This window comes from Pristiophorus japonicus, chromosome 4 (genome assembly GCF_044704955.1).
Source record: "Pristiophorus japonicus isolate sPriJap1 chromosome 4, sPriJap1.hap1, whole genome shotgun sequence".
Lineage (NCBI taxonomy): Eukaryota > Metazoa > Chordata > Chondrichthyes > Pristiophoridae > Pristiophorus > Pristiophorus japonicus.
The window spans coordinates 93,697,385-93,841,563 of NC_091980.1; the positions used below are offsets into that span (position 1 = coordinate 93,697,385).

At 44.8% G+C, this 144,179-nt stretch overlaps 1 protein-coding gene across 4 annotated transcripts; it reads left to right on the forward strand.

Moving 5' to 3' along the window:
- The first annotated feature begins 434 nt into the window (after nt 1–434).
- On the forward strand, nt 435–115,376 carry sh3tc2 (SH3 domain and tetratricopeptide repeats 2). 4 transcript variants are annotated; one of them, XM_070878429.1, is made up of 19 exons: nt 435–791; nt 940–1,009; nt 30,452–30,562; nt 32,495–32,593; nt 35,369–35,496; nt 39,421–39,526; nt 42,294–42,437; nt 63,382–63,574; nt 64,246–64,322; nt 65,995–66,190; nt 68,284–68,417; nt 71,525–71,566; nt 72,085–73,752; nt 85,010–85,190; nt 85,520–85,670; nt 86,322–86,444; nt 106,788–106,938; nt 108,406–108,602; nt 113,484–115,376. In XM_070878429.1, the coding sequence occupies exons 2-19, from the start codon at nt 976–978 to the stop codon at nt 113,685–113,687; spliced, it is 3,939 nt and encodes a 1,312-aa protein (XP_070734530.1). In that variant the 5' UTR covers nt 435–791; nt 940–975; the 3' UTR covers nt 113,688–115,376. The 4 variants fall into 4 exon arrangements, with proteins under 4 accessions (XP_070734530.1, XP_070734533.1, XP_070734534.1 ...); XM_070878431.1 differs by lacking the exons at nt 435–791; nt 940–1,009 and adding an exon at nt 19,794–19,946; XM_070878432.1 differs by lacking the exons at nt 30,452–30,562; nt 32,495–32,593.
- The last annotated feature ends 28,803 nt before the right edge of the window (nt 115,377–144,179 follow it).

Sequence of the window (144,179 nt, forward strand, 5' to 3'; positions counted from 1 at the left end):
GCAGGGAACTTGTGTCTGAGGCTCCCTAAGTTGGAGGTGGGGCCAGTTTTATGGACGTGTACTTCATTTACGCCCTAAATTCTGCAATCTTTAAGATCGCTTTAATTGATTTATGCTCTGGTTTCGCGTGTCACTGGGTGCAAATACGGAGGAAATTCATGGCCCAGGAAATAGTTCCAAAAAAATTATTTCCGGGATGTTTCTTTTCACAAGCTATGGTGCTTGCAGAGTTTGTTACCGCGCATACAATTGCTATCCATTTATTAATGCTGCAAAGACAAATATATGAACAGTACTTCGTGCTGTCACAAAGGACCCGGCCAGATAACGATAACGGAGGTGTTTTTATTTTTATTTTTGGTTCGGAATGTAAATGAGGGGGAGGGTCAAGTTGATTCATGTCATTTTTTTTAAATTATGAAAACTCATAAAAATCGTAGGTGCTTATCCGTGCATTTGTCTTCCGGGTTGTGCGAGGGCTGAAGCATTTCACATCGCCGCCCTGTCCAATCCGTAAACCTGAGTGTTGTGGGCAAAGAAGGTTCAGTGAAAGCTCTGCGGTCCATTCTACCTGAAAGCCCAAGACTGCAGAGCTAATAAACGGGAAGTTTGCTCCGATCACTGAAAGGGACAGTTACGCATTTACCTGTCACCTGGGACGACTCCAGCTTTGAGCAATGCTCAGAGACGATCTTCGCCTTTGACTTTACCTTGCTGCGATTTAAATCGGTCGATCTGACGCATCGTTCTCGGGTTGTCTGCAGAAAGATCAGCGAGAGGCTGAAGCGCCCGTGAGTAGATTGTTCAGCACCCCCACGTATGACTTTCAGTGCTAGGCTCGCAATGTACCATTGTTCCAACCTATTGACATTTTTTGACAATTAACCACATTCACAAACTGCTGCAGTATAAACCTATCAATTGTAAATCTTTTAACAGACGTTCTCTCTGGACCGGCTGGAAGCACCACTGAAGATGAGACAGCACGTGAAGATCAAGCCTCCAACAGGTCAGTCTCGATTTAATTAGAATTTTTATTTGGGGAAAAAAAACTACAAGTTCAAGTGTGGGTGGTTTGACTGGACATTTTTATCTGTTAATTTATCCTTCGAATTTCCCTCTCCCTCTGGAAGGGCTCCTGGATGTTGCCGGACATCCTTCCATACCTGGCCATTTCTCGTGTGTGCTCAGACAGTGGTTAGGCGTAAACTATTCATCAAGGGAAATATAATCGCTCAGCCTGTTCCTGCCCGCACCCAGCTCCACACAGGGTGTCGAAAGAGCAATCAGGAAGGTGGCTATTTCCAGTGCACTCCCATTATTAGCAAGGTGATGAAATGGAAAAAAATAAAAGTAGGCTTTGTTTTTACTTTGGACTAAATAGTTGATATCTCATCACATCTGTTGAGATAATTGCATTGCAACTTTGCAAGACTATGGGGAGAGAGCTGGGGACTGGGACTAATTGAATATGTCTTTCAATGAGCCGGCACAGGCACAATGGGCTGAATGGCCTCTTTCTGTGCTGGAAGATGCTATGAGATTCTAACTGATAAGTGAAAAGCTGGGAAGTATCTGTGCTGTATTTAAGTGTCAACTTGGCTCAGTGATAGCATGCTTGCCTCTGAGTCAGAAGGTTTTCAGTTCAAGCCCCACTCCAGAACTTGAGCAAATTATCTAGGCTGACACATCAATTTATTACTGAGGGAAATTGATGAAACATTAAACCAAGGCCCAGTCTGTTGGTTTAGATATGTGTAGAAGATCCCATAGCACTAATTGAAGAAGAGATAGGAAGTTCTCCCACTGTCTTGGTTAACCTTACCCACCACTACTAAAAACAGGTTAACTGGTCATTGACCTCATTGCTGTTTGTGACCTCTTGGTGTGCACACATTTGCTGCTGTATTTGCCTACATGATGACAGTGACTACACATCAAAAACAGTAATTAATTGACTGTAAAAGTGCTTTGGGACATCCTGAGGATGTGAAAGTATTTTATGAATGCAAGTTCTTCTTTCTAGAACAATACATACTCAAAACTGATGTTATACGTACCTTCTGATGCAAATCTCATCTCCTTTGGAATAGGATGTGCCTATTTGTACTGCCAAAATGGCTGCCATGCTTCACCCTTTATCTATAATTGCTCCCCTTGGAGGATAAGCTGCACCCTAAACTTTCACTGGAATGTGTAACTGGAACCACCTATCCCAAAGTCTCACTAACTTTGCAAATTGTAACTCGATCCACTTTGATTTTCTGAAGAGACAGAGGACAGAGCTCCCCAGAAGAAAGCAAGGGCTAGCCAAACTGCCTAACCCCAGTCCAAGTACATCCCTCCCCCAGACTAAGTACCTTACCCCAATCCAAGTGCATGCCTCCCTCAGCCGAAGTGCCTTACCCCAGCGCAAGTGCATCCTTTCCCCTCCCCCCTCCCCCACCCCACCATAGATGGGGCAGGCATTGTGTACAGATTGTTAACAGGTTTATTGGTTATGAAGTGAATAGTGACAGTTTTGTGACTTCTGTATGTCATCCACTCCAACGATGTCCCTTTTAGGGGGTTGTAAGAACGTGATCCAGCTTCCCTGAGTTCCCTCTCTCCCCTCTGATCCCAAACCCCCCCCCCCCACCACCTGTGTCTCTCCCCCACCCCCACGCCTGTCTGTAAAAAAAAGTGCAGTGCAAATAGTTGCATCGTTTGGAATACTTGCTCAGTGAGACTGCAGTGGAGCCAGCTTTTGCTCCGCATTCTTCTTCTTTTGACTCACACCATACATCACACATACAAACAGTGGATGCACGAAATGCAGTATTTGTCTGGGTGTTTTGGTCAAAATACTCTCGAGGGGTATAGTGAATGTTGTGAGTTAATTTCTTTTGTAGCAAACAACACATTTTTTCATGTAATCAGGTGTGCTGCATACCTTTGTTTTTGGAATGTTGAGGGAAGGCTGACTTACTAACCTTTGACAGAGATGTATTCTGTGCTGTGGGGGATAAGGTGATGATATCTTTGTAGCAAAAAGGTTCAGTTGAATCTCAGTTCTATGGATAGCTTGAGACTAGAAAGGTATTTGAAACCCTGAAATGCCTGTAATGTTGAAATATTAAAATATAACTGTTGGTACTTGCAAGAAAGAGGTGCTGCTTTATTTTCTGATGCACTAGCGCCCCAGTTCTCTAAGTACGGATCTGAAAATATTTGCACAGTTTTTTCCCCCACATGTTTGTTATGGTTTTGGGCGATTTAGAGAAAAATTTCAAATCAAATCTGAACCAACCAGATGAAGACTTATATTTTACACCAATTAAGTTAATTCTTGCAATTTAAGTGAACTTGGTGTTCAGGTTCAATTCAGATTGTGGCTCCTAAGTATTGGCATGTTTTTGCTATTCATGTTAAATGCTATACTTTACTTCCCAATAATATTTAAACTTTTTAACATGGAGGTTTAATTCCAGTATAACTAGGGCTAAAGATTGGAAATTTAGTCAAGGTGAGTAAAAGGACAGATTTCACTTAATTGAAATGTCCTTGACGAAAAATTACATTGTCCCTGCTGTCACAAAATAGAGTCATGGCATTTTTCAATTCATGTGACTTAAAACCGTGTTGATTTTGGAGAATTGCCTTCATGTTAAACCATTTGGAGCAACCAAATTACAGAACGTCAAAGAACAAACTGCAATGTTTCTTTCCATTCTACATTGCACCAATATAGAGTTATTAGTCTGAGCAGATGATGTTGAATACCTAAATGCACCTCTGCATAATATGAGGTACATTAGTTGTCAGCAGGAATGATTGGATAGAGCACAGGGTGGATTCCTCCTTTTTCATTTTGCTGAGCCAAAAACCATTTCCAATCCCAAATCATCTTTCCCTGACATGACACATTCATAAAATAAAAGCCCAATACATTTCTGAGTAAAAGGTAGCACAAAAGGACCCGTCAGGTACAGACGAAACATACCTTAAAATGGAAATGTTCTGCCCTTTTTCCACTCTCTCTTCGAGTAGACTAGAAACAGAACACATCCACATTGCTGTGCATGGAATTTCTACTTGACCTTTTTATCCTGAGCACCATTTTGCCATGCGTGATGGCGGATGGAATGGATGAAAATAGCAACTTGGGCACAAATATCATTTTACTCTTGTGCCAGCTGCAAATGCTATTTGCCAGTATACAAGCAGCATTTATGTCCAAAGGTAGAAGGGAAACTTTCAACTACATTGAATAAACATAGGAACACAGGGTTCTTATGGGTAATCCAATGATTCAGTGCCAATATCCATTCAGAAGAATTTAAAGAAAAATAAACTAGAATTAGCTCATGGTTTTATTTGATTATAGGTTATATTTCTGGAAAAATGCAAAACCTCAAGGATGAAGTTGTAAAAACAGCATATTCATTGCAGTAAGGTAGAAGTGAAGTGGTTTCTGCAGACTTGCTGGTGGTGTTTCATCAGTGAAATATTTTGTGCATCTCGTCGACAAAGAAGCTGTTCCTGAATATGCCCTTGAAGGAAATATTCCAAAGTGTGGAGTTTTTGACCAAGAATAAGAAACCTGAGTTTGTGTAGAAAATATTCCAGTTTCTTCACTGGTTTCTGTTTGCACACCCTCTTAATAAGGAATTTAGAAGGCGGGACACAAGCTTAATTTCTTCTTAGCTACTATCAGCACAGCTCTGTGGTTGGGTGGTTAGTAATACTATTGCAGTGTAGCAAGATCCATCTGTTTATCTCTTTCCTCTCCTGGGTTAAAGGATATGGAGCCTGGCTGAAGAAACTCCTCCAACTTGAACCCATGACTTTCTTACTGGGAAGCAAACACTTACATATTTTGAATTACAAAACTGCTACTGGGGGCAATTTTTTTTAAAATTGTATATAACTGTCTGCCTCTGAAACAGTCAAAAAAATGAAAGAGTGAATCTGATCTTCCAAGCAACTTGCCTGTATGCCTTGCAAACAAAAACATCCCTTTTGGTATTTCTAATCAGTCATATCGCCTTACAGGAATAAATTCTATGGCTCATTGATTAATGCAATGGCTTCTGATTCAAGTTGAATGAAAAGAACAATTTAGACTTAAAGACCGAAGAAGAAAGAAAACGTTTGGACATGCTGTACTGAATGATAGGCAAATGAATGACAAATGAATATGAGAAAGGAAGACTTATAGAATAACGCAGCAGATTAAATGATAAAAACATTGGAAAATAAGACATAAAAAAAAGCTGCTTAACCATCTTTTAAATATATCAAGAATCCAGTTGCCTGCTCCTGGCCTAAAGACAACATTTTAAAATTCTTCAAGTTTCACTGAGTGAACAAATGATTTGTAAGTCAAATCCTGGCAATCGCTTATATTAAAACAGTCACAGTGTTAAGGGAGTAAACTGCTTCAATATCTGTATGCTTTGTACTGTTAATGACTAATTATAAATACTAGGACAACCATCTCGTGGGCTCAAAACTGCTTGTATTGCAAATAAAAACCAGTGCAATTCAGATGTTGTGGAATCAGCTAAAGAGGAAAAGAGAACAAAAGGCCACAACAATAGCTTGGAACTGCTTCCAGAAACTGCAAGATACACAGATCCGCTCAGTGACGGAGTGCTGAACAGTAACATACAAGCAAATAGCACTAAAGCAGAGCAGGAGAGTGAGTGTGAAGCCGGCATAACCAAACTTAGGGGGAATGAGGAAAGAAGCGCAAGCACAGCCACTGCCGTAGCTACAGGTAATGTGACCAAGCTTAACTTTGTGAAATCCTTGAAAATAACAGGGGGAAAAAGTAATGTTATCTTGAAAGAAAAGGCACTGATCAGGAAATAGTAACATTCCTTTTTATTCTCTGAATTAATTTCCATTGTTGAGTCAGATGATACTACCAGTGTGATGAGATGCATTGATTTTAGTAAGTATGTATTGCATTTAATATGTGATTCTCATAAACAAGTGTACATATTAGGTGTAGAGAGTTGAGCACTAAACATAATCCAAATGCAGATGTATTTACACAATGTTACATAATGATTGTTGATAGGCATACAGATGAGACCCAAATCAATCAATCATTTGTTTTTATGTTTATAGTTAATAAAATAGGAGTATTTTGTGTTGTTAAATGATAGCAATATGTTTCTAATATTTTTCATTGGCGAAGTGCAGTAGTTTATAAATACCTTACACTCAGATTTTATTTTGAAAAGAAAAGACCTTTCATTTTTGATTATATTCCTGGGTACAAAAATTTAACTTTAGAAATAAGCTTCTGAATCAAACAAAGTTGATCATTTGTTTGAATGTCATTTACTAAAAATAACCGGAGTATCCTAAATTTCAGAAATTAGCTATGTCTATAAGTAGTTCTCACAGTGTGGATAAATTCAGTGATCCTCTGCTTCTAGCAGGGAGCCTCGCTCAGAGAGTGCAGGTCAGAGAATCGGTGCTGAAGATGTGACTAATCTTGGCAGAGTTAACCTTTCAGCATAATAGGCAGTTTCACCATGTCATTGCACTAAATATACAATTAGTGACAGGATATTCTCCAATGCTCAATTGTTTTCAGTATCCATTTTCAATTTCACCACCAAATGATGTAAATTCTCAATTAGAGATAAGCAAGGACACATGTATTTTTATGTTTGCTTTTGTTGACTTCGATAGTTGTGTTGAGAACTAATCTCACTGATTAGAAGACAGGAAGTAACACACCCTATGGTTAGTTATTGATAAGTGAAAGCTGAAAAAAACTGCTTAATTGAAAGCTATCTATTCCTATTGCATCTGTGTTAACCTTTTGCCCGCTTCAAATGGCTCTTATTGTTAAATGTTTCTAAACCATCAAATCAAGGCTGGTGCATGTAACACCATAATAGGAAAGGTTGCCAGCCCTCCCAGATTGTCTAGGAGTCCCTTGGAATTGAGAATTGATCTCCTGGGCAGTGCTGTGAGAATCTGGGAGAAAAACATTCACGTTCGCCTGGAGACAGCTGCTGCTGTATCTGGAACGGTGCACTTTGTCCTTTACCGGCCAGCTCCTTCCTAACTCAGTGCAGTTGCATCAGCAAAACAGCCTGAAGTGCGCCTGGATGATCTGTTTACACAGTAGAGTGGTTTCAGTGGCGCAGGGCATTGCGGGTATCTGGTGCCATCATTGTGGCCTCGCTGGTTTTGGTTTTAGAAAGTGCTTCAATGACAGGAGGGAGTTTAAATGTGGGAAGAAACACGTTCATAATTTCTTTCTGATTTAAAACTAAAGAGTGACCTTATCTCAAACACTCTCCTTGCTCAACAAAATAAATTCCAAATAACCCAAAGGACGCACATTACTCTCGTCACCTACACTGCTGAAGCTGCCTCAACCATCCTGCATACCGCCCTCCCTCCCCCCAGAACTCATCATCTCTCTTCATACCAAACAATTCTTTTCCTTTCAACAATTTTGGATTCTATCAACACCCACACCACAACAAAAAGGTCTTTATCCCACCTCTGCACTCCCATTCTCCATTACATCCTTTCCTGTCTTCCGATTGCATCAATGCTATTACGGTCATGTAGTACCAGGTGTATATCAGCATTTGCAGGAAGTCCCTGGGAATATGTCTATGTTTTCAGGGGATTCCAGGGAGTGTGTTAGTGTTCAAATGGGAGAAAGAATTGCTCTGATTGCAATGTTTGGCAATATAAATGCATTTGGAAACAATGGGGCCAAAAGTACCCTGTTTAGTGCCTCCCGTTAGTGCCTCTATGGGGGGGTGGCGGGGGGTGGTGGGGGTGCTATCAGCTCCCGCGAAATTGCGTGGGAGTTAGCAGAGGTGCTGTCACAGTAGTGCCACGCCCTGCCGGTAGTGCCCCAGGCAGCCACGCAGCCAGCGATGACGTCAACGCCATGCATGTTGTCTCCTTAGCACTGCGCGCTGACCCTTTTCAGCCCCCCGGCAGAAATTGGCCAGCACCATGTGAGGCTACCGTGAGCGGTGTCAACGCCAGCCCCGTGGGTTCTGAACCGGGCCGACATCCGCTCATGGGGTGGATGTTAAAGGGTTGGTCGGCAGTGCCGCATGCCACCATTATTTTCCCCAGCCAACTCACTGGTTGGTCCCTTCTTTGTTTCTTTAGTGTGGTCCGGGCCGCCATCGTGCAACCTGCCACTCCGTTTGGGTGCCGGGTTGCGGCCTTGGAACCATGCTGCCCTGGTGGCCCAGTGGAGGCTATCAGAAGCCCAACAGAGTGCGCAGTGGCCCTTCCCTTTAACCGAAGGGGAGAGGTATTGAAACGCCTTCTAGTGCTGACCAATGTGCCTGAGTAGTGCCCCAGAGCCTGCCCGAACAGGACATTGTGCTCTACTTCCTGTGAGGGGCAGTAACAGCAATTTCGCAGCCAGGATGGGACTCCCGCGCCGGGCACACCTCAAATCAGGGCGCTGTGGAATTTTATCCCCAATGTTTACAATTTTACTGCACACAATGACCAGAGGAATTCCATCCCAACTGCTCTCACACATGTTTTAGTGGCTGTTTGCAGAGCAATATTGATATGGACCTGGAAACAGTTCAGTAACAAAACAAAAGCATCTGTAAACAAACATAAAAATGTAAGAATAAGGGCTCGTCATATAATGAATCAATAAATGGTTTGTACTACAGATAAGCACCAAATCAATATCCCAGTCATTTCTCTGGCTTTTGATCCAGACACAAAGATAGGTGAAATTGTAAGCAGTGCAGATTGTAGCATAAAATTACAAAGAGATATTAATAGATTAATTGAATGGGCAAAACCACGGCAAATGAATTTCAGTGTCGGCAAGTGTGAGATCATCCACTTTGGTCCTAAAAGCATAGATTAGAATACGTTCTAAATGGTGAAAAGATAGAAACAGTGATGGTCCAAAGAGTCTTAGGGGTCCTTGTACATAGATCATTATAATGTCATGGACAGGTACAGAAAATAGTCATAAAGGCTAATAAAATACTGTCCTTTATATTTAGAGGACTAGAATACATGGGGGTAGAAACTATTTTACAGCTATACAAAGCCCTGGTTAGACCACACCTGGAATACTGTGAGCAGTTCTGGGCACCACACCTGAGGAAGGATATATTAGCCTTGGAGGGAGTGTAGCATAGATCGACCAGAATGATACCTGGACTCCAAGGGTTAAATTATAAAGAGAGATTACACAAACTAGGGTTGTATTCCGTGGCATTTAAGGGGTGATTTCATCAAAGTTTTCCAGATATTACGGGGAACTGATGAGGTAGATCAAGAGAAACTATTTCCACTAGTTGGGGAGTTAAAACATGGGGACATAGCCTAAAAAGTAGAGCCAGGTCTTTTAGGAGTGGTTAGGAACACACCTACATGCAAAGGGTGGTAGAAGTTTGCAACTCTCTTCCGTAAACAGTTGATGCCAGGTCAGTTGTTAATTTTAAATCTGAGAGCGATAGATTTTTGTTAACCAAAGTTATTAAGGGATATGGGGCAAAGGCAGATATACGGAGTTAAGTCACAGATTAGCCATGATCTCACTGAATGGTAGAACAGGCTCAAGGGGTTAAATAGCCTATTCCTGTTCCTATGTCCCCCTATGGGCTAGACTTTCCATTATTTTTGCATCGATAACGCCCACTTAACGTCCATTTTAACGCTGAGATGAGGTATAACACCCAGATATTGCCCATTTAGCAACAAAATGGAAACTAGTGCCCATTTATCACTCATCGGCCAGCGTTACTTTCGGCATGTACTTAACGCCGAGAATTAATAATACCGCCAGCGCACTTCTTTTTGCCGTAACGATCAGAATGGGTGAGCGTTACTTTCGGCACCTCGCCCACATATCAGCGAAAGTATTGCTCGCCGAAAAACGGCTGAGAAAAGGTTGCTCTCACTTGAACTAAACCCAGCAGTCTGGGCGCCATTTTGTAAATAGGAGGTTGGTTCATATAAAAGGCTGCTTCAACTTCTGGGGAATTTTGATGCACTGTGGAGTTCTTTTAAGGTGATTTGAACATCTGAACAAACATCATACTGTGGATGATTTGACTTTATTTTAGGTGTCTTAGTAGGTGTCATGTATGTATGCTTGGGTTTACTAGCCACCAGGTGGCGCCACTGTCGGAGGTCATTGGGCTGTGCGTACGTGTGTGCGGCCCAGGTATAAAAGGCCAGCCATCTTGTAATGTGATCATTTTGGGCCCTAATAAAGTAGAGCCAGGTTTGTACCTGTTTGGAGTTTGCAGTATTCAGGCTTTTGAATTATTGTATACACAATAGTAGATAAATTTATTGTTTGTGAACAATAGGTATAATACTGATTGTTATTGTAATGGGCCCTGTCATTTCTCAGCCTGTCTTGATGACTACGCACATGCTGCAGACTAGAGATGGCAGAAGGTATATTCAAGAGCATTATGTGCCCAATCAAAGAGGTGGCAGACTGCTGACAAACTTACACCCCACACACTTACAGGGAGAAGTGGTCTTACCTGAACTTGTCCGATAACACATGCCTTAGGAGACTGCGCTTCTGGAAAGAGGTCATCAATGAGATATGCCAGCTCATTAGGCGAGATCTGCAGCCTGCCGGCACCAGCAGGACCGCACCGTCTGTCGAGGTCAAGGTCACTGTGGCACTTGCCTTCTACACATCGGGTTCCTTTCAGGTCTCAGCTGGCGGCATTTGCCACACATTGCTGCATTTGACAGGTGACTGAAGCCCTTTACATATGCAAGATGGACTTTATCAGCTTCCCAATAACCAAGGAGGCACAGACTGAGAGGGCTCTAAGATTCTCCAGAATTGCCAACTTCCCCAAGGTGCAGGGAGCAATAGACTGTATGCACATCGCCATGTGAGTACCTTTTCAGGATGCAGAGGTTTTTCGGAACCGAAAGGGATTTCACTCCCTGAATGTCCAACTCATTGTCGATCACAAGCAAATTATAATGGCAGTAAATGCAAATTTCTGGGCAGCATCCATGATGCTCACATCCTGCGTGAGAGCGCTGTATCTGACATGTTTACCAGTTAGACACAAGGTCAATGCTTGAGGCTTGGTGACAAAGGATATGGCCTCGCCCACCTGGCTGATGACCGCTCTGCACAACACCCAGACAGAAGCCGAGAAGCGATACAATGAGAGCTACAAAGCCACACATAATATCGTCGAGAATACCATTGGAGTGCTTAAGCAGTGCTTTAGATGCCTGGACCACACAGGAGGCAAGTTACAATATTACCCTGAGCAGTTAGCTCAATTCGTGGTGGTGTGCTGCATGCTGCACAACTTGGCTATCAGGAGGGGACAAGAATTGCCAGAAGGGACTGCCGTTCCACCTCAGGAGAGGGAGGAAGAGGAGGACGAGGAGGTGGACGCTGACCTCGGGGCAGACAATCAGGCTGACGATGAAACCATGCCCCCCCCCCCCCCCCCCGTAGACTGCAGGAAAGGCCCCGTGGTGGCTACATAGCTGCAAGACTCTTACATCAGCAGTTCAAAAATGAGCGCTTTGCTTAAAATAATGTATTTACAAAGCTGCAAGACTGCTGTGTCTGCAGCTCATAAATGAAAGGTTCATTACCTTGGTGACAGTTAAAGTTTAAGTTGATTCATGTTAAGGAATCACCAGTGTGTAACGATGCAGCTATCTGAGACAATGTACAAAATAGAAAGCATTTAATGAGAACATTTGTATAAAATCATAATTATAACTGTAAAAAACACCCCACCCCACCCCCATCCCACCCCACAACAAATTTATAACATTTATATAATTAATTCAATTTTTAACATTTTCAACAAAACTTCATAAACATAGAACACAAATGCAAAAAAACAAGGTACCCCCTCCCTCCTTCCCCCAAACCTCCCAACAAAACAGCAACAACAACAAAAATACTGTGACCAATACAACTCCTGCGGCCATACACCTCACTTTTTTTTCGCCCCCGCCCTGTTTCTCCTCCCCATCTCTACCCCTTCCCCTCCCAACTCCAAGCCACCTTGCTGAAATGCTCCTCAGGCGCTGCTTCATTGGGGAGGATGACGGCAGAACCGCTGGTTGGCCGGATACTGGAGAGGACGGTCCCGAGAAGGGAATGTCCTCTGAGCCAAAAGTCAAGACCTTCCTCCTGGCTCGCATGTGTCGTTGGCAATGGGGGTGCAGCACCTTGGTGTGTAGTGCCGCAGTCCGGGAACACTGGTAGTCCTCTGTCACCTGTGTTCCCAGCTATCACCTCCAGGGTCTCCTCCATCCGCGGCATGTACTCGGTCATGGTGGCGGACCTGCTGGCCAGCTGTTGGGATATGCCGCCCCTTGTCTGGAGGATCTGCTGACCTATGTCAACACTCCTCCTGGACAAGTATACCCTGTCCCCACTCAGATCTGCCGCTCGTGGAGCAGTCCTGCTGCATCGAACCGACCTCTGCGGGGTCCGCGCCCATCATGGAGACATTTGGGGTGCCCTGCGGCAAGGTGCTTGGGCCCGCTACCTCCACGGTGGAGCAGGGAAAGGCCACAGGAGCACTAGATGTCATCGGGGTTGGATAGGTGATGGAGCTTGTCAATGCAGGCTCCTCAAAGTCGGCACTCTCATCAGTGGAGAAGGCATCCTACAGCTCCACGGGCAAGATTCGGGGCCCCTCAGCACCATATTGACGATCCCCTGGTGAGGCCGGTGCCGGATCCGCAGCTTCTTGGCTCGGTGGTGTTGCATGGGCCCGTGCTGCTGGCTGAGCCACCAAACATAAATGAGATTATTAGAGGAGAAGGGGGTGCTCGGGTCACAAGGTGATTCAAACGCTACACACAGCATGTGCACGACAAAAGCATCACAGACATCACACTTCACGACCATGACCAAATTCTGCATTACAATGATTTTCATGAGGCCATCATTATTTAGATAACACTTTTATCAATCATTTATCATATATTATTGTTCGGATATGAGTGGGTGTGGCATCTATTGACTTTACATCACGCAATGGTGTATACTTTACTCACATGGCATCACATCAGGTTCTGCTGCTGTATGCGTGGCCGACCGGGGGTGGCTCCCCACTAGTGCCAGCACCCGCTCCTCGATGTCTGTCAGCTCGCTGATGATACTCGTGCACCACTGCTCGGCCCTATTCTTCGAAAGCTTCTTTGTAAAAGTTAACACCAGCACGACATGGCATGAGATTATTGCGTGATATCATTACTAGGTATTGTCACGGAGACTGATGCAACACATAACCGACAGAGGTAATCATGATTATTATGATAATTATCATTATTTACCTAAAGACGTACACTGCAAACGCAACCTTTGAGTAAAACATTCCTGGTATAAATGCAAGCCATCACATCTGATTTTAATCATTCATTACAATTCAAATTATATAAATATATAAGTAAATGTAAATAAATGTAATACTTACTCTGGCGGATCCAGCAAGGTCGTTCCAGCGCTTGCAGCACTGGTTGCCCTCATGCACCTCGTTCGTCGCCGACGAGACCACCTTGGCTCTGTTGGCCCAAATCTTCTGGCAAACCTTTGGGATGGGCTTCCCACACGCAGCCCAGGTCATTTGACCCCAGCGTGACTCCACCTCCTGCAGGAGGGAGGCATTTGCCTTGTCGGAGAATTTCCAAGCTCGTTTTCATCCTCCCACTTCTAGTTCCCCTCCCACCTCACTGCTCTTGCCAGTGTCCTCACCCTCCACATCTTCACATCATGCTATGTAGCCTCTTCCATGCCTTCCATTTTAATTATGTTTTTTCCCCCAAAATCTCCGTGCAAACAAAGTTATTTGTGCTCTCAATTCTTTTTACTGCTGCTAAATCTCTTTCCTACCTCCCACAACAGCCAAACAACCACATAACACACCCATTTTCAGTTCCTCTCTGCTCCCTCTCTCTCTCTCCTCTTCTGCGCAAGTATTGATGACCCCTGACCTCTTGAACCGTGGGAAGTGACTGTTGCCATGGCATTGCTATGGATGCCGACATTTTATGGCAGAAGGACAAAATATTTACCGCCAACACCCATTTCACATTGCTCGCTGTAACGCCCATTTTATAAAGCGAAAAGTTGGGGTTTTGAAAATAGACGATAATCCGACGATCCCATTATAACTGCCAACGCTGGAAATAACGCCCATTTTTGGGCGATCTGCACAATAATGGAAAGTCTAGCCCTATGTCCCTCCGTAAATGAAAAGAAATATGTTCCACCTAATATTTTATAAAGGTAGTGGGACATTTGCAAATACCTCTTTATAGAATGATACAATCTCTTTATTTATTGCTTTGCCAGCAACCACCCCCCTTTGTAAGAAGGGTTGATTAAAGCAATAAATTACTGGCACTTTGCTCACCAAAAAATGATCGTTCACTGGAGGTGTGCCAGTTTCTGCCCCCTCCTCACCTTCCTGTTGCCAACTCATGCCCAATCCAGAGTGCTGGCTTATGTTGGAAGCGTAACGGTATAGGCCTATATAATTTGACTGCTCTTCTCCCTCTACGAGTGCAGTGCACCTCTGGTACACTGAGCCTGCCTAGTGTCTGGTAGTCGAGCTGAAGGGAAAATTGGCTCTTGTCGATTATCTACATGTTTCACGTTTCCTGTTCCAATGTCCATTACCCAACCAAATAGTGCATTTATCCATTTTCAAATCCATTTGCCATTCAGTTGGCTATCCACTTAATTGATCCAGATCACTTTGAATGTCATTAGCCTTCTCAATACTGATCTCTACATCAGGTAGACTAGTATCATTAGTAAATATTTTATATGACTAAAAGTAGCCTGCTCCATGTAGCTGAAATAGTTCATAAAGTGCAGAACTGAACACCAATAATCACCGCCTCCCAGACAAAAACATTCCATTATTGTCAATTTATGCTTTCTGTTGCTAAATTGACCTTCTATCCAGATAGCTAATTTGCTATTCATTCCGTGAGCTTTATTCATCATTAAAAACCTGTTATACCGAACTTGTTGAATCTCTTCTGGCAGCCCTCAACTCCCAACTTAGTTTCCTCTTCAAAGAATTTTGCTGACTTGCATGGACTCTGTGAAGGAGACTGAGATTTAAACAATGAAAATTGACATGCATATCAAAAAATCACAGGAAGTGCCTGTAATTTTCTGATATGCACTGAGCGTCTTTGGAAAATTTAGATCTTAATGTCAATTATGGGAATTTTGAGCCATGGATTCATGCTCACTAGGAATTGGGTTGAGAATGTCTAAAGTCTTTTAGTTAGGACTATAGTAGCCATGAGAGAGATTTAAAGTAAACATTTTGGTTTTTAATCTTGTGAAATTGTGGAACCCCAGCCCAAAATTTTCTGTTCATTAAAGCAAATGGATGTAAAATCACCAGTGTGTAATTTCATAAGGTGCACTGAGGGCAGGAATATAGGAATGGAATTTTTACCCCTTTATTTTTATCATTTTAGCTGGAAATTAAGCCAAAATCCCAGAGTTGAAAATGGAAGTCTTGTACCTGCTTTTCCATTCCACAAATGTTCAATTAAAAAATAAATCTGGGTAGTTTTAGTGATACCAATAAAAATTGGTCATACCCATCAATGTTCTTGGCTGTCTGATTGATGGGGGAGGAGGTAGTTGTTCCTGTAAAACCAGCCGATACATTTTTTTTACTTGAACATTCTTGGAAGCAGCAAAGGCCAAAAATTGCTGTGATATGCGTTTCTTCCAGTCTTGCCACATAGATAGGTGTGCAGTCTCTCAAAACGCAAACACTTGGACACATTCACCGGATTCTACGGTATTCTCCTGTAAACTTAGCTAATAGGGGGAAGATGCAAAGAAGGAGAATCAGGACTTTTTTTTACTCCTTTTTTTTAACCTCATTCTCCCCAATCTATGTGTCGCAGATGCATCTGTCCATGGCAGTATTGGTAGGAGTGAGCACTGCACAGTCATTGTGGAGACGAAGCCCCGTCTTCACACTGCAGACACTGTCCATTATGTTGTGTGGCACCACCATTGTGCTAAATGGGATAGATTCAGAATAGATCTAGCAGGTCAAAGCTGGGCATCTATGAGGAACTGTCTTCATCATCATAGGCGGTCCCTCGAAACGAGGATGACTTGCTTCCACACCAAAAAAGAATGAGTTCACAGGTGTTTCAATGAAGGACCCGAACTACATCCTCAAGGGTGAAAGTGCCTGTGCGTGGATTTTTTTAACGTGTGGTGGCCGTTGCACACCAGCCACTACATGGGTTTGACAGAGCTAGGTCTTGGCCCAGTTGCAAGGATTACCCAAGGCAACTGGAGACCAGCTCTGCTGCACCGACCTAGTGCGCACACATATCGCAGTGTGGGCTTGCCTGTGCCTATGAGGAACTGTGGGGCATCAGCAGCAGCAGAATTGTATTCCAGCACAATCTGTAACCTCATCCCTCACTCTGCCATTATCATCAAGCCAGGGGATCAACCCTGGTTCAATGAGGAGTGTAGAGGAGCCTACCAGGAACAGCACCAGACATACCTAAGAATGAATTGCGAACTTGGGGAAGCTGAAACACAGGACTACTTACATGCTAAACAGCGGAGACAGCATGCTATTGACAGAGCTAAGCGATCCAACAACCAACAGATCAGATCAAAGCTCTGCAGTCCTGCCCCACCCAGCCGTGAATGGTGGTGGACCATTAAACAACTAACAGGAGGAGGAGACTCCATGAACAGCCCCATCCTTAATGATGGCAGGGCCCAGCACGCAAGTGCAAAAGAAATGGCTGAAATGTTTGCAACCATCTTCAGCCAAAAGTGCCGAGTGGATGATACATCTTAGCCTTCTCCTGAGAACCTCACCATCACAGAAGCCAGTCTTCTGCCAACTCAATTCACTCCGGGTTACGTCAAGAAATAGATGAGTGTACTGGATATAGGAAAGGCTATGGGCCTCAGCAACATTCCGGCTGTCGTGCTGAAGACTTGTGCTCCAGAACTAGCTGTGCCTCTAGCCAAGCTGTTCTAGTACAGTTACAACACTGGCATCTACCCGACAATGTGGAAAACTGCCCAGGTATGTCCTGTCCACAAAAAGCAGGACAAATCCAATCTAGCCAATTGATGCCCCATCAGTCTACTCTCAATCATTAGCAAAGTGATGGAAGATGTTGTCGACAGTGCTATCAAGCGGCGCTTACTCACCAATAACCTGCTCACTGATGCTCAGTTTGGGTTCCACCAGGACCACTCGGCTCCAGACCCCATTACAGCCTTGGTCCAAACATGGACAAAAGAGCTGAATCCAGAGCTGAGGTGAAAGTGACTGCCCCTGACATCAACGCATCATTTGACCAAGTGGGTCATCAAGGACCCCTAGTAAAACTGAAGTCAATTGGAATCGGGGCGGGGGGGGGGGGATCTCTCCGCTGGTTGGATTTATATCTGCCACAAAGAAAGATAGTTGTGGTTGTTAGACACCAATCTACTCAGCCCCAGGACATCACTGCAGGAGTTCCTCAGGGCAGTATCCCAGGCCCAACCATCTTCAGCTGCTTCATCAATGACTTTCCCTCCATCATGAGGTCAGAAGTGGCGACATTCATCTGGAATATTGCACATCTACAATTTTAATCGCTCTACCATTGACGGCCGTGCTATCAGCTGCCTCGGCCATAAGCTCTGGAATTCCCTCCCTAAACCTCTCTGCCTCTCTACCTTTCTTTCCTTCTTTAAACTCCTTAAAACCTACCTCTTTGACCAAGCCTTTGGTCATCTGCCCAAATATCTACTTATGTGGCTTGGTGTCAAATTTTGTTTGATGACTTTCCTGTGTAGCCACTGTATAAATACAAGCTGTTCTTGGATGTGAAGCGCTTTGGGATACCCTGAGGCCGTGAAAGGCACTATATAAATGCTAGTCTTTTTATGGTGTGTATAGGAGGCAAGTAGATTTGTGAAAGTTTGGAGCAAAATGTCAAACGTCACTGTCAATTAAGTAATTAAAATACAGCAATTATTCTGCATGACTGATCTAAGTTTGTTGGTGTAAAGTGCAGCTAGCAAGATCTGAACTATACTGCAGGTTATGACTCACATTCTGCACATCAGGAGAGAGCTCCTGTTTACGCACATGCATAGAGCTCCACTTCCACAGCAGCTATTTTTTTTAAGTTAGAGAAGTGGGCAGTTGTGTTTGAAATAAAGAGAGCTGAGATCATAGGCTAGCATTAGTTTGACTAGCAGCAGAGAGAAAGGGTGAAAATGGGCATTCCCATTAAAACTGCTTAGATTGGAGGCTGAAGAAGCAGCAGTGTAAGATCTAGAACAACAAGACAGTTGCCAGCTTGATGAGGAAAAATATGCAACAGAGCAATAGTGCAAGCTTATGATGGAGGAGAAGGAGAAGCAGTGACAGCATGAACACTCATTGGGTCCAAATTTCCCCATGAGTTGCCCGTTTTTTTGGGTGTAACTTGATTTTTCTGGTGTATCTTTTTAGTTGCAAATATGGCCATTTTAATTTGCATCAGTGGAAGTGAGTTCGTTAGATTTTTTGTTAGGTCAGTTTTTTTCAAAAGGGGGTGTTCTCAGCCACTTACACCATTTATGCCAATTTGGCCAGAAAAAAGCTGTACTAAACTAACTTAGGGCAGCGTTTGTGTCCACTTTTGTCTGCACAGAAAGACCTTACTTACAGTTAAGGAATCGGCGCAAGTAACTACATTTAAAGCACCACCAAGCACCAAACAAAGCACAAAAAGTAATAAGTAATTTATTAACAAATAAAATATAAGGAACCCTGTCCCTAAAGCACCAAAGTAATGATCAATCAATAAATAACAAATAAAAAAATAGAAGGAACCCTGTACCTAAAGCACCAAAATCAATCAGTAAATAACAAATAAAAAATAGAAGTCCTACCCTTAGGGAATCCAGTGGGCCACTGATGAAGGAGCCCATTCGGCTAGGGCTAGGAGGGGGGAAGAGAGGAGGCGGGGAGGGAGAGAGGAGAGGGAGGAAAGAGAGGAGAGGTGGGAGAGACGAGAGGAGGGGGGTTGAGAGCGGGGGGGGGGGGGTTGAGAGCGGGGGGGGGGGGAAGAGAGGAGAGGAGGTGGGGAGAGGAGGGGGGGGGAGAGAGGAGAGGGGAGGAGTGGGTAGAGGAGAGGAGAGGAGAGAGGGAGGGGGAGAGGAGAGAGGGAGGGGGAGAGGAGAGAGGGAGGGGGAGAGGAGGGGGGTGGAGAGAGGAGAGGGGAGGAGAGGGGGGAGGGAGAGGATGGGGAGGGGGCGGAGAGAGGAGGGGGGGAGGTGGAAGTACCCTCTTGCGACACACGTCTGGACTGATGTCTGGCATGGCATCAAACACCCGCATGAATCCCCTGTCATCTGGGCGAGAGTTACAAACCCAGACCCCCAGAAACTCTTCAGGAGTTTTACAATCAGGTCAGAGGCATCGCCACTGGTGGATTCAAGAACCATCACCTCGGGCCCCTCCCAGGCCAAAGTTCCATCTTGAATTTCTTAATGTGTTTCTAATCTGTAAATCCCCTAATCCAAGGCTGAAAAGAATCAAATCATCTTTTGACATGAAGGGAAGAAACAATCAGGTGACACAGCCTGCAGAGCACACTCTGGCCGCCGATGAGGGAGCCCATTTGACCAGGGCTAGGGACAGCGTGCTTCGGCCCCACCCACACAGCCTGCAGACTCCAGCGCGCATGTGCAGAGGTCTCAGCACTACCTGGCTCCGCCCCCAATCCATTGGGCCGCGCCACAACGGAGGAGAGGTTGTGGAGCGGCCAGAATACGGAGGTCTTTTTTCGGCGCGCTTGGAGGCAAACAAAAGCGGCGCAGCTGGAGTGAGAGTGCCAGAAAAACACGTTAGGGAAATTTGGGCCCTATGACTGGACAATTTGCAGTAAATAGGCGTGTGAAGGTACAAGCAATCAAGCCCATGATCTGGAACAGGATAGACTCTGTCAATCTAATCTCATTCCAGAAGTTAATGATGGGGATGACACAGATATTTTTTTAACGAGCATTTGAATTGTTAGCGAGACAGGAGCTGTGAAACATGGGCTGAGTCGCAGGGATACTTACTTGTGCCATTACTCAATCTTGCATTTAGATTTTAATTCTGTATGGAAGATAATGTGTGAAAGTGCAGTCATTAACTGTTGTAACCTCATGTCTGAAACTTACAGGCATATGTTTAGGTCATTGCATAACATGTCTCACTGTTCAAAGAATTGGCTCTGGAGATGTGTGACGCATGGAAGCTATGGTTGGGGAACGAGAAGAAATAAATATATTTATGAGAAGAGACCAACTTCCTGAAGATTTACGAATATAGATACTGGATAACCAATAAAAATACTCTGAATGAATTGACTGAACAACTTGTGATCAGCGATGGACAGACAGATGCCCCATGCTGACAATGTGGTCTGCCGCTGATTGCACCAACTGCTCAGGCTGTACACTGTGTGCATGTGTGCAGCCGAGCACGTCACAGAACTGCCAGGTTATTACATGCAAACAGGTGGGGCACAAAGCAACTCAACTCATTGTTATAAGGGTCAGGGTGGTGATGTCGGGAGGTGGGGGTGGTGGCAGGGAGGTGAGGAAGTATAGTTCAGGTTTAATGAGTCATTTTGTCTAGGCTAGGATCACTCAGGAATGTTTGACATCATAATGGTTCCATATTACATTTCGTCTGTGATGAGGTATACATATGTGCCTTGCGTGTATTGACTGCGCTATGAAGGGACGCAGAGGGCATATGATCAGTACTCTCAAAGGAAGCGGAGTAAATTTTATGTGGAGTATGACTGCTTTGGCTAGCTTGCTGACAAACAAGTGGGGGCAACCAATGGCAAAACCTGTGTCCTTGTTCAGCTATCATTGCTGGACTGAGTTGAAAGGATAGACCGCTTTGCCCAAAACACAAACCCAGGCAATAATCGTTAAATCAGGTAGCAAAGTGCACAAGAACAGGGAGAAAACAAGGGACATTCGATATAGGAGTAGCACATCTTTCAGGCAGAATTCTACAGTTTTAATGATACAAAGTTGTAGTTTAGTTTAGATAATTAAATCCACATTGAAAATCACATCAGTTCTCTCTCTCTCTTACATTGCAGTAGTAGGTATAGCTGTGTTCCAAGCTTAAATACATTACAAAAGGTGATTAGAGATTATTCTTAATCTGTTTGTCAATTACAAGAATTGAAAGGCAGTGAGCACAGTGGTGCTAAAAGGTGAAAGGATAACATGTGCAGACTTTCACTTTAACCTTTGAATAAGCAGGCAATGCAAAAAATATCGAAAGCAAAATCATTAATGATAAACTGATTATGTAAGCAATTCATTTACAATAGCAATTTCTTAACACTTTCACAATGAGAAGTCATAAAGACTTTTGAATATATTCACAGCCATTTAATTGGCCATTTTGGTTGGGAATTATTTAATGATTTCCAGGGTTGCCAGTCAGTAGGTAATTATTTCACCTAATCTTTTTCTCTATTTAATGTATTGGGTCTGATTCACTGGTATTACCTGCGGCACTACATAACTTACATTGTGAGTTTATCCCTACATGTTGCTGCAACTTCTTTAACCTACTCAGGAATCTTCTTTTTCAAGAAACAAGTTATACAAACACTTTTTTTTTCTGCTTTGGAAGAAGGTAATCTGGAAATATCTTAATAATTGAAAAGTTCTCTGAATAATTCCCAACTAAATCATGTGTTTTTAGCTGGTGCCGGAAGTGTATTGCTGTGGAATCTCTTCTGTTTTATCTTCCTTCCCGTTACACGTACTACTGAAAGTGGTACAGTGACATTCTTCAGAACAAGACAGCTTCGGCTTTGCGTGTTTAAATATTGCAAATACAAAAATATAAAACATTATCAACAACAAGCCATCATTTAAAAACACTCTGTTCTTTCTGTCTATCCTCTTGATTTAATAGAAAGCTGGATATGTCACATAGAAATTTCAATTAAAGTATATTTAAGTTAATTAAAAGATTTGGCAACCATGTCTGCCCTTGATAAGATCAATGCACTTGCTGTGTAGCTGTAATCCCCAATGTTGTGCAATAAGCTGGTGTTTGTGTAGTTTCCACTAGTTACAAGTTGACTTCAGCACTGCAATGCTCAAAAAAAAGTCGGTAAATTAACAGTGCCTTGAAAACCTCCTTGTAAAATAAGGGAGTGGCATTTATGTTAGGTTTTGATAAACCTGTGATATGTAGAGCAATGCCCAATTGTCTATAGTATCTGAGTTCAGAAGAGTAAAGAATGGGAGTGAAATGAAAACATCTTACACTGATTTAATGTAGAGATATCACTCCAATGAATTGAGGTAATCAGGAGACTCCTTTCCTTAAGTGTAAGCAATGTTAAGGTAAGTATCTCAGCAAGAGCAAATGTAACTATAGACATTAGAAGTAAATCTGTGTAGATCAGTAGAAAATAATTAGTTACCACTAAGAAGCCATGCTGGGTCTAGCTTGGCTTGTGTTTCTGATTAGTAGACAGACATTTTTGTTGTTCAAGATATTTGAACCTTGACCATTTGAATTTTGTTTTGACAATTTTAACCTTGGCTCAACAATACTCATGGTTTGGACCTTGTTTGGAGTTACATAAGTTGGGGTCAGCTCCCAGTGAACTGACCTCAAAATTCCACTGTGGCCTGGTCTGTCCATGAATAAATGTTTGGCAATTTTATTTTGGTTGGAGAGGGAGAAGAACCCAGTATCATTTTCATCATGACGGCATTGCACACTAATAATGCAGGTACCATGATATATTCCTACACAGTTTAAATCATGCTGTGCATTAGAAAATAAATAAAAAAAGGTTTTTGAAACCATTTTTTTAAACTGATTTTTTTGAATACATGTTCTTTGGCTGTGGGAAAAGCTGTATTGCTATCCCATTCCCAGTTTCCCTGAGAATGTGGTAGTGGACTTTCTCCTTGAATTGTTGTCTTCCTCATGGTGATGGTGCTCCGACAATGCTGTTGGGTAGAAAATTCCACGATAGTAACCCAGAAATGACAAAGGTATGGAGATATATTACTAAGCCAGGATGCTCTGTGACCTGGAGGGGAACTTGCAGGCTTTTGAATACCAGAGAAAGATTGCTGGACTTTGTTTAAGATAGTCATTATGTGGCACAAGTGTTACCTACTACTTGTCAGCTCAAGCCTAGATGTTGTGCAAGTCTTGCAAGAGGCTGGCATGAGTTGCTTCAACATCACAGGAGCAATGAATGGAACTGCATCTTGTTGAATCTTCAATGTGCAGACTTCACTCCTGAACTGAGAATCGGTTAGCAGATTATTGAGGAGTAAGTGTCACTTGATAATCCTACATGTTGTACCTCTCCAGTCCGGGACTCTCTGATCTGGCACTACCTGTGGTTTGGCACCAGTCATGTGCCTAGATTATGAGTGGCATTGTCGGCAGAGGGGGGTGCAGCGGGATGGCGGCGGGTTCGGGGAAGTCTGGGTCCGGGGGGGTCCAGGTCCGGGTCCGAGGGCGGATCCAGATCTGGAACGGGGGCAGGTCCGGATGTGGGTCCGGGGGCGGGTCTGGGACCGGGGGCGGAGCGGGTCCGGGGGTAGGTCCGGGGCTGGGTCTGGATCTGGGCCGTGTCTGGGGGCAGGTCCGAGTCCGGGGGCGGGTCCGGGTGCGGGGGTGGGTCTGGATCCGGGGCGGGTCTGGGGGCAGGTCTGGGTCCGGAGGCAGGGTGGGTCCAGGGGTGGGTCCGAGGGCGGGTCTGGTGGTGGGTCTGGGTCTGGGGGTAGGTCCTGGGGGGGGGGTCTGGATCCGGGGCGGGTCTGGGACCAGGTGCGGGTCTGGGTCTGGGGGAGGGTCTGGGTCCGGAGGTGGGGCGGGTCGGGTCCAGGGGTAGGTCCGAGGGCGGGTCCGGGGGTGGGTCTGGGGGTAGGTCTGGGGGCGTGTCCAGGGGTGGGTCTGGATCCGGGGCGGTCCGGTGGCGGGTCTGGGTCCAGGGGCGGGTCCGGGGATAGGTCTGGGTCCGGAGACGGGGTGGGTCCGGGTCCGGGTCCGTGGGTGGATCTGGATCTGGGGCGGTTCAGGGGGCGGGTCTGGGTCTGGCAGCGGGTCCGGGGGCGGGTCTGGGTCTGGGGGCGGGTCCAGCGGTGGGCCTGGGTCCGGGGGCGGGTCTGGGTCCGGGGGCAGGCCTGGGTCCAGGGGCGGGTAAAGCAGCGGGCCTGGGTCCGGGGGCGGGTCCTGCGGCGGGCCTGGGTTCAGGGGCGGGTCCTGCGGCGGGCCTGGGTCCAGGGGCGGGTCCGGGTCCGGCAGCGGGGGCGGGTCCGGGTCTGGGTCTGAGCGGGTCCAGGGGGATCTGGGTCCGGTGCGGGCCTGGGTCCCGGGGGGCATCTGGGTCCGGGGGAGAGGAGGGGGGGGGCGTCTGGGTCCGGGGGGGGTGTCTGGTTCCGGGGGAGGGGAGGGGGATGTGGCGGGTCCGGGGCGGGTCGGTCCGGGGTGGGTCCAGGCGGGTCTGGGTCTGGGAGGGGGGTGGGGGGTCTGCGGCAGGTCTGAGCGGGTTTGTGTTTGGGCGAGTCCGGGGTGGGGGGGGGAAGCGGTGGGTCTGGGTCCTGTGCGGGTCTGGTTCCGGGGCGGCTGTGGTGGGGAGACACAACCTTAAAATAAAGGACAACAAACCAGCACGGGGAGAGAGAGCGAGGCCCAAGTTTCGCAGGTGGAGTGTGGCAGAGGTGTTCAGGAACCCGGGCGCTGTCGTCAGCTACCGGTAAGCCTAGGCTAGGCATGACCTCCTATGGTTCGGCAAATGCTCTGTTCCGGCACCGGTCAGGTCCCAAGTGTGCCGGTCTGGAGAAATACATCATCATCATCATAGGCAGTCCCTTGAAATCGAGGAAGACTTGCTTCCACTCTAAAAGTGAGTTCTCAGGAGACTGTACAGTCCAATAGATGAATTACAGTCTCTGTCACAAGTGGGACAGACAGTCGTTGAAGGAAACGGTGGGTGGAGAATTTGGTTTGCCGTACGCTCCTTTGGCATGTTTTCTGCATGCTCTCAGCCACAAGACTCGAGGTGCTTAGCGCCCTCCCGGATGCTCTTCCCCTACTTAGTGCAGTCTTTGGTCAAGGATTCCCAGGTGTCGGCGGGGATATTGCACTTTATCAAGGAGGCTTTGAGGGTGTCCTTGAAATGTTTCCTCTGCTCACCTGGGGATCGCCTGGTACAACTGTATTGCTGACTCCTTCACCGATGATTAGAATTAGGCTGATCAGGCAGTTATTTGCAAGATTAGATTTATCTTGTTTTTTAGTACCTTGGATACACTTGAGCAATCTTTCAAATTGTTAATTTGATACCAATGTTATAGCTGTACTGGAATAGCTTAGCTAAGGGAGTGACTATCTCTGATGCATATGTCTTCAGTACTACTGGGATGTTATCAGTGCCAATAGCCTTTTCTGTGTCTACTGCGCTCAGACTCTTCTCTAGTTCATGTGGGATGCATCAAATTGCCTGCACTCTAGCACCTATGAGAAGCTAGGGTAGGATCATCAATGCAGAAGTTTTGGTTGAAGACATTTTCAAACACTTCAGTCTCGTCTCTTGCAGTAATGTCCCCCATGGTTGAGGGTGGGGATGCTCAAGGATCCTCTTTCTACCTTTAGTTTTCATTTTCAGAGCTTTGCTCTGATCCATTGGTTACAGGACTACTTAGCTCAATCTGGTAATTTTCGTGTTTAGCATAGTGGTAGCCCAATCTTGGAGTTTCACGAGGTTTGTATATTCTAACCTATACCTAATGCTGTCCTTCTGCATTCCGCATTGAACCAGGGTTTGTCTCCTGGCTTGATGGTAATCAAGGAGTAAGGAATATGCCAGGCCTTGAGTTCACAGATTGTAATGACGCAATTAAAAAAAAAAAAATTGGTTATAGGCAATGAGGGTGAAATTGGGTTCCTTTACATCTCCCTTTAGCATCCCGGGGGGGTGATGACGGGCCGCAAATGGTTTTGCGACCAGATGCAGTGAGATCTGTGACTCCACATGACCATGCAGCTTACAGGGAACATTGCTTATCGACCCTGCAGGGAACATTGCTTATTGATCTTTTGTCAGTTATAAAAACATAGAAAATAGGTGCAGGAGTAGGCCATTCGGCCCTTCGATCCTGCACCGCCATTCAATCGGATCATGGCTGATCATTCCTTCAGTATCCCTTTCCTGCTTTCTTTCCATACCCCTTGATCCCCTTAACCGTAAGGGTCATATCTAGCTCCCTCTTGAATATATCCAATGAACTGGCATCAACAACTCTCTGCGGCAGGAAATTCCACAAGTCAACAACTCTCTAAGTGAAGAAGTTTCTCCTCATCTCAGTCCTAAATGGCCTACCCCTTATCCTAAGACTATGTCCCCTGGTTCTGGACTTCCCCAACATCGAGAACATTTTTCCCGCATCTAACCTGTCCAGTCCCGTCAGAATCTTATATGTTTCTATGAGATCCCCTCTCATCCTTGTAAACTCCAGTGAATAAAGGCCCAGTTGATCCAGTCTCTCCTCATATGACAGCCCAGCCATCCCTGGAATCAGTCTGATGAACCTTCGCTGCACTCCCTCAATAGCAAGAACGTCCTTCTTCAGATTAGGAGACCAAAACTGAACACAATATTCCAGGTGAGGCCTCACTAAGGCCCTGTACAACTGCAGTAAGACCTACCTGCTGCTATATTCAAATCCCCTAGCTATGAAGTTCCAATGAAGGGTCACACCCAAAACATCAGCTCACCTTTTCCCTTTTCAGATGCGAATGGACCTAAAGTGTACTTCCCGTAACTTTTTATTTCAAAATTTTCAGCAGTTGCAATTTTTTCTTCTTATCTCTAACATATGATTCCAGTTTGCTATATCAGATGGATTAGATTAGAGGTAAAATACAAGTCTTTGGATACTGTGCAGATATGATGAATCAGTTACATCAATCTTCTCAAACTGGACCCTGAAAAACAGTTATGGGATAAGGTTCAGAAATGTGGTCAAGTGGAGTGTAAAGTGTGTTAACACTACACTTAACAGAATAGGGAGTTGTTCTTGTATTTTTTAAACTATATTGTGCAAGTCGGAATGAGAAAATATCAGCGGCTACCTTTCACTTAATGGTTGTTTACTATGTAAATGCAATACAACATTAGAAGCTTATTTTTTAAGGCTATGTAACAGATTAAAATGTAGAATCACATTATGTAATCTACTATTGTAGTTAATCTTTGCACAAAATGCAACAAACAGGGAGATTATGTAGGTATGGAAATACATTGACATGTTTAATTAGGTTTTCAGTAGTCAGTCCTAACCTTTGTATGTATTTGAAATGTCAAAGTTAATAATTTTCTTCTAATAGAATCTTGAATCTTACGTACGGAAGGAGTCCATTTGGCCCATCATACTTATAAAAGCTTTATGAATGAGCTGTCTAATTTAGTCCCACACCTAGATTTTTCCCCACAATTAGTCCTCTTCAAGTTCATATATAATTGCTTTTTGAAAATTCCCATGGAAACTGATTCCACCACCCTTTCAGGTAATACATTCCAGATCTTAACAACCCTCTGTGTGAACAAAAATTCTCCTAATTTTCCCTCTAGTTATTTTGACAATTATTTTAAATCAATGACCTATGGTTACCGACCCACTTGCCAGAGGAAACAATTTCTCCCTACCTGTTCCATCAAAACCCTTCATCATTTTTGAATTCCTCTATTAACTTTCTCTGCTGTAAGGAGAACAATCCCAGCTTCTCCAAACTCCACGTAATTGAAGGTCCTCAACCCTGGTATCATCCTGGTAAACCTCCTCCTCTCCAAGAACTTGACATCCTTCTTAAAGTGTAGTGCCCAGAATTGTACACAATACCCCAGCTGAGGCCCAACCAGTGATTTATAAAGGTTTAGCATGAATTCCTTGCTTTTGTATTCAATGGCCTTATTTACAAAGCCAAGTATCCCATACACTTTCTATACTACCTTATCAACTTGACTTGCCACCTTCAAAGATTTGTGAATATGGACCCCCAGGTGCCTCTGTTCGTGCACCCCCCATCAAAATAGTACCACTTAGATTGTACCGCCTCTCCATGCTGTTCCTCCCAAAATGCATCACTTCACACTTATCCACATTAAATTGCAACTTCCATGTTCTGCCCATTTCACCAGTCGGTCTATGTCCTCCTGAAGTCTTCTACTATCTGCTTACTCTTTACTACGTTGCCAAGTTTTGTATCGTCCACAAACTTCAAAATTGTATTTCCTATACCCAAGTCCAGGTAATTTATATACAACAAGAAAAGCAATGGTCCTAATACCAACCACTGGGGAACCCCCTTTAGTCCCTTACTTCTCTCCAGTCAGAAAAATATCCATTCACCACTACTCTGCCTCCTATCTCTTAGTCAATTATGTACCCAAGAATGCTTCACCTTTCTTGCCCTTCACTCTGTACCTCCGTTCCCCTCCCCCCGCCCCAGTCTATATTATGGTAATTGAAGTCCCTAACTATTACTGCTCTATTTTGGCATTTCTCTGAAATTTGGCTACAGATTTGTTCCTCTATCTCCTTCTCACTATTTGAGAGTCCTCTGATTTCCCTCCACCAATCCGAGGCCTCCGATTTCCCACAACCCCCAACCCCCAACCCCCCAAAAATTTGAAGCCTCCAATTTACTCCCGCCGCCACCTCCCCCACACTAGTCCTCTGATTTGCCACCTCTGGCCCCCGGTCGCCTTCCCAGTCTCCCCCCTCCAGCCCTGATGTTCCTCCACCTCCTGACCCCCCCGACCCTGATGCTTCTTCGGCTCCGATCCTCTTTCCCCCACCCCCAGGTTTCCTCCGGCCAGTGCCGAACCTCACTCTCCCCTCGATGCTCTTCCGGCCACCTCCGGCCCCGATCCTCTTCCTGTTCCCCCCCCACCACTCCAAGCTCCTTCCAGCCAGCTCCGATCCTCTTCCCACCGTCTCCCCACCCTGCTCTAAGCTCAGAAACTTCCCGCAACCCATGATCCTCAGGCCAGCCCTGTTCTCTTTCCCGCCCGCCCCCACTCCCGACCCTGCCTCCAGCTTAATATTGCAGCATTAGACTTTGAACCCTCTAGTATATCATCCCTCTGTAGATCTGTAATATTATCCTTGATCAATGCTGTCCCACACTCACTCCTGTATCTTTTCCTTCTCTATCCCTCCTTAAAAGATTGTCGCCAGTGATGTTTCGTTCCTATTCTTGACCATGTTTAAGCCATGCTAGTTTGTTTTGCTTTTTTACTCCATCTAATTCCTGCTCTTTTACACTATTCCTTATCTGTTGCCGTTTGTCCGCCCTAGTTTTCTATGCATCTTGTCTCTCTTCTTTGTTGCTGCGTCCTTGTGCCCCTTCCCCTGCCGAATTAGTTTAAACCCTTCCCTACATCACTAGTTAACCTCTCCGTGTGGACTTTGGTCCCAGCACTGTTTAGGTGCAACCCATCCAGGTTATACAGGTCCCCCCTGCCCCAGAACCAGAATCAGAAGGCCTCCCTTCTACAGTATTTAAATAGCCTAATACTTATAAGGTAAGATGGATATTGGATATTGCATCCCATTTATGGTTACAGATCAGAGTAGTGTCTATACAATTCATGTGCTGCAGTATTTGAAGGTGTTGGAGTTGCATGAAGTGCTGCCTTTTATCCATGAACTGATAGCTGAAATTTACTCTGAGAAATTTGTATTTATGAAAAGGGGAAAGGCCTTTTACCCTAACAAGTAGTCTCTTTTTTGATAAATTTCCATGGGTTACCAGAGCAGTAAAATTCTCCTATCCCACCTCAGTCCCAGACGTTTCACAGGAATAATGAACTATCTGTTGTCAACCAGCGAACCAGCTGGGACGATTTATGGAGCTAGTCATCTCCAGACAAATACAGGCTTTGTCCATTCTTGTCCCACAGCAGAGTGTAATCCTTTCAGGAAAAAGAATTCCAAATATTTATTTTTAGGCTCACATAAGAAGAATGACACTTTGGTGAGGTTTGGAACTGTACCCCAACAAGTCAGTATCTCCAAGGGGGTGGAAGAAAATTGAAGGGGGAATTCTTTTTTAAAAAGCTAGGCTTGTATTTGACCTTTAAATTTCAGCTAATGCCTAGTTCATCCAGACATTAGAGAGTGCATGACAGTGATGCAGTTGACGCTGTTCCTACAACCCTATTGCAGTTAGTTCAGCTGAAATTGAGAACTTGCTATGTGTATAATCATGGCCACAAAACTCCAGCACACGATTTGTATTCTGACTATTCCCTCAGTGACCCATCTCTTCAGTGGAAGGCCATCTGTAGTTTTTGTTATAAATATTATATAATTCTGACTCATTTTATCTCCTTACAGGGAAACAATCCCCTTTTGTATCTCTTAACTCTTCGGGTTACTGGTCCGATCTGCAGAGGCAGTCTGTTGAATCAGACACAGAGTCTACACATGGAGATAAAATGGCAATAGGTAACAACAGACAGGAAAACTTGTGCACACATTGCATTACATGATTGCTAGATGCATTTCTAGCCTTCTAAATATCATAATAAATATACAAGTTAATTTAAGAACATTGGATACATTTGTAATCAACTTGAATTGGTAACCCAAGATCTTTTGACCATCCTTGGAAATTCTTTACAGTTTCATGATGTATTTTCACTAAAACCAAAGGAGCATGTGCTTTTTGCCATGGCTGAGGCCAGTGCATCACAAAGTGCCTATCCCTGGAAATGAAGCAAAGGTAGTAGCTTACAGCATTATTAGAATAAATTCTTGATTCAGAACTTGAAAATTACGAATTAACTCAATAAATATTATCAAGATTTAAAATCTTTGAACATTACTAATCTAATTTTACTGCCTCATCTCCCCCTCTGCCAACCCTTGCCTGGGCTCTAGTCAAGTGGCGTGCATACAAAGTACATCCACTGGGACCAACCTGAATTTGCTCATGATTGCAGCTTCAGATTATTAGCCAAGGCTTAATGCATCCAGGCATAGGCTTGCTTATCCCTTGGTTGTGCCATGCAGCTGAAAATTAGTGCAGAAATACAGCTACTGCAGCAAGACTGAGCAGCGATACTCGTGGCCACTTCAGGGACTTCTGGTTGCTGTCGAAACAGCAGCCAGGAGACCTCTAGGTTCTATCCCTGTCTGACTGTCCCAGAAAGAAAAGGGACATTTTCTTTGGTCCTCTAATATTTGATATCTTCCCCACTCAGATCCTCCAATTGGAAAGGGCTAAGCTGCAGGGCCTAAGGCTCACTTCTTAATCCACTCAAATAACGCCATCCCACCAGGGAAGTCCCCAGGCAACACAAGGGTGGCTGGAAATCTCTCATTATGGATCTCGGCTCCATTTTCCCATGTGAGCATTCCTGAGGCACACTGGATAGGAAAAGTCATACTGTATAAGTTTAATATGATACTGGAAAAAATTGAAAACATTTGCTATTTAATTCTGGGAGCAGAGTTTATTTTTAGGTTGTTATGCCACGCACAAAGTTTGAAGTTTTGTCGTGATTGTGACAATGCTTTATTTATCTATATGCTATTCAGCAGATTGTAATGGCCAATCTCCTCAGGAGGCATTTCATTCAATCCTCAACATGGTGTAATGGAAGGAATACGTACGAACAGGAGTAGGCCATTCAGCCCCTCGAGCCTGTTCCGCCATTCAATGAGATCATGGCTGATCTGCCACCTAACTTCATATATGTGCCTTTGGCTCATATCCCTTAATACCTTTAGTTAACAAAAGTCTATGAATCTCAGATTTAAAATTAACAATTGACCTAGCATCAATTGCCATTTGCAGAAGAGAATTCCAAACTTCTACTAAACTTTGTGTGTAGAAGTGTTTCCTAATTTCACTCCTGAAAGGTCTGGTTCTAATTTTTAGACTATGCCCTGTAGTCCTAGAATCCCCAACCAGCGGAAATAGTTTCTCTCTATCTAGCCTATCTGTTCCCCATATTATCCTGGAAACTTCGATCAGATCACCCCTTAACCTTCTAAATTCTAGGGAATACAATCCAAATTTGTGTAATCTCTCCTCGTAACTTAACCTTTGAAATCCGGGTATCATTCTATGCTGCACTCACTCCAAGGCCAAAATATCCTTCCTAAGATGTGGTGCCCAGAACTGCTCACTATACTCCAGGGTTTTGTATAGCTGCAGCATAACTTCTAACCCCTTGTACTCTCGTCCACTTGACATAAAGGCCAGCATTCCATTAGCCTTTTTGATTATTTTCTGGACCTGTCAATGAACAATCTAGTAGCTTAATATAACCATAAAACTTCAGACTCAGATCATGCCTGTAAATATTGTAGTGTATGTAATAAATGATAAAGTAATATATTTTGACACATTAATCCTAAACACTATTTTAGGTAACTGGGAGCATCAGTCTGAATCACAGTCATTGGACCTGAACCCAGGCTGTGAAGAGCATTCTACGGTATCAACTGTGGAACAAGGATTTCCTAAAGGTACTATAAGCTGCACACCAAATAGATACTTATATAACACAACATAATGTGTTTCACACTCTGACAGTCCCTCCACTATTATTGTTGTATGTTGCATGCAGCAAATCCAGAGAGGCTTAGCAGTAAAAGAGGAGGAAGCTCAATGCTGCTAAGGGTAGAGCATCATCATCATCATCATCATAGGCAGTCCCTCGGAATCGAGGAAGACTTGCTTCCACTCTTAGCATAAGTTCTTAGGTGGCTGTACAGTCCAATACGAGAACTACAGTCTCTGTCACAGGTGGGACAGATAGTCGTTGAGGGAAAGAGTGGGCAGGGAGCCTGGTTTGCCGCCCGTTCCTTCCACTGCCTGCGCTTGATTCCTGCATGCTCTCGGCGACGATACTCGAGGAGCTCAGCGCCCTCCCGAATGCACTTCCTTCACTTAGAGCGGTCTATGGCCAGGGACTCCCAGGTGTCAGTGGGGATGTCGCGCTTTATCAGGGAGGCTTTGAGGGTGTCCTTGTAACGTTTCCTCTGCCCGCCTTTGGCTCGTTTGCCGTGGACGAGTTCCGAGTAGAGCACTTGCTTTGGGAGTCTCGTGTCTGGCATGCGAACTATGTGGCCTGCCCAGCGGAGCTGATCAAGTGTGGTCAGTGCTTCAATGCTGGGGATGTTGGCCTGGATGAGGACGCTAATGTTTGTGCGTCTGTCCTCTGAGGATCTTGCGGAGACATCGCTGGTGGTATTTCTCCAGCGACTTGAGGTGGCTACTGTAGTCCACGTCTCTGAGCCATACAGGAGGGCGGGTATTACTACGGCCCTGTAAGGCAGAGCAAGGTACTCATGATTATACAGAAGAAAGCAGGCCCGAGGGGAAAAATGGCCTACTCATGCTCCTATTTCCTATTTCTTATGTGTCCCTACTGAAACACCATTGCAGGCTGCAAAAATCACAGAGCAGGTCCTCATAGAGGAGACCTCCAGACAGCTATGCAAGCGGTGAAGATCAATGTAAGGACTCTCTCCATTTGATCCTCGGTTATCTTCAAGCCAGATAAGAAACCCTGTTGTGGATTGGAGCCAAAGGCCTCCATAGCAGCAGTCTTAGTAATCATGACCGATAATCTGATTATGCTTTGTAACTGGTTGCAGATGCCCCTGAATGTTGCCACATGCTCCACGTTGGACAACAGTTCTATTAAGTGGTCATGCATGATTTACAGATAGGAACAGGAGACTGTCATTTAGCCTCTCAAGCCTGTTCCACCATTCAGTTAGATCATAACTGATCTGTACCTCAACTCCATTTTCCCGCCTTTGATCCATATCCCTTCATATTTTTACTTCACAAAAATCTGTCCGTCTCAGTTTCGAAAATTTCAATTGACCCAACATCCACAGCCTTTTGTGCAATTGTGAAACATAATTTAGTCCCAAAATATTTTCCATATAAAGGAACGGCTCAGAATTCCAAAACATGACAGCCAGTTTGTCCATACAGCAGAAAGTGTTGTTCAGACGTTGGAAGTTTAAAGAGCACATAAAAAGTGAACACTTCCAGCCCAGCTTCTGTCAATAAATGCACATGCATTATGTAGGTAGGTTGTATTGTAAGCTTGTTTATGAGCTCACCTTTCATATTGTAATGCAATAGTTCAAGTTGAAGTGTCAGCATCTGCTGCAGTATGGGCATGCATGTGAAGCTTCGAAAAATTAGTTTCTGAGGGGCTTAGCACAAAGCTTCAGTCGTGGTCTAACAGGGGGAGAGGAACTTTTTAGTTGCATGCATAAGTTGCCCATCTACTTAGTCTAATGAAATATTGGCAAGCCTTACTTTGGCAGACCTGAGGCTATTAATCTGTTTTCTCACCTGTCATATCCTTTAGCTGTTTTAGACTTGGCATTTATTTCATCTGCCACTTCTGTCTTTAGTTCTTCATGAGGAGTGTTTATTGGGGTCCTGAAAAGGACAAAAATCTTTTGCTGAACTTCTTGCCAGAAGAAATTCAAAAACAATATCTGAAAATGGAAGTCTTCTATATTGTTAGTCAGCACTAGTCTGTCCAGCAATACTCAAGCAGTCTATGCTTTTTCCCTCAAGCTCAGACCAGCAGGCTTAATTATGAATACATAATGAGGCCAACTTTAGTGCTAGGTATGCTATTGCTAGGTATGATTATGCTAAGTGCACTTTTAATTAGTTGGTGGGAATTTGATCAGCATTTAATGTTTTCTGATAACTTGTAAACCATAATCTCCTCCCCTTGTGCAATGAATACTTGTTTCAGCACTTAATAGTGAGAGGTTTCTTTTTTTGTAATTTAATATGTTACAAGTTCTCTTCAAACTACAAGTTGAAAGGATTTCAACATAGAAACATAGAAATTAGGTGCAGGAGCAGGCCATTCGGCCCCTCGAGCCTGCACCGCCATTCAATAAGATCATGGCTGATCATTCAACCTCAGTACCCCTTTCCCGCTTTCTCTCCATTTCGAATCAACGTAAGTGAATCATCAACAATAAAGTGCATCCGCGCCCCCAACTGGAGTAAGCTAAGTGCTGGACAGGCGAAAATGGAAATAAAATTACAGCAAGACCAAAATTAAAAAGCAATAGTTAGTTGTGTACATCCAAAAATATCTAAAAGAATTGTATTCATTTTTTAAACCTTGTGTTAAAATTGATGTACTTCATCAGTATAACTCTTAATTGTATCACAGAGAGGAACAAAAGAGCAGTGTTGGAGAAGGTCATATTACGCAGGATTAATTTCTTTTCTGTGTTTTTTTCCAGCTGTGACATTGTCATACTGTGTTACCAGACAAAAATCTGGAGTGCTCGATCACGAGCTTCAGGAGTCTGCAAGAAGGAGGCTGTGCATTCTAGAGGGTGAAAATAAGGACATTGCAGCTCTTTTTAATGTAAGACACGATGTAAAATGTACTTCAGTGACTGCTGAGATTAAGGGGATATGCTAATACTTATATTAACAATATACAACAGGGTTGTAGTGGAGAGTTGCAAAAGGGTGGTCAGATACATCTTCACAAGGGGAGGGAGAATTGTCCAGGTAAGATGCTGTCTATCAGTTGTGGCATAGTATCAGGTTGATCTCCATATCTTGACTATAAGTGGTCCATGGTATAGTGGACTGGACAGAAAATGTAGGTATTCGAGTAACTCAATGGGGTCGATTTTTAGCAAGGCCTCTGCCTGCCAAGTGCCGCCGAGGTACTGGATGGTACTTTTGGTAGGATATTCATGAAGAAGGTCCTTCGAAGGTCAGCGGGCAGCAAATGGAAGATGTACATTGCCAATCTGGGCGGCAGCGGGCGGGAGGTCGCATTCTCGGTGGCAGAGGCGCTTGCTGCCCAAGTGTCGTCAAGGATGGAGTCAGGCCCACAGAGGGTCAAAGAGCTGAAAAAAAAACAACAGCAAAAAATTAAAAAAGTATCCAAAGACCTTCAAGGGACCCCATCCAGGTAAGTCGCTGTTGAAAAAAAGTATTAGCATGTTCACTTACTTTTTTCGGTTTCTTCATATTCACCGTCGGGGACAGACTAGCCTCCAGCCAGCGGTCCACCCCCATTCTGCCGCTGACTCCCGCCGACAATTCCCTCCACAGCAATCTGGGAGCTCGGCGGGCAGGAGCTCAGTTGCGCCACTCGGGGTTCCCAGTGGCTCTCCCCTCCCACCCGCTCCAGGCCACCCTGAAAATGGCAGGAGGTGGATCTTCATGAGGAATGTCGGCAGTAGTGGGCGGCAGTCGGCGGCAGCAGGTGGTGAGGTGCTGAAAATTGGCCCCAAAGTTTTTACCTTTTCCTAAATATAAGAAATACAAAATAAAAATGAACAGCCTTAAATTAAACTGTGAATGAATGAAGTTGCGTTTATATAGCACCATATTCATTTTTCAAGATGTCTTAAAATGCTTTACTTTTGAAGTGCAGTCACTGTCATTATGTAGACATAGAAACATAGAAAATAGGTGCAGGAGTAGGCCATTCGGCCCTTCGAGCCTGCACCGCCATTCAATAAGATCATTCCCTCAGTACCCCTTTCCTGTTTTCTCTCCATACCCCTTGATCCCCTTAGCCGTAAGGGCCATATCTAACTCCCTCTTGAATATATCCAATGAACTGGCATCAACAACTCTCTGCGGCAGGGAATTCCATAGGTTAACAACTCTGAGTGAATAAGTTTCTCCTCATCTCAGTCCTAAATGGCCTACCCCTTATCCTAAGACTATGTCCCCTGGTTCTGGACTGCCCCAACAGTGGGAACATTCTTCCAACCTGTCCAGTCCCATCAGAATCTTATACATTTCTATGAGGCAAACACGGTTACAAGAAATCTACCCCAGATCCTTACTGTCAGCCCATTTCCTACATCCCTTTCTTTTCCCTTGAACATTTTATTATCTCCCAGGTCCATGCCTGCCTCTCTCACAGCCTGTTGTCTGAATTGCTCCATCACCAAAATAGCTCTAACCAAATGCATGAACAACGTTATCTGTGACTGTGACCTTTCTGCAATCTTCAATGTGGTCAATCACAGGATCTTCCTTCAATGTTTTTACTTTGTTATCCAGCTCTGTGGGATTATTATCCAATCATAGCCAGAGTATTTCCACTGATGGCTTCCCTTCCCAACATGCACCATCATCTCTTGAAACCCCTAAGTATCCATTCTTGGCCCTTTTGTATTCCTCATCTACATAATCCCGCTTGGTAACCTCAACCACAGACATGGACGCTGATGACACTCAGCTCTACCTCTCCACCACATCACTCAACCTCTCCTTTCTGACTGTTGTTGGATTGCTTGTCAGACATCCAGTCTTGGTTGAGTCACAATTCCATCCAGCAAAATGTTGGGAAGACTGAAGTCAAGTCATCAACTTTGGCCACTGCCATAAATTCTGTAGTATGCCACCAACTCCATCTCTCTTCCAGTTACTGTCTCAGGTTGAACCAGATTGTTCACAGCCTTAGCATTCTCCATGACCCTGAAGTGAGCTTACGACCCCTTAATCACTATCATAAAGAACACCCACTTTCACCTCCATAGGATTGCCCACCTCCACCCCAATTTCAGCCCATTTGCTGCTGAAACACACTCATGTCTTTGTCACCTCTAGACTTGATTATTCTACAGCTCTCCCAGTTAGTTTCCCATCCTTCAACCTTCTTAAACATCAGCTCAAGGAAAATTCTGCCCTTATCCTATTACTCATCAAGTTCCACTCACCCCACTGCCCCTTTCCTCGCTGGTTTATGTTGGTTCCTGGTTCCCAATGTTTCAAATTGAAATTTTTGATCCTTGTGTTTAAATCTCTCCATGGCCTCACCCCTCCTTACCCCTGTAAACTCTTCCAGGAGCACAAACCACCCAATGCCTGAAGTCTCCATTCCTTTGACTCTGGTCTCTTAATCATCCTCTCCTCCATCCATCCCACCATTGGGGCCTGAGCCATCAGCAGCCATAGTCCCACACACTGAAATGTACCCTATGAACCCTTCCACCTCTTTGCCTCTTTCTACTCCGTTAATGGTTTTCTTAAAACCCACCTTTTTAATCAAGCTCTCCTCATAGCACCTCCTTTGTTTCAGCACTTGTTTTTTTCACATTTCTGTAACGTGCTTTAGGACATTTCTCTCCATTAAAGGTACTATATAATGTAAATAGTTGCAGTCACAACTATGCTTTAAACTAAGTAAAACTTATTAAAATTGTTTCTGATACTGCTTTCTCTGATATAATATCAGAGAAAGCAGGAATGGAGTACTGAAGTTGCATGATCAGCCATGATCATATTGAATGGTGGTGCAGGCTCGAAGGGCCGAATAGCCTACTCCTGCACCTACTTTCTATGTTTCTCTGTTACTGCAGAATACACTTGTTAACAGGGTAGCACAGTTCTTGGAACAGGCAAGGACACCATGCTACTGCCACGATGGCCGTGGTAGAAAATTCGAACTGTAGCAGTCTTTCGGCGATGGTAGTGTAAACTTTTCTGAACTAATTTTCATAACTTTATCTTACTTTTCATTAAAAATACTCGTTTGAAATTTCTGCGGCCTTGTCCCAATATGGAACTCCCCTGTGAAATAACAGCACCAACTTGTATATATATATAGCGCCTTTAACGTAGTAAAACATTCCAAGGCACTTTACAGGAGTACTACAAAACAAAAATATTTGACACTGAGCCATATAAGGAGAAAATAGGGCAGATGAAGGTAGGTTTTAAGGAGCGTCTTAAAGGTGGAAAGAGAGGTAGAGAGGCGGAGAGGTTTAGGGAGGAAATTCCAGAGTTTAGGGCCTAGGCAACAGAAGGCACGGCCACCAAACGGTCTAAATGTCTATAAAGGGCCACTTTAGATATGATGGGAGATGAGAATAACCTCGCGGGAATGCTCCCCCATTATTGTAAAGTAATTTATAATATCTGAGTTGGATGGTGAAGCAGTGAAGTGCTCATGTAACAGATTGAAACATCCAATATCTGCTGTGTACAAACATGAGTTTTACTATGGATATACAGGTATAACGTCTGAAATCTGATATCCTCGGGACTGAATCCGTGTCGGATTTTGGATTTTTCCTCAAAAATATCCGGTTTTCGGATAATAATTCCAGATTCCGGACGACTCCATCAGCTATGCGCAAAATGTCCGGTTTTCGGACAATTCAAGTTTTCAGAGTTCCGGATTCAGGACGTTGCACCTGTACTGCCTCCTTAATCCATCTCCTTGGAAAGAATATAAAATTGCAGAGCTTGCATTGAAGAAATGTCCCCTAATCCCGCCTGGCTTTTAAATTCCACTTTTTTGGTTTTGCAGGAATTGTCATCAAGACTGGTTTCCATTCATGCAGAAAAGGATCTCTTTGTTCTCACCTTTAAAACTGTTGAGGAAATCTGGAAATTTACAACTTATCTTTCCCTAGGTATGGAGATTAATTATTTTAGTTTAGGAAAAAAGTAAATAACTTTAACAACATTTATTGATTATCAGACGACCCAACCAATAGAAACATTCCATAAAATCCAAAGGGGAGAAAATCGGTGGAAAAAAAAACTCCAGCAGAAACTATTCCAACAGTTCAAATAATATTTGCTTGGATTTTCTCTTATTTCAGGCACTTCACATCGTGCCACCATGTGTATCAATCCATTGTCTTCTACTGGATCTATGTTAGTAAACTGCAAACAGACCAGCAAGCTACTAAGGGACAAAATATTAACGTTTGAAGTTTAAAGCCTGTTTAAAGCATGATTATTGCTCATCAGAGATTGGTGGTTTGAAGAAATTACTTTCCTTGTGGCTCGGTCACATTTGCAGCTGTTGCGAGTTATGTGGTTAGTACCATGACCGGTTTGCTGTAAACCTTTCTGATGTGTGTTCTCAATGTGGTATACGTAAAGTATGTTAACCTGTGATAGAAGTGACATGAATGTAACACTTCTGCAATTCAAAGTATGTGGTACAACACCACCTCAATCCCAATTACGTGAATTCATTGCAGGAGCCTGTTGTCCACAGCTGACAGCATGGCACCATGCCATCATCAAAAATAAAAGAGTTTAGCAAAATGGAATCAAACTACTCAACTCCAACTCTATCTGTATATTATATAGAACAATGCCTGTTTTCCAAACAGTAACATATATCACGATTGAAATGATGTTAAACTGCTCTAACTGAGTCTTGGGTTACAAAATCATCTTTACCCCTGATGATGCTGTAGCTCTTTTGCACACTCCAATCTAAAGCGCCTGCACACTTGTCCACTGAATATATACAGTATTTGTTTTAACGGATGGAGAGATGGTGGGTAGTGTGTCCATGATGTCTCGATGTGTAGGTCCAGAGGGTGAGCTTCCCCGCTCGTAGTGCAGACTTAGAAAATCACTCCTCTGTGTTTTGTAATTTTCAGAGTGGTATCAAATATCCTGTTTGGAATTTAAACCCAGATATTCTTTATTCTTTGTTTACCAAACACTGGTCTATTTATGCAGCTTGTGACTTGTCTGCTTTCAAAACCAAAACGACCTTACACCAACATTGTAACATTGTCAGTGTGTTGGATCTTCAGTCAAACTCACTGCCTTTGACGAACAATTGAAGGAAGGCCAGGCAGACATTTCGGGTCTGTTGAAGGGCGATAGACCTCAAATATTAACCTAACCATTTTCCTTTCTCCACAGATGCTGCCTGATCTGCTGAGTGTTTCCAGAATTTTCTGTTTTTATTTCAAATTTCCAGCATCGGTAGTAATTTGCTTTTTAATAGTTAAAGGCAGCTTTCAACTCAACTGACTTCAGAAAAATTTTACTTTTTTTTATTAGGATGCCAAAGACCAACCTAAAAATTCCAGAAGGTGATGCAATTGATTAGTAAAGGGGTTGGGATGTTATTGCAAACTGAAGAGGTTTTCCGGATAACAGGATTTTCAATTCATCCTCGTACAATAATCCTGCTGTCTGAAAGGATAAAAAGCCAACAGAACTGCTCTCTCAGCAGATCTGACATCATCATCTGTGGAGAGTACGGACTAGTTAACATTTTGAGTGCGGGACCTTCTTCAAAACCGTTTTAACAAGGCCTGCACACTTAACTAGCCTGGTGTCTGCATAGATACTGCATGACCTGCTGAGTGTTTCCAGCATATTTATGTTTTTTTGTTTCAGACTTCCAGCATCTGTTTTTTTTTTTGTTTAGAAAGGTTTTTTGGTTGCTCAACAGATTTTATTTCCTCGTTCCATCTCTTGTTAACACTCTCGCTCGCTCTTTTGTACCTGTATCTCTCACTTTCCTTCTCTGCTGCTCCCCTCATTCCATCTGTCGTTTTCATTCCCTCACTCCTTCCCTCTTCCTCTCACTCTTTCTCTATTGTTTGCTCTCCCACTCTCATTCCCAATTACTGGCATCTTCGTTGTGGGTCTTGCACGTCAGGTAACACCCAACTGGCTTGTTTTCTAATGCTGATAGTCCTCTAATGCTGATAGTCCTGAAGGCCATGGTGGGCTCTTCCCCTTTTGTTGGGCTGCAGACCAGTTTGTTTGAGAGTCATGATTGGCAGATTTGCCTGTCCGTCTCACTGGATATGGTTCAGACTACAGTTAACTAGTTTATATGGCAGGTAATTCAAAATATGTGGTTAGCTGGCTCACAATGGAAGCAAAGCTAATTATTTTATTGTGGCTAATTGCGTTCTTTTTCAGGGTGTACAATATTTTGGAACTGCAGTCTAGATGCTCATGTGAAAACCAGTGAGTTGGCTATATGTTTATGCAGCAATGCAAGCCCCAAAACACAGAAAATTTGAACACTCTCGAACACAAAAATGAGGGAGGTGGAAAATCAGGTCGATGACCCTGTTCATTATCCAATGACCCCTGCTGGAAAGTGCATATGTGTAGAGATATGTTGTGGACTGGACTTCACTTAGTTGTGATGTACTCAAAGGCTGATTAGTCTTACAAAATGCACAGTTTAAGGTCACATAGTAAAATAGCCACTTGGATAAATTAACTGAGGATGTCGGGCACCCATGGAATTGTATCTCAGGATGAACCAATGCCTTCAGGAGCAGGGAGAACATACCTAGCTGACAAATCAAGTATTTTGCCATTTTAACAAAAATGTGTACACCAAGTGACAAAGAACCTCAGCATTTAACCCCATTTTTTTCTAATATTCTATTCTCTTAGGGTTTGTTGGTCGATGTTTGGAGAACTTGTTGTTAGATCAACGTTTCTGGTTGAATGTTGCTCTTGTGGAAGACGTGAAGATTCAGGTTGAAGTGAATGAAGCCGATTTGTCAATGATGTATTTGGACCTTCTATTTCAGGAAGGTAAGATAATGAAAGATGGATGTGTTGGACCAGAAATGGGCCCTGAATATGGAAATTTGACATGAACAGGGTCAAGTGAATTGGAATTCAGCGTCACAATTATAATTTTTTGGATCTCTAAATCCAATTTCAGAATCAGATTCCTTTCCTTTTCTGTATTCCAGCAATTGGCTTTTAAGCTAAATTACATGTTCAAAATGTGAAATTACATTTGAAAACCACCAACACATTTTCAGGAACATGAAGGCACCTGATCTGATGAGTATTGAGTGATCTGAAGATTGAAGTAACCCCATCAGCATAACTTTAGATCATCATGAAGAGGCACCCTCCACATGTGTGTAGTAGCACTGGAACAGCCAGTTGGCACTCATGTCAGCAGCAATTCTGTGCTATTATATAGTCCTGTACAAGTGACAGTTGACTTTGAAAGTAATAAGCTCACAATGACTAGGGAAACACTGGCATTGATATAGGTCGATCAGAGTTAATAACAGATACAGGTAGGTACCCTTCTTAATTTTTTGCAGCTTATATAAGGGAGCATTCAGTTGTCAGTAGCACCTCCAGAGTCAACAGGAAGCTCATGGCACACAAGGGCAGCCAGCAGTAAAACTCATCAATGTGTACACTACTGACACTACACAATTTAATAAATTTGCTTTTAATAAATCTTGCAGTCTTTTGCTGTGCTGAATGTAAAGTGTCAGGTGTTCAATTCGTTGCTTTATCAGCATTTATCACAAAGTAAACATATTAATATTCACTTGCAGAATACCAAACCTACCAGTCAGATCCATGATTTTACACTTGGGTCCCTTCCAGAGAGGTTGAAATGTGTCACATCACCCAACTGAAAGCTCCCAACCATCTGCCTGCAGTGTGGAATTAGTGGGGCTGACTTTCAGTGCCCCTGCCTAGTGTAAATGGAGTGGTAACAGCCTGAAAATGGCTATGGGTCACTTGTCCCATTGGTGCTCCGGCTCTTGGGTAGGGTCCTGAGATGGGCGGTCAGAATGCCTGCCTGCTTTAGGCAGGAAGCCATTTGCAATATGCATATTGGAGTGCTATGACATACATAGGATCCCGATTACAATTTTGCGGTACACATGGGGAGTATCATGTGCCGCGCATGCGCTACCCATTTTTACTGGCGGTGAGCAACTTAACTAGCAGTTCTTAAAGGGACCGCTCATCAGGAGTGCTCCTCCTTGGCCCACAAAAAAACTGTCCCACTGACAGCCTATGCAATGCCTCCACCCTGGGATCACCTCCCTCCCCTCCACTAGGTTCCGACTGTCGTCTGGCTGCTATGTGGAGCTGGCTGATTTCCTGCCTTCTCCAACCAGTAATCTGCCTCAGAATGCCGCTTTGGTGCCCATAGCTCATTGCTTGTGTGCAAGTTAAACCCAGGCTTCAAAATGGCTTGGGCCTCATTGTGGTAACAATGGACAGTGGAAGCTATGCTCCACCTGCTGATCGCCTGTGCACCTGAAAGTAAACTCGGCCCAGTGTATTTTCTCACCGAGATTTGCTGGCCAGGAAAATTTGCAAAGACTGAATTTACAACAACAACTTGCATTTACAAAGCACCTTTAACATAGTAAAATATCCCAAGGCATTTCACAGGAGTGTTATGAGACAAAATCTGACACAGAGTCACAAAAGGAGATATTTGCACAAGTGAAAGAGGTAGGTTTTAAGGTGTGTCTTAAAGGAGGAGCGAGAGGGAGAGAGACAGGAAGTGTAGGGAGGGAGTTCCAGAGCTTAGGGAACTTGAAAGCATGGCCGCCAATGTTAGAAATCTTTAGCTGAATTTCTGGTGAGGTCTTGTTTGATGGGAGTGCAGATCTGTGAATCAGGTGTGAAGGTCAGTGCATCTGATTCCCCAATTTATGCTCCTGTTGAGTGAATTACAGCTGAGGTTTGGAGCTTGGTGTATAAGGAATCTAATCGCAGGATTTTCTCATTACGATAGTCGGGTTTATACAGCTTCAGTTACAGCTAAAAATTACTTTCCAAGATTCTGATCAAAAAAAACGATACCATTTTGGAATACTGGTGCAGGTTTTAAAGTGTCAGTTTTACTTCCGATTCAACCTTATGGAATAGGCCTAATTGGAGCTTTTAATAATATTTTTACTAAAAACAGAAACATTTCCCCTCGCATCACAGCTGGCACAACTTTTGATTTAGAATTTATCATGTAATCCCAGCAAATTGATAGTTTGCCAGGTATACTCCAATTCAATGACTTAAAAGAGTAGAATTCCAATAGGACTTGCCTTTCGTAATATCCAGAGGTTTCACCAGAAGCTGAATCAGAATACTGTGCTCTCCGAAGGTTCATTAATGGCCTTCATTCTGCAATGTTACTTTTGGGCAAGACTCCAAATAATAACAGACTAACCCAGAGACTGGTTTGATTTTATAATCACATCGACTGGATGTAGGAGCCAAATTAAAATCATTTGTAAAAACGTTTTTTTTCTCATGGGCTAATTGATTACTAAAGGCAGTATTTTGCATGCACTGTTATTATACAATCAGAGAATCAGAGAAATTTACAGCAAAGAAGGAAACCATTCAGCCCATCGTGTTTGTGTTGGCTGAAAAAGAGCTACCCAGCCTAATCATACTTTCCAGCTCTTGGTCCGTAACCTTGTAGGTTATGCAATTCAAGTACATATCCAAGTACTTTTAAATGTGATGAAGGTTTCTGCCTCTACCACCCTTTTAGGGTGAGTTCCAGATCCCCATCACCCTCAGGGTGAAAATATTTCTCCTCAACTCCTCTCTATTCCTTCTAACAATCCTAACAATTACCTTGAATCTATGCCCCTGGTTATTGACCTCTCATCGAGGGGAAATAGGTTCTTCCTATCCATTCTATCTAGGCCCCTCATCATTTTATACACCTCAATTAAGGCTCCCCTCAGCCATATCTGTTCCAGGAAAAACCTCCCTAACCTCTCCAATCTTTCCACCTAGCTAAAATTCTCCAGTCCTGGCAACATCCTCATAACTCTCTTCTGTACCCTCTCTAGTCCAATCACATCTTTCCTATAATGTGGTGACCAGAACTGCACACAGTGCTCTAGCTGTGACCTAACTAGTATTTTATACAGTTCAAGCATAACCTTCCTGCTCTTACATTCATTGCCTTGGCTAATAAAGGAAAGCATCCCATATGCCTTCTTAACCACCTTATCTACCTGTCCTGCTACCTTCAGGGATCTGTGAGCATGCACTCTACGGTCCCTCTGTACCTCTACACTTTTCAGTGTCCGACCATTTATTGTGTATTCCCTTGCCAGCCCTCCCTAAATGCATTACTTCTCACTTCTCCATTTGAATTCCATTTACCACTTCTCTGCCCACCTGACCAGTCCATTAATATCTTCTTGCAGTCTACAGCTTTCTTCCTCACTATCAACCACACGGACAATTTTTGTATCATCATCTATCCCCATCATTGAATTGCACCCCGGTCTCCCATGTGGCAGACAGCGATATTAACGAGGAACTGCATGAAGCAGGAAGTACTGAACCTTGAAGTACTGAAGGATGAACTAGCATTGGATGGCTAACACAGGCTTTAGAATTCATAGGACCACCTGTCACTGCTTTTATGGTGAAGACTTTTATCTTTTTACTTAAAGCACAATGTAAATCGCTGAAGTTTATTATCGTGCTGAAAGGGCTTGAAAGAAGTCCTTTTCTGTCCCATGATCAGGGAATGATGCACCTCTGGAGTGCTGTGCAATGCACCCTGCTAATGTGAAGAAACTTACCTGCTCCATTTAAATCAACATCAGGACACTGTCACCTCTTCCTTTTGCTTTTGCCTGTCGTGGGGGAGGGGGGTTAATATCAAGGCCCACATCTCAATTGGGATGACTGACATGCCTTTTAGGGCTCTTCAAATGCTGCTTTTGAGCTGACAGCTTGATGATATGTGAGAGCATCCTGGGTTGGCATGGTTGATTCCCCAGTGGGGCACTTACTGGCAAGGAATGAGGGAAAATCACAGGCTGCTGGTTTGTCATTTCCTCACTAACACTCCTCATGAGTGATGTTCCTTGCCAGAGTGCCCGACCGGGGAATCTGATCTCACTTTACTTAAATTATTTTTTCCCCTCTTTAGCCTTGTGGTGAAGTATTTAGCTTTTACTTTTCACTTTCTGTTGAGCAAAGATAAGATTATAAATTTGTTGTGTCTAAATCCCAGAAACAGATTTACATCCGATCGGTCTGTACTGCAGTACATGTCAACACCTAACTGCACTTCCTTCCACAGTTTGTTTCTGTAGAAGAACATGTATTGCAATAATGTTATGAGTTTACAGTGCAATCCAAAGCCTATTCTCAGCACCAAAAATAGCAGCCCCTTAGCTTAACCAGTGTACAGATGGCAGGCAGCCTCATGTTCCACTTACAATAGTCTGCTCCGATACCTGTTTGCTTTACTGACACATCTGCCGCATTTACACTGCGAGGCAGGTTGAACAACAATTGCAACTTCACATTTATGAGATGTGTGCATGAGCAGTTGTTTGAAAGTTGCTAATATAACTTTAAAGCAATTGCAACATGCAACTTCTGCACATGTACAGTTAGTGCAAAGTTGCTTTACCAATCCAGCTGGGACCTTTCTCAATGTTGAGGGGAAAGTGCCTTCAGGCCAGCATGACAAAGGTGACCTGGCATTGGTGGCCTGTACTCAGCCCATGGCCTTGTCCAACTAGCTCAGCCTGATCTGTTGTCATGGCAGCAGCTCTTTATAGTTTCAGTGGTACCCAGTAGCTAGAGACACCCCAGGAAAGCTCTTCCCAACAGGAGTCTTGGTACTCCCAACAATACAGCAAGTGATTTTGTTTACTTTACACAGATGGTCTACTTGGTATTGGATGCAACCTATACAGTAAATGGGATATAAACACTCTTTGGGGTCTTAAACGTCCACATTTTAAATAGGGATGTTTCAAATGTTTAATACTTCATACAAAAATTCAAGCTCTTCCTCTCCTGTCCCGATTAAAGTAGAAGAGCTATTGAGTTACCAAAGTTTGGTCTCATTGTTAGAAATGTGAACATGAAGTGGAAATAGAGGTATGGTAACATAGTGGTGATGTTACTGGACTACTAATCCAGAGGCCTGGACAAATGATCCGGAGATGTGAGTTCATATTTAAAAATCTGTAAAAAAAAAAAAAACTAATGGAAACCAAAAACCCATCTGATTCACTAATGTCCTTTAGGGAAGGAAATCTGCGTCCTTACCTGGTCTGGCCTATATGTGACTCCAGACCCACAGTAATGTGGTTGAATCTTAACTGCCCTCTGAAATGGCCTAGCAAGCCACCTATTCAAGAAGGTGACTTACCACCACCCGCTCAAGGGAAATTAGAGATGGGCAATAAATGCTGGCCTTGCCAGCAACACCCACGTCCCGTGAATGAATTAAAAAAAAACAGTTTTGATGCATCCAGGTTGCTGGACACTTTTTAATCCTTCCCAAAAATAATATAATTGTTTAGACAAGTGTTGGGAGAGGGGATGTGCACACATGTAAAAAACATGTACAGAACATGGCAGAAAAATTGAAGTTTCAGCCAGGCAGAATAGACTTTGTACTCCCAAAATACAGCTACTGGTCTTGGACTGCAGTCTACAAATGCAGAGTGTACAAATGCAGCCAGTGAGCTCCTTTGATATGGCCCATGAATTGACTGCTGTTCCACCTCATTGCTGCACACTTCTTTTGACTTCAGTTCTTTAAACCACCTGGGCCTGAAGACTGCTCCATGATTGATAGATTTTGGCCAATAAGGAGTAGCCTTTTGCACTGAATAGGAATCAACCTTTATCCATCCTCACAATCTGGGAACTTTAAAGAGCTGAAGCTTCCATGTTTTCAAACTTCAGAAGACTGGGGGAAGTCAGTCCTGCAGCACCAGGCAGACCTTAATTCCCACTGCCCACTCTGCTCATCTGGCTATCTGAGTCACCCTAATCCAAATCTTGGATCACACAACCTCACCGTTACTTTCTGCTCTCCTTCCAAGATTTGCCGTTTGCCTCATGCATATCCCGTGCCTTCAATCTCCACTATGTGCCTAACGACCTCTCCTCTGCGACTCCCCTGTACCCCAGACAGCACTTCCTATTCTCTCTTCTTCTCCATTTCAGGCTCCAGAGCTTCTCTCCCCTCAGAGCACACTTCTTCTACAGCTTATTGGCTACTCCTGTCTGTGATTACTGCCAAAACTCCGCAGTTTCAATCGTGAGCCATTTCCTGTAACTCTGAGTTTCCCAGCTCCTCTCTTTCTGGCTTGACAGAAAAATCTATTGCTGCTTCTTCTGTCCTCCACTTGAGCTTCTCCAACCACCCTGAACCAATACAGATTTCCAGGCTATTCCACCGTTACAGTGGCTCCCCTTGACCATGTTCTCCTGAACCTCTCGAGACCTCATGGGCCATTCATCAGTTCCTGCAACTCTCACCAACTTTATCCTCTGTATAAAGCTTTTCTAATTAATAGTGTCACCTGCATCTCATGGCTAGCTGGAGCACCTACACTCAAGGCTCTATTTTCACTTCACATTCACATTGCTAACAATGAGAACGAGCTTGGGTAACTCAATAGCTCTTCTACCTTAATCAGGACAAGGGAGAAAGAGTTTGATGTTTTGTATGTAGCTGATCTTGCATTTGTTCTGTGTGGAGGAGTCTCACATTTTTGTATATGGGAGCTTTCATTGCTACGTAATCATATGTGGTCCGCTCACTACCTTTGACAGGTATAACCAGCATTCCCCATCCCCCCACCAACCACAGCCTCAACCCTCCCCCCATTGCCAACTATAAATGTTTGGACATCCCTGGTCTAAATGCACCCTCATATCAACATCAACAACAATAACAACAACTTGCAATTATTTAGCACCTTTAATGTAGTGAAACTTCCCAGTGTGCTTCACAGGAGTATTATGAGACAAAACATTTGACACCGAGCCACATAAGGAGCAATTAGGGCAGGTGACCAAAAGCTTGGTCAAAGAGACAGGTTTTAAGGAGTGTCATGAAGGAGGAAAGAGAGGTGGAGAGGCTTAGGCAGGGAATTCCAGAGCTTAGGGCCTAAGCAACAGAAGGCACGGCTAAGAATGGTTGAGCGATCATAATCAGGGATGCTCAAGAGGACAAAAATCAAAGAGCACAGACATCTCGGGGAGTTGTGAGGCTGGAGGAGATTATAGAGATAGGCAGGGGCGAGGTCATGGAGGGATTTGAAAACAAGGATGTGAATTTTGAAATTAAGGCATTGCTTAACTGGAAGCCAATGTAGGCCAGTGAGCACAGAGGTGATGGGTGAACGGGACTTGGTGCGAGTTAGGACACGGGCAGCCAAGTTTTGGATCACTTCTAGTTTATGTAGGATAGAATGTGGGAAGCCAGCCAGGAGTGCATTAGAATTGTCAAGTCTAGAGGTAACAAAGGCATGGATGAGGGCTTCAGCAGCGGATGAGACGAGGCAAGGGCAGAGATGGGCGATGTTACGGAGGGAGAAATAGGCGGTCTTAGTTATGCTGTGGATATGTGGTCGAAAGCTCATATCAGGGTCAGATATGACACCAAGGTTGCAAACAATCTGGTTCAACCTCAGACAGGAGTTGGAGAGAGGAATGGAGTTAGTGTCTAGGGAACGGAGTTTGAGGCGGGAACCAAAACAATGGCTTTGGTCTTCCTAATAATCAATTGGAGAAAATTTCTGCTCATCCAGAACTGGATGTCGGACAAGCAGTCTGACAATTTACAGACCGAGGAGGGGTCGAGAGAAGTGGTAGTGAGGTAGAGCTGGATGTCATCAGCGTACATGTGGAAACTGACGCTGTATTTTCGGATGATGTCACCAAGGGGCAACATGTAGATGAGAAATAGGAGGGGGGCAGGATAGATCCTTGGGGGACATAGAAACATAGAAAATAGGTGCAGGAGTAGGCCATTCGGCCCCTCGAGCCTGCACTGCCATTCAATGAGTTCATGGCTGAACATGCAACTTCAGTACCCCATTCCTGCTTTCTCGCCATACCACTTGATCCCCCTAGTAGTAAGGACTACATCTAACTCCTTTTTGAATATATTTAGTGAATTGGCCTCAACAACTTTCTGTGGTAGAGAATTCCACAGGTTCACCACTCTCTGGGTGAAGAAGTTTCTCCTCATCTCGGTCCTAAATGGCTTACCCCTTATCATTCGACTGACCCCTGGTTCTGGACTTCCCCAACATTGGGAACATTCTTCCTGCATCTAACCTGTCTAAACCCATCAGAATTTTAAACATTTTATGAGATCCAATGAATACAAGCCCAGCTGATCCAGTCTTTCTTGATATGTCAGTCCCGCCATCCCGGGAATCAGTCTGGTGAACCTTTGCTGCACTCCCTCAATAGCAAGAATGTCCTTCCTCAAGTTAGGAGACCAAAACTGTACACAATACTCCAGATGTGGCCTCACCAAGGCCCTGTATAACTGCAGTAACACTTCCCTGCCGCTGTACTCAAATCCCCTCGCTATGAAGGCCAACATGCCATTTGCTTTCTTAACCGCCTGCTGTACCTGCATGCCAACCTTCAATGACTGATGTACCATGACACCCAGGTCTCGTTGCACCTCCCCTTTTCCTAATCTGTTCAGATAATAGTCTGCCTCTCTGTTTTTACCACCAAAGTGGATAACCTCACATTTATCCACATTCTACTTCATCTGCCATGCATTTGCTCACTCACCTAACCTATCCAAGTCACTCTGCAGCCTCATAGCATCCTCCTCGCAGCTCACACTGCCACCCAACTTAGTGTCATCCGCAAATTTGGAGATACTACATTTAATCCCCTCATCTAAATCATAAACTAAAATCATCGAAGTAACAATGCGGGGCGGGAAGAGAAGCTGTTGCAGGTGATTCTCTGGCTATGATTAGATAGATAAGAATGGAACCAGACAAGTGATGTGCCACTCAGCTGGACGATGGCGGAGAGACATTGGAGAAGAATAGTGGTCAACTATGTCAAAGGCTGCAGATAAGTCAAGAAGGATGAGGAGGGATAATTTGCCTCTGTCGCAGTCACAAAGAATGTCATTTGTGACTTTGATGAGAGCCAATTCGGTACTGTGGCAGGTACGGAAACCGGATTGGAGGGATTCAAACATGAAATTGCTGGAAATATTAGCACGGATTTGGGAAGCGACAACAAGTTAAATGACTTTGGAGAGGAAAGGGAGTTTGGAGGTTGTTTTAACAGGGACTAGGGCATCAAAGGTGGTGGTGAGGGTGTGATTGAGCAGATCAGTAGCTGCAGAAATGTCATTGTGAATGATGGGCCAAAGGCTGGACAGTTGAGAGTTCCTAAGTGCAGTTGTAAGAGAGTCGGGAGAGAGTTTTTTCCAGGGACAGACACAGAAGGAGGTAGCGTTTGGAGAGGGTGGAAGAGGTATGTGGGTGGAGAGCGATACGAGGAAGTGGTCAGAGATGGCCTTATCTGCAATTGACCCAATGTGTGTAGCGAGGCCACGAGACATGGCAAGGTTGAGGGGCTGGCCGTGAATATGGGTTGTGGAGTTTACATGAAGGGAGCAATTAAGGGAGAGATAGGAGGCTAGTGAACTCAGAGGTGAGAGAGCATGACGAATTGAGATGGAGTTTGGAAACACCAAGAATGAGAAGTCTTTTGGTGCAGAGGGAGGAAATTAGTGAAGAAATATCGATAATAACATTTTACTGGTGCTTGGGTGGACAGTAGAGAATAAGAATTTTAAATGAGAGGTGAGAGGGGTGGAATAAGGTGAGATGCTCAAGGAAGAGAAAGTGCTGTAAGAGTAGAGGGACAGACCAAGGTGTGATTTGATGAATGGAGCCACACGTCTGAGGGGGGAAAGTGGTGGAAGATATAGCCAGGCAGGGAGGCTTCATTTAAGGGTAATGTGTCATTGCCCTACAACCAGGTTTTCATCAAGACAATGATGTCGATGCTATCATCCACAGTACGCTCATGGATGGGAAGGACCTTGTTCACAAGCGAACGGACATTCTGGAAGAAGATCTTGGCTGCCCCACTGCCAGTGTGCACAGGGTCAGTGCTGGGGAGATAAGTTGTACAGGGAGGAGGTTGGCAAGATTAGCCTCCAGTGGGTATGCTGGGTAGGAAGGTCGACGAGAGAGTAGGACGGGACAGTTGGAGTTGCTGCTCATAAGGAGGCAGTGACGATTGCCTCAATGGGCCCTTCGTAGGATGCCCAGACAGGCACAGAGTGAAGCTGTAGACTTACCTAGGAGAGAGTCTTCTGGGATGGGGTCAGGAGAGTAGGAAGGTCGAAGAATAATGAAGGATTGGTGTAAGGATTTGGGAGGGTAGAGTATCCAAGAGAGAAGAGATGAAAGGAGGCATGATGACAGGAGAGAACGGTCAGGGATGTATCAAGAAAAAAGGACAGGGGTAAAAGTGGAAAAGTATTGAATGGCTCGGAGCCGGAGCCAAAGTGTGCACCCGTAGCGACACATGGAAAAGCTCAGGTTCAAGGCCTGTTTTAATGGGATACAATAGTTGGGAGACCAGGGTCAAAGCCAGAGATCCCATGGAAGGACAAAGCCAACATGAAGAGGATGGGGTCGACACGGAGCATCGACGAACCGCTGTCCAAAGCAGACGAGTGAAGTCCAGAAGCTATTTGAAGTGTAGAGAGTTCGAGGGTGTGCTGTAGGAAGGAGAGTCGGTAGTGGTGCAGAAAGATGATGCTGATGTTGTCATATGTTAGTGGATCACAGTAGATCGCTGTAAAACCACAACCAACGGCCAGTAAAGTTGAAAACCGGTAGAACGGGTGAAACAGCAACTGTTAGCAAGAAACCATCAGAGCTGAAAAACCATTAGAACCAATTCAGCATAGACACAGTTGCAGTTAAATGAAAAATAAAGTTTAGCAGCAGAGGTGGAGAAACAGCAAGCAGTCTTACGGTATGATCCAGTGCAGTCCAGTGTAGAAACATAGCAGTGTAATCTAGTGTAGATCAAAGCAGAAACATAGTCGAGCGATGTCCACTGAAGTCCAGGAGATTGGAAACAAATTTGACGAAGAATTCAGAGCAAAGACTTGAAGCGACTGAAAGCAGAGCAAAGCCACAGCCAATGAATCAAACAGTGCAGTCGGTAGAGCAATGAAGTCCTGTTCGCCAGTGAAAGAAATCAGGTTTGTTCAGAGTTCCAGCTGATGCAAGCTCTGAGGCATGCTGGGAATGAAAGTGGGCTATGAATTTATAGCTTTAAACTTGCAGGTTGAACTTGTAGTTTGGGCTGAAATGCCTTCATTAACAGAGACAGGATAACTTAAAGCAGTTGTAGAACGGAGATTTGGGGAAGAAGGGCAAAGCATGGCCATGGATGACCACGGATACAGTTGAGCAGGTCAGAAAGGAGCTTCCACCCCAGGAGCCACCTTGAAACAACACCAACCAATATCAACCAGAATGGACTGCAAAGTGAAATGAGCCAGCTGAAAATCAACATAAGGATAGAATTAATCGGACATGAACTGGCAGAATTATTGCCTGTTGCCTATTTTAAAACCACGGGTATAATAAAATATTGCTCTTACTAATAGTAACAATCAGTTATTTATTTTATGGTTGGAGTTGTCAGTGTCAGTTGGGTAGGATTCCAACCATAGTTTTGCACAGCAAAGTGAAGGGTTATCTTTTAATTAAAAAAGCAACAATGTGATTTTTTTTGATTGTCTTTCACTTTGATCTCCTTCCTGGGACCAACACACAGCAACAAGTAAGATTCAGACTTGGTCCTGGCTCAGACATTTACTTCATGTCTAATCCTAGTGCTGTCTAATCTCTCTGCCAGTCAGCTAGAGCCGATCATCACCACTTAAATCAGGTAACTCGTAAATTGAGCCAGCTCCCTAGTCATTCCACTTGCATGGAGAGATATCCTGGGGCCAAAATCCAGTCCCACCTGAAAGCTGGCGCATCCACTCTTTTTTAAGAGTTTTTACTGTTATTTCGGAAGAGATCCCCTCTTTCGTGAAATTCAGCTCTTTGACTTTTGTTTGAATTAGCCCGGAAGTCAGTCATAAAGGGGGTGGTAGTGCAGTGGTAAATGCTGTTGAGGGGCAAAGTGGAGGCGGGATGGATTCTCCGCTGCTGTCACTCAACAGCGGAGCGGTGGTGACGTCATTGCACATCTGCATCACCACATATCTCGCCTCCATTAAAGGGAAGAGAATCGGCCATCAGTCGCGATCGGACACTGGACCACCAGGGAGGGTTTCGGCCGGGCCAGCGGGGCTGAAAGGCTGCCTGTTGGTGACCCGGCCAAACCAGGGGACAGAATAATCCAGCCGATATGGAAGTCAGATGGCAAAAAAATAAAATGGTGGCCGCAGTATTGGACCTTTGCCGTTAATGGCTGCCGCGCAGCCAGGGCTTGCGGAGGGAATCAAAGGTGCACTGACAGAAAAAGCTGTTGGGGCACCACTCAGTGGCAATAAGATTTTTATGGTTAAATTATTGCGGGAGGTGGGGGGGTGCCAGCGCACTGATGATGCACGCACGACTGCTCGGCAGTGGCGGGGCAGAAGTGGGGACCGGCAGAAGAACCTCCCTGCTGAATTTAGCTTGCGATGGCCATTCGACCAGAAATCGGCGACCGCTCGACTCCGCCGCATGGCCGCTGCAAACGGACAGTAGCAGCCCTTATTTTGGGAGCTGAATTTCGGCCCCCCTATGTTCGTTGCTGTTGCTATCCATTTCCTCACCTTTGTCTTTGGCAAGAAGTTTTACTATCTGTCAAGGGCAAGGGTCTGCAGTGGTGGGCTCCGTGTTGAGCATTCTTCCCAGCTGCTCTAGCGTGCATTGGCCACATAAGGCATTGTACCAATACTCTTGCAGTGTGCCCATTCTGCAGCTAGAGTGAGACAGTATTTCTGACATATGCACAGTTCCAGTGGTTTTAGGCCTCTTTCACTACTTGAAGGGGCTACTTTTCAAATTATAGCTGTAGTCCTCACCAAACATATTCATTTGTCGTCATCCAGTGCATAGCGTGAGCAGGTTGGAGAAACTCCGAGTCACTCAGTGCTGACATCATCAACTCCGAATTCCACCATATGTAGAATTGTTGAGCAGGGCTGTTTGCTTGGCTATGTATTGAGATTTGGTACTTGAGCTGACAAGTCTGAAGTACAGGCATCCAGTATACATTGGTTCTGTAGGACTTTTCCGATGGGCTTCGACCAGATTTTCCAAAACAATGGACTTTATTAAAAAGATTAAGAACATAAGAACATAAGAAATAGGAGCAGGAGTAGGCTATTTGGCCCCTCAAGTCTGCTCCACCATTCAATAAGGTTATAGCTGTTCTGATCATGGTCTCAGCTCCCCATAACCCTTTACTCCCTTATCGCTCAAAAATCTGTCTATCTCCACCTTAATTATATTCAATGACCCAGCCTCCACAGCTCACTGGGGCAGAGAATTCCACAGATTTACAACCCTTTGAGAGAAGAAATTCCTCCTCATCTCAGTTTTAAATTTGCGACCCCTTATTCTGAAACTATGCCTCCTAGTTCTAGACTCCCCCACGAGGGGAATCATCTACCTTTTCGAGCCCCCTCAGTAGCTTATATATTTCAATAAGATCAGCTCTCATTCTTCTAAACTCCAATGAGTAGAGGCCCAATCTGCTCATCCTTTCTTCATAAGTCAACCCCTTCATCTCAGGAATCAACTAGCAAACCTTCTCTGAACTGCCTTCAATGCAAGTATATACCTCCTTAAATAAGGAGAACAAAACTCTATGCAGTACTCCAGGTGTGGCCTCACCAATACCCTGTACAGGTGTAGCAAGACTTCTCTACTTTTATACTCCATCCCCTTTGCTATAAAGGCTAACATTCCATTTGCCTTCCTGATTACTTGCTGTACCTACATACTCACTTTTTGTGTTTCATGCACAAAGACTCCCTCTGTATCGTAGTATTTTGTCATTTCTCTCCATTTAAATAATAATTTGCTTTTTTATTTTTTCTGCCAAACGTTATACTCCATCTGCCAAATTAAAAATGACTATAAGTTCCGAGTTCAACACTACCAAATACAGATTCAAACTATCAAACAAAACTACAAATTCTCTAGCTTACCAATTTTAAATTCAAACTTCACAACTTCCTGAGTTACGTACAATTAAATACAAATTCAAACTTCGCAAAGTATATGCCCCTCAGTTAACTGGTTATGCACAATATATATCCAAACTGGCTTACAGATATCCTATGGGTGATCAATCCAATGGATTAGAACCTTCTGTATGTTCTGCTGGCACACAGCTCACTTCGATGTCTTTGGCTCTAGAGAAAGATTTCCTTTGTCTCCTGTCTTTTATAGTTCACCTCAACTGGGCCCGCATGATAGCCGTGTGTCTAGTTGTGTTTGGCCAGAGATAACTTGACCGTTTCACTGATTTGCCAACTCGAATATCCTTCAATATGCCTCTTCCTGTTTGAATTCCAAACTGCTTGTAGTGGAATGCCCATCCCTCGAGGCTTCCTTGAGCCTTCAGTTCACTGGAAGCTTTCTGTACGATTTGTTGATGGGTATTGGACATTGCAGATGCTTGTGGTGACAAAGGGTTTAGCCCAATGCCACCAATTATTGGTCTGTGCAAAACAAGACAATGGCTGCGCTTTTACCTGCCGAGACGGGTTCTGTGTGGCCAGGGTCGGTAGCGGGGTCCAAAGCCGCTGCTGGCTGCAGCCCGTGCTGTTAAAATAATTTTACAATGATTAGGCTTGTTAAACCCGCCCAGTGAGGTTCCTGGCCAAGTAAAAGGAAGCGGATATGATGATGTCATTTGATGACATGTCATTAGCCGGTTTCCCTAAAGGGACCATGTCCAAATTTATTTTGATATTGAGGTGCTGCAAACACTGACAAGCGCTGCACAGAGGTGCACGGCTGCACCCAGGCTCTCCCAGACTTCCTCCATATGTTTATGTATGGGGTCACAGAATGCAGGGTGCTTCTCTTTCCTTCCAGTGGGCGGAAGAGACTTCACCAGGAGATCATCGCAGCCTGGTTGCACATTGCACAGGAGGACACTGTTATGTCTTGGGTCAAGAGTCAGATTAGATACTGCAAGCTCAAAGTAAGTGTGACCGTAGTCCTTTATTACAGATCTCTGAGTGCCTCTCCAGCCTGTGAGGCCTCCTTATATAGAGGTGCTCCCAAGGGATTGCGGGGTCCCTTGGGACTCCAGGGGATAAGCCCTCTGGTGGTTAGACATGGTAATTACAGGTTTACATACTTAACAGACACCAGCAGGGATGTAGTCATAGAAACATAGACATAGAAAATAGGTGCAGGATTAGGCCATTCGGCCCTTCTAGCCTGCACCGCCATTCAATGAGTTCATGGCTGAACATGCAACTTCAGTACCCCATTCCTGCTTTCTCGAGTCAGGAGGACTTGACTGCAGTGGCGCAAACCTTTCAATGATCTCAGTAGATCATGAAATGTTACTGCAAAGCCACACTCAACCACATCCTGCTGTGCCTCTCATCACATCTCCATCACTCTGTGTTTCCTACCCTACTCCTACACATCCTTACACATCAGGAAGGATAGAATAAAAGGAAAAGGAGGTGGGTAGTATTCCTGGTTAAAGAGGAGATTAATGCAATAGTTAGGAAGGACATTAGCTTGGATGATGTGGAATCAATATGGGTAGAGCTGCAAAACACCAAAGGGCAAAAAACTTTAGTGGGAGTTGTGTACAGACCTCCAAGCAGTAGTAGTGATGTTGGGGAGGGCAGCAAACAGGAAATTAGGGGTGCATGCAATGAAGGTGCAGCAGTTATCATGGGTGACTTTAATATGCATATAGATTGGGCTAACCAAACTGGAAGCAATACGGTGGAGGAGGATTTCCTGGAGTGCATAAGGGATGGTTTTCTAGATCAATATGTCGAGGAACCAACTCGGGGGGAGGCCATCTTAGACTTGGAGTTGTGTAATGAGAGAGGATTAATTAGCAATCTCGTTGTGTGAGGCCCCTTGGGGAAGAATGACCATAATATGGTGGAATTCTACATTAGGGTGGAGAATGAAACAGTTAATTCAGAGACCATGGTCCAGAACTTAAAGAAGGGTAACTTTGATGGTATGAGGCGTGAATTGGCTAGGATAGATTGGCGAATGATACTTAAGGGGTTGACAGTGGATGGGCAATGGCAGACTATAGAGACCGCAAGGATTAAATACAACAATTGTACATCCCTGTCTGGCGTAAAGAAAAAGGGAAGGTGGCTCAACCGTGGCTATCAAGGGAAATCAGGGGTAGAATTAAAGCCAAGGAAGTGGCATACAAATTGGCCAGAATTAGCAGCGAACCCGAGGACTGGGCAGGGAAAATAGAGTACGAGAAGAAACTTGCAGGGAACATTAAGACAGACTGCAAAAGCTTCTATAGATATGTAAAGAGAAAAAGGTTAGTAAAGACAAACGTAGGTCCCCTGCAGTCAGAATCAGGGGAAGTCATAATGGGGAACAAAGAAATGGCAGACCAATTGAACAAGTACTTTGGTTCGGTATTCACTGAGGAGGACACAAACAACCTTCCGGATATAAAAGGGGTCAGAGGGTCGAATAAGAAGGAGGAACTGAGGGAAATCCTTATTAGTCGGGAAATTGTGTTGGAGAAATTGATGGGATTGAAGGCCGATAAATCCCCAGGGCCTGATGGTCTGTATCCCAGAGTACTTAAGGAGGTGGCCTTGGAAATAGCGGATGCATTGACAATCATTTTCCAACATTCCATCGACTCTGGATCAGTTCCTATGGAGTGGAGGGTAGCCAATGTAATCCCACTTTTTAAAAAAGGAGGGAGAGAGAAAACAGGGAATTATAGACCGGTCAGCCTGACATCGGTAGTGAGTAAAGTGATGGAATCAATTATTAAGGATGTCATAGCAGCGCATTTGGAAAGAGGTGACATGATAGGTCCAAGTCAGCATGGATTTGTGAAAGGGAAATCATGCTTGACAAATCTTCTGGAATTTTTTGAGGATGTTTCCAGTGGAGTGGACAAGGGAGAACCAGTTGATGTGGCGTATTTGGACTTTCAGAAGGCTTTCGACAAGGTCCCACACAAGAGATTAATGTGCAAAGTTAAAGCACAAGGGATTGGGGATAGTGTGCTGATGTGGATTGAGAACTGGTTGGCAGACAGGAAGGTTCTGTGCTGTGGTCCCAGCTGTTTACACTGTATATTAATGATTTAAATGTAGTATCTTCAAATTTGCGGATAACATTAAGTTGGGTGGCAGTGTGAGTTGTGAGGAGGATGTTATGAGGCTGCAGAGTGACTTGGATAGGTTTGGTGAGTGGGCAAATGCATGGCAGATGAAGTATAATGTGGATAAATGTGAGGTTATCCACTTTGGTGGTAAAAACAGAGAGACAAAATATTATCTGAATGGTGACAGATTAGGAAAAGGGGAGGTGCAACGAGGCCTGGGTGTCATGGTACATCAGTCATTGAAGGTTGGCATGCAGGTACAGCAGGCGGTTAAGAAAGCAAATGGCATGTTAGCCTTCATAGCGAGGCGATTTGAGTACAGGGGCAGGGAGGTGTTACTACAGTTGTACAGGGCCTTGGTGAGGCCACATCTGGAGTATTGTGCACAGTTTTGGTCTCCTAACTTGAGGAAGGACATTCTTGCTATTGAGGGAGTGCAGCGAAGGTTCACCAGACTGATTCCTGGGATGGCAGGACTGACATATCAAGAAAGACTGGATCAACTGGGCTTGTATTCACTGGAGTTCAGAAGAATGAGAGGGGACCTCATAAAATGTTTAAAATTCTGACGGGTTTAGACAGGTTAGATGCAGGGAGAATGTTCCCAATGTTGGGGAAGTCCAGAACCAGGGGTCACAGTCTAAGGATAAGGGGTAAGCCATTTAGGACTGAGATGAGGAGAAACTTCTTCACCCAGAGAGTGGTGAACCTGTGGAATTCTCTACCACAGAAAGTTGTTGAGGCCAATTCACTAAATATATTCAAAAAGGAGTTAGATGTAGTCCTTACTACTAGGGGGATCAAAGGGTATGGCGAGAAAGCAGGAATGGTACTGAAGTTACATGTTCAGCCATGAACTCATTGAATGGCAGTGCAGGCTCGAAGGGCCGAATGGCCTACTCCTGCATCTATTTTCTATGTCTATTTCTATGTCTATGTCTACTCACACCAACTTACCTTACACTTCCATCTATCCCTCTCTATCTACATTATCACTTCCCCATCTCATTAGCAACCCCTCACACTCACCCTCAACCTAGTCCAATCATACCAACTAATAACACACAAGGGTAGGGACTTGGGTCTTTTAGCCTATGTTCATGTGGAGTTTCTGCTAATGTGTTGTCAAACATTGAAATCTTTATTTTCAACACTTTGCGTTCTTGGACAGATTTGTGTGCACCTTTGTGAGTTGCAGTGAATGATGAGTCATAAGGGTACCCCTCCCCCATCCCCCGCCCTGCAATGGTGATGAGTGTGAAAGGAATGGCCTGGGCATTGTAGGGATGCTTCATGATGTTGGTGTTGATTGGTGCCAACCTGGCACATCATGTGGCAGCGAGGGTGTACATTGTCAAGTGAAGTAAATCTGGCCATGGTGAGGCCATCCCTGGCATCCCAGGCATCAATGTCGTTGGGTGCTGATGCCCTGTGTCCTGGGTCACGGAATGCAGGGAGCTTCTCTTCCCTTCCAATGGGCAGAAGAGACCTCCCCAGGAGACCATTGCAGCCTGGTTACACATTGCACAGGAGGACACTGTTATGTCTTGGATAAAGAGTCAGACTAGATACTCCAAGCTCAAAGTAAGTGTGACCGTAGTCCTTTATTACAGATCTCCGAGTGCCTCTCCAGCCTGTGAGGCCTCCTTATATACAGGTGCTCTCAAGGGATCCCACAATCCCTTGGGATTCCAGGGATAAGCCCTCTGGTGGTTAGACATGGTAATTACAGGTTTACCTACTTACGGAGAAGGTTGATGTTGTTGGTGCTGCTGGTGTGCCTGATAATGCTGGTGTTGCGACTGATCATGTTGGGATTCTGAGGACCAAGATGAGATTTTTTCAAGAGCACCGATTCTGATGGAATAGATGGCAGGTGAGGTTGCGATGATAGAAGTGATCTGTCAATGGTGAGAGAGGTTGCTCCAATGAGGTGACACTGGATAAAGAGTTTGCTCCAAACACGTGCAAGCTGCATAAACTCAAATGCAGTAAGCAACAGCTTTTAACCTTGGAAAGTGAACATCTATGAAATAGGACCTTTTATAGACCATTTGCAGCTGTCAAGTTGAGAAATCATCCCATGCTGACACCCGACCTCCTTACCTGACATGATCCCCGAGCAGTGGGGAAGCCATTGGCGAACTCTTAAAATCTAAAGGTGAGCTTAAAATAGTGTTAAAGTAACAGTTAATAATCTCTTAATAATCTACATTGCCTCCCCCCACCGTTTGCTGTCAATATGTTCAGCGCTGACAGACCTGACACCTGGGAGACTAGCGTGGACAGACTCAATCCACTGTCAATCATTTCAAATTTCTCAGGTCACCCATTTCCAATCCCGTCCTCTTAACGCCGTAAAATTCCGGCCAATGTCACTCCCCCTTACCCACCATAAGAACATAAGGATGTAGGAAATAGGAGCAGGAGGCCACCAAAGCTACATTGCCCACTTAATGTGCTAAAATGCCCAAGTGCCACCAGAAAAATTATTCACAATTAAACAATGGGCATACTGTCAGCAGTGGAACAGTGGGGATAACTATTTTGTGCTGGCAGTAGGCCTAGTCCATCTGTTAACTGCAAAACTAGCTTTCTGTTGACTGAAAAGCATACTTTTCTCGTTCCGCTGAGGGAGATTTAGTTTCAGTTATAGCCTCATTTCTCCTGAAGGCAGTGACTCAGGCTGGGCTGCCACAAGCACCAGCAATCCTCCCAATACCTCACCCAGTAGCCGAGATAGTGAGTGTAAGCAAGCAATTCAATCATAGGCAGGGCAGCTGAGTTCACTGTTATCCTCCTCGCCAAAACCCACACACACTTTGCAGCAATATGACTGGATAGTGTTCAGAAGCGGAAATTGTGGCTGATTTTATTCCCCTCCCTATTGGAGGGACACTGGGACGAGGTGTACCATCAATTCCGCCTGGGTGAAAAGCCAAAGCCCATAAGCACAACTCCAATAAGGTTTAAAAAGAGGAGAAAATATGAATTAAAATTAGTAATAGTTAGGTGATGCCAAGCTTAACGTTAAAATGTTGAAACTAATTTTAGATTTAGGTAACTAATTAGAGTTTTGAGTTTATTCCATATGAATTATGTTAAATTGCTTTCTTTTGTGCTTATTTCGGATGAGACGTTAAACCAAGAACGTCTGCTCCCTATGACGGACGTAAAAGATCCAAGAAGAGCGGAGGAGTTAACCCCAGTGTTCTGACCAATATTTATCCTTCAACCAACATCACTAAAATATAGAGTATCTGGTTATTATCACATTGCTGTTTGTGGGATTTTGCTGTGCGCAAAATAGCTGCCGCGTTTTCTACATTACCACAGTGACTACATTTCAAAGCTATTTCATTGGCTGTAAAGTGCTTTGGGATATCCTGAGGGCATGAAAGACAATATATTAATGCAAGTCTTTCTTTAGTAAAATGTTCAATGCAGTAAATTAAACTGCTAAGATTGCATTTATTATTTCAATTGGTTTTGCTTAACAAATTAAAAAAATAGCTTTATGATTTTAATCAGATATTTATTTTTTTAAAAACCTTCTAAAACTGTTATATAATTCTGTATCAAGGGCACTTCTTCACCAGAGCCTTATCCAACATTCCGAAGAATGAAGAGGAGGATTTGAGTATCTGCAAGGATGATCTCATCATGGTCAAAGATATTGGGAACGATTTAAAATGGGAAGCAATTGAACTTTCAACCAATGAAAAGGGTCTCATTCCGGTATCTGCTCCACAGGCTCTTCTCTACCCATTTTGCCAGTACGGATAAAAAAATACTTCCCATTTGTACAGTTTCTGTGGAAAATTATGAAACCTTTTATAAATCACATCACTAATTTTGATTTTTCTGCCTGTTTTATATATAGAGGTTGCAAAACTGATTTTCTGTAAAAATGTGATGATGGTCTGAAATAGATTTAGAGAAATAGGCAGACACAAGGAACGTTGGCTGACTCGCAATATGCTGAGAATGAATAAAAAAACAGTGAATTTCTACAGGGCCCTCCCGCTTGCCCGCCCTAACTTCGGATTATGATGGTTGAGTGGGAAACCCCCATGGAAATCCACCCCCACAAGCCAGTTTTGCTTTGATGCCAAAATGTAACTGCAAAATTCAAATTGAAAATATATAAATTATTATGTATATCTTTCTTTGCATCACAGAAGAATGTATATTCTCCCCTGTAATATATGATGGATGCAGTTTCGTCAACGTGTTTGGTATAATTTTAAAATATATATTTTCGCAATATTGCAAAATCAGCCTCTAAATTAAGAAGAAATAAAACAACATAGTATTCAAAGTCATGTTTTGAAAAGGCTGAAACTTAAAAAAAACATCTGTTATGATCTTACTCTTATTTATATAACTAATATTGTTTTACTCATGAGTTGCTGATTAGTTACAATATGGTGGGATTCATTCATAGGTGGTTCCTTAAGATCAGAGCAGGAAATTTTAGTGGATATAAGGAAGCTAAACAGCACCAGTTCCCCCATTCGGTTGGTAAGTAAAATAATTATATATTATTCTTGCAGTAGGTTCTCAGTTCTCTGATTTTATAAATGGGGCGGAGGGAGGATTAATTTTGTGCTCATCGAATTTAGGATGTTGGTACTTGGGAGTGGAACACTTTTTTCTATTTTCTGCACTCCATGTCAGCATAAAATGCCTTTTGATTAAATATAGAACAGCCAGCTACAGAATAAACAATGTGCCTTAGCCCGAAATTGTCCACTTTTACCCATCATTATGGCCTCTCACGGTGAGACAGTAATTATCAGCCAAATTTGACTTATGTGGGTACACTTTAAATCACCCTCCCGGCAGAAAGCGGACGTAAGGGCAGTTATAATGGAGCAGGGGACTTACCCACTGACTTCGTACCCTCAATTTAGCTGACTACAATTTTAAATTGCAAGAGGAAAGGACACCAACCCGAAGCCGGCGGGATCCTGTAAATATGATATCATTGAGATGCAACTGTAGTATTAACCTGTAGCGTGAGCTGGGAAAGAGTGGTGCCTTCCCTGCCAGGCCAAATCCGCCGGGAGCTGGATTGAGATTGAGTTTCTTTAAATTTGTTTAAGTTTCCTTGTGGGTCACCAGGAGCACGAGTGCTCTTCCAGGCCCCACCAGGAAACCTTGGGTCTTCCCTGCCCCAGGTGTCACCTCACCTTATGCCAAACCCACCCCCAATCAACCAACCTTAGTGCCGCAGACCATTTCCGCAGGTCACATAAGCCCACTCCCACCAGCTGGCCAGGTCGTGGGCTCAATCAGGTTCGGCAAAAGACCAATCGGCTCCATGTAGTCAAAGCACAGCAATTAACATTGTCTGAGCCTCACTTTGTTTTCAACTTATGGGTGCGAGTGCGCTTTGGACCTCTCCCATACAGCAATCATGCTTCCAGTTGAAATTGATTCCATGGTCTCATGTCTATTGGATTCAGAATATCAAAACTCATTTCAGATAAGACTCCCACCAACAACCCCCTCCCCACCCCACCATCTTGAAGGGTGAGTTAGGTTAAAATTACCCCAAGGTGTCAGATGCAAAAGGATATTATACCGTGTAGTCCCCTTTTATTTCTAATTTCTGCCTCCCCTATCAGCTGTATATAATAATGACAACATTGGGGGAGGGAGTAGACATTAGAACCTAATGACAACTGATGTAGGATTTTACCTAAGTCATATTCATGGATTGTTTGTTAGTCAGCAACTTACTAAAGTTCATTGTTTCATGGTTTTCATTGTATTTATTTCATTCATATTCCGCCGTTTTTCTGGGGTTTGTGTGGCTCTTCCATCGAAGGTGCGATGTACGGGCGAGAATCCTGTGGAATGTCAGCCCCTGTATGTTTGTTTAGAAGATAATTACTGAATCCAAGTGCTTTTTTTAAAACAAATAGTTGATTCTTTAAAAAAAGCATTGTCTTCATGAGGAAGCATGTGGTAAACTTCTTAGTTTGGGAAGAGAGGAATTTGCAGACTTGCAAGTGACACACTTATACATTTTAGCATAGCTTATATCATGTGTTTCTGTAATAATGAAGGAGCATGTTCATGGAGACGACGCTTCTTTAAGCCAGATGACATTTAAGGTGAGATGACCAGGAGAAGTTCCACCATACTTCATACTCTTTGTCACTTACAATTAACCTCTGCCTTTTAGGTACAGGTACCTGTGTTGCAACTATGGATTACAAAGAGGGTGAGGTGGATGAATTGCGTTTCAATGAAGGAGAAAAGATTCAGATAATTGGCTTCCTTCTTTCTAACCTGCAATGGTTTTTGGGAAAGTCTTTAACTACTGGAGAAACTGGGTTTGTCCAAATAAGGCATGTGGAGCCTGATAAATTCAAAGCACTGTGAGTAAAGAGCTTCTGATTTTAAACGGCATAAAAATGTCAGTTATTCAATTAAGATCCATTGTTGCAGTCATAGAATTATGCTTATAGGGCTGATATTATGAATACATACCAGTGGTGGAGAGCTATGCCGACTGAATGCACAGATCAGGAAATCATGAGTAGCATGCTTGCGATTTCCCAATATGCGCGGCCTGACGTGTGAGTGAAGCTGCCCCCAGGCTCATACATCTCTAAAATTGGTCCTTCTGTACGTGTGAGTTTTAAAATTTTCACTTATATATTTTTTCTCCGTTTTCAATGTTATTTCCCCCTTTTGTTTTCTATCCTGCACAACTCAACTCAACTCCTTATTTGAGACATCGGGCAGGTGACTAGATTCTCGGACTCTCCCCATTGCCACTGTGTGATTGGTTCATTGACAGCCCCCTTATCTTCCATTCCTCCCTCTGAGGTCATCTCTGCTTGGCAGCTCCCTCTGATGGTACAAGCTCAGGTTACCAATGCTTGTTCTGCCCTCTCCATGTAGCAGCATGGTAGTACACCAACAGTCTGTTTCACTGAACTTGGCTGCATCTGTCTGCTGAAAGCGCGTATTAGCAATCAAAACAGAAGTGCTTTTTAAGGAAGAAATTTCCTTAAATTAACTTCTCAACCTAAATCTTGCAGGCAAACTCTTAAAACTGTGATAAACAATATTAATTATTCATGTTACACTATGTTTAAAATTGTTACCTTTTCCAATATGTGGAGCACACTTCATATTAAAGAAATTCATGATATTTTAATTAGCACCTGAGAGAAAGAGCAAAGGGTTATGCAAAGAAGTACAGATAGAGTTAATCGAATTTTGTGTGAAACATTTTTGGTCTTGAGCTGCTGAGGCCTTGGAAAGGTGTCAGGGAATGCAACCAGCTAAAGATAAAATGTCTAGGATGTTAAGGTTAAATAATCTGGAGGTTTGCTTAATTTATGTTTGGGAGAGGTTGGCACATTGAGAAACCTTCCCGAACCTTTCTTTAGGAGATTAAAATGGATTTTGGGGAATTCGCATTAGACCAAATCGTACCTGGTCTGTGACAGGATTGGGCTTTGTGGACTGAATGGACTCTACCATGTCCTAAGCAGAATAAAGCTGCATGTCTGACAACATTCTGTGCATGACAGATATCTGTCAGCTACAGAACAACAGATAGCGTAGGGTAGAGTTTAACTATCGGGTGGCTTACCAGCAGAGTGGACAGGCCATTCGTCTCATCCCTCGAGCAGGAGCGCTCAGCCTATTTCAAGGACTAGGCCTCGTTAACCCCGAATGGGTCTCCCGCAGCAGATTGCTGGTTCCAGGCTGGTGCAGTATCCTGGCCAGCAGTGAGATAGGCTCAGCGAGAGTGAATCGCAATTGTTGGGGATGGAGGGAGTAGCAGCACGCGACATTATTCTTGGGGAGCCTGAAGAAACACTCCTTTTTAAGGCCCCAGAAAAATAATATTAACACTTACCTTTTCGGGTCTCTTCCTCTTGCCTGTGAGGTTCTGCTGAGCTGGGCATCCATGGGTCACGCTCCACCCAGTAGGCGTGAATATGATGTTGGGGTCCTACCTACGCCATAGGACCTTGCTTTGCAGAGATTAATAAGGCTCCCACCTGATTTAGGCAGGTGCTTGGAGCACCCAGTGGAAGGCCCTGGTTAAAATGGCAGTGAAGCAGGAATGGGGCAGTAAGTTGACGACCTCGATTTTAACTTCAGTATCACCCCATTTCCAGGGAGGTAATTAATCTATTTCTTTGCATTCCAAAGTAATGCTATGTGAAGCACTTTTGGGCATTTCTGAATGATGTGATATGGCGAGGTAGATTTCCATTTTAGCATTCCTAGTGCAGAGCTTCATACATCTGGAGCTCACATGGAGAGTTAAGCAGTGTCTTCCATCCATAGATAACATTTACTCAGATTATAAATACCAGTTTTTATCTTTTTTTAATTTGTTGGGTAGTTTGATGCTTATTGCTTTATAGAAATTGAGACATTGCTGAATTGCTGTTAAATGTTGATGAACTGCCAATGCAGTTAAAATCTAACTTCTAATTTACAGAGAAACCCATCTCCTGTTCTTAAGTGATGAAGAAAAATCATCTTTGTTCACATTCAAAAAACCTGATGAACAACATTGCATCAATCTCCTGAACAAGCTTTCCCAAACTGACATCAGCACTGTTTATCGTTTAGGTGTGTTTTCGCTAATTTTTTTAAGTGATTAACTTTCCATTTTTTATCCCTCCAGTCTTTTCCTCTTCTCTCCTGAAAATGCTGATTGACACTGGGATATGGTTCCACAAGTGCTGGTTATCCTGCAGGACCCTGTTGGCTATTATTCATATGTGAGCTGAGACAGTGAGTGTTAGCAGGCTATATGACTGGGAGGGTGTAACAGCTAAGCCCAATCCGATAGTTGAGGGATGGGTTTCCGTGTAGACAACTGAACCATCTCCAATGAGTGCCTCCACCAGGTAGCTTGGAACCTGCTGTGTGGAGGACTAGTGGAAGTGACCTGCTATTCTGTGGGTCAGCACTCTGTTATAACCAGAATCTATTAGTTAACAATTCTAAGGCCGATTTTCTAAATATATAGCAGTGAGTCTTTCCTGCTGGCCAAGCACACGACTAATCATGGGTGTATTGCCTGTGTTTCCCGATATACACGGCTGATGGACCAAATTCCCCTCCAGCAGTGCATATTCTGAAAATCTTGATTCAAAGCTCTAATGCCCACACAGTTATAAAGAGGAGCAGGCACACTTCTTAAAATAGCTTGATTTTCTATTATTAATGAGGTAATAAGCTACCAGTGGTGTAAAGTTTATTGTTTACATTTGGAGTTGCCCCTGATATGTATATGATCCCATCCCATAATTTGGGACATGGTCTGCGCCTTCTTACATCAGCAGACTTGGGGCCTGCTACGCCACACATCTGGCATGGCAGCCCAATTGGAATTTCGGCCCCATTGTGTTCTACTCTCTGTTTAGTTCTCACAACACCAAGCAGCTTCTCAACTCAGATAGAGGCCAGGGGGGCGAAATTTCCCTCCGCCCCAAACGGGCCGGATAATTCAAATTAAATTAAGATTCTCCGCCCGAATCCATGGGGCAGAGAATAGAGGGAAATTGTCCTCTTTTGATGGTTTTATTCTTAACGGCGATGTTTGAGGGCAGAAGTGCTTTTGGGGCGGAAAGCGGGCGGTGTCATGAACACCGCTCTGAGCATATCAGTGCGATGCTTATGACATCACAACAACCCTCCCCTTCACTGAAATGGGAGGACCATTCTGAGCTCTGCAGTCACTTTAGTGGCGCCCACTTGGCCACCAGGGAGGGCTTCAGCCGGGCCAGGAGGGGGTGCCGGGCTGTCTGTTGATGGCCTGGCCAAACCCATGGTCGCCATTGTCAGGCCGACTTCAGAGTCAGCTGATAATAAAAAAAAATGGCAGCCACGGTGGTGCATCCTCCCCTTTAAGGGCGGATGCACTGCCCAGCCACTGGCAGCTTCCCACTGGAAAAAACTGTCGGGGCACCGAGCGGCGGCGGCTTTACTCCCGAGGGGCAATTTCCCTCACAGGGTGGTAAGGGGTCGCCGCCGGGCGGTAAGGGGTCAGTGCGTACCCGACAGACGGGAATATGGGGCATGCCGGAAACCCGTTTCTGCCGCCCCCGACCCGGGGGGCAATTTCTGATGGGCCGGCCCATCTCCTGCCCCTGGTCGGAATGGCCTTACCGCCCTTAAAGAGGAGGGCAATTTTGGTCCCCTGGTGTCCTGTTTTGAGGCCTCTGATATTGCCTCCAAATTCAATTCCAGTTTTTAATAAGGTACCCAATCTCCATTCTGTATTCAGAACTCACTAAACTTACCACATGATTGCTACAATAGAAACTTGTCACAATGTTTTAAAAAATTGTCAGCTGGATTTAACACTCTTGTAATGATGCCTGTTCTCACATTGCATATAAGTATTGACAGTTATTGTTTGTGCTTTTATGTCAGGAAATGAATAACTTATGATTGGTGAATATATGTAAAAGTAATCAACATCTTGTCGCGTGGTGCTGCTTTTCCTAGAGTTTCACCATAATGCTTACTACAAGAATTATTTTTAATCGCATGATGGGGACAACAAAATGGTCGACACTACACATAAAGGACCAGAACAGTAGCTCAACATTTTGTTAAATCATTGTACATTACATAAAAAGGATGGTTGAGAATAATTTAAACCTTTAAAAAGAACTGCAGGATTTTGATAATGTTAATTAAGCTCTTGAGATTTTTGCACCCCTCGTGCCATCCAGTGATGGTGCCACAGTCTTGTAACACACTGCTAAGCATCTAATATACTGGATGTAATTACATTGATATTGATGCATTTTGTGTTCCCGTGTCGATGTTTTTAATTGGAGACGCTGTAACAAGTTGCACTTCCTTTAATAACTTATAGGTAATGAATTATTGAGATACCTGTTTCTCCAGGTTAGAATTTTATATGATGAAATAACAATATTACAAAGTCCCAACATTTCCACAACTCCATAGCTGCTGAAAGCTAAAGTCGATCAAATGTGGCAATTGGTTTAGTGCATTATCATCATAGGCAGTCCCTCGAAGTGAGGATGACTTGCTTCCATGCCAAAAAGGGATGAGTTCACAGGTGTTTCAATGAAGGACCTAATATTCCAGATCCAGAACTACATCGTGAAGGTTGGAAGATGCCTGTGCGTGGATTTTTTTAACGTGTGGTGGCTGTTGCACACCAGCCACCACATGAGCTTGACAGAACTAGGTCTTGGTCCAGTGGCAAGGATTACCCAAGACCAGCTCTGCTGCACAGACCAAGCGCGCGCACATATCGCAGTGTGGGCTGGCCCCTGCTGCCCCTGGGCCCTCGCCTCTTCTGGGCCCCGAACTCACGCCTCTCCTGGGCCCCGGTCACTTCCTTCTATGGACTCTTGCCACTCCTTCGCCCCTCCTGATGTGCCTGTCCGTACTGCAATCAGCGACCTGGCTTCGCAGCCTTCATCAAAAACATAAGTTAGAAAAAGCTCCTAGAACAATATACAGTAAATAGCTTTGCTCAGACTGCATTTAGTTGATAATTAGACTGTGTGGACTATAAACTGATATAATTAACTGAGCATCTTTCAAATTTATATTTCATACAGCATTTGCCATTTTGGTTATAGTGTGCTGTTTTTTTTCTGGTGAGAGCTTCCAAATTATCTATAAAAAGATAAGCCAGTATTCTCTATTTCTAAGAGTGTGAATATCTGTTGTTTCTAATGTAGATAAATGCACCTGGCCAGAGGTATTGTCAAAAAGTGAACCAGGTGAGTAAGAGTAATATCACGCATTTCAATGTACTCATCTCATTTTAAAAAATAGACTTGCACTGAAATATTCATGAAATATGCTGTTAATTATTTGAATTAATGAGAACTTTGCTTATATCAGAGATTTATGTGACTCAGCTTGAGAGTTTGAATGTTAGCAAAGTAATTGAAGATTTAATGGGTTCACTCCAGAGTAATTGGTAATGACCTCTTGATAACCATTTGGTTCGCATTATTTCTACAACTAATCAGCACATTCGAATGATGTGTAAAATTTGATTAACTTGATTTAAGCACTCTAACCTAAAAATTACTGTTAGTAATATTAATGGATAAACAATATATTTGTACAACATACCGCTGTCAACTGTATTAATGCCTGTGTTAAACCATTTATTTTAATTATGAATGTGTTCACGTGTCACCATCAGTAATTTCTGGATTCATAAATTTTGACTAATTTGTGAACATTTCTGAGACATTTATCTTTTGCTATTCTTCACTTATCTCCACAGAAGAATTTCTTCCTTCAAGTTTTGAAAAGCACCTCCCTTCTGGCCCAGCTGTACTAGCTCGTGGAGAGAACATTCCTGAGATTAGCTCTTCAAAATCCAAGGAATTAGTCCCAGAACCAGATCAACCCGATGAACCGAAGTTCTATGTAGACCTTAATCTTGGAGAGCTGGATGACTCTGAAGTCTTTGATCCCATACTATCATTCCTAAACCAAGAGGATTATGTAGCTCATTTTAAGCATTTCTATGATTTGCCCTTTTCCTTCATAGGCTCCACCTTATATGGGGTAACTGAAGAAAAAGAAGTGCTACAGTACTTGGAACTGGCAAGGGAGATGGCCAAAAGATACCACAGACATTGGGCTTATTGCAGAATCTGTTTCCTTTTAGGAAGACTTTGTGCTAAAAGGCTCAGGTTCTCGCAAGCCAGAATTTACTTTGAAGAAGCAATGACTGTAGTGCAAGGGACATTTTCCGACTTGTATCTGTTGACTGCTTTATATGTGAACCTGGCTTCTGTGTATTTGAAGCTAAAAATGAAAGAGAAATGTCATACCCTTGTGGAAAAGGCCGCAACTCTTCTTCTGTGCATCCCATGCCATGTCTTTAGTTCAGAGAATGAGTTAGCAATACTTAACATTATACTTAAAAAAGCAATGATCGCTGACGATTCTCACCTGGAGGCACGTGTCTGTTTTCTGATATCAAAACTTTTTCTAGAAATCGGAACATCTGAAGAGACTTTACCATTTGCTGAGCATTTGCAGTTTCTTTCCAACAATTTCAGTTCACAAAGCAAAATAGTCCCAGTGGATGTGCATTTAATTTTAAGCTCAATATACAACAAAAAGTGCTTACCACAGCTAGCGCTGGCAGCATTAAGATGTACTCAACCTAGTTCAACCAGCACAGTGTTTAGTTCTTTGCAGAAGGCGGATTTTGTTATTGAAACAATCTCAAAGTTTGGCACTCAAGGAATTTGCAATGGTGAAGTTCCTACACAAGCTGCATTTTACCTTCAAGAGGCTACAAATCTCTCATCCAGCACACGCAACATAAACATCCAGAGGGACTTGTACTTTGCTTTGGGCAATTTATACCGGCAATATGAGTCATATGAAAGGGCAATTGATTACATGACAAAGTCTGCAGAAATAGCAAAATACATCAGTGATGGCGGAGCTTTCAGAGTCTCTCTTTTTCTTGCTTGGTTGTACATTTTAAATAATCAGCCCGTTGTGGCATCAGAATTATTGAATTCCCTTCTAGAATCATCACTTGAGAGATACAGTCCTATACAGCGGGGAGTCGTTCATAACATGCTGGCAATATCTCTAAGAAAGAAAACCAGACTGAAGGAAGCTCTGGAAAACTGCCTTTGTGCAATAATGACTGCAGAAGAGACTGGAATAAAACGTAACCAAGCTATTGCTCATGCTAACTTTGGGTCTCTGACTCTGTGTTGTAAAGTTCTCACGCTGCCGGAACGCTACCTCAGGAAATCTTTAAATCTATATTTAGAAATGCAAGACTGCAGCTCAGAAGTGGATTGTGTGCAAGTCCTCCTCTGTTTAGGACAATACTACATAGACAGAGGCATGAGAAAAGATGGGAGACTGAACTATGAGCTCGCACTTCTTACTGCCATGAACACCAATAGTATTCATTGTAAGTATTATATCACACTTGAGTCAAATGTGTTGCACACAAGAATAATAGGTGCCCAGGAATTAGCAATGAGGCTTGTAACCTTTACATGCTTCAGGTAATACTTAAACCAGCAAGTGATTAAACAAAATCGAAAACACCAGATGTTAGTAAGATGAGGAGCAAGCTAGCTAAAAGGAGGAATTTGCCCAGAGGACTGTAGAGCAACATTGGTATGTTTTTAATAAAGAGATTGCAAAGGCACAGAATAAGTAAAAGAATGAAGAAATAAATAACTTGTATTTATGTGGCGTCTTTCATAGGATCATAGAAATTTACAGCATGGAGTTGTGTACAGACCTCCAAACAGTAGTAGTGATGTTGGGGAGGGCATCAAACAGGAAATTATGGGTGCATGCAATAAGGGTGCAGCAGTTAGAATGGGTGACTTTAATATGCACATAGATTGGGCTAACCAAACTGGAAGCAATACGGTGGAAGAGGATTTCCTGGAGTGCATAAGGGATGGTTTTCTTGACCAATATGTCGAGGAACCAACTAGGGGAGATACCATCTTAGACTGGGTGTTGTGTAATGAGAGAGGATTAATTAGCAATCTCGTTGTGCGAGGCCCCTTGGGGAAGAGTGACCATAATACGGTGGAATTCTGCATTAGGATGGAGAATGAAACAGTTAATTCAGAGACCATGGTCCAGAACTTAAAGAAGGGTAACTTTGAAGGTATGAGGCGTGAATTGGCTAGGATTGATTGGCGAATGATACTTGAGGGGTTGACTGTGGATGGGCAATGGCAGACATTTAGAGACTGCAATAATGAACTACAACAATTGTACATTTCTGTCTGGCATAAAAATAAAAAAGCGAAGGTGGCTCAACCGTGGCTATCAATGGAAATCAGAATAGTATTAAAGCCAAGGAAGTGGCATACAAATTGGCCAGAAATAGCAGCAAACCCGGAGACTGGGAGAAATTTAGAACTCAGCAGAGGAGGACAAAGGGTTTGATTAGGGCAGAGAAAATGGAGTACGAGAAGAAGCTTGCAGGGAACATTAAGATGGATTGTAAAAGTTTCGATAGATATGTAAAGAGAAAAAGGTTAGTAAAGACAAATGTAGGTCCCCTGCAATCAGAATCAGGGGAAGTCATAACGGGGAACAAAGAAATGGCGGACCAATTGAACAAGTACTTTGGTTCGGTATTCACTAAGGAGGACACTAACAACATTCCGGATATAAGAAGGGTCAGAGGGTCTAATGAGGAGGAGGAACTGAGGGAAATCCTTATTAGTTGGGAAATTGTGTTGGGGAAATTGATGGGATTGAAGGCCGATAAATCTCCAGGGCCTGATGGACTGCATCCCAGAGTACTTAAGGAGGTGGCCTTGGAAATAGCGGATGCATTGACAGTCATTTTCCAACATTCCATTGACTCTGGATCAGTTCCTATCGAGTGGAGGGTAGCCAATGTAACCCCACTTTTTAAAAAAGGAGGGAGAGAGAAAACAGAATTATAGACCGGTCAGCCTGACATCGGTTGTGGGTAAGATGATGGAATCAATTATTAAGGATGTCATAGCAGCGCATTTGGAAAGAGGTGACATGATAGGTCCAAGTCAGCATGGATTTGTGAAAGGGAAATCATACTTGACAAATCTTCTGGAATTTTTTGAGCATGTTTCCAGTAGAGTGGACAAGGGAGAACCAGTTGATGTGGTATATTTGGACTTTCAGAAGGCTTTCGACAAGGTTCCACACAAGTGATTAATGTGCAAAGTTAAAGCACATGGGATTGGGGGTAGTGTGCTGACATGGATTGAGAACTGGTTGTCAGACAGGAAGCAAAGAGTAGGAGTAAATGGGTACTTTTCAGAATGGCAGGCGGTGACTAGTGGGGTACCGCAAGGTTCTGTGCTGGGGCCCCAGCTGTTTACACTGTATATTAATGATTTAGACGAGGGGATTAAATGTAGTATCTCCAAATTTGCAGATGACACTAAGTTAGGTGACAGTGTGAGCTGCGAGGAGGATGCTATGAGGCTGCAGAGTGACTTGGATAGGTTAGGTGAGTGGGCAAATGCATGGCAGATGAAGTATAATGTGGATAAATGTGAGGTTGTCCACTTTGGTGGTAAAAACAGAGAGACAGACTATTATCTGAATGGTGACCGATTAGGAAAAGGGGAGGTGCAACGACCTGGGTGTCATGGTACATCAGTCATTGAAGGTTGGCATGCAGGTACAGCAGGCGGTTAAGAAAGCAAATGGCATGTTGGCCTTCATAGCGAGGGGATTTGAGTACAGGGGCAGGGAGGTGTTGCTACAGTTGTACAGGGCCTTGGTGAGGCCACACCTGGAGTATTGTGTACAGTTTTGGTCTCCTAACCTGAGGAAGGACATTCTTGTTATTGAGGGAGTACAGCGAACGTTCACCAGACTGATTCCCAGGATGGCGGGACTGACCTATCAAGAAAGACTGAATCAACTGGGCTTGTATTCACTGGAGTTCAGAAGAATGAGAGAGGACCTCATAGAAACGTTTAAAATTCTGATGGGTTTAAACAGGTTAGATGCAGGAAGAATGTTCACAATGTTGGGGAAGTCCAGAACGAGGGGTCACAGTCTAAGGATAAGGGGTAAGCCATTTAGGACCGAGATGAGGAGAAACTTCTTCACCCAGAGAGTGGTGAACCTGTGGAATTCTCTACCACAGAAAGTTGTTGAGGCCAATTCACTAAATATATTCAAAAAGGAGTTAGATGTAGTCCTTACTACTAGGGGGATCAAGGGGTATGGCAAGAAAGCAAGAATGGTGTACTGAAGTTGCATGTTCAGCCATGAACTCATTGAATGGCGGTGCAGGCTAGAAGGGCCGAATGGCCTACTCCTGCACCTATTTTCTATGTTTCCATGGAAGGAGGCCATTTCAGTCCATCGTGTCCACGCTGGCTGACCAAGAGCTATCCAGCCTAATCCCATTTTCTAGCTCTTGGTACATAGAACAGGGGGACACAAGTAAAGAACAAACATCAGGAAATTCACACTAAGTGATCAATTTAACTTGCAGATAATTGGTGATGGAATAGTAAACCCATTGAAGAAATGGTTAGATGCTACAATGGGAAATGGATGGCTGAGTTGAGATGGGCTGAATGGCCTCCCTTATTGATAATTACCTTGTAACATCTTGGGTCACGCAGTTACACAAGTCAGTCATTGCCAAACTGGAAAGAAATTATTAATTGTTTGGAATGCTAGTGACTACAAGTTTTATCCATACAACTTTCACAAGCTCAGGATGACCCAAAGGGCTTTACAGCCAATTAAGTATTTTGACGTATAGTCAATTAATATAATGTAGGAATTACATTAAAAAAAGAAGGAAAGAATAGCAGTTTCAGGATACCATGGATAAATAGAGGTTAGAAAACACACAAAATTGAAGCAGAGAGCCAATAAAGACAATAAAAATAATAATGAAAAAGTAAAGGAGAATATGAGAAAACAAGAATTTTTTTTTAGAAAGGGATAAGGCAAGCTAAGATGGAACATAGGAACAGGAGTAGGCCATCAAAAGAATTAGTAAAGTATTTTCTAGTATATCAATAAAAAGAGAATTGTTAAAAGTGAGCTGATCTGAGGGGAGTGGATTGCCAATTTGGAGATAATAATCAAAAAATGACAGAGATTTTAATAAGTACTACAAATTGGCCTTTACTAAAGATAAGGATATTGAAGAGGAGCTGAATCCTGAAGTGGTTGAAAGAGAGCGAGATAAGTGATATATCGGATAAAATTAAGTTATTTAGGCTAAAGGAAGAGAAAGCACCACGGTCCAAAAGGATATATCCTAAGATCCTAATGGAAATTAGGGAAGAAATAGGTCTAGATTTCAGGGCACTATTAAGTGTGGATATATACCAGAGGACAGAGGACCGGAAAGTGACCAAGTTTGCACCCATTTTTTTTTAAATGGAGACGGAGATAATCCAGGTAACTATAGGCCAGTTTGTTTAAAGTCTATGGTAGGAAAATGTTAGTCTTTAATTAAAGATGAAATTACCACATATCTAGATAAAGAGAAAAAACTTAGAACAGCCAGCATGGATTTCAAAGTGGTGATTGTGCATAATAAAACTTAAAGAATTCTTTGAGGAAGTAAATGGTAGATGGGGGAAATACAGCAGATGTAGTATACATGAATTTTCAAGAAAGCCTTTGACAAGGTACCACATGGAAGATTACTAAATAAGATTAAGAAGTGTGGAATTAGAAGATAGCAAACTGGATTAAAATCTGGTTAGAGAGAGAAACAGAGAGTAGGAGTTAAAGGCACCTATTCAGAGTGGTTGGGTGGGTAGTGGTATCTCTCAGGGTTCACTTCTGAGGCCACTTAATTTCACTGTGTATATCAATTATTTTTATATAGGCTTGGGAAGACATATGGAAATGATACCATCATAGAAGATGTTGTGTATCTGTAAAGCATGCACCCTCATGTTCCACCACCAGGGAGCGCATCCCCTGAAGTCCCAAGGGATCCCAGCATCCCTTGGGAGCACTGTTTCTAAGCCGGCCCCTAAGGCCTGTTCCTCACTCTGGAGTGTCTTATGAAAAGCTGAGGTCACTGTTACTTTAACCTCCCTGTGTGCAGCCTCATCTGTGTTAGGAACACAATAACTGGTGACGAGTATACAAATCCAACGCAAAGATGCAGCAAACTGTGGGCATCTTGGAAAAGTTCTCGGAGGGTGAGGACTGGGAAGCCTATGTCGAACGGCTAGACCAGTACTTTGTAGCCAACAAGCTGGATGGAGAAGGACGCGCTGCAAAAAGGAGAGCGGTCCCCCTCACAGTCTGCAGGGTACCGACCTACAGCCTCATGAAGAATCTTCTGGCTCCGGTGAAACCCACAGATAAGCCGTACGAGGAGCTGTGTACACGGTTCGGGAGCATCTTAACCCGAGGGAGAGCGTGCTGATGGCGAGGCATCGGTTCTACACGTGTCAGCGATCTGAAGGTCAGGAAGTGGCAAGCTACGCCGCCGAGCTAAGGTGACTTGCAGGACAATGTCAGTTTGATGGCTACCTGGAGCAGATGTTCAGAGACTTTTTTGTACTGGGCATTGGCCACAAGACCATCCTACGAAAATTTTTGATGTGGAGACACCGACCCTCAATAAGGCCATTGCGTTTATGTACACCAGTGATAACACCAAACAAATCTCTCAGCACACAAGTGCTAGCAATGTTCATAAATTAACTGGAACTGTGTTTGCGAGCAGAAATGTACAGGGCAGAAACCACGAGTCTGCAACCGCCAGCAGGCCTCAGGTGATCCAGATGGCTCAGAGTCCGCAACAAAGGATGAATGCAAGGCAATTCACACCTTGTTGGCATTGTGGAGGCTTCCATTCAGCCTATTCATGCTGCTTCAAAGGGTATGTTTGCAAGAGCTGTGGAACAATGGGGCTCCTCCAACGAGCTTGCAGACGAGCTGCAAACTCTATAAAACCTCCTAACCACCACATGGCAAGAGGAAGATCAGTCCATGGTGGATTAAAGCAATTTCGAGCCTCAGAAGCAGATGCTGAAGTGCGTGGGGTGCACACATTTTCAACGAAATGTCCACCTGTAATGCTAAATGTAAAATTGAATGGCTTACCCGTAGCCATGGAACTGGACACTGGCATTAGCTGCTAATCCACCATGAGTAAAAAGATGTTTGAGAGATTGTGGTGCAACAAGGCACTCAGACGAGCCCTGAGCCCCATCCACATAAAACTGAGAATGTACACCAAAGAGCTCATCACATTCCTGGGCAGCGCCATGGTCAAGGTCACCTACGAGGCCACGGTGCAGGAACTGCCACTCTGGATTGTCCCAGGCGATGGCCCCGCACTGCTTGGAAGGAGCTGGCTGGGCAAAATCCGCTGGAACTGGGATGACATCCGAGCGCTATCACATGTCGATGAGGCCTCGTATACCCAAGTTCTTAACAAATTTCCTTCCCTTTTTGAGCCAGGCATTGGAAACTTTTCCAGGGCGAAGGTGTGGATCCATTTGGTCCCAGATGCACGACCCATTCACCACAAGGCGCGAGTGGTACCTCACATGATGAGGGAGAGAGTGGAAATCGAGCTGGACAGGCTGCAACGCGAGAGCATCATCTCGGAATTCAGCGGAATTCAGCGAGTGGGCCAGCCCGATTGTTCCAGTATTCAAAAGTGATAGCACGGTCAGATTTGCAGCGATTATAAAGTAACTATTAATCGTTTCTCGCTAGAGGACCAATATCCACTACCTAAGGCAGACGACCTATTTGCGACGCTGGCAGGAGGCAAGATGTTCCCCAAGCTCGACCTGACTTCGGCCTACATGACGTAGGAGAGGAGTCTTCGAAGGGCCTCACCTGCATGAACATGCACAAGGGACTGATCATCTACAACAGATGCCCATTTGGAATTTGGTTGGCCGCAGCGATCTTCCAGAGAAACATGGAGAGCCTACTCAAGCTGGTACCACACACGGTGGTAGTTCAGGACGACATATTGGTCATGGGTCGGGACACCGTCGAGCACCTACAAAACCTGGAGGAGGTCCTCCAGTGACTGGATCGCGTAGGGCTGCGGCTGAAGAGGTCAAAATGCGTCTTCATGTAAACAGAAGTGGAGTTTTTGGGGAGCAAGATCGTGGCGGACGGCATTCGGCCCACAGACGCCAAGACAGAGGCTATCAGGAACGTGCCACAGAACGTCATGGAGCTGCGGTCGTTCCTGGGACTCCTCAACTATTTTGGAAACATCCTACCGGGGTTAAGCACCCTCTTAGAGCCCCTACATGTGTTACATAGAAACATAGAAAATAGGTGCAGGAGTAGGCCATTTGGCCCTTCGAGCCTGCATCGCCATTCAATAAGATCATGGCTGATCACTCCCTCAGTACCCCTTTCCTGCTTTCTCTCCATACCCCTTGATCCCCTTAGCTGTAAGGGTCATATCTAACTCCCTCTTGATGTGAATGTGTTATTGCGTAAAGGTGAGAACTGGGTATGGGGAAAAAAACAAGGAATTGCTTTTGAGAAAGCCAGAAACATTTTATGCTCCAACAAGCTGCTAGTATTGTATAACCCATGTAAAAGGCTTGTGCTAGCATGTAATGCGTCGTCGTACGGAGTCGGGTGTGTATTACAACAAGCTAATGTTGCGGGGAAGTTGCAACCTGCCTCCTATGCCTCCAGGAGCTTGTCTAAGGCCGAGACGGCCTACAGCATGATTGAGAAAGAGGCATTAGCATGTGTGTTCAGGGTAAAGAAAATGCATCAATTCCTGTTTGGCCTCAAATTTGAGCTGTTACCCGATCACAAGCCCCTCATATCCCTGTTCGCTGAAAACAAAGGGCTAAATACTAATGCCTCAGCCCCCATACAAAGGTGGGCACTCGCACTATCAGCGTATAACTATACCATCCGCCACAGGCCAGGCATTGAGAACTGTGCGGATGCTCTCAGTCGGCTACCATTGCCCACCACGGGGGTGGAAATGGCGCAGCCTGCAAACTTGTTGATGGTGGCGCAGCCCGCAGGCTTGTTGATGGTCATGGAAGCATTTGAAAATGATAGATCACCTGTCACGGCCCGCAAGATTAGGACTTGGACCAGCCAAGATCCTCTGCTGTCCTTAGTAAAAAAACTGTGTACTGCATGGGAGCTGGGCCAGCATCCCCGTTGAAATGCAAGAGCTAATCAAGCCATTCCAGCGGCGAAAGGACGAGCTGTCCATTCAGGCAGACTGCCTGTTGTCGGGTAACTGCGTAGTGCTACCCAAAAAGTGCAGGGAGACATTCATCTCGGATCTCCACAGCACACACCTGGATATAGTAATGATGAAAGCGATAGCCAGATCCCACGTGTATCCCGGTATCGACTCTGATTTAGAGTCCTGTATCCGGCAATTCAGCGTGTGTGCTTGGTTGAGCAATGCGACCAGAGAGGCACCATTAAGTTTGTGGTCCTGGTCCTCCAGACCATGGTCGAGGATCCATGTCGACTATGCGGGCCCGTTTCTTGGTAAAATGCTCCTGGTGGTGGTGGATGCTTTTTCAAAATGGATTGAATGTGAAATAATGTCAGGAAGCACCGCCACCACCACCATTGAAAGCCTGAGGGCCATGTTTGTCACCCACGGCCTGCCTGACATACTGGTCAGTGACAACGGGCCATGTTTCACGAGTGCCGAATTTAAAGAATTCATGACCCGCAATGGGCAGGCAGAGCGGGCAGTACAAACCATCAAACAGAACCTTAAATGAGTCACAGAAGACTCACTCCAAACCCGCCTGTCCCACGTACTGCTCAGCAACGCACGAGACCCCACTCGCTCACAGGCGTTCCCTGGCTGAGCTACTCATGAAAAGGACACTTAAAACCAGACTCTTGCTGGTTCACCCCAACCTGCATGATCAGGTAGAGAGCAGGCGGCAGCAACAAAATGTAAACGATGGTCGCGCCACTGTGTCACGGGAAATTGATCTGAATGACCCTGTGTATGTGCTAAATGATGGACATGGTCCCAAGCGGATCGCGGGCATGGTGATAGCTAAAGAAGGGTGTTTGTAGTCAAACTAGACAATGGACAAATTTGCAGAAAGCACCTGAACCAAACGAGGCTGCAGTTCACAGACTGCCCTGAACAACCCACAGCAGACACCACCTTTTTCGAGCCCACAACACATACCCAAAGGATCAATGACACCACGCTGGACCAGGAAATCGAACCCATCACGCCCAACAGCCCTGCAAGGCCAGGCTCACCCAGCAGCCCTGCAGGTCCAACAACATGCTAACCCAGCCAGGGCACAGCCAACACACCAGAACAGACATTTGTACCGAGGCGGTCCACCAGGGAAAGATAGGCTCCAGATCGCCTCATCTTGTAAATAGTTTTCACTTTGACTTTGTGGGGGGAGTGATGTTGTGCATCTGTAAAGCATGCACTCCCATGTTCTGCCACTAGGGAGCTCATCCCCTGAAGTCCCAAGGGATCCCAGCATCCCTTGGGAGGACTGTATATAAGCCGGCCCCTAAGGCCTGTTCCTCACTCTGGAGTGTATTAATAAAGACTGAGGTCACTGTTACTTTAACCTCCCTGTGTGCAGTCTCATCTGTGTTAGGAACATAATAGAAGGTATAATTAATTCTTTGGCAAACCAAAGGAAGCTGCAAAGGGATATTGATTAAATGGGGAATGGGTTAAACATTAGCAGATGGAATTAAATGTCAATAAGTATGAGCGGATAAAAAATAACAGCATTATTTGTACTCTGAAAGGAAGTAGACTCAGTGCTGTGAAAGAGTGGGTATAGGTTTACAGGACATTAAAGGCAGCACCTGAGGTCGATAAAACTGCAGCAAAAGCTAATAAATTCTAGATTTTACCACAAGGTATAGAATATAAAAGCCAAGAGGTAATGATGAAGCTGCATAAAACTTTACTAAAGATCTCAGTTAGAGTACTTGTGCAGTATTGGACTCTATGCTATGAAGATATTGAGGCTTGAGAGAGGGTACAATATAGATGCACTAGGGTGGCCTATTTTGAGGAAAGTTTAAGGCATTTTCATTAGAGCAATGCAAATTACAGGGTAGAAGTAATCAATATTATAAAACGTAGGACAGGATAGATAGAAGCAGACTGTTTCCAGTATTGAGGGGTCTGTAACAAGGGCTTTAGGTACAAGATTTATGTAAGAGATTTAAAGCGGCGAGCAAGAGAGACTTCTTCCCAGAGAGTTGTGCGAAATTCGTGTACAGGGTTCGTGGTTGAGGCAGAAACTACGTTGACAATCCCTGCATTACAAAAGTGACTACACTTCAAAAGTACGAATTTGACTATGAAGCGCATTGGCACGCCCTGAGGTTGTGAAAAGCGCTATATAATGGCAAGTTCTTTCTTTTGTTGTTCGTTTTTCATTCTTTAGCATTCAAGATTAGATTGGATAGGTGGATTGCAACTGCTGCTGTAAATACAATACAATGAAGCCATCTTGACTGTGTGCTTTAGTGATGTCGTAATGAAGCTATCGGGGCCAAGATGTCGGGGCCAAGGAGAGGCGTGAGTTCGGGGCCCAGAAGAGGCGAGGGTCCAGGGGCAGCACGGGCCAGTCCACACTGCGATATGTGTGTGCACTAGGTCTGTGCAGTAGAGCTGGTCTCCAGTCATCTTGGATAACCCTTGCCAATGGAACAAGACCTAGCTCTGTCAAGCCTGTGTGGTGGCTGGTGTGCAATGGCCACCACACGTTAAAAAAAATCCATGTACAGGCATCTTCCACCCTTCAAGATTTAGTTTGGTACCTGGAATATTAAGTGCTTCATTGAATCACCTGTGAACTTTTTGGTGTGGAAGCAAGTTATCCTCGACTCGAGGGACTGCCAATGATGGATCGGTGGATGAAGGAAAATGGGACAAAGCGATTATGGGAATGGAGTAGCTAAATGCAATTAGGACTATTTGCTCACGTGGAGGGTAAATGCCAACACGAACAGCTTGGACCGAATGATCTATTTCCGTGTTGTAACTTCTATGTATCTATGCATTTCTATGAACAGTTTAGAACATTGTTTGAGCCTCAATGTTAGGCTGTAATCTTTAATTTTCTCTCTGATATCTATGATTTAATATTTATGGTTATGTTTTCTTTGCTTTGGGAAGGTGTAGCAAGTTTTGCCATTAAGAGGGTCTCCAGTGTTTCAATATCATCTCTGATGATGATTACAACAAACTATTGCACTCTTTTGAGGCAACATAAATGAAAATATACAGGAAAGTAACTTGCACTATATTATGTGGGAATTCTATAGACATTGCAAATATTCTGATATTCTATATTTGGTAAACTATCTTAATGTCAAATGTGTTGTGTTAATCATTTTATACCATTTGTGTGGTCAAAAAGAACTTAAAAAGTATTTTCATGATGTGTGCGATCCCCATTTATTGCCCATTCCTCGTTGCCCAAGAAGGTGGTGGTGGGCCTTCTTGAACCACTGCAATCCTTGTGGTCCCATGATGGTGCTAGGTGAGGATCATTACTTAGTTAAGCTGTTACAAGTAAAATTTAAGCCTGTCTTTTACCCCTACCAAGTCTAGTTTTAGTTTTCTTTGAATATTTGAAGACAATAATTTGTTTCCCAAGTGAAAAGTCTACAATTGCCCTTTAAGTTTTACTCATTGTTCTCATTCGGATACATGTTTTATTTAGGCCAAGTCAAAGCCATTGAACGACTCTGCAGCTTCTATGAGAAGGTTTTACATGATAAACAGCAATGTAGTATATATTATGAGCACTGGCTGATGCTTGCTCATAAGTTAAAGGACAAGGAACAAGAGATGAAAATGTTGAACATTCTAAGTCATCTTTACCTGTCGTTCAACACAGAGAGGTAAGTGAAATGAAGTGGGGCCATCTACCTCAATGCGAAATACAGCAATGAACTATTTAATCAGACCATGCCAATCCTTACTTAATCCACATCATAAAGCTACTGCATGTTTCTTTATACAAATTATTGTCTTTCCAATGTACCAATCTTTTCATATTTAAATATTCTGTTAAATTGGGATGAAAATATTTCACACAACTTCAGCAACATAAAATATCCTATTATATGCTTTAGAATAAAGAACATATGTCTAGATCTTTCTTGTGTTTTATGCATCCATCACAAAGTAATTGTTGAAGTATTGAAAGTAACAGAATTTCAAATGTTAGTGCCTACAGATCGGCATTGGACTATACCAAACAGAGCCTGAGGAATTTTATTGATCTAGGAATGCTCTACAAGGAAGCAGAGGCCTGGCTGCTGGCTGGAAAGATCTATTACTTGATGGAAAAAGATGAACTTGTTGAGCTGTACTTTCAGGTACTAATTCTTTACAAGATGTTACCATTCAAAGACAATGGGGTTAGTTCTGCCTTCTGGGTGTCTGATCAGCAGAGTGTGCTTGTCAGCCGCTCCCCAGCAGCCCTGGCCTCATTTAAATCTGGCAGATGAGTTGCAGGTTGTCAAACAGGCGTCTCGATGCAGCTCACTGGATTGCCAGCAAGGTAAGTTAGGGGGTTGGGGGAATGTCAGCAGCTTCTCCGGAGCTCACAAAAATAATTTGATGTTTAGCTTTGGTGGGCTTCTTTAGTTGCATCGCCTGTGTAACTGATCAGTGTGTGCATGGCGCATACTCCGACCAGTTCCGATCTGAAATGGCAATCGGGGTCCTATTTACATGGTAAGAACACGGATTTCCATATGAAAATGGCTGATCTCCTGAAATAGGCAGGCACTTTGGACACCTGACGATAGGCCCCTTTTAAATTGTAGCCGACCACATCGCCGGTGTTAACGGGATGAGAAGGTCATTGCCTTCATTTTGGGGCTATTGCACCCCATTAACACCAGTCAACGGCAGTGAAAACTGTAAACCATTAACTAGAATTCCATAGGTTTTAAAACAGAAATTGTTCAGAGCCTATATTGTTTTAATGATTGTATTTTTGATGAATCTTATGAATCAATCAGGCAGCTATACAGACAGCTCAGAAAATGGAGGATTTGCACTTTACCATGAAAATCAATGAAGCAGCAGGGGACGTGTTTTACAATGGACCTAGGAAGCGAGAGAAAGCAACATCATTTTATAGGGTAAGTGATAGAAATCTATCATTGACTATCATAATAACAAAGACTGAAAATCCTTGGATTATAGAAACATAGAAACATAGAAATTTACAGCGCAGAAGAAGGCCATTTTGGCCCATCGTGTCCGCGCCGGCCGACAAAGAGCCGCACGGCCCTTGGTCAGCAGCCCTAAAGGTTACATATAAACCTATGAACAATGACGGAAAGGAAAAGAGCACCCAGCCCAACCAGTCCGCCTCACACAACTGCTATACCCCTTATACTGAAACATTCTACACTTCACCCCAACCGGATCGCACCTGGCAGTGCCCTCCAATGCGGAGCCCCCTGCCGGAGATGGGGGGGAACGGCGGGAGGAGTTAGTAGGAGGGCATCTGGGGTAGCACCACTTCGGACACATGTCCCATGCTATGTTCTGCCTTGTGGAAGGTGGGTATAATGTATGCACCTATGAATATTCTCCCAGGTTTGTAGAGCCGTTGCATTTCTGTGGTCTGGAAGAGTCCGTGTTCCATGTGTATGTAAAGTGTGTGAGGTTGCAGCCCCTCTTCTATTATTTGAAAGGGCTGCTCCTTGATTTTTGGTTGCACTTCAGTCCTACGCTCCTGATCTTGGGCACCCGGTGCAGAAGGGAGCAGGCAGGTCAGAGGGCCTCCTCATAGGACTGCTCCTGGGCCTGGCCGAGGTAGCCATTAACAGGCCCTGGCAGAGGGCAGTCAAGGAGGTCATTCCGCCCATCTGCCTGCTCTCTTCCTCAATAAAACTCAATAAAACCCCAGTCGGTTTGGTCTAGGTCATCCACGATGAGGTCTGCAGTTGTAAGACTAGTGAATGAACTGGTAATGTGTTGTGTGATTGTTAAAACCTTTATTAATAAACCAGCTAGTTTTTAATAGAAATGTGTTGCTATGAATTCTTGAGCAAAGAACCTGTGAAGCAAATACATTACAGAGGGGTTGCTCTGGTCTTCTCCCAGCCGCTGGCAATCATCCTATCAGCCCCTGAGCAAGGGGGATGATCTGGATCAATTATTTTAATAAAACATTTAGATTCTTCTAGTGTCCAGACCATTTACTTGGCTTGGACCCCACCGGGTGACTCCAGATATGCTTTTTTGGAGGATTCATGTGTTACATATTAAAAACCAACATTCTTACTGCTCAGATAAGATAGAGTTCATTGCAATTTATTATGGACACAGTTCAGAAGGGAATTAATAGACCTTCTCCACACTGCAAGAAAACTATTAATACTCTTCTTAATGCTGATTATTGCAAAGTTGGAGCAGACAATCTGTGTGCCACTATCTCTGTTGTTAGTAAAAAAGAAAGTATATTCTGCTGTTACAAACAGATCAGGAAGCAATAATAGGCAGACTTAAAGTGTATGCACAGTTGCAAACACACTCAGTGGACCAGATTTTCGGCTTTTGGGGGTTTTTTGGCGAAAACGGTAGCGATACATGAAACATACCGTTTTCGCTGTGCTACCGTTTTTGGCCCGAACTTTCGGCCTTTACGTCTGGGTAAGGGAGGCATTGTGCACTCATTTGCGGCGCAAAACCACGAGTTTCGGCAACTTTAGTCTGGGGCCAGGAGTGCTGCGACAGAGGCCTTGGGAGGGGGAGAAAAAATTCCAAAAAACATTCGAAAAACATTTACAAGACCCTTAACTAAGTAATCACTGCAAAAAAATAAACAAATAAAAACTTTAACTTAACTTTTTTGCAGATTTTCATATTTACTGCTGCTGGCAGGGCTGCAGCGATAGGTTTGACCTGTCACTATACTGGGCACGGCGTACGGGTCGGGAAAGTGCCGAAAGCCGGTCGCAAACGCAATCCAAATCGTTGCACGTCGGCGCACCTCTCCCCGGCGGTACTTGAAAGTGCCGCCGCAAACAGGTACCGAGAATCCCGCCCGGGCTTTGCGACCGGGTTTTCGCGGCGGAGAGTCAAATCGCGGCGAAAACCTGGTCGCAAACCTCACGAAAATCTGGCCCAATTTGTGTTTGACCCCACTGCAATCCTGGTCTAATGTAAAAATGTTAAGCCATGCATCCATTCTGTCACCTGACAGAGCTGAAGAGAAAACTTGATAATACCACAATGGGAAAGCTTCAGAAGGGTTAAAAAAATCTTTTAAGCTATCTATCGATATAAGGCTAGACTTGGGAACCAAGAAAAAATAATGTTGTATACAGGATCTACCAAAATTAAATAAGAACTGACCCTAAATTGTGTACGTTGATTTAGAATATTTTCCATTCAAACCAAGGGAGGGTTTGCACCAGTAGCATGGATTTTGCTTTATCATCTATCCAGATTCCCACAGGAGATATGCAGGCTATCAATCCTGTACTAACAAAGGGCCCAAGTTTCAGGCCGCGCCTAGACCGGCGCAGCCCCGACCTGGACACCCGTTTTTCGCGCCACAAAGTGCGCCGAAAAAAAACGTACCTATTCTCCGGCTCCCTGCAGGTCCTCTGGAGCTGGGCGCAGCGCAGCACGAGCTGTGGGGGGCGGAGCCAGGTCCCTGCGCTGAAAACAGTGTCGGGACCTCTGCACATGTGCGCTACAGTGGGCGCGCATGTGCAGTAGCTCCAGGCGCCCAAAACTGTGTGGGAGGGGCCCAAAGCACGCAGCCCCTAGCACTGGGGCTGCATGGATAAGGCTGCCACCCACGCCCAGCTCCTGCTTCCTCCAGACCCGACCCGACTTGACTCCCGCTACCCCCCACCCCCGACCCCCCACCGGATTGTACCCCCCCCCCCCGACCCGATCTCCACTTCCCCCGCTCCCGACATCCCCCCCCGACCTCCGCTCCCGACCCCCCGCTCCCGATCTCTGCTCCCAACGGCCCCTCCCCCGCCGCCCGACCTCCGCTCCCGACCGCACCCCCACCGCCGACCGACCTCTGCTCCCGAGCTCACACCCCCACCCCCGACCGACTCAGCTCCCGACCCCCCCCGACCGACCTCCACTCCCGACCTGACCTCCCCCTCCCACCCCCGACCGACTCCGCTCCCCACCCCCCCTGCCCCCGACCTTGACCTCCGCTCCCGACGCCCCCCCACCACAACCCCGACCTCCGCTTCCGACCTCCGCTCCTGACTTTCCCCCCGACCAACCTCCGCTCCCGACCTCCACCCCCCCCCAACGACCGACTTCCGCTACTGACCTCCCCCGACCGACCTCCACTCCCGACCTGACCTTCCCACCCCCACTCCCTCGACCGACCTCCGCTCCCGACCTCCCACCTCCCCGACCGACCTCCGCCCCCCCCCGACCGACCGACCGACCCACCCCTCCCTCCCTTCTCTCCCCCCCTCCCTCCCTTCTCTCCCCCCCTCCCTCCCTTCTCTCCCCTCCTCCCTCCCTCCCTTATCTCCCCCCCTCCCTTATCTCCCCCTCCCCTCCCTCCCTCCCGTCCTTCTCTCCCCCCCTTCTCTTGCCCCCTTCTCTTGCCCCCCCTTCTCTCCCCCCTCCCTCCCTTCTCTTCCCCCCCCTCCCTCCCTCCCTCCCTTCTCTTCACCCTCCCTCCCTTCTCTCCCCCCTCTCCCCCTCCCTTCTCTCCCCCTTCCCCCTCCCCCGCTTCTCTTCCCCCTCCCCCTCCCCCCATTCTCTCCTCCCTCCATTCTCTCCCCCCCTCCCCCCTTCTCTCCCCCCTCCCTTCTCTCCCCCTCCCCTTCCCCCTCCCTCCTCCCCCCTTCTCTACCCCTCCCCCTCTCCCTTCTCTCCCCCTCTCCCTTCTCTCCCTCCCTCCCTTCTCTCCCCCCCCTCCCTCCCTCCCTTCTCTCCCCCCCTCCACTCCCTCCCTCCCTTCTCTCCACCCCTCCCTCCCTTCTCTCCCTCCCTTCTCTCCCTCCATTCTCTCTCCCCCCCCTCCCTTCTCTCTCCCCCCCCTCCCTTCTCTCCCTCCCTTCCTCCCTCCCTTCTCTCCCCCCACCTCCACCCCCTCCTTCCCTTCTCTCCACCCCTCCCTCCCCCCCTCCACCCCCTCCCTTCTCTCCCCCCACCTCCACCCCCTTCTTCCCTTCTCTCCACCCCCTCCCCCCCCTCCCCTCCCTCCCTTCTCTCCCCATCCTCCCTGCCCTCCCTTCTCGACCCCCTCCCTCCCTTCTCTCCCCCCTCCCTCCCTTCCTTCCTTCTCACCCCCCGCTCTCCCCTTCTCACCCCTCCCTCAACCTCCTCCCCCCTTCTCACCCCCCTCTCACCCTTCTCAATCCCCCTCCCCCTCCCCTCCACCCCTCGCTGTCAGAAACACAGACACTGACAGACAGAGAGTGAGAGAGACACACGCAGACAGACAGAGAGATAGAGACACTGACAGAGACACACGGCGGTGGGGGGGCGTCCCAGCACGCTGTTGGAGGACTCCCGGTGCTGCAGTCAGTATGTAGAAAATGTTTTATTTATTGATTTAAAAAAAACATTTTTTATTAATTTTTTTTGATTGATTTATTGGTTGATTTATTGATGTATTTATCTTTTATTATTGATGATGGCTCTTTTTGTAAAACTGAAGTGTTTAATGTTTGTAAACTTCCCTTTAAACCCCCCCCCCCCAACCCACATTCCCAACACCTGATTTGTAACCTACGCCTGATTTTCTAAGTGTAGACAAGGTTTTTCTGAGCGTACAAAAATCTACACTTACTCCATTCTAAGTTAGTTTGGAGTACGTTTTCACTGCCTAAACTTTCAAAATGGGTGTAAGTGGCCGGACACGCCCCCTTTAAAAAAAAATCTGTTCCAAACTGAAACTGTTCTAACTGACTAGAACTGGAGCAAACTAAATGCCGAGAATTGCAATTTCTAAGATACTCCATTCTAAACCAGTTGCTCCAAAAAAACAGGAGCAACTCAGGCCTAAGTGCTGAGGGGCATGCAGGAGAGGCAGGAAATTATCTTAATCACAGAAATGTCAGAGTTTGAATGAACATCTTGGTCAAAGTTTGTTTGATGGCAAATTAATGCTGCTAGTTTGAGCATTTGCCAACTTTCAACCTGCAGGTTTTGAGTCTTTATTTGATAAAATGTGCACTGTATGTTGGAGAATTTGAGCAATAACAACAACTTGTATTTATATAGTGCCTTTAACATAGTAAAAAGTCCAAAGACGCTTCACAGGAGTGTTATAAGACAAAAAATAAATAAATTTCACACTGAGCCTCATAAGAAGAAATTACAGCAGATAACCAAAAGCTTGGTCAAAGACATACTTTTTAAGGAGCGTCTTAAAGGAAGAAAGAGAGGTAGAGAGGCGGAGAGGTTTAGGGAGGGTGTTCCAGAGCTCAGGGCCCAGGCAGCTGATGGCACGGCCACTGATGGTTGAGTATTTATAATCCGGATGCTCAAAAGAGCAGAATTTAAGGAGTGCAGATATCTCGGGAGGTTGTGAGGCTTTGTGGCGGAACTTCGGAGGTTGGCTAGTTTATGTGAGTTCTCCGATGAACTGAGGAGAGAAATGCTGAGAGACTTTTTCATTGAAGGAATAGGCCACGCAGGCATATTCCGAAAGCTCATAGAGACCAAGAACCTGACCTGAGAGGCAGCAGCACTGGTTGCACAGACATTCTTGGTAGGGGAAGAAGAAACGAGGTTGATTTACAATGCAGGTACGACAACTAACGAAATATTGGAACAAGTAGTTCACAGCACTAAACAAGCTGCTACCCCCACACACAGACAAAACCGGGAGAACAGGCTCTTGACAGCAGGCAGAAGCCATCAAGGGCCACAGGAACGGCCGTTCACACCTCATCAACCCACAATGCGAACAATCAACTACAAACTGAGAGAAGCTCAAGAGAGATCAGCCAGACGCAACTCATTCTTTGGAAACTCTTTGAACAATGGAACAGGTCTGTGCTGGAGGTGTGGGGGTGGGCACTCGGCAAGGGGATGTCGATTTCAGCAGGCTGTTTGCAGAAATTGTGAATATACAGGGCACTTGGCCCGTATGTGCAAAAAAACGGCAGCTTGGCTGGTATACGAATCAGATGGGTCGGAAAGCGGACCAGAAGATGGTGGGGACAGTACATGGGACACCGGTGTACAGCGGGTCAACACGTTCAATGGCCGCTGCTCCTACAACAGGACGCCTCCTATAATGATGAGGGTCCTACTCAACGGGATATCTGTCAACATGGAGCTGGATACGGGAATGAGTCAATCTCTCATGGGCGCTCAACAATTTGAACAACTGTGGCCACATAAAAGAGACAGACCAAAACTCACAAGGGTCGACAGCAAACTAAGGACCTATACCAAAGAAATCATACCAGTCCTCGGCAGCGCCATGCTCTCTGTCACACATAAAGGGACAGTGATACGACTTCCCCTGTGGATTGTCCCCAGAGACCCCCCAGCACTGCTGCGGAGAAGCTGGCTGGCAAAATTAAACTGGAAATGGGATGATGTCCATGCCATGTCATTAGAGGAACTGACCTCCTGCTCAACAGTTATAAAGCGATTTGAACATCTCTTTCAGCCAGGTGTGGGCACTTTCAAAGGGGCCAAAGTCAAAATCTACATCACACAGGATGCTAGACCGGTCCATCACAAGGCCAGAGCTGTACCCTATGTGATGAGGGAAAAGATTGAACACGAACGAGACAGGCTTCTGCGGGAAGGCATTATATCACCTGTGAAATTTAGTGACTGGGCAAGTCCCATCGTCCCCATCATGAAGCCTGATGGATCCATACGAATCTGTGGGGACTACAAATCTACCATAAACAGAGTCTCCCTACAGGACCAGTACCCGCTGCCCAGAGCGGAGGACTTATTTGCCACATTGGCTGGAGGTAAACTTTTCTCAAAATTAGACCTCACATCTGCGTATATGATGCAAGAATTGACTGAGGAATCCAAGCTACTCACCACCATCAACACACATCGAGGCCTTTTCATGTACAATCGATGCCCATTCGGCATCAGGTCGGCAGCTGCCATATTCCAGCGCAACATGGAGAGTCTGCTCAAGTCCATCCCAGGGACAGTTGTATTTCAAGACGACATACTTATCACGGGCAGGGACACCGACTCCCATCTCCGTAATTTGGAGGAAGTACTAAAGCGGTTGGATCGGGTAGGCCTACGAGTCAAGAAATCCAAGTGCCTGTTTCTCGCACCCGAGGTTGAATTTTTGGGCAGAAGGATTGCCGCTGATGGAATCCGCCCAACAGAGTCCAAAATAGAAGCAATTCGCCTGGCACCCAGGCCCCGGAATGTCTTAGAACTGCGCGCCTTTCTTGGGCTACTCAATTACTTTGGGAACTTTATGCAGAACTTAAGCACGCTGCTGGAGCCTCTCCACATGCTACTCAGGAAGGGGTGCGATTGGTTTTGGGGGAACGCCCAGGAACGCGTCTTCAATAAGGCAGCAACCTTCTGCGTTCCAACAGTGTTTTGACTTTCTTTGACCCAGGTAAAAAGCTAGTTCTCACATGCGATGCGTTAGCGTATGGGGTCAGGTGTGTTTTGCAACATGTCAATAGTGCGGGCAAATTCCAACCCATAGCTTATGCCTCCAGGTCACTTTCGCGGGTGGAGCGCGGGTACGGAATAGTAGAGAAGGAGGCGCTCGCGTGCGCGTACGGTGTCAAAAAGATGCACCAATACCTTTTCAGGGTTAAGTTCGCATTAGAAACCGACCACAAGCCCCTCACGTCCCTCCTATCTGATGAGCAAGGCAATAAACCCCAACGCCTCGGCGCGAATTCAACGGTGGGCACTCATGCTGCGTCCTACAACTATACCATAAGGCACAGACCAGGCACAGACAACTGTGCCGACGTGCTCAGCAGGTTACTCCTGGCGACCACGGAAGAGTCTGACGAACAGGACTGTGAGATAGTCATGGCAATCAATGCCTTTGAGTCCACAGGTTCGCCCATGACGGCTCGCCAAATCAGAGCCTGGACGGCCAACGACCCCACGTTATCCTTAGTAAAAAGATGTGTCCTAACCGGTGACTGGGCAGATGCTCGCGATGCCTTCCCCGAGGAATTAAAACCCTTTCATAGGCGCATGCATGAGTTATCACTACAAGCAGACTGCCTGATGTGGGGCAGCCGAGTAGTCATGCCTCTGCGAGGCAGAGAGGCATTTGTCCGGGAGCTCCACCGTGAGCACCCGGGGATCGTTCTCATGAAGGCCATAGCCAGATCCCACGTCTGGTGGCCTGGTATTGACGTGAACCTGGAGCTCTGCGTCCGAAGGTGCACCATTTGTGCCCAACTCAGCAATGTCCCCAGGGAGGCTCCACTGAACTCCTGGCCCTGGCCTACCAAACAGTGGTCGCGGGTGCACGTAGACTATGCCATTTATGGGCAAAATGTTCCTCGTAGTTGTAGATGCACTTTCAAAGTGGATCGAATGCACCATTTTAAACTCGAGCACAACCTCCACCACTGTGGAGAGCCTCGCAACCATGTTTGCAACACACGGAATCCCTGACATATTGGTCGGTGACAATGGTCCGTGCTTCACCAGCGCAGAATTTTCCAAGACTTTATAATTGACCACGGCATAAATCATGTCAAGACGGCACCGTTCAAGCCAGCCTCCAACGGCCAGGCAGAGAGAGCAGTGCAAATCATTAAACAAGGCATGCTTAAAATCCAAGGTCCCACGCTGCAGGGTCGCCTGTCACGACTGCTGCTGGCATACAGATCTCATCCGCACTCATTGACTGGGATCCTCCCCGCGCAACTGTTGATGAAAAGGACTTTAAAAACAAGGCTCTCATTAATCCTCCCAGACATGCACGAAATCATTGAGGCAAAGCGCCGTAAGCTGACTGAGTACCATGACAGAAATTCAAGGGGGTGATGGAATGAGATAGGGGACAAGGTGTTTGTACTAAACTATGGCAGGGGTCCCAAATGGCTTGCAGGGACAGTAACGGGCAAGGAAGGAAACAGGCTACTGGTAGTACAAATGGACAATGGCAAAACCTGCCGGAGGCATGTCGATCAAGTCAAAAGCAGATTTACCAACAACACTGCGGAACCAGAGGCAGACTACAATGTGGAACTCGCACCACACCTGGTGGACAGACAGATGGAACAACCTGAGGAAAGGGCAATCCCAACAGACAGCCCAGGCGAGTCAACAACAATCACACCAATCAAACCAGACAGCCCAGGCGAGATACCAGCAACCACACCCAAAGAAAAACAGACACCAAGGCAAACAACTGAACCACAACTCAGACGCTCCACGCGAGAGCGTAGACCATCTGAGAGACAATAAGACCTTGGGGGAGGGTGATGTCATGTATCTTACATTATTATATATAACTGTATCCTAACATGCTATACATGACTGTAATAAGGTATGACCTGTAACCATCGGCATACCTTACCATCTGGGGTGCACTTGCAAGTAACAGGTATATAAGGGCAGGTCTCATGCAAGTGCAGCATTCCAGAGCTGTGAAATAAAGGTGCAGGTCCAGAGTGACCTTGACTTCACTACATGCCTCGTGTGAATCTGTACTGAGGGGACAGGACTTTACAGCTTTAGCCGTAAGGACCACATCTAACTCCCTTTTGAATATATCTAACAAACTGGCCTCAACAACTTTCTGTGGTAGAGAATTCCACAGGTTCACAATTCTCTGAGTGAAGAAGTTTCTCCTCATCTCAGTCCTAAATGGCTTACCCCTTACCCTTAGACTGTGACCCCTGGTTCTGAATTTCCCCAACATCGGGAACATTCTTCCTGCATCTAACCTGTCCTATCACATCAGAATTTTATAAGGTTGTATGACATCCCCTCTCATTCTTCTAAATTCCAGTGAATATAAGCCTAGTCGATCCAGTCTTTCTTCATATGTCAGTCCTGCTATCCTGGGAATCAGTCTGGTGAACCTTTGCTGCACTCCCTCAATAGCAATGTCCTTCCTCAGATTAGGAGACCAAAACTGTGTGGCCTCACCAAGGCCCTGTACAAATGCAGTAAGACCTCCCTGCTCCTATACTCAAATCATTTCGCTATGAAGGCCAACATGCCATTTGCCACCTTCACCGCCTGCTGTACCTGCATGCCAACTTTCAATGACTGATGTACCATGACACCCAGGTCTCTTTGCACCTCTGCTTTTCCTAATCTGTCACCATTCAGATAATATTCTGCCTCCCTGTTTTTGCCACCAAAGTGGATAACCTCACATTTATCTACATTATACTGCATCTGCCATACATTTGCCCACTCACCTAATTTGTCCAAGTCACGCTGCAGCCTCTTAGCATCCTTCTCACAGCTCACACTGCCATCCAGCTTAGTGTCATCTGCAAACATGGAGATATTACATGCAATTCCTTTGTCCAAATCATTAATGTATATTGTAAATAGGTGGGGTCCCAGCACTTAACCTTGTGGTACCCCACTAGTCACTGCCTGCCATTCTGAAAATAACCTGTTTATTCCTACTCTTTGCTTCCTGTCTGCCAACTAGTTCTCTATCCACATCAATACATTACCCCTGATACCATGTGCTTTAATTTTGCACACTAATCTCTTGTGTGGGACCTTGTCAAAAGCCTTTTGAAAGTCCAAATACATCACATCCACTGGTTCTCCCCTGTCCACTCTACTAGTTATATCCTCAAAATTTCTAGAAGATTTGTCAAGCATGATTTCCCTTTCATAAATCCATGCTGACTTTGACCGATCCTGTCACTGCTTTCCAAATGCGCTGCTATTACATCTTTAATATTTGATTCCAACATTTTCCCCACCACTGATGTAGGGCTAACCGATCTATAATTACCTGTTTTCTCTCCCTCCTTTTTTAAAAAGTGGGGTTACATTAGCTACCCTCCAATCCATAGGAACTGATTCAGAGTCGACAGAATGTTGGAAAATGACCACCAATGCGTCCACTATTTCTAGGGCCACTTCTTAAGTACTCTGGGATGCAGACTATCAGGCCCTAGGGATTTATCGGCCTTCAATCCCATTAATTTCCCTCACACAATTTCCTGATTAATAAGGATTTCCTTAAGTTCCTCCTTCTCGCTAGACTCTTGGACCTCTCGTATTTCCGGAAGGTTATTTGTGTCTTCCTTCGTGAAGACAGAACCAAAGTATTTGTTCAACTGGTTTGCAAGTTCTTTGTTCCCCATTATAAATTCACCTGATTCTGACTGCAAGGGACCTACGCTTGTCTTCACTAATCGTTTTCTCTTCACATATCTATAGAAGCTTTTGCAGTCAGTTTTTATGTTCCCTGCAAGCTTACTCTCATACTCTATTTTCCCCTTCCTAATTAAACCCTTTGTCCTCCTCTGCTGAATTCTATAATTCTCCCAGTCCTCAGGTTTGCTGCTTTTTCTGGCCAATTTACATGCCTCTTCCTTGGATTTAACACTATCCCTAATTTCCCTTGTTAGCCACGGTTGAGCCACCTTCCCCATTTTATTTTTACTCCAGACACGGATGTTTAATTGTTGAACTTCATCCATGAGACCTTTAAATGTCTGCCATTGCCTATCCACCATCAACATTTTAAGTATCATTCGTCAGTCTATCCTAGCCAATTCACGTCTCATACCATCGAAGTTACCTTTCCTTAAGTTCAAGACCCTAGTTTCTGAATTAACTGTGACACTCTCCATCTTAATGAAGAATTAATGGTCACTCTTCCCCAAGGGGCCTTGCACAACAAGATTGCTAATTAATCCTCTCTCATGACACAAGACCCAGTCTTGGATGGCCTGTTCTCTAGTTGGTTCCTCGGCATATTGGTCGAGAAAACCATCCCTTATACACTCCAGGAAATACTCCTCCAGCGTGTTGCTATCAGTTTGGTTAGCCCAATCGACATGTATATTAAAGTCACCCATGATAACTGCTGTACCTTTATTGCACGCATCCCTAATTTCCTGTTTGATGCCATCCCCAACCTCACTACCACTGTTTGGTGGTCTGTACACAACTCCCACTAGCGTTTTCTACCCTTTGGTGTTTCGCAGCTCTACCCATACAGATTCGACATCATCCAAGCTAATGTCCTTCCTTACTATTACGTTACTCTCCTCTTAAACCAACAATGCAACCCCACCTCCTTTTCCTTTCTGCCTATCCTTCCTCAATATTGAATACCCCCGGATGTTGAGTTCCCAGCCTTGGTCACCCTGGAGCCATGTCTCCGCAATCCCAATTACATCATATCCGTTAACAGCTATCTGCGCAGTTAATTCATCCACCTTATTACGAATGCTCCTCGTATTGAGACACAGAGCCTTCAGCCTTGTTTTTTTAATACTCTTTGTCCTTTTAGAATTATGATGTAATGTGGCCCTTTTTGATATTGCCTTTGATTTCTCTGCCCTCCACCTTTCCTTATCTCTTTTCTACCTTTTGCTTCTGCCCCCATTTTACTTCCATCTGTCTCCCTGCATAAATTCTCATCCCCCTGCCATAATAGTTTAAACCCTCCCCAACAGCACTAGCAAACATTCCCCCTAGTATATTGGTTCCGGTCCTGCCCAGGTGCAGACTGTCCAATTTGTACTGGTCCCACCTCCCCCAGAATCGGTTCCAATGTCCCAGGAGTTTGAATCCCTCCCTCTTGCACCATTCCTCAAGCCACATATTTATTCATAACTATCCTGCTATTTCTATTCTGACTAGCACGTGGCACTGGTAGCAATCCTGAGATTACTACCTTTGAGGTCCTACTTTTTAATTTAACTCCTAGTTCCCTAATTTCAGCTTGTAGGACCTCATCCCATTTTTTACCTCTATCGTTGGTACCTATATGCACCAGGGCAACTGGCTGTTCATCCTCTCCCTCCAGAATGCCCTGCAGCCACTCCGAGACATCCTTGATCCTTGCACCAGGGACGTAACATATCATCCCGGAGTCTCGATTGCGGCCGCAGAAATGCCTATCTATTCCCCTTACAATAGAATCCCCGACCACTATAGCTCTCCCGCTCTTTTTCCTGTCCTCCTGTGCAGCAGAGCCACCCATGGTGCCATGAACTTGGCTGCTGCTGCCTTCCCCTGATGAGCCATCTCTCCCAACTGTACCCAAAATGGTGTATCTGTTTTGGAGGGAGATGACCGCAGGGAACCCCTGCACTACCTTCCTTCCACTGCTCTGCCTGATGGTCACCCATTCCCTATCTGCCTGAGTAACCTTTACCTGCGGTGTGACCAACTCACTAAATGTGCAAATCACGACATCCTCAGCATCGCGGATGCTCCAGAGTGAGTCCATGTGCAGCTCCAGTGCCATAATATGATCTGCCAGGAGCTACAGCTGTACACACTTCCTGCACACACAGTAGTCAGGGACACTGGAAGCGTCCCTCATTTCCCACATAGCACAGGAGGAGCATAACATGGGTCTGGGCTCTCCTGCCATGACATAACCCTTAAATTAATTTAATTTGGCAACAATGACAAGGTTTCTTACTGCTAAGGAAATAAAAAGAAAAAGAAAAATATTAAATACTCACCAATCCACCAGTCAATCACTTACCCACTTGGCTGTGATGTCACATTTCGATTTCTTTTTACTTCTTTGTTTACTTTCTGCCCCTGCACATGCTGGCCTCCCGTTCTGCTGCCACTTCCAGTTGCTGCCGCTATCCTTTATCCTCCTGCACTGCCCGCTCTCGCGGTGCTGGCCTCCCGATCTGCTGCCGCTCCGAGTCACTGCCGCCACCCTTTATCCTCCTGCACCGCCCGCTCTTGCGATGCTGGCCTCCCAATATCCCTTTCCATCACTAGTCCTTTGCTTTCTCACCACCGTCCGATTCTTGAATTCCCCTTGAATAAGCCCATGGCTACATTCTTCAAAGGGTTCCTCAAGGCAGCTGTCACTGTCTCCTTATGAACAGCAACTCCAACTGCCTCATCCTCATCTTGATGGTGAGAGACAATTCAATGAAGTCCCCTCTTCTGGCATAAAGAGCATCTGTCACCTCTCTTATGCAGCAGTCGACGGCGAACTGTGAGATGTTACAGATGTCACCTGCTCCGGCCTGGAAGGATCCCAACACAAAGAAATTAAGGGCCATGGTCACCTTCACAGCCACTGGCAGCGCTGTTCTTGCCCTGGAGTGAGGCTGCAGATCTGGTTTCAAGAGGTAACAGAGTTCTGTGAGCCCCTCCTTCATAAAGTGCAGCTGCCTCAGACACTGCTCCTGGCTCAGGTTGAGGTACGAGAATTGCTCTCGGAAGACACAAGGTGGGTAAGGCCTCTTGCTGAGAGCCCTTCTCCCCCTCCCTCTCCTCCCTCTGTGAACAGCTTGTCCTCTTCTTTGCTACCTCTGCTCCATTTCCCTGTCAAGCTGCAGGCCAAGGGGATAACAACTAGAGCATCCATGACTGGGAGCAAGTGGTCTGGCCAGAACCCTTGTCGTCAGAAACAAAGTGTTCTCTACTTGCAGCACCACTCCCTGTCAGCTCACCAGCTTTAAATAATTCTAGAAAGTTCCAAACAGTTCCACAAACGTACACAGATCCAGCAGAAATCTAAAAGCAAGTTACCTGAAAGTTGTTGATGATTCCTTTAAATATTACTGGTGGTGAGCCCTTCCTGTTGCTGAATGCATCTTCGGCTGTGCGAGGTTAACACAGGTCATTTGTTCCACCGTTTATGGTAAAACTGGCAGCACTGGCGTCAAATCACCGTTGCACGCTGATTGACGTCACAATCTGCCTACTTACCATACTGCCAATGAACACACCTAACGGCTGCCCTATTGCTCTCACCAAAATGGCATCTGGCACAACCCGCATCAGAAGTGTGCATGCTTCTCAGACACCATTTTGGACCCAATGCTGCACATGTAGTGCCCAAACAACAGGTGCCATGCAACTGAATTTCTAGGTCAATGTCTTTTATCCTTTATTCCCAGGAATTAAGCATGTAATCTCGGCTAATGCTCCAGTTTAGCACTGAGGGAGTGCTGCATTGTTAGAGATGCCAATCTTCAGATACGATGCTAAAACAAGTTCCTATTCAGGTGACAGAATAAAGCTTGGTGCGGCCTTCTGTCACAATGCATAGGAGGCCAAGAAAAGCAGCTTAACTCGCAGAACCATATTTCAGCTAATTTTGGTAGAATTGTTTGGAATCAATATTTGTTTGCCAGGTAGGTGCGCAAGGGAGGAAACAAGCTATATAATTCAAATACAAGTATCATGTGTGAACTGCTCAATTATATTTTTTGGCAGGTCTTTTGGAATTTAATGAATAGTTACTGAAATTCAATAGGTTCCCGTTCACTTATTAAAATATATTCATCAATCTTTTTCAAATCAGAGAACCTGTCTGTATCTTTGAAGAAACATATTCAGACTAGATCACTTCTGAAGACAATAGTAGAAGGAAAAGAACTACAGTACTATGTAAGAAATATAGTTTATCACATCAGTTTGTCATTTATTATTTTCTACTACACAGGAAGCTAGATAAGATTAACAACTCTATACTGTGTTATTGCTAATATTCGCTTGTACTTTTATTACTTATTATGTTTTTGTGTGGCAGTTAAAGACTAAATAACAGTGCATTTGGAAAGCAGTGACAGGATCGGTCCAAGGCAGATGGAGAGCCTGGCTGGCTGCGGGTGGGTCGGCCTGTGGTACTAGACTGTACAGAGGAGGATCAGCTAGGGGTCGATGCCAGCCTCCGAGGGACCGGGTGGGGGGGGGGAGGTGTGGTGGTCGGGGGGGAGGGGGAAGAAGAAAAGATCAGGGACCTCATGGGACCGGAGTGGGTGGGGGAGGGGGGGGTGGGGGGAGGTGAGTGAAGATCACTTTGGGAGCCGCCATCACTGCATCGTTGCCTGCCTCAATGTCATGTATGTACATTCTGTTTGTAGCCACCAGAAGGCGTCATTGTTGGAGGCCACCGAGAAGCATGCACATGGTGCCGCACAGGTATAAAAGGTCAGCCATTTTGAGAGTCAGGCACTTTTGGGCCTAAATAAAGCAGAGCCAAGTTGTACCTTGCTTAGTTAAACAGTACTCAGTTTGAACCTTTATGGCATACATAAAATTTGGCGACGAGAATACAAGAACCTTTGTTTGCAAATTGAGCACGATTGTATTTTTAGAGCGATTCGTGGAGGGAGAAGATTGGGCAGGCTTTGTGAGCCGTTTGAACCAGTATTTCGTGGCCAACAAAATGAAGGGTTTCGACGATGCAGATTGGCGCCCGACCATGTTCCTCATTGTGGCGGTTCAAAGATCTGCGGTCTGATAAAGAATCTACTCATGCCTTGTGATCCAACAGAGAAAACGTACGAGGAGTTGTGTATATTGGTATGGGAGCACCTAAAGCCAGACGATGGAATCATCTCAAGATACAGATTTTATACACGCATTCAATCAGAGGACCAGAGCGCGGCAGAATTCGTTGCCGACCTGAGACGGTTAGTGGGACCGTGCAAGTTCGAGACAGTGTTGGCAGACATGCTGCGGGACTTCTTTGTTATCGGTATCAACCACGAGGTGATCCTGTGCAAACTTCTGGCAGTGAAGGAGTTGGATTTAAAAAGTGCCATCCAGATCGCTCAATCATGTATGACGATGGACAGAAATCTAAAGCAAATAGCGGTGAAGAATTGAATCTCGGCAAGTACTGTAAATGCGATTGATTCGGTGTTCAGCAGAACAACACATGGCAGGGCCTATCTGGCTGCCTTCGTGAAACCTATGGCTGCCCAAAGTCTGCCAGCAAGAATATATCCGACTTCTGTGTGTTGGCATTGTGGGGGAAATCATCGGCACCAGTAGTGCCAATTTAAGCAATATAGTTGCAAAGGCTGTCTGAGAATGGGGCATCTCCAACGCAAGTGTCTGCAGATGTGCAAGCGAGCTGCGACACACCACGTGGGGATGAGAGTCAGACTTGCGCAGATCCGGATACGCAATCCGAGATGCCAGAGGAGGACGTATATGGACTGTACTCCTTCATAACCAAGTGTAAACCAATTTTGATTAACGTGGAATTTAACGGGATACCGGTATCGATGGAACTGGACAAGGGGGCGAGTCAATCGATCATGAATGAGAGGGCATTTTATAAGCTGTGGGATACTAAACTATGAGGCCCAGGCTGAGCCCTGTTAACGCACGTACACCAAAGAACTGATAAAGGTGTTTGGCAGTGCACAAGTTAATGTGAAATATAACGGTGCGTTCACGAGTTATTGCTGTGGATTGTTCATGGCAATGGCCCAACACTGCTCGGCAGGAGCTGGTTGGAGAAAATCAGATATGACTGGAACGACATAAAGACGTTGTCATCGAGAGAAGATACATGTGCCCAAGAATTGAGCAAGTTCCCCTCGCTGTTTGAACTGGGTACCGGCAACTTCACGGGAGCCAAGGTGCAGATCCATGTGGACTCAAATGCAAGACCCGTCCATCATAAAGCTCGGGCAGTGCCATATATGTTGAGGGAGAAGGTCGAAATTGAACTGGACAGACTTCAGCGTGAAGGGTTCATATCACCGATCGAATTTAATGAATGGGCCAGCCCCATTGTTCCTGTGCTGAAAAGTGATGGCACAGTCAGAATCTGTGGAGACTACAAGGCTATGATCAACAGGGTTTCGAAACAAGATCAGTACCCGTTACCGAAGGCTGATGACTTGTTTGCGATGCTAGCCGGAGGGAAGTCATTCACAAAACTGGACTTGACGTCGGCCTATATGACACAGGAGTTGGTTGAGACGTCGAAGAGACTTACATGCATTAACACGCACAAAGGGCTGTTTATTTACCACAGGTGCCCTTTCAGAATTCGCTCGGCTGCAGCAATATTCCGGAGGAATATGGAAAGTCTACTTAAGTCCGTTCCCAGAACCGTTGTGTTCCAAGATGACATCCTGATCACTGCTCGTGACTCCAAGGAATATCTGAACAACCTGGAAGAGGTTCTACTGCGTTTGGATAGAATGGGACTCAGACTGAAATGCTCGAATTGGGTCTTCATGGTACCGGAGGTTGAATTCCTCAGGAGGAAAATCGCCGCTGATGGCATCAGACCTACTACGTGAAAACCAAGGTCATCAAGAATGCACCCAAGCTGCAGAATGTGATGGAGCTGCGTTCATTCCTGGGTCTACTAAACTACTTTGGTAATTTCCTACCTAAATTAAGCACCTTACTAGAACCACTGCACATGCTATTGAGAAAAAGCGACAACTGTGTGTAGGGCACATCGCAAGACAGAGCTTTCGAGAAAGCCACCAATCTGCTTTGCTCGAACAAACTGCTGGTATATTATGACCCATGTAAACATTTAGTTTTGGCCTGTGATGCATCGTCATATGGAATTGGTTGCGTACTCCAACAAGCCAATGAGTCGGAGAAACTTTAACCTGTCGCATATGCATCCAAAAGTTTGTCTAAAGCGGAAAGAGCCTACAGCATGGCAGAAAAAGAAGCTTTAGTATGTATGTACAGTGTTAAAAAGATGCACCAATACCTGTTCGATCTGAGGTTGAATTAGAGGCTGATTACAAGCCACTCATTTGATTGTTTTCTGAGAGCAAAGGTATCAATGCCAACGCTTCATTCCACATCCAAAAGTGGGCGCTGACATTCGCTGCCTATGATTATGTCATTCACAGACCTGGCACAGAGAATTGTGCCAATGCTATGAGCTGGTTGCTGTTGCCCACAGCGGAGGTGGAAACACCACAACTGGCGGATCCAATGTTAATCATGGATGCTTTTGAGAGTGAAGGAACCCCTGTCACGACTCAACAAGTTAAGACCTGGACCAGCCAGGACCCGATTTTATTGGTGGTAAAGGGTTGCATCCTCAAAGGGGATTGGTCTGCCATACTTAAGTTAATGTGCGAGGAGGCCAAACCGTACATTCGTCGCAAGGACGAACTGTCTATTCAAGCAGATTGTATATTGTGGGGCAATCGCATTGTAATGCCCAAGAAAGGGAGAGAAGTTTGTGCGTGAGTTACACAGCACACATCCGGATATAGTGATGATGAAGGCCATCTCCAGGTCTCGTGTATGGTGGCCAGGAATTGATTCTGAGCTGGAAGCATGTGTGCATCAGTGCAACACTTGCATGCAGCTCAGCAAAGCACCAGCGGAATCGCCGCTGAGTCTGTGGTCGTGGCCATCCAAACCTTGGTCCAGGATCCATGTAGATTTCGCAGGTCCCTTCCTGGGCAAGATATTTTTAGTGGTGGTGGACGCTTATTCGAAGTGGATAGAATGCATAATCATGTCATCCAGCACATCCACGGCAATCATAGAGAATCTCAATGTTATGTTCGCGACACATGGTCTGCCTGACATAGTGATGAGTGACAGTGGGTCGTGCTTCACCAGTCAGGTGTTTCAGGAGTTTGTGAAACTTAATGGCATAAAACATGTAAGGTCAGCACTGTTCAAGCCTGCATCCAATGGGCAAGCTGAATGTGCAGTACAAATTATTAAGCAAAGCATGAGGAGAGTAACCCAAGGGTCACTGCAGACCTACTGTGCTGAGCTACAGGACAAGACCCCACACACTCACAGGGATCTCGCCTGCTGAACTCATGATAAAAAGAGGTATAAGACCAAGCTATCTCTGGGAGACTTGGATTTAATTAATCATGTTGAATACAGAAGACAAAGTCAACAAGGGTGCCACAATCGCGCAACTGTGTCACGCGAGACTTCTGTTAATGATCCTGTACATGTGTTGAACTATGGTCAGGGTCCCAAATGGATCGCTGGTACGGTCATGGCCAAGGAAGGCAGCAGATATTCATTATTAAGCTCAAGAATGGGCAAACTTGGGGAGGGCTAGGCAGGTACTTGGATCCATGAGGTAGGTATAATGGCACTTATCTCTTGGATGCAGCAGTCCTTGCCTTGGTGTAACTGCCGGGTTTTATCAGATAGAGTTAAAAATAAAATGAAGGTTAAAAAGAGGCTTCGAGCCTCATTATAATACTGAAATTGACACTCTGGCTCCTGGGAGTAGATTGATATCCCACTCCTGTCCTGCCTCCGTTAAAACCGGAAGTGGGCGGGATCAGGTTGGGAATCCAATTTTTAACAATTTAATTACCCTACACTCCAAACCCACCCTTTTTTTAGGTTAAAATTCCCCTCAATAAGTCCGTAATTTATTGTATGAGCTCTTTGCAACATTTCTAAGAGATATGATATAGCATTCTATAAATGCAAATCTTTCTTCCAGTTCAGTTCTGATGTTCTTGGGATTCCTGTGATTTGAGGAGAAAAAACATGTGCTTATGAAAATTCAAGCGTTGCTCAACAATCTGGCACATGTGAAATGAGTTTGATTTGTCTGACATGATGCTTTATGAATTATTCCTCAGGATGGGGCAGTGCCTCTGGCTAGGATGATAGGCGATACTGATGTAGAGCTCAGACTATTTAACAAATTGACTGAACTTAGTACTTCACTGAACCATTTAGAACAAGCCCTAGAATATGCGACTGCAGCTGTAAGACTCAGTGTAAACACTGGTGAGTAACTTCCCATTTGTTTATTAAGGTGGTTATGTATGACTGGAAAATATTATATGCTAATTTCAAACTACTCATTTACATGGGTAATTTACATTTAAATTTCTATTTTTAATTTCATATATTTGATAACTTCATGTCAAAACTCCATTTGGGAACGTGGCTCGGTGTAACTGCTGAGATGCACCTGCCTGGTACCTCTGCCCTAGTAGATGTTTGGGATGCAGTACGATGCAGTAACAGGTGCCAGCGCCACAAAGTGCACAGCTTGGGTGCCTGCCATAATGAAGAGGCCAGAAAATATGGCAGAGTTACTAGGTGGGATGGGGACTCATGTTGGCGTCAACCTGGAATAAAAGAAAACCACTGAAAATGACTCCCTTTGTAAGGGAGGGGGGTACATTTAAATATATATATTTTGAAATTACGTTCCTCTTTGGGGTGGCCAGGCCTTTATCCCGGTCTGTATCCCCGGGTAGGCACCACTTCTGACCCCTGTCATTTTGGCCTCAGGCCGACTCTTGTGCCACTGAGGAAAGCCGGAGGTCCTGATGTATAGAGGTTTAGTAAAAATACTATAGAGTAAATTCAGTAGTGGGTGGGTGGGGGGGTCCACTTGAAGTGAGCACAATTTGAAGAATCAGGACTGTTGTGGTCCTATCTCCAACCCACACTCCCTGTCAAACATGGCTCTCTACTGGAAGAGTGAGAATTAATTTATCCTATTTTTCAAAAAATAATTTTTAACATTTAGTGAAAATAATTGACATTTTCATGATTAGAAGTATCAGAATTATATAAATATGACCAGTATGCGTACAAATATTCTCCCAATGTTTTATTAAAATATATATATTCAGGAGTAGAAACATAAAGAAGTTATTAAAAAGAATGGAAGAAATCTGAGATATGGTGAGTGCTACTGAAGCCCAATTAATCACAACTATATAAGGAATTAGATTAAAGGCTCATTTGTATTTTTTTCAGTGTGGTGTTTGCAGTGTCGGTTCCCAAAGCACTGATCTTGTGTTTCTGGTTGCAAACAAAAATAAAACTGCTGAGACTCGCTAAAAGTTTTTGGATATACCTGGGGAATTGGCAGCACAAACATCCTACTGACAACAATATGAAAGGACCCAGCACTTGAGGAAAATCGGTATTAAAGGGTAGAAAGAAATTGCATTACAAAAGAAGGCTCCAGTGGAGAAATTAGCACCAGCACAGGCATGATGAGCCAAATGGCTTCCTCTGTACTGAAGTGTCTTTCTTCTATGATTGCACAAAATTATAAATATGAATTGGATAACTGCTTTTCTATATATGCTCACCAGGATCCTATTTATGTTCCATTATATGTTAATACCCTTAATACCAATGTATCTATGCTTTTTCTTTAACTAAAAATACAGAGCAGTAATTATTTCATGATGTAATTAATTCAAAGTTTTTTTTATATACAATCATTAGGAAGCCAACTGAAGGAACAGGTTGCATTTTATCGACTAGGTACAGTGCACTACTCATACCAGGAGTATGAGATGGCTGAGAACTATTACCTGAAGGCGCTATCTCTCAGCTCTCACCCATTGCAGTCTACTAAAGAAGCTACATACTACATGAAGGTTTACTTCAGACTAGGTGACATTACGCTTCACAAACTCAAGGTGGGAGAGAGTGTCTCAATAACTGGCTTTTCTGCATTCATTTTCTAAACTGGTCAACACATAAGGAACATGCATCGAGGTTGAATCATCATTCTTAATACCACCTAGTCTTGTCATTGTTCTCAATAAATATCCATAATAAGGCTATGTGATTTGACATGATATGACATTCCACAACAAATCTCATGACTTTCTACATTGAACATGGGTAGCATGCTTTGGTGTCTGAGTGTCGCTATTTTGTGTAAGTAGCCCCTAAGACAGTGAAAATGATGTTTTCTAAGTATATCCCAAAATAACGAATCATATGCTCAAACAATAGCAGATAAACATAAGTTAAGATTTTTTGTTAACATGTTCTGTTGGCTCGTTTAAAAGCTATGTTAATTTGTGTTGGCTAAAGTTTTGGAATTTAGGAGCTGAATATTAAATAAGTCTGCCTGTGCTCTTGCAGTAAAGGTTGGGCTATTAATATGTTAAGTATGAAAGGGAGTTGACATCAGGATTAGCTGGGAAGACAATGCTTTTGTGTAGATATAGCCAAAAGTATCTATTATTTTACCAAGGGAAGTTGCTTTCCCTGATTACAACATGGTAAACACAATGTAGTTCTGGTGTTTTATGACCTCAGTCTCAAGAAAATGAACCAGAGACCACAGTTGTATTACCATTCTATAATGACATAGCTTTCTGAATGATTAAAATAGCAAATCATCATAATAACCTGAAAGCACAGCTGCCATTACAACAAAAAACAGGGATAGAGGCAGGATTACCACATGATTTGTCAAATTCACAGATGAAGGAAAGGAATTAATGCGAGACAAGGAATCATAAGATCAATTGAGGGCATGCGTATGAAATAAAGAGCACTCCATCCAAGATTAGAAGAAAGTTTTTCCACAGATTAGTGGATGTGTGGAGTTGATGGCCTATTGATTCATTTCTTAAAAGAAAGAGCTGCATAAATAATTGGTTAGGAATGATATAGAAAGATATTTTAGTTATTTGATGAAGTAATAGAGAGAGTTAATGAGGGTAATATATGGACTTCCAAAACACATTTGATAAAATATCAGATAATAGACTTGTTAGCAAAATTGAAAGGATTAAAGGAGCTGTGGCTGTGTTGATTCAAAATTGACAAAGGGACAGAAAGCAGAGAGTAGTGGTGAGTGGTTGTTCTTCAGGCTGGAGTGAATTGTGCAGTGGTGTCTCTCAGGGGTTGTTTTTTATACATATATTAATGACCTAGACTTGAGTATACAGGGCATAATTTCAGATGACTCAACACTTGGAAATGTAGTGAACAGCAAGGGGGATAGTAATAAATTTCAGGTGAACATCGACAGACTGGTGAAGTGGGCAAACACATGGTAGATGATATTTAACACCGAGAAGTGTGAAGTGTTTCATTTTGGTAGAAAGAATGAGGAGAGGCAATATAAACTAAATGGTAAAGTTTTAGAGGGGACAGAGAGATTGAGCGTGTATGTACAGAAGTCATTGAAGGTGGCAGGACAAGTTGAGAAGACTGTTAAAAAGGCATACGGTATCCTTGGTTTTATAAATAGAGGCATAGCCCCAATTTTAACTCCAGATGGATTCTCCGCTAAGGCCTGAGTTAAAATTATAGCCGGGTCTGAATGATGTCATCGGATTGCAACATGCATATGTAAAGAAGGACCCTATTGGCTCCAGGCACATGTCCTTGCTGCTTGCTCAGGAGAGCAGGTTAAAATTGCAGATGTTGCAATCATGTCGGCTTTCGGACAGTTAAGAGCCAGGACGATTTTAACTGCCCATCCATCAGTTTTCTGCTGAGCAAGTAGAGTTAAAATCGCCCCCATAGAGTACAAAAGCAGGAAAGTTAGCCCCCAGCTGGAGTATTGTGGGAAATTCTGGGCACCACAATTAAGGAAGGTTGTCAAGGCCTTGAGAGGGTGCAGAGGTGATTTACGAGAATGGGACCAGGGATGAAAAACTTTAGTTACATGGAGAGACTGGAGAAACTGGGGTTGTTCTCCTTAGAACAGAGTAGGTGAAGGGGAGATTTGATTGAGGTATTCAAAATCATGAACAGTTTCGATAAATTAAATAAGGAGAAATTGTTTCCAGTGGCAGAAAGGTCAGTAAATAGACGACACAGATTTAAGATAATTGGCAAAAGAAGCAGAAGCGACATGAGTAAACTTTTTTTGACACAGTGAGTTGTTGTGATCTGAAATGTACTGCCTGAAAGAGTGGTGGAAGCAGGCTCACTAGTTACTTCCAAATGGAAACAGATAAATACTTGAAGAGGAAAAAATTGCAGGGCTTATGGAGAAGAACAGATGAGTGGAACTAATTGGATAGCTCTTTCAAAGAGCCGGCAGAGGCACAATAGGCGGAATGGACTCCTTCTCTACTGTATTATTCTATGATTCTATATAGAAAGGTGATAAAATACTCTACAGAACACAATTATTACTGAGTTGCTGGTGCTAAAGACACATCATCTGTAGAATGTAAATGGCCAGGTGCAATAATGTAAATTGATATCTTGTCGATTCACTGGATTATTTTTGGAGTCAGGGAAAATGTGAAAATTCTACCCCTAGTCATAAGAACATAAGAAATAGGAGCAGGAGTAGGCCATTTGGCCCCTCGAGCCTGCTCCACCATTTAACAAGATCATGGCTCATCTGATCACGGACTCAGCTCCACTTCCCTGCCCACTCCCCATAACCCTTTACTCCCTTATCATTCAAAAATATGTCTATCTCCACCTTAAATATATTCAATGACCCAGCCTCCACAACTCTCTGGGGAAGAGAATTCCTTAGATTTACAACCCTCTGAGAGAAGAAATTCCTCCTCATCTCAGTTTTAAATAGGCGGCCCTTTATTCTGAGACTATGTCCCCTAGTTTTAGTTTCCCCTATGAGTGGAAATATCCTAATATCCTCTCTGCATCCATCTTGTTGAGCCCCCTCATTATGTTATATGTTTCGATAAGATCACCTCTTATTCTTCTGAACTCCAATGAGTATAGGCCCAATCTACTCAACCTATCTTCATAAGTCAACCCCCTCATCTCCGGAATCAACCTAGTGGACCTTGTCTGAACAGTCTCTAATGCAAGTATATCCTTCCTTAAATACGGAGACCAAAATTGTATGCAGTACTCTAGGTGTGGCCTCACCAATACCCTGTACAGTTGTAGCAGGACTTCTCTGCTTTTATACTCTATCACCCTTGCAATAAAGACCAACATTCCATTTGCCTTCCTGATTACTTGCTGTACCTGCATACTAACTTTTTGTGTTTCATGCACAACTTTTTGTGTTTCTGTACTGCAGCACTTTGTAATTTTTCTCCATTTAAATTATAATTTGTTTTTCTATTTTTTTCTGCCAAAGTGGATAACCTCATATTTTCCCACATTATATTTCATCTGCCAAATTTTTGCACACTCATTAGCCTATCTATATCCCTTTGCAGATTTTTTGAGTCCTCCTCACAATTTGCTATCTTTGTATCATCAGCAAACTTAGCTACATTACACTTGGTCCCTTCATCCAAGTCATTAATATAGATTGTAAATAGTTGAGGCCCCAGCACCGATCCCTGTGGCACCCCACTAGTTACTGTTTTCCAAACGGAAAATGACCCGTTTACTGTTAGTTAGCTAATCCTCTATCCATGCTAATATATTATTCCCAACCCCATGAACTTTTATCTTGTGCAGTAACCTTTTATGTGGCACCTTATTGAATGCCTTCTGGAAATCCAAATACACCACATCCACTGGTTCCCCCTTATCCATCCTGCTCGTTACACCCTCAAAGAACTCCAGCAAATTTGTCAAACATGATTTCCCTTTCATAAAACCATGCTGATTCTGCTTGATTGAATTATGCTTTTCCAAATGTCCTGCTACTGCTTCCTTAATTATGGACTCCAGCATTTTCACAATGACAGATGTTAGACTAACTGGTCTATAGTTTCCTGCTTTTTGTCTGCCTCCTTTTTTAAATAGGGGCGTTACATTTGCGTTTTCCAATCCTCTGGGACCGCCCCAGAATCCAGGGAATTTTGGTAGATTACAACCAATGCATCCAATATCTCTGCAGCCACTTCTTTTAAGACCTAGGATGTAAGCCATCAGGTCCAGGGGACTTGTCCGCCTTTAGTCCCATTATTTTACCAAGTACTAATTCTTTAGTGATAGCGATTGTATTATGTTCCTCCCTCCCAATAGCCCCTTGATTATCCACTATTGGGATGTTTTTAGTGTCTTCTACCGTGAATACCAATACAAAATGCCTCAGAGAGCTGTGGTAGTTGGATCATTGAATAAATTTATGACAGAGATAGACAGTTTCTTAACCGATAAGAGAAAAAGGGGTTATGGGGAACGGGCAGGGAAGTGGACCTGAGTCCATGATCAGATCAGCCATGATCGTATTACATGGCGGAGCAGGCTCGAGGGGCCGTATGGCAGACTCCTGCTCCTATTTCTTATGTTCTTATAATATTTGTTCAATGTCTCTGCCATTTCCCTGTTCCCCATTATTAAGTAGTCACCTCAGGGGATTAAAAATGTTGGACAGAGGACAAGATTGGACTAATTGTGTACGGTTGGTGGAAAAGTCAGACTTATTAACAAAATGCTCTTTTAAACCTACTAAAAACAAAATATCCACCTAATATATATTAAAGAATTGTACTGTAAATGTTTATCTAGCATGCTACAGTAATTAGCTCATTATAGCATTTATTTAAATTTTATATCTGCACTGGTCTTTGAAGTAATAATGATAAATTAGACCACTTTTTAAATCTTTGATTAAATGATTTCCCTACTGTATAAACTATTTTCCTTTCATTTGGTTTCAGGATGCATACGATGCTGCTGGCTACTTCCAGATGGCTTTTGCTGCAGCGACCGAACTAGGAAATGAGCAAGATTTGTTTAATGTTTGTATTAAGCTTGCTAACATTTACAAGAACTACATTGTAGATGAAGATCTGTGTTTGCAGTTTGTTCAGAAAGCGAAGGCTCTCAATGCTGAGCTACACAAAAGCAGAAAGAACCCATGAACAAGCTTATGTGAAGTTGCATAAAATGTCAAATGAAGTCCTGCAACACCTCCATTACCACAGCTAGTTGTTGGAAAGGATTTCCTGATGTAATGTTGTATCGAGATGTATTTACCTTTTACATTCAAGAACCAAGGTGAAGGCCAAAGAACCATATTACAGGACACTACTGTAATGTATTTGTTTCATGAGTTCTTTGCTTAGCATTCATAGCAATACATTCCTCTTAAGAACTCGTTGGTTTATTAGCAAAGGTTTAATAATCAAACTACACATTACCAGTATATCCACTAGACTCACAACTGCATACCTCATCGTGGATGACCTAGACTCAATTGACTGGGGTTTTATTGAGTCTTGTGAGCATCATGTGACTGGCTAATCCACTCACAATGCAACAGCTCTACAACTCTTTTGTTGTAATCAATTAATCACGTGCCCCCTCAACAGCTCTACAAACTTGTGAGCATACAACCAAGGTTGAAATGAATAGAATGGTAGACAAAATAAGTCAATAAGTGGTAACAGAGGTATGCCAAGCTTGGATTAAGAGCCTGTAGATTAGGGGGAGGAAGGGTAGACTAAAAGAAGTAAGGAATCAATGTTTCTGGGGAATACTTACACCACATTGATTAATTGACAGGTTCTGTTGTCCTACTCTGACAACCGTAATGAACAAAATAGGAACATCTGGTAGAAACATGACTAATGTGTCTTCAGAATGCTCTGTGATCGTAAAAATGATTTTAAATTGCTGAATGTTTACCATATTTAGGCTGTTAGTATGCTGGAGTAATTGGCCACAGTATTTTGCATTAGCATCTGGAACAATTCCAGTAATGCTGTAGACTCCAATATGTTTAGCTCATAATAGGTATTACATTTGTAAATAATTCTGAATATTATGAGTATTTGAGATACAAAGATTAAGATTGTACAGTGAGCCCTTCGAACTACTAAGTTCCTAATGGTGATGCTAGCAACAATAAATTATAATCACTCAAAATACTGGTGCCACAGTATTTTTATAATGCATGTGAAATTTAGCAGCTTACTTGTATAACGATATGTTGGGGTTCATATAGTATACTATTAAATCACAAATTCTTAAAAAATTTGCCATTTTAAAAATGTGCTCATGGCAGATTTGAAGTAACACAGTGCTCATACCTCATTCCTGACAAGGTGCTATATTTTATCTGCCTCTCACTTTCTCGCCCAATCTGATTTTCTGACCTGCCAAATCCTCAAGTGGCTGCTTTAGACACTTATAAATAGAACTGTTGCAATTTGGCTTTTTTCTTGCACACTTTCTATGGTAAGTACTGAACATTGAAAGAAACCCTCCAAAATGGTGTTCGCCTGTAAGTACCTCACTTCATATATGCTACTATATAGCATAGTACAAGGTGGCACAAATGATATTGTCTTACTCAGAATGCATTGCAGAAAATACAAGTATTAGATTCTCTTTTAAAAGAACAAATACTATTATGGAATTTGGTGTTCCCCACACTACAAAATCTATGGGTTCGATGCTTGGCTGAGAATATTGTCTGCAGCTAAGTTCTTCCGATTTAACATGATGTGAATATGATTGCTATTGCTATTTATCATGTTTCTAATGTGCTGTGTGGACCATGAGGAACATGCAGAAGATTATAGGCTTGCTTTACATTTGGCACTATGCTCCATTATAAATGGGGTGGGCGGGGGGCGGGGGGAGTGGGGGCGGGGGCGGGGAGAACTGCAAGCAGAAATTTAGAGACGTAGAAATCACAATGTTTTCCACAATGAAGATTATTGCAGCGTGAATTATGGAGATTTAACATAAGTTAATATTTTGACAAAATTCCTGTTATAGTACTCATTTTACCTCATCGACCAGCTCTTGTACCCATAGAAACCGTAGGCAGGTACTCTTTCTTGTTTGTTGTTGTCAACATCAAGTGACCTGAGTACAAACTTGAGTGCAAAAGATGAAAGTACAATTTCCAGAGATGAGATGATGTAAACAGTGAACAATGTATCATTTTATATTGTTTGAGATGAGATAAGTTGAATGTATCATTACCTAACAGCAATGTGAACAAAGTATTTTTATATTAAAATATTTTATGTAACAAAATGGAAGCTTTCTTTTATATTTTTATATTATAAAATGGGCTAAATATTGAAATATTATTTTTAATTGATTACACTTTTAACATGGCAGAACACAATGTCAGCACATTTTCATAATGCCAAATATGGTTCAAAATACTTTTCTCCATGTAAACCAATAAACTCAATAAAGTTCTAAAAGATCTTGGACCAGTTTTTGTCCCTAATTTTCATGAAATGTTCTTTTTCACTAGAGATACAGGGCCCAAGTTTCCACACGATAAAAAACGGGCGCCCCTCCGAGCTGGGCGCCCGTTTTTCGCGCCACAAAGTGCGCCTAAAAAAACCCTCCGTATTCTCCACCTCCCTGAAGGTCCTCTGGCCCTCGGCGCGGCGCAGCACGAGCTGTAGGGGGCGGAGCCAGGACCCTGCGCTGAAAACAGTGCCGGGGCCTCTGCACATGCGCGCTACAGTGGGCACGCAAGTGCAGTAGCTCCAGGCGCCCGAAACTGTGTGGGAGGGGCCTGAAGCACGCAGCCCCTAGCCCTGGCCGAATGGCCTCACTGGGGCTGCGTGAATAAGGCTCCTCCCACGGCCAGCTTCTGCTTCCTGCCGACTCCCGCTCCTGCTTTCCACCACCACCCCCCCCCCGGACCCGACCCGACCCGACCCGACCTAGAACTCTGTACTGTTTCTTTTTAAGTTGCCACTTCATGGTGGGAGACACTTCAGTCACATAGACCTCGTCAAAATGGGGGCTGATGGTTTTAGTAACCTCTACGTCTCCAGCTCCGAGATCAAGCACCCTGCCCGTCCTCCAGTGCGTCCCCACCCTGAGCAGCTGAAGGAACTGCTCCTCAGAGAAGACGAGCTGCCGCTCCTGCTTCCCCCCCCCACCACCCCCGACCAGACCCAACTCGACCCGCCTGTCGCTACCGCTCCTGCTTCCCCGCCGCTCCTGCTTCCGCCCCGCACCCCCCCCCCGACCGGACCCGACTCGACCCGCCTGTCGCTGCCCCTCCTGCTTCCCCGCCGCTCCAGCTTCCGGACCCGACTCGACCCGTCTGCGTCTGCCGCTCCCGCTCCCACCCGACTCGACCCGACTCTACTCTCGCCCCCGGACTGGATCCGACCTGACCTCCCCCTCCATGACCTGACCTCACTCCCCCTCCCTCTCTCCCTCCCTCCCCCTCCCTCTCTCCCTCCCCCGCCGACCCGAACCGAACCTATCTCCCCGACCCGACCCAACGCCACCTACCTCTGGTGCTGGGGACGGGCCCTGCCCGAAATCTCGGGCCCGGCCCGTTCAGCCTTCGGTCCAGACGGCAAACCGCTTCCTAAAGGCTTGCCTGAAGAACTTTCACACAGTTAGGAAGATGGTTTATTTAATCTTTTCTTTGCTTATAAATGTTTATTCAGGTTGGATTTATTTGTATAATATTTGTATAAGTATAACTAAGGATTTATTGTAGAATTTAATGACTTCCCTTCCCCCCCCCCCTCCACCCCCTCGTTCCCTACGCCTAATTTGTAACCTGCGCCTGATTTTTTAATGTATAGAACAGGTTTTTTCAGTTCTACAAAAATCTTCACTTGCTCCATTCTAAGTTAGTTTGGAGTACATTTTCACTGTGGAAACTTTGAAATCAGGCGTCAGTGGCCGGACACGCCCCCTTTTGAAGAAAAAATTCTGTTCCAAAGTAGAACTGTTCTACCTGACTAGAACTGCAGAAAAAAAAATGTGGAGAATTGCGATTTCTAAGATAGTCCGTTCTCCACCAGTTGCTCCTAAAAAATCAGGCGCAAATCATGTGGAAACTTGGGCCCACAATCTCCGAGTAGTACCTGTACAGCCACTCAGCAAGGCAGACCAGAGTTATACTGGCCAGGATACCTCTCAGGTTGCACTGAGGTCAACAACAAAGAAACAAAGTGCATGAACACAACTTTGTTCGCTGTGTGGCCGATTTTAAGATTCTTAGAAAACTTTCTCCTAACATTAAGAAGTTCACAGGAGATCCAACAAGTACTTACTTGTAAAATGCAACTTCTTACAAGGTTTGAATAATCATCCACCCAGAGTGAACAAAAAGCTGCGAGAGGCTGTCTAATAGAACTGGTCTCCTATCTCTTGTGTTAGTGAACTGGGAGGTCAAATCACTCCTGAGCTATACTATCTATTTGGCATTGATACACACCTAAAACAACTTTGTATTAATATATAAGTAGCATAATAACTCCACTCTAAAGTTTTTGTGAAGAGTTCCTAATTACTATCAGGGAGTTCCATGAACATTTATCTAATTTAGTTTGAGTTTTGTATTAGGTTCTACATTGTATATTGTCTCTTCGCAATTAGTTCTTTTAGAGCTGTGACTGGAACAGCCATTCATCGACAATCATTTGTGAAATATTAAGAGGAACACATTTTCTGAGGGAGTTGCATGCTATATTGTACAAAGGATTCGAACAACCAGGGGACATAGATTTAAAGTAATTGGGGGAAGGCTTAGAGGAGATATGAGGGGAAATGTCTTCACCCAGCAGGATACGACTGAACAATGAACATACAAGGCATTGTAAACTCTATTAATAAAATTCTTAACAACTTGCATTTATGTAGCACCTTTAATGCAGTAAAATGTCCCAAGACACTTTACAGCAGCATGATCAGACAAAATTTGACACTGAGCTACATAAGGAGATATTAGGACAGGTGACCAAAAGTTTAGTCAAAGTGGTAGGTTTTAAGGAGCGTCTTAAAGGAGAAAGATTGAGAGGCAGAAAGGTTTAGGGAGTGAATTCCAGAGCTTAGGGCTTCGGCAGCTGAAGGCACAGCTGGCAATGGTGGGACGAAGGAAATCGCGGACGCACAAGTGGCCAGAGTTAGAGGAACGCATAGTTCTAGTAGGGCTGGAGGAGGTTACAGAGATGGGAAGAGTAAAGCCATGAAGGGATTCAAACACAAGGATGAGACTTTTTAATTCAATGTGCTGCCGGACTGGGAGCCAATATAGGTCAGCGAGCACAGAGATGATGGGTGAACGGGACTTGGTGTGAATTAGGATATGGGAAATAGAGTTTTAGATGAGCTGAAGTTTACAGAGGCTTGAGTTAAATTTATTACCAAAAATGTTAATATAAAGGGGATTTCGTCCCATGGTATAATTTTTGACAAGTCAGAAGACATATTGTTTTGTAATAGCAGGAACATTAAATCATGTAATATACCATGTAACATACAATGCAGTATTCTGCTAAGATGTTCCTATAAGATCACATGGTCTAAATTGTTGTGAAAAAGCATAATCTGAGAACAGTTAGTGGGTAAATAGTTTTAGGCACATCCAGAGGATCAATTAGAGGGTAACTCTCTGGTCCTAAATTACTGGCTTCTCCTGAATGTAAGAAAAATGAGGGGGAAATACTATTTCACATTTCTTTCAGATTGTTTTGCATCTGTAGCAAAGAGGGGAATTTTAACACCTGCCATTCAGTACAGGGAGCTAGGGCAGTTAAAACAAATGAGTTAATTATTTAACACTGCTGTTTTTGACAGTACGAATGGCACCCTAAATGAGGTAGGTGTCTGATAGATAGATGCATATGGATGTCTTGTCCGTCAATAGGACTCTGATGGCCTTTTAACCATAGTCTGAGTGGAGCATTCACCGTGCTCAGTCAAAGCTGCACTGAAGACTGGAGAGGTCACTAAAGATACATATTAAACTTTCCTATGTTTGACATGGAAGAGCAGATATGCTCTGCCAGGCTACACAAGGAAAGTCTTGACCTCTACTACAGTGGGCTACGCTCTAACTTTCCACTTACTAGACCCTGCTGGAATCCTCTCCCTACCATTACCATCCAGACAGCAGGTGGCCTCCGGGCTTTGCTTTTTTAACCAGCCAGCCAGCTACCTCTTTCCTCCCATTTTGGCCACCGGCAGTTAATATAGCCCAGGCTGGAATATATGACACTGGGTGCATTTCAATCTGTCCTCACGCCACCACTCCCCAATTCCACCCCACCCATCTCAGCTCCAGTCAGAAACCCACTTTGGGTTTAAATCCACCCCAATGTGTAACATATGAAATGTGACAGATAAAAAATATGTACTGCAAATCTCCTGTGGCATTGTTCATAGAAAATGAGAGGAAATGCTGTTCCATAAGGATGTGAGCAGTATTATTTTCTGCTCACGGCAGCTGTGCATAATCTACTCTATCCCTCTAAGGCTGCAAATTTTAATAGCTATAATATCATGAAATCAATTGGAGGCTGTTTGATGTTAGGGATTACCTGACTCCAAATAGAAACTATTTTCTGCTGGTGAGAAAATCTCTCTGTAGATTAGAAATGCCTCTTTTAAATCTCAATTTTCAAGTAGAGCAAAGTATGATGGATGATAAATATAAACAAAGATATGTAGTAGCAAATTACAAGCACCAATTTAATTCAAAATAGGTGATAGTTTCTGTTATGTCTTTAATACTCTTATGAATGACTCCATGAGGTCTAGTATTGTGCTTGAGCTGCTGTGACCTTAGTCCCATTTATTGTAACTCCAGAGTGAGGCACAAGACTGGTGGGTAGTGTTATGTCTATAGTGTACTTATGAATAACTCCACAAGGCAATGTGTTGTACTTGAACTGCAGTGACCTTAGTCCTTTATTCCAAACTCGAGTGCCGTGCAAGCATGTTGTGCAGCCTTTTATGCAAGGCCCTGCCACCAGGGCAGGAGACCCCCCAGTCTCCACTAGTTGCACCCTCTAGTGGTGCCTGCATGTATGTACATGGTGTGAAACTTACTGATAGTACATGAGGTAAACAAGTCTCCATCTTATACGATCTCACAGTGACTACACATAGAGTACATCCATAGTCAGCATATACAACATCACTTTTCCCCAAGTCCTTTGTGCCAATTACATTTGCACTATGTGCTCTGGCTTAGCTCTCCCAAGACTTAAGTGCCAATAGCCCTTGCACCTTCACTGTGCTTTGGCTTGGCCCTCTCCCAGTTAGCCCCCAAGTCCTTTTGCCACAACATTGGGTAGTGGTTATCAGATTGGATGGTTCAATGATGTGATGGAGATGCCAGTGGGTTCTGGGTGTGATTCATGTGTGCGTCCATGGCTACATACATCCATTTCCCCCCAACCGCCAACAACGAGATTATGCAGCTGGCCGATTACATTAACATACAGGATCAGACACAGTGCAAGTACAAAGAAAGGAAGAAAGAAACATTTTTTTCAGTTTGTATCATGGCACCTAGGTTCAGTGACTTACATTCGTTACGTTTTACGGTCGTGCGCCAGGATTGGGTAGATTGCATTCATGGTTTGGTCATGGTCAGTACTGAGGTAGCAGTACAGGTATGCGAGGACGCTTGTTCCAGAGCAACCGGACAGGGTCCTAGTCGTCTGATGGTGGCGCTGCGCCCCCTGCTAGCGAGGTGGGCTTGGTTCGCTCACCGAGCCAGGACTCAGGGCCTTTGCTGTTGCCTAGTGATGGGCAGATGTGTGTGGCCTCCCTGTCCTCCTTTGAGGGCAGCAGAGTCTTCTACCTGCTCTCTAACGGTGTTGGGAACCTGGTTGTTCCAGGTCCCGTTTGGGGAACTCGTTGGTTCTGACCTTTCGCTCCTGGACATGGCCGAGGTAGTGACTGGGTCTGGAGGCTGCACCGTCTCTACCCGGGTGGTGGGCAAAGGGGGCCGACTGCGTGTATTGGCACCGTTTTTGTTTCCAAGTCCATGGCGAATGGTGTCATCAGGTGTCTGCAGCGTGGGATAGACCTGGTGCAGGGTATCAGGATCAGTGCCCTTACCCTCCCGAATTCGCTTGCTTGCTGCTCTTGGGGACACTCTATTCCCGACATCTTGCAACAATATTTTGTTCTTTATATTAGGACTGGTACCAACATCTTGCAACAACATTCTGTTCTTTACAGTGCCAACATCTCTCAACAACATTCTGTTCACAATCTTAATTAGTTCATTACATTCATAGCCATGCATATGATATCTCTTTAAGTTGGTTGTAGGTCTCCTTTAAGAGAAACCTGCTGGCTTTACCCCAATCAGATCCTTTGTTGGACCCCACGTGATGGACCCTCAGCGTTGCAACTCGTGATGTTGCTGCGGCCATCTTTGTTTTCAGCCACGCTGCTCCTCGCTGCAGCAGGAACGCCATCTTGCCTCGGTGCTTGAGGTCGACTGCCTTGATCCTTCTCTCCCGCGATTCTGCCACAAACGCTGGAAGGGTACCTGTGAATTCGATCTACCTCCCCAGGAGTCCAGCCACTGGAGCCGGAAAAGTATATGGGTTTTGTGTATTGGAAAGGCATTTAAACTAATCAGAGATGACTGAGCCAGACCAGACAGCCACATGTGTGAGGAGAGCCAATAAGAAGCTGCCCTGGAACCAAAGTTCAATCTGGAAGCTTTCTGAGGACAATGGCATTGAGGAATATAAAAAACGTAAGCCAGGAACTTTTCTCTCTCTTCTCTCCCTGCTGGACACATGGCAAAAGACTTCCTGTTGAAGGCCAGCCAAATCAGCATGCCGTGTGTTCAAACCAGCCAGCAAAAGGGACATTACATATTTTTATTATGACCTCATTTTATCTCTGTTGTAACTAAGGTAGATCTATAGGATATTTGACGACTGCTGTTAAATGCATGTGTATGTTTTTAATAAACTGTGCTAATTGTTCTGAAAGAATCGTCTCACTGTCAAATGTAAGCCCAGAGAGACTCAGAAATCCTACAAAATTGGTGGCGAATGCGGGCAACTGGCGAGACAGCTTTTTGATGATTCTTTTGAACAATTGGAAATCTAGTGAGTTGTGATTCTAACCTGTGTTGCGATTATAATTGAAACAATTAAATGGATCGGGAGTTGCGTCTCGATAGTTGTAACTGTTTAAGTGGGTGGGTTGGAACTGTTTAAGTGGGGACCCACCAGTAGTTATATTCAAAAGACACAGGATGAAGGGATTGGTCATGGACAGCAAGCCACAATAAAAAGTAATGTTAAGCTAGTTTATCAGGAGACGTTGTCCAAAAAGCTCCCGATACAAGACGCAGAAGAGTTAAGGGCACAGGCACAGCTCGAGGATGGACCTGCCTCATTTGGGGAGATGGTGAGAATTATCCAGGAGAGGGTAGATAGGGGAGAGCTGAGATCAAAACAGGCAAACAGTCTCGTGGCATTTAGTGCTTTTTATTGTGCCAGGAGAGATGAGGAATTAACGTGGCAAGATGCCAAAGTGATACAAGATTTGAAAGAATTGCAAATAAAAGAGATTCAGTTAAAAGAAAGAGAGATTGAAGGTATAAAACAGCAAAAGGAAAAAGGCCTCCAACTTGTGAAGCAGTTAAAAGAGGGAGAAATACAGCAGTTAAGACAAGAAATTGGCCACTTAAACCACAGTATTAAGCAATTAGAAAGAGGGGCCGAACAGACAGCTTCACTGCTACAGCAACAAAGCCTTTCAAACTTAAATGCCACCGCAGCCATTGTTGAAGCAAATGAAAACAAATTAGAGGTTAAAAAAATATAAATTGGAAAACTTGAGGCTCTAGCAAGAGATAGAAGATGCTAGAGCTGCATTAAGAGAAGTCATTAAGAAGCCATGTAGGGAGGCAGATCACTCCCAGTGCCAACTAGAAATAGCGAGGCTAAAAAGTAAGTTAGGGGAGCAGCAGGCCCTGGTATCCGCAGTAACATGGGAGCCATAACAGAGACAGGGGGAAACAGATTGGGAAAAGGAAGGAAGTCAGTATAATCCCCAGGATAGTGGTGTAGAATGGGATACCTGGAGACACAAGAGCCAATCGTAGCTGTAATAACCACTTCTTCACGATGTAATGCGCACGGTCACATCACCAGTAACCATACCGACTCACGGCCCATATCTGATGCTGATGCCACGGCGTGTAGCCACGAGTTGGGGCCCATTAATGATGGAGATGACCCACTGGAAATTAATAGGAGGTGGGCAAATTTCAGGAGGGGTCACCCCGAGTTGGAAGAGAGAGACTTAACACGAGTCCCATTCTTGGCCTGTTCCACTTCCCTAAAAGATAATCTGCCAGAAGCTGTCCTCCAGCCTGGCACAGCGGCCGATGCACTCATGACCGAGATCATAAACCATTTAGGGATATGAAACTTGAACTTAGTGGCTCTGCTTAATCAGACCAAGCAGCGCCCTGAAGAAACCCCTAGAGCTTTCAGTAATCGCCTGTACGATATCTATCAACGTACGCAGAACTAGACACCCGCAAATGCTACAGTAGGAAAGAATTAGGAACAATTTAAATCGATGTTCCTGACCCAACTTCACCCTTTAATTAAACCCACCCTGGGAATAGCCATGAGGCCCACCACTCAGTGAACAGGTTTATAGAGACCAGCGCTCAAATAGCCTGGGAGATGGTAAAAGATCAGTTAAAGGGGAAGTCACCGCCCACTGCAAATAAACCAGTGTCAATGGTGGAGGGTTCTCGAAACTACCCCTTTAAGGGACAGTGCTTTAATTGTAAGAAGGTAGGCCACCTAGCATAAGACTGCAGCAGACCCAGACCAGCACCGTACCATGATGCAATGCTTAGATACCTCCCGAGGGATAAATCCAAACCCTCTGGGACAGATCAAAGATTGGATAAATTGATAACCCTTATACAAACCCAAATTGCCACGGGAAGGATGCAAAATTATTTTGGTGCACACAATCGCCGATGCACACTCATTAGAGAGACCCATTCCAGGATCGACACTATGACAAGGTTCGGCCCCCAAAGCTTGGTCGGAAGTGGGGTTCCGATGTGATGGTAGCCGGAGACCAGTAGTCCTTGTTGTCTTAAAAGGGGGCAGACGGCAGATTATGCTTATCGATACTGGCTCAGCCGTTACCATCATCCACATCCCATACCCTGAACGACATGCGACGGCAGGCAAGGGTTATATGACCCTTAAAGGGTTTAACGGTGATACAACCACCACGTATACAGGGAGACCACTGAACTTCAGTTGGGAGGTCTCACCTGTAAGGCTCCAGCACCTATGCTGATGACCAACCCCGATGGAAGAGGAATTTTCGGGACTGAAGTGTTGGATCAGTATGGCACGGTGATCGATTATAATCAGGACTGAGTTTGGATGGGATTGGGAGAGAGTGATAGAAATTTCAGATGCTCACTCGGTTTTTGCTATTAAAAAGTCAATTGAGTATGAGGCTCCAGGGAGCGAAAATGAAGCTGTGGCGAGATTAATTCGGGAACACCTAGCGGTGTTTGCCACATGCAAGCATGATTGTGGAAAAATGGCAGGTGAGGAATCTATTGAGGGACCCCCCCACTCATTCACTAAACATACCCCATCCCAAGGGAGAGTCACCCTTACATCCGAGACACCATAAAATCCCAAGTCGAGCAGGGTGTTGTTAGGGCAAGCACTTTCACGACCAATTCACCCACATGGCCGGTTAAAAAGCCTGATAGCAGCTGGCGACTGACTGTTGATTACAGAAAGTTAAATTCTGTAACACCAGCCTGCTCACCGGTAGTAAGAGAAACTCCCACCATAATATCTCAAATTTCTGCTGGTTCCAAGTACTTCTCGACCCTTGACATTGCCAGTGGATTCTGGAGTATCCCTGTTAAAGGGGAAGACCAGAACAAATTTGCATTCACATTTGAGGACCAGAGCTACACCTGGACATGCTTGCCTTGGGGGTTCCACAATGCCCCCACGATATTCCACAAAAGAATGGCTGCAATTTTAAAAGACTTTTCCCACCCTACCTGTTTACTGCAGTACGTAGATGACCTACTGCTGGGAATCAAAAGCATGGAGGAGCATCTGTTCCTTTTGCACAAACTTTTGACATTGTTGGCTCAGGTGGGACTAAAGGTGAATCCCCGTAAGGCTCAATTAGTAAAAGAACGGGTCACCTTTCTAGAAGTGTTCATTTCTCCAGAGCGATCATCCCCCGACTCTCACAAGGTGGAGATAATACAGCGACTGCCATTACCCACTTCGAAAACACCCTTACGATCATTCTTGGGTTTGGTGGGGTACCAAAGGAACTTTATCCCAGGCTTTGCAGAGTGTGCAAAGCCCCTGTATGATTTAATAAAACTGCAGGGTGATGACATACGCCTGGCATGGACTGATGCTCACACCCAGTCCGTGGCTAAATTAAAAACTGCAGTGGTATAGGCCGCACGTCTGATCCCTCCTGACCCCACAAAGCCCTTCCATTTCGAGGTCGGGGCCACAGAGCAAAGCCTCACTGCAGTTCTGTGCCAACCGCGAGCTGATCAACTACAGCCAATTGCATATGCGACTCGAATCCTGCAGGGGGCAGAAAAGACGTATACCGCATGCGAACGACACCTACTGGCCGTCTTCTGGTCGGTACATCACTTTATCTTTATTACTGGGTTACAGGCAACAATCCTGCACAGCGGACACACACCTCTGAAACTACTGATGAAACCTGGAGATTCGTTAGTTTCCTCGCAGCGCCTCAGCAAATGGATATTGGAATTTATGGAAAGAGGCATTGATACCATTTCCAAACCCACCACATTGCTGCCACAATTTCTGATCTATGAGGGGGACCTGCATAAATGTCCATTACCCCTGATTAACTTTAAGACCCATCCTGTGCAGAAAGAGCCCATACAGGGTTCCCCAGATGTCTACATCGATGGGTCCTCATATAACATTGAAGGATCCCCTCACACCGGATATGTTGTGGTAGTGCCAGAAAGAATCATCCAGCGAAGATGCAACAGACAGTCTTCACAATATGCAGAAATCGCTGCACTTCTAACTGCTGTAAAGAAAACCTCAGATAGAGCCGTGAATATTTGGTCCGATAGTGCCTATGCTGTAAACACCATGTTCTCCTTGCCCCGATACCACAAAAATAACTATTGTATGATAGACGGTAAGGCCCTGGTCCATGGGGCCTGGTTACACCTGCTCTGGTCATACCTTAAACAGCGATCCCAGCCCTGCTTCATAGGAAAGGTAGCAGCCCATAGAAAAGGGGGTCCACATAGTGAGGGAAATTCCAGAGTAGACAGAGCAGCCAAGGATGCTGCTATTGATGGGGAGATAGAGGATATAGTTGTTGAACCCTGCAATGCTGTCATCAACCTCCCTAACAGATCACCTAGATTTAAAATCCCTGCAGCAGCAATATTGGTCATATGCTGTTGTAAGCACCTGGCACGAGGAAGGCAGACCCCTTCCTCAACCAACAGTCTGGGCTCCCAATACCATACTCGCCACTGCCCCAGACTCAGATGAGCAGCTGCTGATGTTCAAAAGAAAGCCAAACACCTGCCCGGTGGTGTGTGTTCCACCAGAGGTGGGTCAGGAACTGCTTTCCCTCTTTCACTCCCACCCTACAGCAGGGCACTATTCAGCCTTGGTAACCTTCTACAAGGTAGCATCCACAACTTGGTGGCCTTCCATGTAGGAAACAATTGACCATTACGTGGCACGATGTCTACCGTGCCTGCAACATAATCCTCCCGCATGCACTAACTGAGCCTTGCTTCAAAGTGCACTCCCACCTCAAGGGCAATGGACTCACTTCTAGATAGACTTCATTGGACCATTTCCACATTTTCAGCATGCCCTAGTGGTGGTGGATCAATTCACTAAATGGATCGAAGCATCCCCTGCCACTCCAACACCACAATCACAGCAACCAAAACACTATTGAATCATGTTTTGTAGGTGGGGAGTACCAGTACAAGTGGACAGCGATCAAGGTTCACACTTTACCATTAAAATTTTTACCCACCTGCAGGAAATGTTGGGGATAAAACACAAATTACATATTGCTCACACCCCCAGTCATCTGGATGGGTCGAAAGGGGGAACATGACCCTCAAGTTAATGTAAACAAAATTGTGCACGGACCACCCCACTCAATGGGCTAACATGCTGCCAATGTGCTTAATGGCAATGGGGTCCACACCTCATAGAACAACAGGGTCTCCCCATATCAGGCCATGACGGGGAGGCTCATGAGAACACCAGGCCAGCTAACGCTAACAGGGATGAGTCCCCTGACAATGTAAACATGTAGTTCCAAGTGGCTGGAACAAGTGGTAGATCACACCGATCAGATCAATCGATTTGTGTCCACCAAATTGGGGAAGTCAAAAAGACAAATTAAAAAGTACATTGACAAGAAAGTACGTTCCTTTGAATACGAGGTGGGAGACTCAGTAATGATTCCAAATTATGGGAAAAAGAAGCCTGCCTTTGAGTCCAGGTGGTGGGGACCGCATAAGATTATAGACCGATTGAACCCCATGGTCAATTCGATTCAGTTATCGGGGAAAAAGGGTGTTAAGTACAAGAAGTGGTTTCACCTTAATCAGTTAAAAACTGCCAAAGAGTAAATACTGCACTGATCTTGTTTCCCACAGACCACGTTACGGATCCTCACGATTGTCCGGACGACACTGGCCACGACCGAAGCCGAGGGAAGATGGAGAAGTGGGAGCTACAGCATGACTCATAAACATCATCAATCATCAATGTACTTCGGGAAGCGACGGTGCAATGAAGATACGGGAAGGGGAAAGTCTCCGCTGGAGATGTTTTCGCGCTGTTATTAAATCCCCTACACCGTATGAGGTGGGGACCAAGACAGGCCACCCACTTTTCTTCCTCTCCCCCTCAATGCTTATGATATATGAGGGGTCAATAAGGATATTTCTCCCTCAAGGTGGGGAGTTTGTAAGAATAAATGTGTTTATTAATGATTAAAATTGATTATGTGTAAGTATAAATGTCAAAAGTGCAGATTAACGGAAAGGCCTGTTTATGTTGAGATAAAATGGAAGCTCACAGATTGCCAGTTTTGTAAGAAACAAAATGAAAGCCCCCAGAGCTGTCACATGGGTTTTGTGTATTGGAAAGGCATTTAAACTAATCAGAGATGGCTGAGCTAGACCAGACAGCCACATGTATGAGGAGAGCCAACAAGAAGTTGCCCTGGAACCAAAGTCCAATCGGGAAGCTTTCTGAGGACAATGGCCTTGAGGAATATACAAAACACAAGCCAGGAACTTTTCTCTCTCTTCTCTCCCTGCTGGACACATGGCAAAAGACCTCCTGTCGAAGACCAGCCAAATCAACATGCCGTGTGTTCAAACCAGCCAGCAAAAGGGATGTAACATTTATCGCTTTTTATTTTAACCTCATTATATCTCTGTAGTAACTAATGTAGATCTATAAGATATTTGACAACTGCTGTTAAATGCATGTGTATGTTTTTAATAAACTGTGCCAATTGTTCTGAAAGAATCATCTCACAGTCAAATGCAAGACCAGAGAGAGATTCATTACATCCGCACTACCAAGGACTGGGATCGGTCCCTTGGTATAGATGCGCAACTTTTCCTGTACTGGAACCAGCTCGCCTTGTTTTTTGTTCCGCAGCCTCTCGAAGATATCCTGGCTCATCACTGACTGGCTCGCTCCCGTGTCCACTTCCATGAAGACTGGAATGCCATTTATCTCAACTTCCATCTTCACTGGAGGACAATCGGTGGTGCAGGTATACACTCCATACAAATCTTCTTGGGGCTGAGCTGCCTCTCTGGCCAAATCATCATACTCCCCACTGGATTCAAAGTCATCTACCGACTCCTCTGCTAGACTGTGAGTCATATTTCTTTTACACATGCACTGGAGGTTGCCTTTCGTGTTACATGCTTTGCATACGTACTCCGCAAACCGACACTGGCGAGCCCTATGGTTTGCTCCACAACGCCAGCATGGTGCTACTCGATTAGTACTCCTCGGTGGACTCTGAGTTCTGGAATCCTGAGGTCTGTGCTCTCTGCCCTGGGCAGAGCCACGTTCTACAGTCTTGCCTGTTAAAGGCAACATTCTGTGTACAGTACTTGCCAAGTTTGAGTCCACAAGCTGAATGATTTGCTTGGTGCTGCAGGTCGCGGTCATGAATGCCTGACTGATGCCGATGGCTTTCTGCAGGTTGACTGTGGCGTTTACAAATAGCAGCTTGTGAAGGAGGCCCTCGTGGCCAATTCCTATAATGAAGATGTCTTGCAATGCTTCGTTGACGTGCATGCCAAAATCATACGGTGCAGCAAGTCTCCTTAGATCGGCAGCATATTTTGCAATCTCCTGGCCCTCAGGTCTGTGGCGCGTGTAGAATCTGTGCCTGACCATAAGGATGCTCTCCTTTGGTTTAAGTTGGTTGCGAATTAGTTCAGTCAGCTCATCGTATGTCTTGTCCTTGGTTTCTTGGTTTTCTTGGGTGCCAGCAAGTCCCTGATGAGGCGGTAGACCGCGGGCCCACAACTGGTCAGCAGTATAGCCTTGCGCTTCTCTGCCAATGTGTCCGTCTCTCCTGCCAGGTCGTTTGCCATGAAATATTGCTCGAGCCTTTCCATGAAGGCATCCCAATCATTACTGTCATGTATGTAACCACAATGTAACACCACTGTATTACTGTATATACTCAACCTAGATGCACACCTTGACCACAAGGGGTGAACTTGTGGGAGACACTCCTTACCTGATCACTCATGTATAAAAAGGGAGGTACCACGCAGGGTCACTGTCTTTGGAGTCCTGAGAATAAAGAGTTCAGGTCACAGAGTGACCTTGTCTCCAGAAGGTGCCTTGTGTGGTTTCATACTGTAGAGTAAGGACTTTACATTGGCGATGAGAAACGGGAATTCACCACCCACGAGAATGGCCACCGGTAGCACAGAGGAACGGTACTGTGTTGGGGAAGACTGGGACGATTTTGTCGAGAGGCTTCAGCAAAGCTTCGTTACAAAAGATTGGCTGGGGGATGCAGCGGCTGACAAGCGACGGGCTCATCTCTTGACCAGCTGCAGACCAAAGACTTACGCGCTCATGAAGGACTTACTAGCACCTGAAAACCGGCGGACAAAACCTTTGAAGAACTTAGCAAATTCCGGCGAGTAGCATACATATGGCCTGACACAGATTCTACACCCACCGACGTCATGAAGGACAGAGCATACCGGACTTCGTAGTGGACCTCCGACGTTTGGCCAGCCTCTGGAAGTTCACAGACGCCTGCAGGGGGGAGATGCTCAGGGACTTCTTTATCGAGGGCATCGGCCATGCGGGAATTTTCCGCAAATTAATTGAGACCAAGGATTTGACCTTGGAAGCGGCGGCGTTGATGGCTCAAACTTTCATGGCGGGGGAGGAAGAGACAAAAATAATATATGCGCGCAATTCTGCCTCTAACGTGGCAATGGATCAGGGAGTCAACATCATTAATGCGACTCAGAGCCCTGCAGGCAGGCAGGGGCAGTCCGAAGCAATAGACCCCAGAGCAGGTCTTCAACAGAGATAATGGCAGGCTGAACGGACATTCACGCCATCACAGTGGACAATGTGGCCCGAGATGGGGCCATTGACACTCACTAATAGGGTACTTAAGAGCAGTCAAAGGGACAGTCAGTGCGGAATGCTTGGCCACAGCCCTGTTGTTCCCAACAATGGAAACTTTAACTCATGCTGGAGGTGTGGGGGAAAACATTCAGCTAGATCTTGCAGATTTCAACAGCTAGTCTGCAGGAACTGCAATCTTAGTGGCCACTTAGCTCGAATGTGCAAGAAGCCTGCAACCAGACTAATATGTGAGGCGGATGGACCAGAAGAGGGTTCTTTGAGGCAGGATGACCTTTGGGGCAAATCGATGGACGCCGAGGTGCAGCGGGTCCATGTGGCGAATATTCAGAGTTCATACACCAAAACGCCACCAATGATGATGAGGGTTTTATTAAACGGTATCGCTGTACGCATGGAGCTGGACACTGGGGCCAGCCAGTCACTCATGGGCGTTCAGCAATTTGAGAAGCTATGGCCATTTAAAGCCAGTAGGCCCAAATTAGCACGTGTTGACACACAATTGCGGACTTACATTAAAGAAATCATTCCGGTGCTAGGCAGTGCAATCTTGGCTGTCACACAAAATGGGCTAGTGAATCGGCTACTGCTTTGGATTGTCCCGGGCAATGGTTCCGCACTGTTGGGGAGGAGCTGGTTAGCCGAGATGAACTGGAAATGGGGGGATGTTCATGCAATGTCATCTGTGGAGTGAAGTTCGTGCTCACAAGTCCTACAACAATTCGATTCACTATTCCAATCTGGCGTCGGGACTTTGAAAGGCACTAAAGTAGTGATATACATCACCCCGGACGCCAAGCCAGTGCACCACAAAGCCAGAGAGGCGCAGTATGTGATGCGGGAAAAGATCGAGAGCGAACTGGACTGGCTGTTGAGAGAGGGCATCATCTCGCTTGTCGAGTTCAGCGACTGGGCGAGCCCCATCGTTCCTGTAATAAAAACGGATGGCTCTGTCAGGATCTGTGGCGACTACAAGGCCACCATCAATCGGGTGTCCCTACAAGACAATACCCGCTCCCGAGAGCGGAAGACATTTTCGCCACACTGGCAGGCGGCAAGCTGTTCACTAAGTTGGACCTCACTTCAGCCTATATGACCCAGGAACTGGCCGACGAATCTAAACTACTGACCATCACCACGCACAAGGGATTGTTCGTTTATAACAGGTGCCCGTTTGGCATTCGATCAGTGGCCGCGATTTTTCAACGCAACATGGAAAGCCTGCTTAAATCCATTCCTGGAACGATCGTATTCCAGGACGACATCCTCATCACAGGTCGAGACACCGACGAACACCTCCACAACCTGGAGGAGGTGCTACGCCGACTGGACCAGGTAGGCCTGCGACTCAAGAAGTCTAAATGTTTGTTCTTAGCTCCCGAGGTTGAGTTTCTGGGCAGGAGGGTTGCTGCAGACGGGATTCGGCCCACCAAATCCAAAACAGAGGCGACTCGACGAGCACCCAGGCCCTGCAACACATCGGAGTTGAGTTCATTCCTGGGACTGTTGAACTATTTCGGGAACTTTCTGCTGAACTTGAGCATGTTGTTGGAGCCGCTACACGTGCTCCTGCGTAAGGGTTGCGATTGGTTTTGGGGGGACTGTCAGGAACGGGCTTTTGATCGGGCGTGAAACCTACTTTGTTCAAACAAGTTGTTGACCCTGTATGACCCCTGTAAAAGCTTGGTTCTGACATGTGATGCATCATCCTAAGGGGTTGGATGCGTGTTGCAGCAGGACAATGCTGAGGGTCAACTGCAACCTGTGGCTTATGCCTCCAGATCGCTCTCTCAAGCAGAACGGGGATATGGGATCGTTGAGAAGGAAGCGCTTGCATGTGTCTACGGTGTAAAAAAAATGCATTAGTACCTATTTGGTAGGAAGTTTGAACTAGAGACGGACCACCAGCCATTAACATCCCTGTTGTCAGACATCAAGGCTGTCAATGCCAACGCATCAGCTCGCATACAGCGATGGTCCCTCACGCTGGCTGCTTATAACTACTCCATCTGGCACCGGCCCGGCACTGAAAATTGCACTGACGCGCTCAGCAGGCTTCCACTGGCCACCACCGAGGGGCCAGCGGAGAAAGCGCCGAGATGGTCATGGCTGTCAATGCCTTTGACAGTGCAGGCTCCCCCATCACAGCCCGCCAGATCAAAATCTGGACAACAGAGATCCCTCCTATCCCTGATGAAGAAATGTGTCCTGACTGGGGATTGGGCGCCCACACACGGAGCATGCCCTGAGGAGGTCAGACCATTCCACAGACGGATGGATGAGCTCTCCATTCAAGCTAACTGCCTACTATGGGGCAGCCGGGTAGTTATGCCCCAGAAGGGCAGGGAGGCATTCATCAAGGAACTCCACAGCGAGCACCCAGGCATTGTGCTGATGAAGGTCATTGCCCGGTCACACGTTTGGTGGCCTGGAATTGTTTCAGACCTTGAACACTGTGTTCGCAGGTGCACGACGTGTACCCAGCTGGGTAATGCCCCCAGGGAGGCCCCGTTCAGCCCGTGGCCCTGGCCCACCAAGCCATGGTCATGCATTCATGTTGACTTCGTGGGCCCGTTCATGGGTAAGATATTCCTTATTGTGGTAGATGCGTACTCGAAATGGATCGTGTGCATCATTCTGAATTCATGCACGTCATCCGCCACCGTGGAAAGCCTACGTGCGATCTTTGCAACCCATGGCTTGCCGGACATCCTGGTTAGTGATAATGGCCCATGTTTCACAAGCTACGAATTCCGAGAGTTTATGTTGGGCAATGGCATCAACCACGTCAGGACTGCACCATTCAAGCTGGCCTCCAATGGCCAGGCGGAACGTGCGGTCCAAATCATTAAGCAAGCTATGCTCAGGATTCAAGTACCCTCCCTTCAATGCCGCCTCTCGCGCCTCCTGCTGGCCTATAGATCCCGACCGCACTCACTCACGGGGGTCCCGCCCGCAGAGCTACTAATGAAATGGACACTCAAAACTCGATTGTCCTTCATTCACCCAGTCCTGACCGACATAGTTGAGGGCAAGCGCAAGTCACAAAATGAGTACTATGACCGTAATGCGAGGGGGAGATTTATAGAAATAAATGATTCCGTATTCGTCCTCAATCATGCCATGGGGCTTGAGGGCATTGTAATTGACAAAGAGGGGAATAGGGTCATCGTGGTAAAACTCAACAATGGCCAGATATGCCGTAAGCATCTGGACCAAGTAAAAAAAAGGTTCAGCATCGACACGGAGGTACCTGAAGAAGGCCATGAGATGGATTTCACAACACTGCCAGTGAACGAGCAACAAGAGCAATCAGAAAAATGCACAGTCCCTGCGGTCAGCCCGGACAGGCCGGAATCACCACAGGTGACAGACACTCACGTCAGTGTCCAACAACCGGAGCCCCAACTGCGGCGCTCCACGAGGGAGCGTAGACCACCTGAAAGACTAAACCTATGATTCCAATAAGACTTTGTGGGGGGTAGTGATGTCATGTAGGTGTAACACCACTATATTACTGTATACACTCAACCTAGGTGCACACCTTGACCACAAGGGGTGAACTTGTGGGAGACACTCCTTACCTGATCACTCAGGTATAAAAAGGGAGGTCCCACGCAGGGTCACTGTCTTTGGAGTCCTGTGAATAAAGAGTTCAGGTCACAGAGTGACCTTGTCCCCAGAAGGTGCCTCGTGTGGTTTCATACTGTAGAGCAAGGACTTCACAATTACCCTCTGCAAAATCTTTTAGTGTGCCAAAGGTAGCCATGATCACGTGAAAGTCCTTATTTTCATCACCAGTTGTTATGAATGACTCCACAAGGCAATATGTTGTACTTGAACTGTAGTGACCTTGGTCCTTTATTCCAAACTCCAGAGTGCCGTGCAAACATGGTGTGCAGCCTTTTATACAGGGCCCTGCCACCAGGACAGGAGACCCCCTGGTCTCCACCAGTTGCACCCTCTAGTGGTGCCAGCATGTATGTACACGGTGTGAACCTTATTGTTAGTATATCAGGTAAACAAATCTCCGTCTTATACAATTTCACACTAACTACACATAGAGTACATACATAGTCAACATATGCAACAGGCAGCCTTTTATACTGGGCCCTGCACACCTATGCAGGTGACCCTCAGGTCTCCCACCACAGTGCCCTCTGGTGGCACACCTTGTGTGACAATACAGTTAATATACATGGTCTACATGCATGACAGTTTCATTTAATGATGATGATCAATTTGCCGAAAGTGTTTTTCGTTCTTAATTATTTTTCTGTTTCTTACATTGATTTTCTTTCACCTCTCGCTCCCTCTACTTCATTTCATGGTATTGCTAGGCACCTGCTCCTATCATTCAAGGTATCATTCTGGTATTACTCCGCCAGTTGAGATTGGCTGGAAATTGATCTCAATAAATATAAAGGTATGTGGTCAACCTTGTTTTCATTTGTTTAAAAATACCCAAGTGAAATAAATCACTTCAAAATATATCATGGTGTTACTTATATATGATATAATTGTGGCAAAATGATGCACAGCTCTTTTGACTCCCCTATATCTAGGACAAACAGAAAGTTTTATCAAACACATTTTATGAAGACCTTTAAATTATAGCAATAATCAATTAACTGGCCTGAACTTACATAAGAACATAAGAATTAAGAGCAGGAGTAGGCCATTCAGTCCCTCGAGCCTGTTCTGCCATTCAATAATATCATGGCTGATTTTCTACCTCAACTCCACCTTCCTGCACTGTCCCCATATCGCTTGATGCCCTTAATATTTAAAAATCTATTGATCTCTGTCTTGTATATACTCAAAGACTAAGCCGCACAGCCCTCTGTGGTAGAGAATTGCAAAGATTCACTACCCTCTGAATGAAGAAATTTCTCCTCATCACAGTCCTAAATGGCCAATCCCTTATTCTGAGACTGTGACCCCTGGTTCTCAACTCCCCAGCCAGAGGAAACATCCTCTTTGCATCTATCCTGTCAAGCTCTTGGTATAGTGCACTGAAACCTCTTAACAAACATACAGTAGGATAGGAATATGTTGTACAAAATTCAGAAAGGTTTTCTGCTGAGAAGTTTGAAAGATGTGAGACTAAATGAAGGGTAGAAATACTAGAAGACCATAAAAGAGAAGGTAAGTAAAATAAACTTTTGCCCCGATTTTTCCTACTGGGTCGGGAGCGAGTTGTGCGACTTTGGGTGTGAACTGGAAGGCCATTCCTGACTTCATCTGCCTCTGTCCTAGTGATTTTACGTGGATGGAGCTTGTTAGTTGAGGTTCCTGGCCAATTAAAAGGAAGCGGTCTGATGATGTTATTTGATGACTCGTCATCAGCTGGTTTCCTTAAAGGGACCATGTCCACATATATTTTGACAGATGTGCTGTCAGTGTTCTGCAGCATTGAGGTACTGCAAACACTAACAAGCACTGCACAAAGATGCACGGCTGCACAAGCAGTGATGTCGTCAGGAGGACCTGGCTGCAGTGGTGCAAACGTTTCAATGATCTCAGTAGATCACAAAATTTTACTGCAAAGCCACACTCAACCTCATCCTGCTGTGCCACTCATCACATCCCCATCACTCTGCCTTCCCTATCCTACTCCTACATATCCTTACTCACACCAACATACTTTGCATCTCCACCCATCCCTCTCTCTCTACATTATCACATCCCCATCTCACGTGCCAGACCTTGCACTCACCCTCATCCTTGTCCAATCATACCAACGAACAACACACAAGGGTAGGAACTTGGGTCTTTTAGCCAATGTTCATGTAGAGTTTCTGGGGCCAAAATTTTCTCCGCCCCAAACGGGGTGCACTTACCCCTTTTAGTGTTTTCTTCGCCCCAATGCATTGGGCGGAGAATCCGGTGAGCTCTTTATTTTTCTTTGCAGCAGGGCGGAAATGCCGTTCCGTCGGGTCGGCAGCTGCTCTGAGTCATCAGCGTTGCGCTGACGCGTCACAATGTCCCTCTCCTTCAGTTAAAGAGAGGGCCACTGCGAGTTCTGCGGCCACTTTAGTGGCATCCACTGGGCCACCACAGAGGGTTTCTTCTAGGCCAGCAGCCCGGTACCCAAGAGAGAATGAAGGGCTGCATATTGGCAGCCTGGCTAAAACCGTGGCTGCCATTGTTGGGCTGACTTCGGAGTCGGCCGACAATTAAAATAAAATGGCGGTCGCGGCAGTGCACCCTCCCTTTTAAGGGCGGATGTGCCGCCCAGCCATAAGAAGCTTCCCGCCAGGGTAAGCCGTCAGAGGCATCAAGCGGTAGCTGATCAGCTCCCGTGGGGAAATTTCCTGTGGTGCAATTTCCCGCAGGGCGGAAAGGGGATTGCCGCCGGTCGGTAAGGAGTCAGTGCGTGCCCGACGGGGTGGGAAAGTGGCCGGGAAGGTAGCGCTCCAAAAATCATAGAAGGCCATTTTCAAATTGGTGGCCCCTTCACGGTGACTGAGCGGTGAGTTCTTACTGACCTGTGGCTGCTCTTTGAGGTGGTCACGGCCCTTATAGAAAGGGTCAATTTCGGCCCCTCTGCTAATGTATTGTCAAATATTGAAATCTTTATTTTGAACACTTTGGGTTCTTGGACAGATTCGTGTGCATCTTTGGAAGTGGCTTAGTGAGTTGTAGTGAATGGTGACACATAAGTGTACCCCCTCTAATGGTGTTGAGTGTGAAAGGATTTGCAGGGATGCTTTATGGTGCTGGTGTGGTGTGGTATAGCGATTAAGTTGAAAAGGGTCCTGACATAGTTTCCTGATTTTTTATTTTATGTTTTTTGGAAAAAAGTATTTTTTGTGTTTTCCCTCCTTCGAGGCCCAACCCGCAGCCTTGGTCTCAATTTTAGTAATTACCGCCCATTTTGTTTAAGAGCCACCCAATCGGCCCAAGATCGCGTTTTCCACCGAGAATCAGGGTGTAAGATCCACTTTTTTTCGCTGGGCGGAACTTTTTCTTTTTTTGTGGAATTTTTCGCCCGCGGTAATTTTAAAATCTTACCGATATTTTGGGCGGCAATCCGCCATTCGCGGATTTTTGGGAAATTCTAGCCCAACATGTCAACTGTTAAAAATGGGTTAGATAGGTGGTGAGATGAAAGGGGAATAAAGGGAAATGCAAACAGAGTGGGTACGTGGGATGAGAACTATTGCTCATGTGATGGATTGGTTGGACTGAACAGTCTGTATCCATGTTGTAATTTCTATGTAAATCTAACTCTGCAACCTACTCCAGCATCATGTCCCCTCTGGAACTTTTCAAACCTCCAAATCTCTCCACCATTCATCCCACCATTGATGCCAAATCTTCTGTCACCTTGGTCATGACCTCGGGCACTCCTTCCCTAAATCCCAGCAGCTCTCTGGTTCTTTCTTTGGATTAAAAAAAACGTTTGCAATCAAGTTCTCAATCATCTCTGCTAACACTCTGGCCATTGGTCAGTATTTTTTCTTTTTTTGTTTGCTTTGCTATGTAAATTGCATTGATATATTTTTCTACATGAAAGGTGATATAAGAACATAAGAGCATAAGAAATAGGAGCAGGAGTAGGCCATTTGACCCCTCGACCTTGCTCCGCCATTTAATAAGATCATGGCTGATCTGATCATGGACTCAACTCCACTCCCCTGCCCGCTCCTCATAACCCTTCACTCCATTATCGTTCAAAAATCTGACTATCTCCACTGTAAATATATTCAATGACCAAGCCTCCATGGCTCTCTGGGGCAGAGAATTCCACAGATTGACGACCCTCTGAGAAAAGAAATTTCTCCTCATCTCAGTTCTAAATGGGCAATCCCTTATTCTTAAACTATGCCCCATAGTTCTAGATTTCCCCAGTAGTGGAAACAACCTCTCTGCATCTACCTTATCGAGCTCCCTTAGTAATTAATATGTTTCAATATATAAATGCAAGTTGTGTAGATATCACAGCAGTGAAGTCTAGAGTGTCATAAAACTAATACTTTTTAAAGGGATTTTGTCAAATGAATGCATCATTAGAGCAGTGCAGAAAGATACCACCAGGTTATATTACCCACGTGCAACGCACAAGCTAATGAAGGATAACAGAACTCTGCTCTCCAGCTCCTACTGTGGCTGAAATTTGTAATCTGAGGAAAGAGATGATGGAGCAATCTGTTCTTTTCTAAAAATATCAGGATGGTTTAACAGTTGGCTTTGCATTGGTTGTGGATACACTACAATTAGTGTAAATCTGAAGTAGCTTTGAGACTGCCCCTTGAGGTGGTCTTGCACTCAACTCAACTCAACTGGCTGAGCTGTTCATCTAATAATAACCTCTGCTTCCAATCCTTACTCCATCTGAATGCCTTTCCGTCTTGTCAGCTGCTATGTCTTGCTCTCACTCCTTTCATGGACTGATTGAAAGAAAGAAGCTCGCACAAGAAGAGGTGACTGATAAAAGGGAACAGGATCCAGAAGTGAAAAAAGAAGGCTGGGGGCAATAGAGATGTGGACATAGAAACTAGAATCAGAAGTTGGGAAAGGAAAGGGGGATCTGCAAAGATGAGATTGAAACAAAGCAAGCCAACCTAGATTTCACTCGGTAATTTCACATTTCACAAATTAAATATTCAATTATCATTCCTCCAAAGAGACATTTATCTATTCAAAATGTCGCAGAGCAAATCAAAAGGATAATTCTGGACATAAATTTACTGTGCTTTGTTTAAAAAATCTCTTTTTGTAAAACCAAGACTGAGTGGAAATATTGAAGGTTTAAGAATGAGAGATTAGATAACGGGAATTAAATGCTCTTTTCACACACAGGAAAAGTGCTTAGAAAATCTTTTATTTTAGAACCAACTTCCCTTCCAGCTCATTCTGCGACATAACTGCAGGCACTGGCAGCTCTGGCACTTTATTCAAGTGTCTATTCTTCATGTGAGTTTGGACAGTGCATGTTGGCAAGCTATTTGCCCTTTTGTGAGGGCATTAGAGTGGAATCTGATGCTGTCCTCACTCAATGGCAACAAATGCAGATTTTCCAGGGGGAGTGAGTGGTTATTGGATTGTAATAAGGTGAAACCCAGCCTGATTTTTTTTTTCACCCTTCCCTCACCTCTCCATCTCCTTCTCTCCTCTCCCTTAACTGTGAAACAGTGAGACCTATTGCAATGTCTCCACTGCTATCCTGGCAGAGATAAACAAACTCAACATTGAACCTGGAACCTTTGTGTTGCATTTAAACACTGAACATTCTGGGTGCTCTAAAGGAACTAAAAGTGGGGGCGGGGAGGGGGGGAGTTATTTCTGCAAAATACATCCACCTAGTTCAATGTTGGGTCTGTAGATTCATTTAACTGGGCAATGACATTTCTGTTGCCAGATTATATCAGAGTATACTGCTCAATTGTGCATTTGAAAGTTAGGAACGACCTACAACACAAATCTATTTGGTAGAAAAAAAGTGGATGAGTCAAGCCTCTTGTTTTTACCACAGCTTTTTGTTGTTTTCATTTCAATATAACATTAGAAATAACAGCTGGGAGGAAGGAAGGTGGAAAGTGAGAATGTGACCCCTCTTCTAATCACAGATAAGCAATAGGTTTTATTTTCTTTCCCCACACATTCTTGTACATTTTATCTTGTGCTTTAGTGAATGGGGGAGCGGATTTTACAGTGTTCATACTGTCTGTAACTGCTAATAATGGGAGGGACTACTACCTTTGCTATTTTTAATGGTGCATGGAACATCAATAAAAATTTAGGTGGTGTTTAGATCCTTCACAATATAATGTCACTTAGATCAATAAATGCCTACACATAACTGTATCCGCTTTTCCCAGAAAGGCCTTGGCATTTTCATTGAAATTTCGAAGAGCCCATTTTTTTTTTGTGCATTAAGAACTGCGGTGAATGTCTGTGAACCTGCTTCTCTTCAATTTTTAATATGGGATTATGAATATTGATATTAAAATTAGCAGAAATTTCCTTAGTTCCTGCAAAAGGTAATAAATACCTCCACTGAATGCTGAAGCTTTTGGCTTTACACCATTCCAGAATAAATAATTTTCAGACAAATGTAAACCTTTTGGCTTTTGAGATTTCGGGGCGTTAATGACGGTAAGGCGGATATTGCCTGGAAAAAGTTTGCGCCCCCGTCTGTAAAGTTCGGCAAAAAATGAGGTTCCATGATCGGGGGCGCTAAATCAGACGTTACACACCTGTGCTTGGCTGCCCCAGCCAAAAATCACGGCGTTAAAAAACCTCATTTTACATTTTACGCATGCACAGACATGTTTGAATCTTCCCATGCCCTGGCAAAACTTTATGGCGCGGCAATTTCGTTTGTGCATGCACAGATGCACCGGCCCACTTCGCTCACAGCGGGAGTCATGGCGCAGTAGGAGGGAAGAGAGAGAGCACTTTGCTTCTCTGCTGCGGCCGCTGAGGCCTTAGTTCAGGCCATAGAGAGGAGGTGGCCTGCACTGCATCTAGTTGGTGGAAGGAGGCCTGTGCCAAGGGTGTTCAGAAGGATATGAAGGGAGATAGCCCTGGAAGTGTCAGCGGCAGCCACGGTGGCTAGAACTGCCACCCAATGCCACAAGAAGTTCAACGACCTCACGAGAGTTGTCAGGGGAGTACCCATCACATTTATGTAGCCCCGCCATGGTTGCAAGATCAGTGTCCCACACAATGTTAAGTCTTTGATGGAGCTTCCCTTTCTCTATGTGTTCCAGGCCCTGGTGTGGGTTGTGGAAGCCACCTGAAAGCTGGAAGCTCACTTCACCAGCCATGCCCTCTGCATTCAGGATGCATGGACCCTCTTGTCCCCTAATCATTGTCAACTCTCCTCGAACTCCCCTTCCACTCTTGTTATGCTTTGTCCAAACGTCACCCTGAGCCACCATGCTACCTGGCTCTCACATCCTCCCAGTTTTTCCACATGCTCAGTCACCAGCCACACAGATTGTACTGAACACATTTGCACTTCCAGGCAGAGACACCTAATATATTATGGAAGGCACATGTGGCACGCTTATTTAACCCTTCTTCTTGCTCATATTGTAGGCAAAGCTATCGCCTAATCAAAGGAAGCAGCTTTGCACCAGAGGCGAACAGCCTGATCTGCAGGACCTGGCCGAGGTGGCGTATGGGGGGGTGGCCCTCATGGGCACCCCAGTTCACACGGTGGCCGACAGCGAGGCCGAGCCCCCTTTGGGTAGTGACGGTATGTGAATGGCATTTGCGATTGATGTGACTTCCTTGACCCCTAATATCAAATGGCCTAGCCCCTTTGTGTCCAATGCCGCCTTCCTCTTATCTGCCTGTCCCCTCTCCTGCTGCTAACCACATGTCTGTTGCTTTGTGCTTGAAGCTGACCAGTCAGAAGCGCAGCAGCCTTCCTGTGAGCCGTCGACATCTGGGCATGGGGGAGATGACGAGGGAGGAGAAGACAGTGTGCACCCTGAGCATGAGACCCCAACAGTCCCATGGTGTTGGGACACAATATCTGGGGAGTACGGTGATTTCGGGGGGGTTTGAGAACTCTGAGGATCCTGGCTCCACTAGCATACAGCAACTCCCAGTGGTAGGGGAAGCTCGGAGGCCAGCTCCCGGGAGGGTGAGTCAGCTCGGAGTCCCGCTGAGAGACAGGTAGACGTGGACAAGTTGGTGGCTATGTCCAGGGAGAACACAGAAATGCACCGTGACCTCATGGGTGCATTGGGTAGCGTTCTGCAGAGCATCGACGCACTTGCTATGAGTGTGGCCGAGGCCCTCTCATGCATTGTCCGTGCATCTGAGGACTCCAGTGAGCCCATTCTTGGCCGCTGACAGAGGCAGATATGCTCCAGCAGTGATAGTGGAGTCCCAGAGAGGATGGCGCATGCCATGGGTGAGGTTACAGCAGCGATCGCATCACAGGCACAGGCCATACTCCAGCTTGGTGATGTCATGTGATCACAGATTGCTGCCATCCTCTCTGTGTTCCCCACTGTCCAACGGGGAAGTGACGGTGCTGAAGCAGGCCAGCAAGTTGTGGTCACACATTGTGCTCTGGATGCTGAGGTTCAGCCCCGTGTGAGTGGTAGTGGTCTCCAGGAAATGGAAGGTGCTGTCTTTCCTCAAGATGACAGCATTCTGGCTCCCACCACTGACTCTCCGATCTTGCACCTAATGCGGTCCACTCCAGGTCCATCTGAGACTGCTGCTGCCAATGCTGAGGCGGATGAGTCCACAGCTGAACCTTCCAGGCTATGAGCTGGTCCAGGGCATCCTCGTAGGCTATCTGTACTGTCTGGCTCACACACACAGCAGCCCTCTAGCAGCTTTTCTGCAGGCACTGAGGCCTCATTGAGGAGGAGCATCAGGCGTGGGAGGGGGGTGAAGGGAAAGGAGGGCAAAGCTCAGGGCATCGGATTAAGATGCAGGACCATGTTGGGGAGGTGCATTGATTTTTGTTAATGCTGCCTATAAATAGTTAAGGTAACTTGCTGCAATTCATTTTTGTTGAGTGCATTGCAACAGGACATTGTTTATTATCTGGATTTTTTAGGGGAGTGTTTGCTAGTCTGTTCCAGTAAAATGTGACTTTGACAGCACAATACAGACAGCCTACCATTTGCCATTGGTGTCTTGTGTATCATTACAAAGTTCACCGGAGATGTACCTTTATGGTGGCACATAGTGTGTCCAGTATTAGCTCCATCTCTCAGCTTCCTCCATTTAAGAGAACCGATCCATTATGAGATGGCGACATGTGGCTCTTGGTCCGGCAGCATCTCCACACTGCCTCCCCCGTGGATGGTGTGGCTGTCCAATAGGTGCCTCACCAGGCTCCTCTTCGTCGTCTTCCTCCTCCTGAGGTAGACCTGTAATCCTCACTGTCAATGCCTGGCCCCTCATGATGGCCAAGTTGTGCAGCAGGCAGCACACCACAAT

Bases quoted from the DNA above. Each gene is read 5' to 3' on its own strand.
- sh3tc2 (XM_070878429.1), top strand. From the start codon at position 976: ATGAGACAGCACGTGAAGATCAAGCCTCCAACAG. The intron at 64,323-65,994 runs GTAAGTAAAATA...TCTGCCTTTTAG, and splicing joins CCAGTTCCCCCATTCGGTTG to GTACAGGTACCTGTGTTGCA. The intron at 73,753-85,009 runs GTAAGTATTATA...TGTTTTATTTAG, and splicing joins GAACACCAATAGTATTCATT to GCCAAGTCAAAGCCATTGAA.